The sequence below is a fragment of the Equus przewalskii genome, chromosome 15, assembly GCF_037783145.1.
Source record: "Equus przewalskii isolate Varuska chromosome 15, EquPr2, whole genome shotgun sequence".
Classification (NCBI taxonomy): domain Eukaryota; kingdom Metazoa; phylum Chordata; class Mammalia; order Perissodactyla; family Equidae; genus Equus; species Equus przewalskii.
Window position 1 is genome coordinate 67,743,699 of NC_091845.1, and position 112,732 is coordinate 67,856,430.

Below are 112,732 nucleotides of genomic sequence, written 5' to 3' on the forward strand. Positions count from 1 at the left end.
ACTATCGAGATTGAAACTATAGCTGGACAGGTTTCCTAAAAATGAGACAACAAAAATCTGAACTCATGTTCTAGAGCATTTCCGTGCATCCCATGGAAGCATTTTGAACCACTCTATTGCTCTCAGATCTAAGTTTAAATAGAAATGTATTTTGGAGTTTGTTAAGAATGATGAGGATGGGGTTCCACCAGCTCAGAAGCGTTTAGAGCCCGGGCTGACCTCACACTTCTGGTTTTTCACCTCAGTCTCTCAGTGTTTTCACAGCCAGGCTGAACCTGCTCAGTTATAGGCTCAATTCCCATTGAGAATTGAGAGAAACAATGGTGACTCTTGTGTCCCAAAGTGACCCCTAATAACCACCTTGTCCCTGCCTTCATCCATCACTGGAAAATCAAAAGCCACTGTCTTTAGCAAGGAGCTTCAGAACATCTCTTAAAGAATTGCTGACTCTCCCTTAATTTAAAGAACAATGAACAGGTGTGACCTTTCAGAAACAAACCTATGGTGTACACCTGTATCACATCCAGGAGACACGACAAATCTCTCTTTTTTTTTTTTTTTTTTTTTAAGATTTTATTTTTTCCTTTTTCTCCCCAAAGCCCCCCGGTACATAGTTGTGTATTCTTCGTTGTGGGTTCTTCTAGTTGTGGCATGTGGGACGCTGCCTCAGCGTGGTCTGACGAGCAGTGCCATGTCCGCGCCCAGGATTCGAACCAACGAAACACTGGGCCGCCTGCGGCGGAGCGCGTGAACTTAACCACTCGGCCACGGGGCCAGCCCACGACAAATCTCTTTTGACAGTGGACCACTGTGCCAGTGTGTGAAGGGAACCTTGGCCAAGGAGTAACCCGCCAAGTTAGCATCTGATAAAACCATCAGCAGCAGGTTTTCAAGGTGGCTTTAACCACAGGCTCTCAGAAGGAAGCTCCTTTCTCAAGCAAGCTTGTGCTCCAAACTCACAGAGCCAGGGGCCACAAGCCTCTGTGTAGCAGTGTACGCTTTCTGCATTTTTGTACTGAAGGAGACATTAGCAGTGGCCAGTGGCAATGTCCTTGCCTGCTTTGCTAAGGTCATCTGACCTTGCCCTCTCCTGACATCACAGTGGTCCTGACACAGACATGCCCCTTCGTTCCTTGCCCTGTAGTGATGTTGAGTTTGCCAGGCAAGCTCTGTCTTTCTACTTGCTCAACGTGGGCAGGAAATCTCACCAGTTCATAAACCCTTGGACATGGTGTGCCCATTAACAAGGGTAACACTTAGTGCCTCCTTGAAAGGGCTGTACCCACCCATCCACATCACTGATCCATGATTTTTCATGCTCCCTGGCTGTTCAGGTAGGACCATCCCACAACAATGAAAGCACAGCTGTTTGGGGAGGGAGCTTTGCCCAGCGCGGGCCACGGGCCACGGCCTTCGGACAAAGAATGCCTGCCTGGAGCTGCCGCTGGCTCCTCTTTTTGCTCTTTGTCTCAACGTGATGAGCATGTTACAGTTCCCTTTTCTGGGGAAATCTTCAAGTACATACACACAATTGCCAAGATTCAACCAAAGGGAGAAACGTGCACACAGAGGTTTGGGTGAGTCTGGAAACTGGTCCAGGGTCACTGAGTACAGGCTTCTAGAGGTGACTTCAGAGAGTGGAAATACCCCAAACTTTCCTTCCATACAGTCAACTTGCCTTGATTGAGAAGGGAAGGAGAAAGCTGCCCAGAGGGCTGGTGGCCAGTGTTGGGTAGTTTGTGATATATTCGGGCTGCTAAGTTAACAAGCGGTGAGGGCTCTCCTGTTTCACCCCCTAGAGGATTTCGGAGAGCTGGGGTTTTCTTGACGGAGACCTGGGTAACCGGACCGGCCGGGGAACAGTCAGAGGCGCGCGGAGGGCGGCCCCGCGGGACGAGGGCGGAGCGGGCGCCGTTGCGCTGACAGCCGCTGCAGAAAGGGGGCGGCCGCGCCCATTTCCTCCGCTCCGCCTGGGCCGGAGGGATCCGCAGCGGCGAGCGGCGCCTCCCGGGTGTCGGCCCCGGCGCCCCCGACCGCGTCCGGCGGTGGCGAGACGGTTCCGGGCGAGCCTGCGGCGGTCGCCACCCCTCCGGACGCTCCGAAGTCCCCGGCGCGGTGCGCATTCCGGCTGCCCGCATGGACGCGGCGCTGAAGCGGGGCCGCTCGGAGGAGCCGGCTGAGCTTGTGCCGTCTACCCGGGACTTGGAGGAGGAGGAGGAAGAGGGGATGGAGCAGGGGCTGGAGGAGGAAGAAGAAGTGGACCCCCGGATCCAGGTAGAGCGCGCGGGGGCGCCCGGAGCCCGGCATCTACTCTTAACCTGCCTTGCAGCCCCCCAGTGCCTGCGGTCCAGGGGACAGGGTGGCCACGTAGATCTGGGGGCGAGAAGAGAGGGTTAATACTCGGTTTCACCTGGTTCCTGGGGACGCTGCAGTGCCCGCGTGGACGCTGCCTGACTCTGTTGCGGGAATCCCACTCGCAGATCCTTGGCAGGATCCGAGGGTCGTCGCAGCGTGCCCAGCGGTTCGGGCGGATGTGCAACAAAGGGAAAAAGGGGGCGGGGGCGCCATGCGGGTATCGGGGTACCCCCGGCCAGGCTCGCGGCGCCGCAGGCATTGCACGGCCTCCTGGCCCCGGGAGGTGGGGTCGGCCGGCCCGCGTGGGCGCCGGACCCGGTGGGCGGGTCGGCGAGCCCGGGGGGTGGGCGTTGTCCGCCCTTGCAGCGTGGGCTGGCACTGGTGTCCTGGGTTTGAAGTCCTCACCTGGCGGAGGTGCCCGGCCTGAACCATCTTCCTCCTCCTCTGATTCATTGTTAGCAAACTGAAGGGTTTATTGTCACCACTGGCTCAAACCTCCGCTTGGCCCCAAATGGTTTAAAACATAGCTTTTCCTTGTTACGTGGTCGGCTGTGAACAGAAATCGAGGACAACTGATGGGCAGAGCTGACGTGGGGAGAAGGCGAGGTGATTGGCCTGGCTTTCTGTGCCTCCATTTCTAAGGGAGATGATTAAAAAACAATTTCCAAGCCGAGATCTGGAAGTGACAGTTTAACCTCTTCACCCTCGAAGCGAAAAGCAAAGCAAATCCATTTTCCAAGACTCATTTTTCTACCTTTTCCATAAATCATTAAAAAGAAAGATTATATATATATATTGCTTTTCAGCATGCTCTGCAATTTCTGGAGCCCTAATTGGTTTTTCAGATCAATTAAAAGCTCATTTAACTCAGCTGTTGCTGTTTAAATGCATTGTTTTGGCAGATTAGCAAGATAAAGATCAGATGGAAAAATCTTTGCATTAGGAATTCTATTTAAAATCATCAATTTGGACTACTAAATCTTGTTGGTACAGGAATTCTGTTAACAAGACCCTTTGTTTTGTAGAGTAAAATGAGTTAACTTCATGCTGGGTACTTTTTACAAAATGTCAGTTTGTAAATGTTTATTTAAAAGATCAGGATTAAAGCTAGTTTGTTTTTTTTTAAATTAAAAAAAACCAGCTAGGTAGGTTGAATAATAGGCAGTTTGAAACGACTGTCATCTCTATAGAAAAATACTCAACCGCTGATCAGTCAATGCCAGAATTCTGCCCTTGACTGAAATAATTTCCCTAGGTTTATACTTTTGGCTTGGCCTTGTTTATTTGCTTTCATTGTCTTTTTCTGCAAAGTCCTTGCTCTATGGCGGAAGGCGCTGTTTTGATTTGCCCGCTAAACCATTTGTAACAGATGGGTTTACCTGAAGGCATGTACCTGGAATAAATAGTTGACATTCTAAGGAAAGACAAGTTCCTAGGACCTTAAGACATTTTCAGAAGGGACACCATCAAGAAAAAGGCTTCAGAGATGCTGGCATTCATTTGCTCTTCTAGCCAAGGCTTAACTGTCTTCCTTGGGAATCATCTGACTCGTCCCTCTTCCTACAAATTGTGCTGGAGTCATTTTGCAGGTAATGGACTGACTCATAGGGAAACAAAAGATGAATCCCTTAAATCATTTTTTCTCCCTCTTTTCTTCATTAGGGAGAACTGGAGAAGTTAAATCAGTCCACGGATGACATCAACAGACGGGAGACTGAACTTGAGGTACAGAAAGCCGAGGCCCTGTTCTTGGTGAGGTGGTGCCGTCCCGCCGACACCAAGCTGGTTACTTTTGTTTTAATAGCTGGCGTCCCCTCCTCAAAGTTGAGCATCAGCCTGCTGTCTGACAGAATAAAATACACCACGGGGCCTGGCTTGTGGGTGGAGCACATGTGGATCCAATTTCACATGTTTTTCATCATGGAAGCTCCATCAGGCCGAAAAGCAAGAGCTTTACACACGCATAAGACCTCCAGTTAATGTGTCTGTGGAAAAGCTGGAAGGACGGAGGGGAAAATGAGCTGAACTCGTTAGTGGAGAAGAATGAATGAGCTCATAAAAATCTAAGTCTTTTAGGGCGGTTCCTTGCATTGGGGCTTGGAAGCATTGTGTGTTTCCTCAGCCTTACTCCTTTTTTGCCTTTCCTGCCCTAATAATTTTCCCCTTCCCACCTCCCTGCTCATTTCTTTATTGTCTGCTTGTGTGTAGAATATAATTATCTTAATGGTAACGAAAAGCTGTTTAGACTGAGAAGGGCTTTCCTGCTGGGCAAAATCTTGGGAGACTAGACGTTGATTTGAGTTTCCTGAGCATCTTTCAACCTGAGGGTAAACAGATTAGCCTTCTTCACAGCTACCAATTAGTCCCCATCCCTTTTCAGTAGTGGTTGGTTTTACCCCATCAGCAAATTTGAACAACCCCGGCGTCTGTCTGAGAGCCTGGGAATGACTCTGTCAGAGAGCTGAAGGAATGCAGGAGCTGTTGGCAGGACCTGTTTCTGTAGCAGAAGAAATAGCAGGGAAGGTCAGCAGGAAGGGCAGGAAACATCTGGTCCCTGGAGTGAGGGCATGGTGATAGGAGAATACCATCAGCACTCTGGCATCCTTGATTTGTGGCTGTTTGACCAGGCCCTGGAGGTACCAAATGTAGATATGGCAGTGGGGATTGAAAGCTTCTTGTGCTGGGCTGTGTGTGAAGGGTTATGCCAACCCCTCTCTTTTGGTTGTAGGTATCCATGAACACTGGCTGCCCTTCTCCCCCAACTGAAGTATAATCTGTGTGTTGATAACACAGATGAATCGAGTCTCTCTGTTGGGCAATTGAAATCTCTCAGAATCTCAGATTTCTAATACACTAAAGAACAATGACAAAAACTCTACCATTTCTATAGGGATTAGAGTTTACAAAGTGTTTTTATAGGCTTTATCTCCTTCCATTTTGTCACACCAGCCTAGAGCTGGGCTGTCCAATATGGCAGCCTCTAGCCCCATGTGGCTATTTGAATTTAAATTAATTAAATTTAAATAAGATTAAAAATTCAGTTCTAGTAGCCACATTTCAAGAGCTCAGTAGTTGGGGCTGGCCCCATGGCCCAGTGGTTAAGTTCTTATGCTGCACTTTGGCGGCCTAGGGTTTCGCCAGTTCGGATCCTGGGCACAGACATGGCACTGCTCATCAAGCCATGCTGAGATGGCATCCTACATAGCACCACCAGAGGGACCTACAGCTAGAATATACAACTGTGTACTGGGGGGCTTTGGGGAGAAGAAAAAAAAAGATTGGCAACAGTTGTTAGCTCAGGTGCCAATCTTTAAAACAAAAAAGCTCAATAGCCACCATATTGGACAGAGCGGGGAATTCTTCCATCACTGTAGAAAGTTCTGCTGGACAGCGTGGGCCTGGAAGGTAGGGAAGGCAGGGACCACCTCTTCTCCGGGTGAGGGCGAGGAGGCGCAGTGTCTCACGTTCGATGGTGTGGCAGAGCCCCATCCTTTTTCATGTCCCCTCCGGCTCTCGTATTCTACCATCCCAAATATGAATAGACAAGTTGGAAATAGTCTTTTGTGGGTTGTTGCTTTTTTTTTGCAAAGGATTGGTTTATTCATTCAACAAATATTTGTATGCCTACCGTATGCTGGTCACTGTTCTGGTAGTGCTTACCTTCTGAGGGTAAAATTGGTTCATCTGGTAAACTCTTTTTTGCCCCAATTTCTGAATACACTTAGGTATTTGTGTGTTGCAGGAAGCCACGGGACAGGTGTTTCCTGCCTTGCTCTGGAGAGCACTTGGTGGCAGCAAAGAGAGGTGGTCAGGGCTGGCTTGTGTTGGGTGGCTGACCCTTACATGGTATTATTATAACCAAGATGGAGTCATAGAAATATAGTGCAGGCTACGTAAGTCACTAAAACTCTTCCCTCGTAGCCACGTTGAAAAGTAAAACGATATAGCTGACGTTAATTTTAACCTATTTTCTTTAACCCAGAATGTCCAAGATAGTAAAATTTCAGCATGGAATCGATATAAAAAAATCACTAATGAGATATTTTACACGTATTTTTGTACTAAGTCTTCAGAATCTCATGCATATTTTACACCTGAAGAGCATCTCAATTTGGACTGGTCACATTTCCAGTGCTCAGTAGCCGCACATTGGCAGCGGGCAGCCCAGGTCTAATAGGTGTTTCCGGTCAAACTCACAAAGGAGCGGTGGGATTTGACCCTCTGTGCAGGCTGTCTGGACGCTTGTCATGCTGCTGGAGCCTGGAGGTGAGGATGGTGTCTGTGCCTACGGTGGGCTGTGTTCCTTCAGCCAGGCACTGGGTACCACCCTTGTGTCAGGCATTCTGGGCCACTGCAGATATGTGGGTGAGCAACACAGACAAAGGCCTTGTCCTCAGGAAGTTTTCGTTTTAGTCGGGGGTGAGGGGTGGAGGGGCACTGATTACTAATTGTAATAACTACAATAAAAGAGCGATGTGATGGGGCTCTGGGAGAGGAGTCCCCAGAAGACACCTGAGCAGAAGCCTGCAGAGTAAGAGTGGCCTTGTGCAGAGAGTAGCAGATGGAGAGAGCCGTGGGGGTGGATGAGGAGAGCGTGCCAGAGGATGTGGGACAGGAAACAGCCATTATAATATACAGTCAATTCTCATTGTTCGTGGTAGTTGTTTTCTATAAAGTCACCGTGAACATTGAATTAGTGAATACTGAACCATTGCTCCCAGGGGGAAATGTAGAAACCTTAGGTTCCTGTGAGCCTCTGGTTACAACATTTTCACCAACCAATCAACACATAGCCTTGTTTTATGTGTGTTTCTGTTTAAAGACACCTTATTTACTATATATTCTTGATTCATGAACGTTGAACTCACGGGCAGCAGCACTGTGATTCCTGCCTGAACGGAGCCCACCTAGCACACATTTTCTCCACAAGGCACATCACAGCCTTTTTGGGCTTGGGGACACTGGGCAGCACTTCAGCACTGGGCTTGGAGGCCATTTTAAACAGCAGAACCACCACCAACAGGTGCAGAAATGCAAAAACCGTGGCAGTAAGTGGACCGTGTAAGGACCTTGTTTACAGGATGAGCGCTGAAACAAGAGGCAGAGCGTTGCGTCCTTCACCCTCAGCTGGGAATGTGCACGTTGGGTGACTCACATTTTTTTGCCACGTTGTGCATATCCACGAATGGCTGTAGAAGCGCCACGAGTATTGATTTTGGAGTTAGAGATAAACGTTAGTGAGTAGGCAAATTCACAAATATGGAGGATCCACACATAATGAGAATCGACCGTGTGTGATTTCGGAGCCTCTAGGGAGGGTCTTTTGCGGCTGGCGTTTCCTTTCCCTTTTGATCATGATCCGGAGTGCCCAGTGGCCCCCTGACGTTGTCTGAGTCCGACTAAAGAAATTGGTGACCAGGTCTGTGGCGGCTGCTGCTTGGCTTGTAGACCGTGGTGCGGTTGTCTCTGGGGAGCTGTGGCCCGAGGTGCATGCCTGGGAGTCACCTTTAGGATCCCATTCCATGTCTCGGCCGTGTAAATAGGAGATTACCAAAGGGCCAATGGATGCCAGCCGCCTGCCGTGTCGTCACTTGGATGTCTGCCTCTTCCTGCAGCCTCGGTTCGCCTCTGACCTTGTTTGAATAGCGTTATGTCTGCTTTGCCCTCTGATTTATGTCAAGAGAGCCAGGCTTTACAAGCTGTGCAAGCAGTAACCTTTCTACCAGAGAGACCCTTGGATATAAGCCTGAGGTTTAAAATTAAGAAAGTGGGTGTGTTTTCCCACAGACACATTGATTAGTCAGCTTCAATTATTAATTCCGGAGTATTTTTTGAGCACCAGCTATGTGCTAAGGGCAGTGTTAGGTGACGGGGAGAGGGCAGTGAAGAGGGGACAGAGCTCACTGTTCTCCTGACCCTTACCTCATGGAGCGGGAGGAAATTCAATAAACAACTAAAATATGCAGTAGGTTGCTGGCGATGTGTGCTGGGGAGAAAAGCAAGGCAAGAGGGAGCTGGGCAATGTGGGTATTTGGGGCCGAGGCGAGGGAGGGGGTTGCAGTGTTATGTACAGTGGGCAGGAAAGGCTCTCTGAAAGCCTGTCTGGAGACAGTGAGCCTCGGGGCCGTGTGGGGGAAGAGCATTTCAGCCAGAGAGAACAGCCAGTGCTAAGCTGGGAGTGGGGCTTGGCCTGGCTGAGGAGCAGCCAGAGGGGACCGATGTGCTGGGGGTGGGGTGAGCGATGGAGAGAGGAGAAGGAGCGAGTCAGAGAAATGGGTCATTCACTGTGTGACAGCCCTCGCAGGTGAGGCAATGCAAGCAACTGTGCTGATGTAATTTTACAATGCACATTATATAGAACTATCTTTTTTCAAATGTTTGTTAAAAAAAGATGCAACATGGGATTTCTAAATCTCATTGTGATCAAGAGTTGCAATATCCCATGCCAATTACTTATTTGTAACCCTGATGTGTAGTGTTTTTGTGATTTCCCGTGCTTGCCCTGAAGGCGCGCTGTCCCAGGGCTGTGCAATGGTCAGAGAGGGGGAAGGACATGGCCAGGCCGAGCCACCCACACACAGCTTTTCCGAGTAATCAAAAGCTGGCTTCTTCAGACCGCCCTTCCCCAGGGAGGCAGGAGCAGTTAATTGTAAATGTTCATGCTCTTTCCCTCACTGCTTGGGTGGGGATGGTTTCTGGGCAGACTTGTTTAGAAAAGTATTAGATTCTGGACATCTGTGTTCCCCAAACTTGCGTAAGGCCTGTACCCAGAATCTGCCTTGTACTCCCTCCAGAAACCAGCAAACATTTTCTCTCTCTTTTTTTTTTTAAAAAAAAAATACTGTTTTGAGCTTGGAAACTGGGGGGACAGGGGTTGGGTAGGAGAGGGAAGGTGGGGGTGAATTTGGAGGCAGCCAGGCCTCCCTCTCATGAATTATTAACACAAGTCAGGAGAAGAAAGAAATTCATTTCTGAAAGGATAGTGTCACATCTTAGACTTTGTCCTTCAAGATCTGTGTGTGTGTGTGTATGTGTGTGTGTATATATGTGTGTATGTGGTATGAATGGATGCGCACTAGGGGAAGGCCGTGTAAGACATCCGCTGTGTTTTGGAGACAGCGCTAGGGAACGTGTGAAGTGATAAATGGACGAGGGGAAGTGAGGAGTAACTGTTCCTTGAAGCTGGCACCAAATTCCAGGCCTGGTGGCAGGCTGCCCCGTCTGGGCTGGGAGGGCCCTGACCTCTTTGTACCCAGGTGAGATGTGGTTTAAGTAAACATCGACATAATAAACGCTGAGCCCCTCCTGTGGGCTGACTCCTGTGCGGGGCCCTCAGCCACCCTCAGCCACAGTCCTCGCCCTCGCAGAGCTTGGCGTCTCCTGGCTTCAGGCGTGCAGTTATGCAGTGACAAGGACATGCAGGTCCTTTGGGAGCCAGGGGAAGCTTTGTGGAATAGGAGGCCTCGGAGTTGAGGCCTGGAGACCCCAAGTCACGTGGGAGGGTCGGTTAATATCCGGAGCAGCCTAGAAGTGGAGGAGGAAGAGAGCTGACGGTACAGACATCACCTGCAGCTTGAGCAGTGATGGGCCGCCTCGGCCATTGGCTGGTTGTAAAGATAAACACACTTGAGGTCTTTTCTGGGTGCTTCTGAGTGACCTGAGCTGGGGCTGCTGCTGTCCCCACAGCTGTGACCTGAGGTTTGGCCGTCAGAATGGTGGGACTTCGGGCTTCCTGCTTCAGTGATGGTCCCCCTGCCTGGCTGTTGGGATGTCAAGGGACAGTAACTTTTAACCCAGCAATTGTAAGAACTTATCCTAAGGGAATAACTGGACAAGGACATAGGTCCAGTAATGTTCATTGCAGCATTGTTTAAAAATGTTGGGAAGTTATAAATCTAAATAACTGTCAATAGGGGATTGGTTAAATAAATGAATGCTATGCACAGGCGATGGCTGATAGAGTCTAGGCCTTAGAATGACAGCACAGCTTGTTATTAACATGAAAAGACATCTGAATGGAAAAAAGCAGCTTCCAAAAGAGCGTGTAGTATGGTGCTATTCTAAAAAATATGTTTATATGCATAAGAATGCCTGGAATAGGTTACACACCACTTGTTATATCTGGTGAGAGATAAATGATATTTATTGTCTTTATACTTTTCTGTATTTTCTGAGTTATTTGCACTGAATTTGTATTACTTTATAGTCAGAGAAGACAAAAACCTAAAACTCAAAGCTTGGGGAAGCGGAGGGTGGAGGGCAGACTGACCTTGGCATCAGGTGGTGAGTTAGAATCTGAGGTCTGCTGACTTCTAGGGGCGCTTGGCCCCTTGGAGCCTGAGTCACGTCGTTGGTGAATTGGGGTTGTGATTCTTGCCCATGTCACTGGGTGGCCTGGAGGACAAGAGGAGATACTGTGTGAGGGGTGCTTTGATAACTGCACAGCCTGCGTGAGGGAGAGCCGCCTGCGCATGGGGCTGGCAGGGAGCACTGAGGACCCCCAGGAGCCCCATGCAGAGAAGGCTCCTGTGAGATGTGTGTTGGAGCCAGGTTCGCCACAGGGTCTGGCTGTGGTTCTGCTTTCCTCTCTCGGGACCCGCATGACATTTCTTTGTCAGAGACTGGCTCTGGGCAAAGGGCCGGAGAGAGGACTTTGTCAGGCCGGGATTACAGCCGGATAGACTTTGCAGTCACTGGAGTCTTTGCTCTGTGGCTGGTCTGCTGGGATGTAGAAATCAATTTGTTTCTCCAAGAGCCTGGCTTTGTTAGGGTGTGTCTGCTCCTGGGATTTGTTTGGCATATAACAGGTGCTCAATAGATATTTGAGTGAATGAATAATAGCAGATTACCCCTTCATGGCTGTGTGACCTTGGGCCAATTACTTAATGTCTCTGGGCCTCATCCCAATGATGGTGCATAGTGAGCCATCAATAAATGTCATTGGTGCTGTTACTGGAGCAGGGCAGGTGAGGGCCATGCTGGAATGCCTTGTGTCCATTCTGGACTAGTTTTCCTGCCTGTTTTGGCTCCTAACTGCCCTTCAACAGTAATGACTGCTAATGATGATAATGAGTGCCTACTGTGTGCCAGGCTATTCCAAGCACTTTGTGGATATAAACTCACTGAATCCTCAGAACACCTCTATGAGATAGATAATATCGTCCCTATTTTGCTGATAACAAAGCTGAGGCACAGAGAGTTCCAGAGTCTTGCTCTAGAGCAGTTGCTCAACTTTCACTCTGTTGACATAGTGGGCCGGTAATTCTTTACTGTGGGGTGCTGTGCTCTGCATCATAGGAGGTTTAGCAGCATCTACTCACTAGATGCCAATGACAGCACCCCCACACCACTTGTGAGAACCAAACATATCTCCAGACTTGTAAGTGTCCCCTGGGGTGCAAAATTGCCCCTGGCTGTGAACCACCGCTCTAGAGCAGTGCCATCAACGTCCAGCGAAGTGTGCACCCACAGCCTGGCAAGACTAGGAATTTGTTAGAATTGCAGAGTCCTGGGCCCCACCCAGACCTAGTGTATGAGAATCTCTGGGGGCAGGGCCCGGGAGGCTGTCTTAACCAGCACCACCTGTCTCATGCATATTCATCAGTCTATATTCCCGTCATTCGTTTATTTGTCTGGCTCCCCTACTAGACGCGGCCCCAGGAGGGAGGGGCCGAGGTTCCCCTCTCTGTGCCGCCGCATCTGACACAGTGCCTGCACACGGGTACCATGAATGTTGGAAAGAGTGGATGTTAGTTTGTGGTTAGACTCAAACACCCTTGTGGACTCCTGGCTCTTGTCATTGTCACACACAGTGTCCTGCAAAATAGGCAGGTCCCCTTACTGTAGCGTCTGCTCTGGGATTGCATTTGTCCCCAAGCTGTTCTTCGACAGGGCTGACCCTGGACACAGTTGTGACACAGGTAAAGCATGGCCTGTGTTCTCCGTCCCCTCCCTGAAGTCCCTCACGTACAGAGGTCGTAGCTCATGAAGGTGAAAGATTCTGCCTTGTTTGGAGATGCTAGGGTTTTGGGAGTGGCCTTTCACATTAAAAAAGGATGGCGTTTGTGGATATGGACAAATGGCTATAATCTGTTTGGTGGAAAAAGAATTAGGTAATAAAACTGTAAGATATGGGGCCTGGCCCAGTGGCCTGTGGTTAAAGTTCCCAGCGCTCCACTTTGGCGGCCTGAGTTTGTGTGTATGGATCCTGAGGGTGTGGCCCAATCCACTCACTAGATGTGCTGTGGTAGTGTCCCACATAGAAAATGGAGGAAGATTGGCAAAGAGGTTAGCTCAGGGCGAATCTTCCTCAGCAAAAAAATGAACAAAAAAACTATAAAGTATGTATAAAACGACTATGCATGTAGAGTAATGTAAAATCATATATACATGCAGTAAAGAATATGTGCATATGAGAGAAAAAAGGTCTAGAACAGAGTGATTCATAGTGTGGTGCACAGACTATGAACTGCTTGTAATGAATTGAAGTAAAGTAAATACGTAAATTGAGACTCTTTAGAAACCTTTTTCAGCAATTTGACATTGCTGTGACATCCAAATGGCATTTCACAGCGTATTTTTATTGTATTCTACGGAAGTGTTGATTTGTAGTGGGTTGGGGGAGAAAAGATCCATTACCACATAGTTTGAGCAGCATGGATCTGGAAAAATGTACCCTCAGATGTTACTAGTGGTTATTGGTAGTGGCTAAGAATGCTGGTGATTGGGGGCTGGGCCGGCCCGGTGGCGCAGCGGTTAAATTAGCACATTCTGCTTCTTGGCAGCCTGGGGTTCGCCGGTTCAGATCCCAGGTGTGAACATGGCACTACTGCTTGGCAATCCATGCTGTGGTAGGCACCTCACGTATGAAGCAGAGGAAGATGGGCATGGATGTTAGCTCAGGACCAGTCGTCCTCAGCAAAAAAGAGGATTGGCAGTAGTTAGCTCAGTGCTAATCTTCCTCAAAAAAAAGAATGCTGGTGATTTTTATTTTTCATTTCTTGGTGTTTTCTGAGTTATTTACAATGGCCATATTTTATCATTTTCATAAGCCGGGGATGGGGGTGGAGAAAGAAACATTATTTATAAAAAGACGCCTTTATGAGTCAAAGAAATAAATTTCTGTGGAAGGAATTTTAGGAACTATGAAGGCTGGTGGGAAAAAATGTTCAGATTGGTAGTCCCTGCCGTAATTGTAGTAAACCGTGATGTTGGTGGGTTTGCTTGGTGAATTACTGTATTGTTAAGCTCTCATTGTGGTAATTCGTGGAGGGCTGAAAGGCACTTTCAAGGCATTTTAGGATTGTCTACCAAGAAACCCTCATTTATACACTTATTTATAAAGGACAAAAAAAATCACGCAGATATAGTAGTGGAAAATATTCCAAATATTAAGACTATTTAGAGGGGCCGGCCCCGTGGCTGAGAGGTTAAGTTCGCATGCTCTGCTTTGGCAGCCCAGGGTTTCGCCGGTTCGGATCCTGGGCCCAGACATGGCATCGCTCATCGGGCCATGCTGAGGCAACGTCCCACATAGCACAATCAGAGCCTACAACTAGAATATACAACTATGTACTGGGGGACTTTGGGGAGAAGGAAAAAAAAAAAATGAAGATTCGCAACAGTTGTTAGCTCAGGTGCCTATCTTTAAAAATAAAAAAAAAAGACTATTTAGATATTCAATTCAAACTTAGTTGCTGTATGTATTTGAGTATTAGTATCATTTCTAAATGTATAAAGACTAGTGGGCCCATATAGGCTCTCTTGCAACGTCGTTCACTGTAGCCACGTCAGCTGAAGGATACTAGTATGGACTGTTGGCTAGAACATAGAAGTAGCTATCTAATATTGAAATGGACTCTATTGCCTTAAAAAAATTGACTCTCTTCCTCCTAAGCTCTAAAGACTAGTGAGATAATACATAAACTTTCCCGGCCCCTCAGCTGGAACCCATCAGAGGCATGTTGGTGCTTGCTAGTGTAGGGCAAGCAAACATTTGTACAATGACATGTTTGAAATCCCAAGTTTATCCAAGATGCCTTTCGTCTGACTCTGAGGGGTCTACGGGTGTCCCCACCTCGAAAGAAGACGGGCCATGGGGGTTGATGGATTCATTGCTGCCCCAGTGGTTGTTAGACTTGTCAAACCCACAAGTTGGCAGAGCACTGTGTCTCTGTGGACTGTGGCCTTTTAATATGAAGCTGTTACTTTTCCTTCTGAGCATTTATTGTAAGGACTTTTAATGGAGTCAGGGGTGTGGATGTGTGTTTTGGCTGGACGAATTAAACATCTATTGAACCTCATCCTTTGGCAGGCATCCCGGTTGTCTTTGCCCAGCCCTCTCCTTTGAGAGTTACTTAATCTGCCTACGGCCACATAGATGTTTCCAGCAGTAAAGACTGCATCACTTTTATGCAATGCATTTTAACCAAGGGTCTCATGATAATTTGCAAAGCAGCTCTTAGAGAGCTCAGAATCAGCTTCTTTCATTTCCGTAAAGGAAGATGGAAAAAAATTTTGTTCTATTCTTGCCTGATTTTTCCTTTGCTGTGTTGTGCTGGATTATCTAAGAGATATTAATGTTTGCTCTGACAGAAAGAAATTGCTGGTGGGGAGACAATGAGAGGAGCATCCGCTGTTTATGATAACCGCAGCCGAGCCCGCTTAATGTAAACTCTTTTATTGTTTGCCATCAAACGCAGCCGCAGCGTGATGTATGGGGTTTGGTTGTCTTCGTCCACCCTACCCTTTTGTTGCCAGCATGCAAAAGGATTCAGCTTCATTCTGATAGATTTGAAGCCTACAGCTTTAATGCTCTATTCCTGGGTTTTTGGCTTTATTGAAAGAAGGGATGAAATGGGGGTGTTGTCCTTCCTCATTGTTCTAGTTACTATTTCTACCTAACAAATTACCCCAAAACGTAGTAGCTTAAAACGACTGCTTTATTTTGCCCATGATTTGTGGGTCAGAATCTGGAGCGGGCTCAGCTGGGTGGTTCTTGCTTGAGGAGTCTCATGTGGTTGGAATCGAATGTCAGCTGGGGCTGTGGTCATCTGAAGGCTCAGCTGGACTGGACGCCCAAGGAGGCGCGCTCCCATGTGTGGCAGTAGACACTGGCTCCTGGCTGGGAGGTCAGTTGGGGTTGTCCACCAGAGTGCTGACATCTGACCTTTCCAGCATGGGGGTCTCAGGTACTCTGACCTCCTTATGGTGTCTGGCTTCCCCCACAGAGAGTGTCCCAAGTTGGCCGGGTGGAAGCATCGCAGCCTTTACTACTCGAGCCTTGCAAGTTCCATAGCAGCACTTCTCTCGTATTCTATTGGTCCAACAGTCACAGGTTCAAGAGGAGGGGACACAGACTCCCTCTCTTGGTGGGAGTAGGATGGGTGGGTGCTGAAGAATGTTGAGCCAAATTTTAAAAGTGCCACTCTCATGGTGGTGATGTAGAGACAGTGACTTGTTTTGAGACCTGCAGGGCATCCGTTTTTCCTTCACTTCACAAACAGCCACATGTCACAGTGCCTTCTTGAGTTGCTCTAATGGTTAACCAGCCAGCAAAAAAAGGACTTTGGTTTGCACTCCCGGTGACCCTTATACTTTGCCCGTTTCTTAAAAATTTTGTCTGAGAGCAAATGATGTCATGGCTTCAATTTGAAAAACATTAGTGGAGGCTGGACGCAAAAGTGCAATAGCTGGGTGGACACTTTATAAATTCAGGGGGAATGTTCTAAAGCTTCTTGGGCAGCTCTTGACATCCTCCTTTCTTTCCACTGGTTTTGCTAGCATCTCCACTGGGGAAAGAGCATCTTGGTATTGCATGCGTGTGCTAGAAATTGGATCTACTCCCCAAGTTGGAGCTTCTTGATGCAGGCCTTAATGTTGTAAAACATGGGCTCAAAAAAGCATAGGAAAACTTAAACTACAAAGCATGTGATGGAGGAAGAGCGTGGGCTTGGGAGTTCAGGACAACTGGATTTGAATTCTCTCTCTGCCTTAATAGGCTGTGTAGCCTTGGCAAGGTTTTTAGCTTTTCTGGGTTTTAATTTTCCTTCTCTCTAAAATGGGAAGGGCAATATGTCTCTTGCAGGGCTGTTAAGGATTAAATAAGGTGATATTCATAAAATGGCTAGCACGGTACCTAGCATACAATGTTCAGCAAATGGTGGTCCTTTCCTTTCAACCCTTTGCCGTTTATTGAATAATGGCACCTGTGTAAAAATTGCTACTATTTATTGAAAGCTTATTATATGCTAAGTATTGTGCTAGATGCTTTATGTGGTTTATCTTGTTAATTCTCACAACAGCTCTTGAGGACATTGATGAGAAACAGAGGCACTGAATGATGGAATCAGTTCCCCCAGGTCATGTGGCCAGTGAGTGGGGAGCCAAGATTGGAAGCCAGGAGTCTGGGGCTGGAGCCCATGCCCTTAAATAGTTTTGGGATGCGTGTTTGTGGGTGTGGAGGATACATGTTCTGAGGTCCCCACTGAGGCTGGTGGGATGAAAGAACTCTGGTCTAGGACTTAAGGGACGGGGTTTTCAGTCTTTGCCCTGACACTCACCAGGTATACTTCCTTGAGAGGGGAACTTTACCTCCTGAGGCTTCAGTTGCCTCATCTGTGAAACGGGAGCATCAGAGCTAAGTGATGGGCAAAGTCTTTTCCAGCCTTCTTGTTGTATGACTGAGATTTTGGTTTTGATCTAGCCATGTGCTGAAGGAATTATGAATCACCTTCAGTCCTGATGACAGGGAAATGCAAAAGCTCTTTGGTCAATCTATGCTGCAGTAGACTTAAAATTTTATTTTTATTGAAGCAATAGTTGCACATAAGGAAAAACCCGTGAAAAGTTTTAATGAAAAGTTCTCTGCCTCAGTCCTTCCCACCCCCAGTTCTATTCCTGGAAGCAATTACTTAAAATGTTTTTAGCTGTTTGTTCTGGTGGGTTCTTCTGTGTCTCTAAAGTTATAGCAGTGGGTCTTGACTTTGGTTCTTTTGCATCTTATGCTCTCCTTTCTTTGCATTCTGATGCGGTGCAGTCATGAGGAAGGTTATCCAAAAGAAGGGAGACAGCCCGCTGCCTGGAAGACTGTGGTGGGTGGATGCAGCTTCCAACAGAGGCTGCACTACATGGTCTCTAGAGCTTTCCGAGGCTGGGCCGTGAACTCACCATATTGCCCTGATTTTAAACTCATGTTACTTATAAAATGGACCTTGTCTTGCATAACAACTTGAGTGGTGGTTGAAACACTACCTCTGATAAATGTGCATATCAATTGTTTAATTTATCTAAAAAGTAATATTTGCAAATTTTTGGAAAAAGTGGTCTTGAGGTTGAGGAAATATGTTATGTTAAAATAAGCCTCTTGGCATAAACATAGAAATGGTTCACTTGTGGTTGAACTCAGTAAAATGCTGTGGTTTCAGCAATTCTCTCTCCTCTGACACAAAGATTCCTCTGGATTTAAAAACATATGTTTGGCCGTGAATGAAAAAGCACTGGGTCCTGTCAGTCTTTCTCGCTTGTGTGTGTGTGTGTGTGTGTGTGTGTGTGTGTGTGTATGATTGTTATGTAACTTCAGTCCCTCCTCCAGGGCCTTGTAGGGTTAAAGGACTATTGGGTTTTTTTCCTTAGTGGTCCCTGTGACCGTGGGCTATTTAAATGTATTTTTTATAATTGGTTAAATTCCATTCCGGTGATACGTGCCTATGTAACATCAACAAAAAAGATGAATTGAAATTGAGTCTTTTCCAAATTGACATTCTACAAAATAACTGGCTCATGTTATTCAAAAATATCGAGGCTGTGAAAGACAAAGAAAGGCTGAAGAACTGTTCCAGATTGAAGGAGACTAGAGAGAGATGACACCTAAATGGAAACATGAATCCTGGTTTGGATCCTGGACCAGGAAAAAGATTTTTTTTCCTTTACTATAAAGGACATTAGGGGGACAGTTGATGCAATTTGAATAAAGTCATAGACCAGGTTAATAGCATTGTATCAATGTTAATTTTCTGATTTTGGTCGTTATGCTCTGGTTATGGAAGAGAATGTCCTCATCTTTAGGAAAAATGTGCTGAAGGATTTCAGGGTAAAGGGGCATCATGTCTGCATCTTACCCTCATTTTTTCCCAAGTCTACAATTATTTTAAATTAAAAAAAGTTAAAAAAAAAAAAAAAAAAAAGCTTTTCCTCATTCCTAGACATGCCAGCTGCCTTGACTCAGTCTCCAAATGGCAGTGCCTCCCTTGGCTGTGGAATCTTGACGTTGGCCAGAGCTTCAAAGGAGGCTGTGTGGTCGAATCCAGCCGGACAGCTGTGGCGGCTGCGATGTTCTGGGAGATGGGACTGGGTGCTCGCCTGCTTGTCTGGGAACATTCTGGAGTCAAACAAGAACTCTAAACCAGAGCCCTTCTGCCTAGGAGGAACTTGGTTCCACTTAGGCCTAAAAAAAGCTCCCAGAGCTTTGTTAACCTCAGAAGAGGAAACCTTGCAGCAGGAAACCATATTGACCACCATCTTTTCTTACTTTCCTTTTTTTCCTTCTTGGTGGTTCAGAACCAGGACAGATGGTGTGCTGCTGTGGAAAGAGAAAACAGGGTCTGGCCTTGTCACCAAGGCTGTCGAGCTGCATAGGGCCTGGAGCTGGGGCAGTGCCCAAGCTGGGATTAGAATTCCCTACACTCTGTCCCACAGCCACTCAAACAGCTTCAGCAAAAGGGAGGATTTTCTGAAAGGTTGAAGCAGCCTTTCAGGGAAGCCGAGAGAGGGAAGCATCATACGGCGTTAAGCCTAGGGAGAGCAGACATCCCAGTTTGCTCCGACAGTCTTGGTTCACACCTGTTGTCTCAGCAGAATTATTAGTAGTGCCCCCGCTCTCTCTCAAAGTGCCTTGGTTTGATTGATAAGTTATCTGGCCATGTAGCTGCAGGGTTAGATCAGGAGCACAGACCATCTCCCCCAGCCCCTCCTGGTGTTCTGTTATTTGCTTTCTTCTCCCTCTGTCCTCTCTGTCGTTGTCTGTCTCTCCCTCCTCCGGCCTCCTCTGTTCTGTTCTCTGAGAGAAGATCTTGTATATGTCAGAGACATGGCAGCGAGGTTATGCCTGGTGTGTGGGGGACGCTCCCCATAAAAGGAGGTGGTGGGTTTGCCAGACACCCCAGGAGGCCTCTGCTACAGAAGTCGGGCCTCAGGTGGAAAAGAGAAGGAGTCAGAAGGGAGGGGAGTTGGGTGCCTGGTCTCCAACAGTGATTCTGACTTCTTCCATCTTGAAGGTCCTGTTATTTTCTTCTCCTTTCTTTCTTTTCCATACATGCTTCCATCCCTTTGGAGCTGTTTTCACCAGGTTCTTCTGGTTGGATGCACCTTGCTGGTGTGCAGTTGGGCCTGTGCAGTGGTGGGGCTGGCTCCAGCTCCCTGATGGTCTTCTGCCCTCTCCCACCCCCTTCTCTGCCTCAGCGTCCTCCCGGCTCCTGTGTCCTTGGACGTCCATCTTTCTGGTTTGGCTCCCTGGGCCCCAGCTCCATCCTGGGGCACAGTCTTTCCAGTTTTGCCTCTGCTGCAAAATTCCTGAAGGTGACATCAGCTGTCCTGGCTCTCCTCACGGGGCTATGAGAGCTCTCCCTGGGGAAGGTGGAGCTGAGGGAAGAAAAACCCCACAGAGGCAGGGAGAGAAGGCAGCTGTGGGGGTCCAGGGAGTGTGGCGTGGTCTCTCAAAGTGGCGTGCGATCCAGGGTCTGGGAGCCAGATCTGTGCTGTCCAATATGGCAGCCACTAGCCACATGTGGCTGTTTAAATTAATTTAAAAACTTTAATAAAAAATCCAGTTAGTTGCACTGGCCACATTTCAAGTTTTCATTTAGCCACATGTGGCCAGTGGCCTCTGTATTAGACAGCACAGATGTATGTAGAGCATCTCCATTATTGCAGAAAGTTCTCTCAGATGGCACTGGAGAGCACATACTCCTTTTCACCCAAGCACCGTTTAAAGTGGTTTCTTTGTGTGTTTTAGTAGCTGCCACAAGTGCTCTTAAAGAATAGAATGGATGGGTGAAAAGGAAACATGATTTGTAGTAAGCCTGAAAACATTTCACGGACTTATAACTGTTCAGTAAGTCAGAATGTTTCCAGTGGTGCTTCTCATCTTGTGATTCTAGAATGTTTCTGCTAACAGAGATTTTACGATCGTTCTAGGGCAGTGCTTCCTTAACTCTAGTTGTTCTGCTGCTGTTGTAGTTTTTGCCTTATCCTAGTTGTGTATGTGGTATTTATTCCATATTCTCCTTTAAATTGATTCACGTTTTTACCTCAGTTTGTTTGAAAAGGAGACTTCATGACTATAAGTGGAAAAACATCAAAGGGAAATACATGTTTTTAAAGCAAGCCTTTTATCAGAGAGTAATATATATAGGAAAGTGCCCTGCTCATAAGAGCACAGCTTTGTGACTTTCAAAGCAATGTTATTTTGTTTCCAGTGGATTTGTTGTTTGCTTATCAAATTCTAGCAGATTTCCCTCTCTGTGGAAGGCCCTGAGTCTGGCCTAGCTCCCATTTCTTGAGGAGGTGCTGAAGGTGCTATGAAGTCATAGCACCAGATGGAGGCTTTCTCCTGGACAGAATCAGAGGATTAAAGAAAGATCTGAGAAGGAATAACTGCTTTACTGTTATGGAAAATACACGAGTGTTTCTTGCTTGAGAGGGGTCTTTGCGGGCCAGGCCCGAGGGGCGGGGTGTGGCTTGGTGCCAGCAGCAGACCCGATGCTCTTTGACCTCAGGTTCCCTCTACACTACGATCACTGAGTACCTCAGAGGGCTTTTCTTTTTGTGGGTAGTATCATTATTTGCCATGTTAGAAATTAAAACTAGGAAGTTTTAAAAACTTGCATTAATTCATTAAAAATGACAATAATAGGGGCTGGCCCCGTGGCCGAGTGGTTAAGTTCCCGCGCTCCACTGCAGGCGGCCCAGTGTTTCGTTGGTTCGGATCCTGGGCGCGGACATGGCGCTGCTCATCAAACCACGCTGAGGCAGCGTCCCACATGCCACAACTAGAAGGACCCACAGTGAAGAATATACAACTATGTACTGGGGGGCTTTGGGGAGAAAAAGGAAAAAAAAATAAAATCTTTAAAAAAAAAATGACAATAATAAACCGATTACATGTCAACATAAATAATACATTTTAAGAAAAATAACCGTCTTCCCAAACAAAGAAAATTCATGAAAAGAAAGAATCATTTTATGTGTTTTTGCAAGTCTCTTTTATGTCTGGCTCAGTAGAAGAGCTGGATTCTCATATGTGCTCCCGCACTTCATCTCTTACAATATCTCATAGCAAATAGTCTCCGGAAAACTCCACTGAACGCTTAGGAGACAATGACAGTGAAAAAGCAGATAAGTCAAACTTGATTACAAAAATGGTTTTGACCTTGCAGGCTCCCAGGAAAAGTCACAGGCGCCCCTCCCCCTCCCTCCCCCCATGGTCCCTGGGACCACACTTTGAGAACCTGTGGTAAAGCGAAACGCACATTGGACTAAAGGTCTGTGCTTTTGTCTGAAGTCTGACACTCGCTTCCTCTCCTCAGGCCAAGCAGCCCTTCAGCCCTGGGCCGAGTTCTCTTATGTGTAGCCAGAGGACGGTGATTCTTGCTGAACCCGCCTCGCAGGGTCATTGTGAAGCTCAGATAACGCCTGTGAAATCTTTTTACAAACAGACAGCGGGTGTTTATAAATGGCATTACTAAGGATCTTTTGAAATATGGTATCTTCTTTAATTTGTAGGGCAGTGATTTTTAAAAACTGATGTCCCATCTTAATCTCCCTCGGTTCTGGGGACACCTCTGTGGAGGGGGAAGGCCACCATTCTCAGCCTACAAGCTGTTTCCCAGGCTCGCCGGTGCTGGCTGGTTTGGTTTAGCTGGAGTTCTTACTTGATACAGGGCTGTATTTTTGACACACTGACATTCAAACAGGGAGACTCTGCCACCCTCAGCAATTCTTTGCTTGAATAAATTGCCAGCAGTCTGAGTCACCTAATGGATGTGACACAGTTTTCAGATTTGAAGATCTGAGGCCCCATCCAAGGAGAGAGAGCCCTTTTTAGAACTCCTTCAAATGCTGATCTAGAAAGTTACGTGGTAAACAGCCCTGGCTGGGAAATGGCTTGTTTTTCTTGACTGGTGACAGACAGGTCTGCTCATTCCCCTGAGAGGAGTTTGTACTTCTGACTGCGTCCCTCCAAGGGTCGTTGACCGCGGGGAGAACAGTCAGCTCTCTCTCCTCTCTGGACATTCTGGAAGCAACGCCCACTCTGATCTTGGGAGACACATTTGCCTGTAGTTGTAGGAGATGAAGAACCACGGTGGGATCTCTCCTCGAACTAGGAAATAAGGCAGAAGCACAAGTTCAGTGAGACAAGCTGGCTTTAGGATGTGGCAAACTGGCATTAAGATAGATTTAAAGAAATGCTTTATAAAGGTTAGGTTGAATTAGGTTCCACGGACTCTGTTCTTTATAAACATGGCTTCCTTGTCAAGGATAGAAGCCCTTCGACAGTTGACCATATTTAATTCCAGTGCTTTGCCATGATATGGAATGTTTGGAATTAATATGACTGCCATAAGGCACTTTTTTCTTAAGGCTTAATTCAATTGCAAGTGACAGAAATTCAGTTCCAACTAACATAACACAAAAAGCAATGGTGACTGTTTGGGGGAGGGTGGGTATGCTATTGTGGCTCCAAGGAGGTGGAATATAGGGTTAGACTGTGAAGCATCGGTAGGCCCAGAAGCTCAAAGTGTCGCTTGGCCTTCCTCCCCCCTCCCTCTCTCTTCTCTCCCTTTCTTCCTCCTTCCCTCCCTCCCTCTCTGTCAGGTCCTCCCCTCTTTGTGCCAAGATGGCTGCTATCTGCTCCAGGCTTTCATTTCATCCTCTCGGCCATCTCAGTGGAAAAAAGTCCTCTTTCTAAGAGTTTCAGAAAAGTCCTAGAATGAGGTCTGATGAGTCACATGCCCTTCCTCAACAGTCACCAAGGCTAGGTGTATCCACATCTGATTGCCAGGCTTGGGTCACATGACCACTTCTGGGACCAGGGTGAGACCCATGACAATCAGGGCTGTTACACTGGGCGGGCAGGAAAGATTTTGGCTTGTGGGCTCCCACACCCCAATGTTTGTGGAGATTGTTGCTCAAGTAGCTCTGATTTTGTGGAATGGTAGAAGAACTGGGTCTGCTTTATCTTATCTGGGAGAAGGCCGGCTTTGTGTTTAGCTTTTAACACATCTTGGATGAATAGGCTTGTTGGTGGTTGGATGTCGGCCAGTTGTGCATCATCATCCCAGGCAACATAGCCTCATTTGTAGAGGGAAACACAAATCGAGTCTCTTGGGTTCAGTACCCTTTGATGGTCGCACACTTAACCAGGCTAGTGGGCCCTGAATCTATCCGCCAGAATCTCCTGCAGGGCCCAGCCCACTCTGGGAAAACCCAGATCTGATCAGGTCATGTCTCTGCTTAAAAATCCACCATAGTATTTTACTACCATTAAAAAAGGAAAAAGAAAAAAGAAAACAAAACCCCTATAGCATCTCATCCTCCCCCACCCCCATTTTTTCTCCCTTAGGGGCCGTTTAATCAGTTTAACATATCTTAGCTGACTATTTAGGTATTTACTTTTATGACTTTAAATAGTAGGCTTTGTGTGTTTACTTGATTTTTCGATTTTAGTTATCTGCCACATTCCACTAGATAAGATGAAATTTTAGTCTCTTTCCTCCCTCTGTCCCCACCACACACCCACTTTTCCCAACCCTTCCTCCGGACAGAATTATATTGGAGTCAGTATTTGCTATTTACGCTATTAGAGCTGTGTAAGTGCTGTTCACGGTGGAGCTATCTAGCAAACTATGATTACTTTTCCTTTTTGTGGTAGAATGCGTTCTTCAGTTATTTCTGACAAAGGGTGCGTGGGAAGTAAATTGAAACTTATATATGAGGAAAAAAAAAATCCATCATGTCTCCCGATTGTGCATGGGATAAAGTTGAAATGCCCTAATATGGCGCACATGCCCTTCCTTGCTCCAGCCCCCACCAGCCCTTCCACCTGCCACTCTTTGCTCATGCTAGTTTTTCAGTGTCGAATGCCCCCTTCTCTGTCTGGTGCAGACCCCCTTTCTTCAAGGCCTGGATGACACTTGCTTTGGGTGGCCTGCCCAGGTGTGTGTCTGTTGCACAGTGTGTATACTGAGGTCTTTGTACGTATCACACTGTGTTGTACTTATTTAGCACTTGAGTTTAAATCTTGGCTCTGCCATTTCCCAGGTCAGTGACCTTGGGTGAGTTACCTGCACTCTCTGTGCCTCATTCTCTCTATATTCTCTTTGTAAAATGTGAACAACAACAATGGCACCTACCTGATCAGGTTGTTAGCAATTGCAAGATTGATGGAATGAAAGCATTTGTGATAGTGTCTGCCACTTAGTAAGTTGCCCCTCTGTGCTCTGCATCCTTCTTTCTCACAAAGGCAGAGGGGGTGGGTTGTATTCTCCAGTGCCTGGAAGAGCTCTTGGCAAATCGAATGTCTTCAGGGGCTGGGCAGGGAACCTACTGAGTGAAGCCGTCGGGGGGCCAGGTGGGGAGTCAGGCGCAGGGGCAGTGAGGACTGGAAAGGGTCATCTGTGTCTAGGGGGGCATCTTCTACTCCACTTCTAGCCAATGGTTGCCAGGTAGGGACGGGGGCTCAGTGTTGCCAGATCATCTGATGTTTTTTTAATGAGAAATTTGAGAATCCCCACATTTAAAAAAAAAATCTGGATTTTTCTGACATTTAGTACGCAGCATGCAGGCAAAGGGACTCAGCCAAATGGCCCATAGGCCACTGGTTTGGGACCCAGTTCTCGTTGTCCAGAGGAGGCCCAAGGTGCTGATGTGACCTGCCCTGGGTCACCCACTGACTGATTTGGCCCTGTTTTCCCATGTGTGGTCTGGACATGGGGCCCTGGTGCTGCCTCCACCAGGGTGGTGGCTGTAAGGATTCGGTCATGCGTGCGAGTACATTTGCAAAGCAGCCACCCACACAGTGTAACAGGTTATTATGTCCATCACCTCAGCTACTCCTGCCTCAGAGAGACCCCTTTGGTGTTTCTGAATAGGATCATTCATGGATCTTTTTCTCCGGAGGGGGAACATTGTGTGCATTTATTGAGCATCTACTGTATGCCCAGGAACTATCAGCTGTTTTACATTTGCATTCTCCTTGATTCTTCCAACAGCCCTCCCTGTGAGATGGAAAGTAACTATTTTATAGATAATAACAATGATTCTTAAAGAAGTTCTCTGATTAGAGTCTCACAGAGGTTAACAGGACTGGATCCATCTCTCTGATAAAAATCCCAGGCTTTAGGCAACATGCTGCCTCCCATGTATTGGACGTCAAGTCCAACAGCAGCTCAGTGGGGCTTTGCTAGTCCCTGGGCTGCCCTCTTGCATCTGCGGCATTTCCTGTGGAGAAAAAGCCTAGTCTTGTTCTCTGTCTTTAGAAGCTGTAGCAGGTTGCTGCAGGCCTGGCCAGATAGGAGAGGAGGAGAGAAAATTAAGAAGATGATGATGGTGTTGGTGATGATGGTGATGGTGATGCAGGGCTGGGGGGAGGGACCAAGGCTGTGTCAGAAGTAGGCTGGGGCTCAGGAGCTGAGAAACTCTCATACAAGGCAAAGGCTGTCTCCTCGTATGCTGCAGTGCTGGCGTCATTTCAAACCCATCTAGCAAGCCCATGGCACAGTATGACAGGGGAATGAAATTAGAAGTGATCAGAGCCTCCTTCATCCCCATGAGCCATTCCGTTGGCCCAAGAGGCCCCTACAATTTGATGTTTAGAAATAGTTTTCAGATAGTTACTGGTGAGGCAGGCCGTTTACAGCCAATGGAACCCACGTGTTTTACCAGCAGGTGGGCTGTTGGGTTTTGGGGCAGCCCCCGCAGCTGGTGATCATGTGTTGTTCCGTCTCTGAATGTCCATTTCCCCTCTCTCAAATGCACCCACACACCCCCTGAGGTGTGGTGGCCTCAGGCAAATGCCAAAGGGAAAAGGAGTTGAGGGGATGTGAGGTCTGTGAAGTCCTGATCCCACCCTCCACTATGTCCTCCTACACCTAGGAGTGAATTTCTTCTTTTAATTTTTTTTTCCTCTTTGTGACATCCATGGGTCTGGTTTCTTGATTTTCACCCTGTGGTTAAGTCTGGCGTGGCCCACCTGTCAGCTCCATTCTTCCAAATTCTTATGGAGGCCCAAGTTGCTAGTGGCTATGTCGAGGATGGGCGGCCACCCTTAGATCTCTTGCCATTCTCCACATTCCAGACTTCCAGCTTCCTTTGAATCCTTGCCACTCCCTCTCCCTTCTGGCTGAGCGTGCCTCTGCTGCCTGCTTGGGACCTCAGCGTTTCCTCTCCCTCCCTCAAGTGCCTTCGTGCTTCAGGCTTCTGTGTAGCTGTTCTCTATCTGGAAGTTTTCCATGAGTCTCCCAGTAAACTCCTGTCTTAGCTGGCCTGGTGAGTTTCTCTGCCGCTGGGTTCCGTGGCACCTGGACCATTGCCATCCTGGCACTGACTTTTCCGGAATGGGCTGTAAATGCCTGCTTTACCCATCAGACTTAGAAGTACCCTGAAGGCAGGGATAAAGCCCGAGGCCCAGCACAGGGTCTGGCACGTGGGAAATTTGCACTCTGTTTAATAGTGACCGCATCACATGTTTGAGGCCTTCATGGGAGTGTAGGAAATGATGCCATCATTATGGACTGAAGCTGCCCGGGCTGGCTAGACTGGACATCTTCCCTTTAGGACCTGGACAGAGCTTTTCAATCTAACCCGCACTGTCCAATATAGTAGCTGTTAGCCACATTTACTTTTTAATTTATATTTAATTAAAATAAATTAAAACTCATTTCCTCAGTCTCACAAGCCAGTTTCAAGTGCTCAGTAGCCGTGTGTGGCTCCTGGCTACCGTACTGACAGAGCAGATAAAGGAACACTGCCAGCATCACAGAAGGTTCTTTTCGACGGTGCTGCTGTGGACACTGTCTTGTGAAGGTCAGAAATTAGGGGCTTGTAGGTTGTGTGGAGGCCCTGCTTGGTGTTTGTCATTGGGTACGGCAGAGCCTCGCAGATGCCTTCTTAAGCCTGAACTCTGTTTCCTTGATTTCCCCTGGCTGCAGGACGCTCGTCAGAAGTTCCGCTCTGTTCTGGTTGAAGCAACAGTGAAACTGGACGAACTGGTGAAGAAAATTGGCAAAGCCGTGGAAGACTCGAAGCCCTACTGGGAGGCGCGGAAGGTGGCGAGGCAGGTAAGAGAGCCCCGCAGACCTCCTCCCCTGTCTCTGCCCGCCACCCCATCACCCCGCCGGAGTTTTGGGTGCACTCCTGACTTCCGTGTCTCCCCTGAAGGGTAGAAGTGTGAGTCCTATGTGATGTGCACTAGCCGTGACTTTGTAAAGAGCTGCATTTGAAGTTGGCCTCTTATCTTCCTTCCCCCAACAATCGGCCTTCATTCCAGCTCTTGATACCGTTAGTAGAGTGTGGGTGCTCGCATTTGGGTGACCCTGCGAGTGGGTGCCGCCTTGCCCTGGAGTTGGCAGCGGGGCCAGCTTGCGAGGATGGGAGGATGCGTCCAGAATGTCAGGCTTGTTCCTCTGCCCTCCGAATGTGACTGGCTGTCGGGCAGCAGGGGGCTTACTCCCTTGCGTTCTCCTCGCTGGTTTGGGAGTAATTAGCTATTTGCTTCTCCTGAAACGTTGGTTCTTTGTCCTGAGAGCCCAGATAAGCAAGTGAGGAAGGAAGACCAGCAAAGGGGTGGCAGAGAGGGGGCTGTGGTCATGCAGTTGCTGGGGCTGCGTGGAAGTTGGTTCTGGATTCAGCATTTGTCTTCCTTTGACCACCACCGATGTGATGCAGTGTGTGGCTTGGGTCACATCCCCGCCTCTGATAGCCGGGTCCTGTGAATGGGGAAGGAAAGGAGCCCCAGCACTTACCAGTGCCAGCTATGTGCCAGGCCCAGGCCCGGGAGTTCCCGCTCAGTGTCTCTTCAGTGTGAATTGCCCCCCAAAGCAGGCTTCAGCAGCTGGTCCAGATTGTCCTTCCTGTCCCTGTTGTACGTGATGAAAGATGCCGCCTCCAGGAGTCTCCACTTGTAAGAAGCTGTTTAGTGAGTGACAGGTGTTTGAGCACCTGCTGTGTGTGCGCAGCGTGAGGTTGGGCACTGTAAGGGAGGTGATGGGAGGCGAAACCCTTGGAAATTAAGCCCCAGAAATCCAGGAACATGTTAAGATCAGGCCCTTCGAGGGCTGGGGGCTGGGACTTGAGCGTTCCTGCTGGTGGCCCTGCCTCCACGCACCTCTCCGGTTTCTCATCAGGGAGCCCCTGGATGCTTGGCGGTCCTGCTGAGGTTCCGGCTGTGTATTTGGGTTTTGCATGCTGAACTCCGAGCTGCCCTTTCTGGTTGGAACCTGCCAGATAGATTGCCTTTATTCCTGGACAGAATGGCTGCCTGGACCCCCCTCCTTCCTTGACCTGGGGAACTGGGCTGTACAACATAAAAGTCCCGATTACTCGTTGGTCTGCAACAAGCCCTGAGCAGCTCCCTCCCGTTCCACCTCCCTCTGGGCCCCACCCAGGCCTCTAGCTTTCCAGGAAGATGAAACCCTTCTCTAAAAGGTCCTCACCAGTTCCCAGAAGCTCCAGAACCCCGAGGCATCCTCCCTTCAAAGTGCCTGTGTGCCACCATCCTTTAAGGTGCCACCCAAGTTGGGGATGTGTCCTACCCACTGTAGCCCAGGGTAGTAGTATTCTTGACCTAAAATTGCAGTGTGAAGGGTTTGGGTTAGGTTGGAGGAGAAATTTGTTAATTTAATGTAAACATTGGATCAATACCGAGGAGGTCGTGAAATCTTTTCAACACTTCAGTTTATCGTCCTCTAATTCTTTTGAGCCCATGAACATCTATTAACAGACGTCCATGTGCCCGTGCCTCTGGATGATGTAAGAGTGGTCTGTTAAAGCACCCCTGGAGTTGCGGCCGTGGCCTGCCTACCCCGTTCCCTGAGCTCAGGTTCAGGGCAGAGCTGCCTCAGGGGGCCTTTGTGTTCAGGGGCCTCTGGAGGCTGGTCCATCAGCTGATGGTCCTTTGGTTGTGCTGATGTCAGAGTGCTTCCACCTCGAGTCTCTGAACTCATTCTGTTTGTCGTTGTCTTAACCCTGGAATTTGCATGGTCTACGCCGTCATCTCCTTCAGGTGTCTACTCGATTGTCACTTGATCAACATGTAAATATAACTCCCAGCCTGCCGTCTCCACCACCCCCAGCCCTCGTTCCTTGATTTGCTTTTTTTCCCTAGCACCCCTCACTGTCTGACTTCTCATTGTTTACTTATTTACAGTCATGAAGCTCCACAGGACAGGGAACTTTGTCTGTTGGTTCATTGCCATGTCTGCAAGGCCAGCATACAGAAGGTGTTCAAACACTGAGCAAACAAATAAATGAAAAAATGAGAGAATGATGAAGTTGACAGGCCACCTGTGGACGAGGTGTTCTTCCTGGCCCCTTTTCCTCTCTATCACCCCTTTACTCACAACTGCTCTCCTTCCTGGTGGCTAGGTCAGCAGAGGGACAGGAACACGACTGGCAAATCCAGCTTTGTCTGGGTTGGGTTGATTCAAATCTAATTTGGTGGGTGGGTCCCCAGTTGGCGGTGACACATCTAAGTAGATTTCACATCTCTTCCTTCTTTTCCGTACCCCAATCCTCTGTGATGGGAGAAGAGGAGAGAGCTGGGGTGGGAGGGTCCCACTGCTGGGCAGCAGTGGATAGTGGCGTCACTCTTTCCTCTCATCCCTTCTCTTAGCCAGCAAGGACAATGGTCGGGGCAATTACTGAGTCCTGTGGGCAAGCCGCTGAGTCACCAGTTCTAATCAGATAGTACCTAGACCCTGGGGGTGACTGACTCACTCTCAGCTGGCAGAGCCCAAGATGAATGTTGAGGGAATCCTGCCCGCTTTATTCCTGCAAACCCTCCCCTTCCACTCTTGCCTTCCTGCAGGTGGGGCGGGAAGAAGGAGGGTGGAGAAGGTTCCGAGTGACCCTTCAACCCCAAGGGGCCTTGTTGGTCTATGGCCGAGGAACTGGAAGGATGCTCAAAGGCTGAGGCTGGGCCCGGATGTCACATTTCGTCTCCGTGGATGGTGGGTCCACTGGGCTTGGGCCAGGTGGCTGAGTCTGTCCGCCGGCGTCCTCTGACCTTCCTGTGGGTGAAGGGGGTGGGGCCCACCCCAGCCGCTGCCAAGTGGGGCTTCCTGTTTTCTTGCTCTGGTCTTGTCCCCCCGCCCCCTTCCTTTTTATATTTGCAAACCTCTCTGACTGTGTATAGCGGGGGTGGTCTCTGAGAGATGCTGCGATCGCAGAGCCTTAGCCTCTCTCGTCCGTGAAACACTGATGTATTAAACTGCAGTGCCTTAAAAGCCATAATTTTCTCACAAATGACTGTATTTTATCACCAAATTATGGTCCCATTACTCTTTGGTGATCGAGTAATAGGGACAAATAAATCCCGTAAAAACTTTCCTCATCTCCTTCAGCGACTGTTTTTTTTTTCACATTGTGAGTTGTTATATAATCCAGTCACCAAAACCAGATCATATAATGTTAAGGTTATGACAGAAATTAGCAAAAGTGAGCAATCTCAATCCAGACGGATAGATGAAAAAATATACATGCTTTTCCCCATTTATGAGGAAGAAGCTGAATCACGAAAACTCTTTTAAAGATTTTATTTTTATTTTTTTCCTTTTTCTCCCCAAAGCCCCCCCGGTACATAGTTGTGTATTCTTCGTTGTGGGTTCTTCTAGTTGTGGGATGTGGGACGCTGCCTCAGCGTGGTCTGACGAGCAGTGCCATGTCCGCGCCCAGGATTCGAACCAACGAAACACTGGGCCGCCTGCAGCGGAGCGCGCGAACCTAACCACTCGGCCATGGGACCAGCCCCACGAAAACTCTTTTAAATTATCTTTGCTTATAAGGCGACTTGTTTTGGGTAACTCATTTTTATACGATGAAGAACAGACGAAAAATCTGTCATGGTTCCAGCTGTGGCTCTCTCGTGAGGTCGTCCTTAGGGTGAAATGAGATAATGTGTTCTACAATCGAATCCTTGCATAAGCTTACGTTTTGGCTTCATTAAATTTTTTTGTTGTAGAAAATAAAAAGAAGAAAATAAGTCCCTGTACCTTCCGTAAATATTTGATATATGTCTCCTATTTTTTTTTTAAGTAAGAGATGATACTTCAGTGTTGGTTTTATAATGAACATCTGGAATACCCATGCCCATGCATCCAGGCTCAGTGGAACACCCTCTCCTACAGCTTAGTTTTCCGTAAAGCATTTACAAAGGTTTGTAATTGTCGAGCCAGTAGAAATTGCGTCTGCCCATCGAAAATTTGCATTAGCTTTATTATTCCTGATGTCAACTCATTTTGCCACCCATGAGTCAGACCCAGTTCTGTGATCTTGAAAACCCAGTGCAAGCCCTGCCAGGAGGAGGTGGAGCATGGCAGGTTTCCTAGGCTGGGACTGGGGCAGGCAACTAGCTTTGGTTTATTTCAGGGTTCTTGTCCTTGAGCCAGAGCTTGTTTTTAAGGCGGCTTTGACATCTCTGCCCACCCATCTGGCCTCCAGTGTGTGGTGGGGATGCTCTGCTGAGGGGTGGAGCCATGTGACTCAGTGAACGTGAATGGCAGAGTGTTTCTTGCTTACTCTGCTCCCTGGGTTCTGACCGGTCCAGCAGTAGCCCTGTGCCTGTCATTTTATCACGGCCAGTCCCAGTCCTTGTTATTTTTTTCCTTTTTAAAAAATTGTGGTAAACTACATATAACATAAGACTTACCCCTTTAACCATTTACAAAAAAATTTTTTTGGTGAGGAAGAGTGGCCCTGAGCTAACATCCATTGCCAATCTTCCTCTTTTTTTTGCTTGAGGAAGATTCTCACTGAGCTAACACCTGTGCCAATCTTCTTCTACTTTGTATGTGGGACGCTACCACAGCATGAATTGATAAATGGTGTGTAGGTCTGTGCCTGGGATCAGAACCCATAAACCCTGGGCCCCCAAGGTGGAGCGTGTGAACCTAACCACTATGCCACTGGGCTGGCCTCATTTTAATGTGTACAATTCAGTAGCATTACACACATTCGTATTGTTGTGCAACCCCCACCACCGTCCACCTTCAGAACGTCTTCATTTTCCCAAACTGAAGCTCTGTCCTTATGAAATAGTAACTCCCCTTCCTTACTTCCCCCAGCCCTTGGCCACCACCATTCTACAATAGTTTCCCCTTATCTGTAGTTTTGCTTTCTGAGGTTTCAGTTACCCATGATCAACCCTGGTCCAAAAAAATTAAATGGAAAACTCCAGAAATAAACAATTCATAAGTTTTAAATTCTGCCCCGGTTTGAGTAGTGTGATGAAATCCTACGCCATCTTTCCTGGGTAGTGATTCATCTCTTTGTCCAGCGTATCCACACTGTATACGCTGCCCGCCCGTTAGTCACTTCATAGCCGTCTTGGTTATCAGATTGACTGTCGAGGGATCGCGGTGCTTGTGTCCAAGTCACCCTTATTATACTTAATAATGGCTCCACATAGGCATTGGATCATCTCATAGCCTCACAAGAAGAAGAGTGAGTGTGGTACAATAAGATATTTCGAGAGCGAGACCACATTCACATAACTTTCCTTATGGTATATCGTCATAATTGTTCTATTTTATTATTAGTTATTATTGTTAATCTCTTACTCTGCCTAATGTATAAATTAAACTTTATCATAGGTGAGTACGTGTCGGAAAAAACAGTATATCTGAGGTTCTGTACTATCCTCAGTTTCAGGCATCCTCTGGGGGTCTTGGAACGTGTCCTCCATGGATCATGGGCGACTCCTGTCCTTTCTGCCTCTCTGAATTTGACTACTCTAAGTACCCCATATAAGTGGAATCGTGCAGTGTTTGTCCTTTGTGACTGGCTTATGTTAATGTAATGTCTTCAAGGTTCATCCATGTTGTTGTGTGTGATAGAATTTCAGTCCTTTTTAAGGCTGAATAATATTCCATTGTGTGTGTAGACCACATTTTGTTTATTCATTCATCCATCGATGGACATTTGGGCAACTCTTGTTATTTTTAAATGGTTAGAAAATCTGAAAGGCAGCATAAATGCACAATAATGAAGGTTTTTCAGTGCTGAAAGTTGCCTGTTGTGTCTCTGGGGCCATAAGTTCACATCCTACACTTAATCCCCTTTGGGGAGGCAGGTGAGTGGGGAAACACTTGAAATTTGTAGAGTGAGTTAGCTTTTGGATAACTGGCAAAGCTTGACCTCTGAGCCAGATTGCCTGGATTTGAATCTCAGCTCACCACTTAGCAGCTGTGGGACCTTTCCAGCTTACTTAATCTCGGTGCCTCAATTTCTTTATCTGTGAAATGGAGTTGTGTGTCAGTTAGCTTTTGCTGCGAAACAAACCATTCCAAACTTAGTGGCTTAAAGCACTTCTTTAGCTGATGATTTTACTGGGCCGTTTTTCTGATCTCAGTCTTGGCTGAGCTTAACGTATACAGTCAGTTGGTGAGTCTCCTGGGGGCTGGCAGATGAGGATGGCTTCACCTGTCGAGCAGTCAGCTGGTTGTCAGCTGAGGCGTCAGAGGTGACTGGACCACATGTTGTCAGGCTAGTGTGGGCTTCTTCACGTGGTGTTGGGATTCCAGGAACAAAAAGGGCAAGCCCTTTTCAAGCCTCTGCTTGTGTCACATTTGTTAATGTCCTGTTGGGTACAGCAAGTCACACGGCCAGTCCAAATTCAAGAGGTGGGAAAAAATAAACCCCACCTGCAAAGCATTACAGCCATTTTTGCAACTTACCATAGTATTAAATTAGTGCATGTAAAACATTTGGATCAAAGAAAAAGACTGTGGTTTGTTATTATTCCAGATGTATTTTCTATCAAACATTGTGTCTCCATGGTGAATCTGCTCCCCTTAAAAAAAAACACAACACCACTACACCGAAAACCTATGGGTTGAAGAAACAGACCTCTGCTGGTTGGGAGGAAGTGGGGAAGATGCAGAGATGGTGAAGACAGAAGGGTGACCCCAGGCAGGTTGAGTGTGTACTGATTTGCTTCTTGAGGATAAAATGTGCCAGCAGATCAAAATGATGAGGAGGGAGTGGCTGACTCACCTTTTGACTGATCAAAAGCACTCTAAGTCCGAACGGGTCATGTGGTGAGGGCTTGAATGGATGGGGAATCATGTTTCCAGTGAAATGAAACAGGTCAGGTGCGTCCAATAATCTTCTGGATTTTTAATCATTGAAGAACAGAATGTTGTAGTCGTCCTTTGTTGGGAAATTCTAGGCATTGATTTTGTCTGCAGAGGACCCTCTGTAAGTGGAGAAGGAGAGGCCCAGGTTCTGCAAAGATGGGGCACAAACTCAAGGATATGTCAAGAATGGGTTATTATTCTCTTTATTTGATCAGGGATTTTTTTTCTTCTAATTTATTATTTTCTTTCATTCAACAAGTATTTACTGACTTTCTACCAATTGCCAAGCGTTGTTTTAGCCACTTGTCAAGGACAGAACAAAGACCCTGACTCTAGAGCTGGCATCCCCTCTTAGCAGTCTTATAGAAGTCTGTGGGGTGGAGCATTTGAGGCAAAAGTAGAATCTTTGTTCCTGATCTGGATTAAAGTGTGTGTTTTTTCCCCTCTGAGAAATGGAGTGAGGCTCTGGGGGATTACAATGGGCTGGTGGATTGGCAAGTAAGTGTCTCTCAGAGCATTCCTCGGCATCTCCCCTTTGTCTGCGCTGGCCATTGTGGAGCACTAGCTGTGGTCTGTGTCCCCCAGGAGCCCCACAACACACACAGCAAGGTGGTTTTAAGGCCTAGATAATTACAGTCCATTGTCCTTATTCGCGATAGCTCCATTCTCTGAACTCACTGCCGACCCTGAATTAGCGAGGTGTTCTCCCCAGGCACCGCTCCCCGGGGAGCAGAAGGTCTGCTTCATGAGCGTCTCGGCTCGCGTCTTCACCAACCAATCCAGATGTTACCTTGTTTTACGTAGTTCACCAACCAATCCAGATGTTACCTTGTTTTACGTAGTTCACCAACCAATCCAGATGTTACCTTGTTTTACGTAGTTCACCAACCAATCCAGATGTTACCTTGTTTTACGTAGTTCACCAACCAATCCAGATGTTACCTTGTTTTACGTAGTTCACCAACCAATCCAGATGTTACCTTGTTTTACGTAGTTCACCAACCAATCCAGATGTTACCTTGTTTTACGTAGTTCACCAACCAATCCAGATGTTACCTTGTTTTACGTAGTTCACCAACCAATCCAGATGTTACCTTGTTTTATGTAGTTCACCAACCAATCCAGATGTTACCTTGTTTTACGTAGTCACCAATCTCCTTATTTTTAAGACGCCTTATTTCATAGATGTTTCTTACAAATAACTATATACAGTGTTTCTTTATAATAAAACAGTAGCCAAGAAGAGTTGAGCGTTTTCCTGACCCTGGGTGATGTGACTGTACATTTCTTTGGCTTTCAGCCTCACACTATGTTGCCCACTGTGCTTCCTTCACTGGCCATGACCTCACAGCATCACCATAGACGACATTTCACTTACTGGGGTGGCTTCTTGTCAGAATCTGCAAGTTTCTTCTTCCTTTTTCTGGATGTACCATCTTGTTGATTCATTAACGTAGAACTCATGGGCAACAGCACCCTGATTCATGCCTGGACGAAGCTTATCAAAAACACGTGTTTTCTCCGTAAGGCACATCGCAGCCTTCTCGGGATTAGGAACACTACACAGCACTTCAGCACTAGGCTTGGGGGCCAATTTAAACAGCTGACTCACCAACAAAAAGCCCAAAACTGTGAAAAACGTGACACTAAATAGACTGCGAGATGGACAGTTGTTTACAATGTAAGAGCTGAAACAAGAAGGCAGAGTGTTGCTTTGTTAGACCTCAGCTGGGAACACACACGTTGAGTAACTCAGATTTTTTGCTGCTCTTTGTGGGTCCATGAATGACCCTGAAAACGCTGTAAATATTAATTTCGGGGTTACAAATAAATTTTAGCGAGTAGGCAAATTCGTGAATGTGGAATCGGTAAATAATGAAGATCAACTGTACTCACCAGATAGAGAGCCCAAAGGGGAGGCTCATTGCTAGAGAGCTGAACCACATGGCAGAGGTGTAGACTGTGTGTGGAAGAAGCCAGTGGAGTGAGGTCACTGTGTGTGTGTGTATGTGTGTGTAAAGCTCGGTGGGGGAAAAGCACACCTGAGCCCCAAAGCACAAGAGAGAGTCTAGGTGAAAAGGACAGAAGAATCGAGATCTGAGGGAGAAGTCAGCATGGACATAAGCTGGGATAGGTACAACGGCTCAAGGCTGTGGAAAGGGAACCTTAGGGGAACTGAAGGGCCAGATAGGGAAGGAAATGGTGGGCCCAGTCGGGGGAGTTCCTGATGGCCTCAGCCTGGCCTGCAGACTGGGTTGAGAAGCTGCAAAGCAGCCATGGTGGGCTCTTGTGTTTGAGGCTCATGTTGTTTGAGAAGTTGATGAGGAATTGATGCCAAATGTTGTGTCCTTACATTAATAGCACCATCTTTTGAGATCTATGTGTCAGGCACCGTGTGTACTGCCCTGCGTGGGGGATGTCATTTATCTTTCCCTGTTGTCCGCATGTTACAGATGAGGAAACTAGTCTTGGAATCCAAAGACCATTACTTAAGCCTTTACATAAACCTCTCTGGTGTTGTGGCCTCATCTGAGAGAATTGGAGGGAAACTGTAACAGACTTAGTGCTTAACCAGCTGTCAAGAATGATCCATAGGGAACGCCAAGGTTTGACCTGAAAAACCTGAACAGCCAATAGAAGTTGGAAGAGAGTGGGGATCTAGCTTTGGGAGAAGATTGGGGAGTTCACACTTCTGAATGTCAAAGTTGTGACCAGGTGCCTGGGTGGGAATGCCACGGGTGGGGAGGCAGGGCAAGTTGGAGGAGGGGAGTTGGGAGTCAAGGACACGGAGGTGACAGTTGATTGGAAGAGAGTGTGTGGGGAGAGAACTGAGTCACATTAAGGATGGAGAGGAGCAGGAAGAGAAGAGTAACGTTAACACACTTTGTACACCAGGCACTTTTCTGAGTGCTGCACATGCAGGAGGCAGGTAGTTTTGTTTTTTTGTTTTTTTGTTTTTTTTAAAGATTGGCACCTGGGCTAACAACTGTTGCCAATCCTTCTTTTTTTTTTTCTCTGCTTTATTTCCCAACCACCCCCCCCGCCCACCCCTGTCCCTGGTACATAGCTGTATATCTTAGTTGCTGGTCCTTCTAGTTGTGGGATGTGGGACGCCACCTCAACATGGCCTGACGAGCGGTGCCATGTCCGCGCCCAGGATCTGAACCCTGGGCTGCCGCAGCAGAGCGCGCGAACTTAACCACTTGGCCACGGAGCCGGCCCCTAGTTTTGTTTTTTTTTTTTCAGATTTTGCAGAGGAAGAAACTAAGGCTTAGAGAAGTTGAGGTATACAGGGGGCTCCACACAGTCCTCGTTTATCGAGGATCTCCTAGGCACCCAGGCCTGTAGTATAGGTCCCTTATGTGCATTTTCTTGTCTGGTCCTCACAGCAAGGTTGCAAGGGGGTGGTGTTATTGTCCTCATACGGAGGGCTGATAACTGAGGCTCAGGGAGGTAAGGTATCATGCCCGGATCACAGACCTGGGGAGAGAGGAGCGAAGATTTGAACCTACGCCTGCCTGGCTGCTGCCTGGTGCTTGGCACTTCGGGAGCATTTCGTGACTGTTGGAAAGCCTGGGCTACATGCTGGCACATCTTAGGGGAACAGGTGAGAGAAATAATTGCCTTGTAGGGCTGAGGAGGATTTTGAGCTCATCTGCAGAGTTGTCTCCCAGCACTTTCTGCCCTGGGGTGACTGTGAGACTCTTGTTCCAAGTAATTTGGGGCCCTTTGAAACTTCCTCCCCTCATGGCGCTCTGTCCTTGTCTTCCTGGGACTTCAGTGCAACTTCGTCATGCCTCCCTCCTTCCCCGTCACATTCGTTTCCGCTGAGCCACTTGCCTCTCTCGGTGGCAGCTGTCACCGTGGGCCTTGGGTGAGGAGGTCTGGGTCAGTGACGTCCATCCCTGTGGCCCTGATCGTATTCCCACTGGGTGGTCACAGGCTGGTCCCTGGGAACTGCGTCATCCCTGCAGCCCATGGTAAGGGCAAGCAGCTGAGTGACGGGGCACCTGTCCCAAAGCAGGGTTCCTGGTGATTTACAGCAAGAAAGGAGGATGGACTGTTAACTCTCCGTCGCCTGCAAGCCCGCTTCCTGCCTTGCAGTCTTGCTTGGAGATTCTGGGGGAGAAGCAGCTGCATTTTGGAAGCCTAGAGTCTTGAGTCAAGATGGGGTCAATGGGGAGGATGAGTGGCAGCTTCTGACCCAGGTTGAAGGCTCCCGACATAGAGTCGGTCTCGAGGTTTTCATCAGAGGGGCCCACCCTGCTCTGGGAGCTGCCTCTGCTTGGCTGGCTCTGCTGCAGGCATGCTCTGCTGGGGCTGGAGCAGGGAGCGTGGCTGAGCTTGAGGTTTTCCTCCAGTGATGCAATGGGCCACTTGCAGCTGACCCTTTCCTGCCTGGCAGGTGTCAGGAAGCCAGGGGTGGGGGACTGGTTGCCAGCAGGGTCTCAGCTAGGCAGTAGGAAGCTGGAGGGCCCACCCACCGTTACCCTGTCAGTTGGGAGCCTTGTCAGGGACAGTTCCCTCTTTCTCGTCCCTTTGCCTTTCTCTGAGGCATGGCCGATTCCCGGTAAGTGCTGCTTGGTGGGCAATGTGCTGCCTGAAGCTAACAGATGTGGTTTGTCACCACAGTCTAGCAGTTAGAGGGGAAGCAGGATGTGGAGTTCTGTCTCTGAAACCATGAGGCTCCTTGGATGTTTATTTTTTTCCCCCTTCCTTCCGTTTTCAATAAAGTTGTTGCGTTGGCATGGATCGCCCCCTCCTTCCCACTCTGTGAACCACCAGCGTTCCCTGGAAGGAGTGCCACCCTGACTGACTTCTCAGTTGAAGAAAATCAGAGTAGAGGATGTATTTTTGCTACCGGGTGGGCCTTTTTATGTTGCCAGGCAACAAGGCTTGGTCCCCCGCCAGATGGTGATGTTTCTCTTGAACACCTTTGGCTTACCTTTCTGTTCCCTTTCCTCGCCTTGGAGATACCCCCTGCCCAGCCTGCTTTCCTTCTTTTCTCTTCTACTCCGTGTTCCCTGCTCCTCCCAGTGTGACTTGATATTTTCCCTTTTCCCTTCTCTCACAATCTGCCCCTAAGAATCTGATGGCCTTATTCACACTGAGAAGTAGATGACTGATACGCCTCAGAGATTTACGGTTAGTAGTTCTGCTTTAAAAACGTTCCCTAGCTTGGGAGACTCTGCTGCTGGCCCGATGGGGCTGCTGATTCCACTCAACGATAGGAGCTTCTTGACGTGTGTGGAGGAACCACACCCCTTACACCAAGAGGGAAATGCTTAGAAGTCCAGGCCATAGATTGTTTCATTTCTGCGTGGGAGAACGTCCTCGTGGGCTTTAAGCCGAAGTAGGGTTGGCAGATAGAATATAGGACACCTAGTTAAATCTAAATTTCACATAATTTTTTTTTCATAGTATAATTCTGTCCCATGCAATATTTAGGACATACTTAACTAAAATTATTTTTTGTTTCCCTGAAATTCAAATTTAACCGGGAGTCCTATATTTTTATTTGCTAAATCTGGCAGCCCTTCAAAGGAGGGAAGCTGTGGAGTTGAGTCAACCAGGTGCAGAGAGTAGTTTTGGAGTCAGCTGCCCCTTGTCTGGGTGCCTGAATTCACAGCATGTGGAGCAGTGGAGGGATTCTGGTCCCCGCTTGGCCGTTCCTCAACCTGTATCCGTGGGCAGGTACAAGTGAATGCATATGTGGGAGTGCTCAGTACAACTGAAAAGTACTCAACGTGCTCACACTCCTGTTCTCGCAACTCCTAAGCCTGGTGTTTCTAGGAAGAAGCGGGGTTTCTAAGGTAAGTGGCTGAGTCTAGGATTTTTTTCTGTTCCCTTCTAACTGTTATTAACTTGAATGCTGAGGGCCAGTCAGCTGCAGACAGAGTTCTGAAGGGCACCATGGGAGGCCACATCAACTGGGTCTCTTCTGAAGAATCTTCCAGAATGTGGGTTTCTCAGCCATCCTTTCCCCCGACTTTTCTAGCCCACTGCCTGGCGTCTGCCTCCTTCTAGCCTTCTCCCCTTCCCCATTCTTGAGTGCCTTGATCAGTTTGACCATTTGTTCATTTGCTTGTTTATTCATTTTTCTATTGAAAACTTTCCTAGCACAAGAGAGCTCACGTTCTCTTACAGGCCAGAGTACCTCAGTGACAGCAGCTGTGTGGAGGAAGCCTCGCTGTGTGTGTTTCACCTTGAAGAAGAGGCATAAATAGATGTAAAAAAAGATGCCATTTGTTCATCCATCCAGTACCAGCCTCGGGTGCATCCCCCAGCCCTTGGGCAGAGCACTGTGATGCAGAGAAGGTGTTGGACCTTGTTTATTTCTGGAAATCATGGTCTATCAATCTTCTAAGGGTCTCTTGTTCTTTGAATTTAAGTCTCTTGATCTCAGGCTCAGGCCAACTGAGCAGAGCTTCTCTTCATACCAAGAAGACAGAGAGGGCTGTTTTTGCACTGACCTGGGCTCTCAGCCACCGTGGTTGAGGCGTCTGTGGTGGGCTCGTTCAAGAGCACTTGCTGGCAGGAAGTCAGGAGGTGTAAGGCACTGTATTAATTTATGTCAGTTCCTTTTCTGTCTGGCCCCATTCCAACACCCAAGACCGTAAGAAAATATACAGCTGAAGTTTTACAGCCTGAAATTCTGGCATTCACATTGCCTTGTTCACAGAATAATGGCGTCATCTCGTATCAGCTGGGAATTGCATTTGGTTGCAAGTAACAGAGGACTCAAAAATAGTGGCTCAAAGGGATACCTTCTCTCACCTAAAAGAAGAGCTGAATTAGGCAGTCTAGGATGGGTGCCATGACACTATGGCCACCTGAGACCCAGTGTCTTATCACTGCACCATCCTGGTGTGTGAGTCCCATCCTCCAAGTCACCTCATGGTCCAAGGTGACTCTGGCAGCTCCAGCCATCACATCTGATTTCAGGACAGAAGGAGGAACAGCAGAAGGGTAAGAGACCTATGCACCTTCTGTTTTAAAGAGTCTGCTTGGCAGTTCCAGACAATGCTCTGCTTCTGTTTCATTCCCAGAATCTAGTCACATAGTCATGGTAGCTGCAAAGGAGGCTTGGCTTGGGGTTTCTTAGCCAGCAGGGTTGTTTCTAAGGATGAAGGGGAGAAGGGATATAGGGAGGCAGCTAACTGACTCGGCCATGTCTGTATGTGGTTTCTCTGTCCTTTAGAAAGTCTCTGGGTTGGAAAGAGCTAGAGGTGGGCGCATAGGACCCACAGAGCAGCCAGAGGACCCCTTTGAGTAGGGAAACAAGTAAACCCCGGATCTCTCTGCCTCATCGCTTCCCTCCCTCCATGGTGTGTGGGAAACTTCCTTTCCCTTCCATTGTCTTGGAGCCCTGTGAGGAAATGCTAGCTTCTCATAAAGGTGTAAGTGTGTGTGTGTGTTTGTCAAGTCACAGAGTCCATTCATACTTGCTTTTAACAAATACTAATTAAACAACGCATTTCCCATTGCCGCTTCTTTGGTGCAAGCCCACCTGTCTTTCCTGCACTACTGAAATAGCTTTTCAATTGGTATTCCTGCCTCCTGGCTCCCCTTCTCCATCTGTCTCTGCTGCCTCCTGACAGAATCTTGCCAAAGTCCATTCTGCTCAGAAACTTTAGTGCATGTGATGGTTAATTTTATATGTCGGCTTGGCTGGGCCAGGTGCCCCAGGTATGTGGTCAAACATTATTTTGAATATTTCTGTGAGAGTGTTTATTGGATGAGATTAACATTTAAATTGCAGTCTTTGACTAAAGCCAATTGCCCTCCATAATATGGGTGGGCCTCATCCAGTCAGTTGAAGGCCTGAATAGAACGAAAGACTGACCTCTCCCGAGCAAGAGGGAATTCTGTAGCAAGAGGGCCTTTGGACTGGAACGGCAGCATGAGCTCTTCTCTGGGTCTCCACCCTCCTGGCCCACCCTGCAGATTTTGGACTTGCCAACCTTGATGATTATTTGAGCTGGTGCCTTAAAATAAATCTTGCTGTATCTATACACGTCCTGTTGGTTCTGTTTCTCTGGAGGACCCTGGCTAAGACAGCACTTCTTCTGTCTCTAGTGTCAAGCCCAAATCTGGGCACAGCACACAAGGCTTCGCACAGCCTGGCGCAGCCCCTCTCTTCCTTGGGCATCTGCCGTTCTCTGTGCTGTGTCCCAGTGCGCACCCTCCCTCCGCCCCCGCCACTGCTCACAATTGCCGGGTACATCGTGCCGTTTCCCTCCCAGCTTCTGAGTACATTGTGGAATGTTTTCCATTGTCATATATTCTGTTCTCTTTGCCTGTGATGTTTTCAGACTGACTAGCTCTCTGATGTTCAAAACTGGAGCCATTAGCCACATGTGGCTACTTAAACATAAATTAATAAAATTGAATAAAACTATAAGTTCAATCTCACTAGCCACATTTCAAATGCTCAACAGCCCCCTGTGGCTAATGGCTACTATTTTGGGACAGGGCAGACAGAAAACATTTTCATCACTGCAGAAAGTTCTCTTGGGTAGGCCTGCTTAGCTGCTACCCTTGGCCGGATTAAAATGAAGGCACAGGTCAGTGTAACTTCGACAGACTCCTCTGCAGCCCCCTCCCTCGCGAAGCTGTCGTTCAGCTTTGCTTCTCTGAGAATTTGAAAGTTATGGATGTCATCCTCTGAAAACACTCATATACGCACGTGGGAGCAGAAATTGTAAACACAATTTCAAGGTATTCATTAGCTCCCCTTAAAGGTCATCCGTGTCCTGTGGGTTAATAGCCACAAGCTAATGCCACATAAGTTTGCTTGTGTAACAGCTGACACTCTATACTGTGTAGCAATTCTAAGTACTTTGTGTATGTCAACTCACTTGTTCCTCAAAGCAACCCCACGAGGTAGCTTCTGTTATCTGCATTTTGCAGACGATGAAACTGAGGCACAGAGCAGTAAAATAAAGTGCCCGGGGTCACACAGCTAATGAGAGGCCTGGCTAGGATTTGATCCAGGCAGCCCAAGTCTGAAGTCTGTGTTCCTAACCTCTACACCAAGGGCTGAGAACCCCACCCTGGCAGCTGAGCTCATTGAGGACAGAGATTGCACCTGACCCTTTGCACGTCTTCACGATGCATGGTGCATAGTGAGGGTGGAATGAACGCGTGGTGAGAGAGCAATGCTTGGAACTGAGTGTTATGCAGAAGCCTAAGGCCTAATCGTCTCAGCCCTGGGATGTTTGGATATTACACGTGGGTATCTTATCCTTTGTTTTTCTTAGTTCCATGGTCTGCAATTTGTTCCTGACCCCTTAGAGCTGGGAGAGGCCCCCGAGTCCCTCAGACCTGCTTTGCTTGGCTATCTCAGGTGGGAAGGAGGGGGTCTCCCAGGAGCCCTGGCTCACATGGAAAGCCCCCACCTCTCCAGCTGCTGCTAACCTTGCCTTCCCCTCCCCTGGGCGGGGCGCCCAGCTGCTGCCCTGGCCCAGTCTCCAGGCTATCCTGTCTATTTCACAGATCATAGGGGGCTGGAAGCGGCACCACCCCAGTGGGCAGAAGGGCCCCTGGATGTGTGTGCTCTCGTGCCCCGTTGCTCTCCCTGACTGCCTGCTCTGGCCAGGGTCTGCTGGCCACAGCCCTGTTGACATCTTGGCACTTGCATTGCAACACATCCCTCAGCCTTTTCACCTCCTGAGCTCAGCAGGGAGGTATGCTGCGATAACTCTGGTTTATATTAAGCCCTTATTTTCTTCCGCGTCCCCCTGACCTTGAATTCTTTTGGAGTTGATCTTGCAGGAGGTAGTTAAAATTAAGCCAAGTCATGCTGACCCAGAGGCACAGGATGGGTTGGAGAGGGTTTGGCATTTCAGTGTCTGATTTCTTGCTCCTTTGGCTGTGCTTAAGTGTCCCAGGCAACAAATAGTGCCGATGACCCAGGGAAGTCTGAAACCTGGAGGGGGGGGGGGGGGGGGGCGGGGCAGCCAAGGTCCCTGGCTCATCGAGGGCTTGGACCAGCACCTGTTTCCAAGTGCAGATTCTTCACCCTCCTGGTGTTGGGGATTCACAGATGTGCAAGATGGCCCTGCATTCAAGGAGCTTGCAGTCTTGTCAAGAAGACCGAGTGAAGAGGAAAATAATTCAACCGCCGTGTCGTCAGTATGTACATATGTTAGGCAGTTTTCAAAGTGTTTTCCACGTACACTGTTGTATCACATGGCAAACTGCTGAAACAAGTGGAGAATCTTGGTCCTATGAATCCAGAGAGGGTAAAATTTTGCCCAGGATGAACTTCCTGTAGACTCACTGGGACCCGGGTTAGATATCATTCAGCTCGGAGCAGGTGAGGTAGAGTGGAAGGGGCAATTATTTAGATCTTGCGAGAGTGGCACTCGCACCACAAGGTTTAGTCATTATTACAGTTAGGTCATCATTCAGGTGAGTTTTCACATCACGTAAATGGGCATTTCCGAAGATAAACTCGCCCAGAGAGACGGTAATCTGATTGTGTGAGTCCCGCAAGAAAAAAATCAGAAGGTGCATTGAAATGATTGACCATCAGGGGGTTGCTTCTGGCTCGTCCTTCGTCCCCTAGCCTGGTACCTTAATTAAACAGATCTTTCTTAAACATCTGCAGTGTACTGGCCGCTAGGCTGGTTTAGGGTAAGAATCAGTAAGACAGTCCCCGCTCTTAGGAGGCTCCGTGGGTCACCGGGTGATGCTACTGTAAAGGGCCCTTCGAACTCCCTGCTCTGTGCAGGAAGGACAGCCTGGGGGTACTGGCCCTCTTTTGCTGTAGCACTGTCTCCGAGGGTCCTGGGACTGGGGGACTGACCAGTGTCTCTCGTCATCTAACATGTGTTGGTTGGCCCTGGGGTGAGATGTCCTATGGTTCCCTCTCCCTGCTGGTCTCCCTTCACACCCCTTTGTGGGTCTCTCGCAGGCTCACAGGCCAAGCAGACAAAGCTTTTAGAACCCTCTTCCCAACCATTCACTCCAAGTTGCCAAGTGAGTTGGTGTTAATGGGCGTCACTTGGTCTAGAATGGGTGTGTCCTCTGCCTCTGCTAATGGCGGCCTCTTGGGAGTGAAGCCCAGCAGTTGTGCGAGGCGCTGGCTACTGGGAGACCAGTCCTGACCGACGTAAGGAAGCTCTCCGATGGAGAAGCTTGTTTTGTGGATCCCAGCCTGGCAGGGAAGGGGCCATCAACAGAGACTCCCTTCTATCATTTCTTCTGAGTATTTCTTGTCTCAGAGGCATGAGGAATGTTAATGACTTTGAGCCCATTTATTTTAATCATGTTAGAAAGCAGTCTCCAGATTAGCTCATGGAAGTTTGGCATGTGGCACATCCAGCCGAGCGGGCAGGTGGTGAGCACAGGTGGATACTCTGGTCTGCTCCGGCTGCCCCTTTTCTCTGAGCTTGGAGAATGAGCCTCCCTATGATGTGCTTATGGATGTCTCTCTGATATTGGTTGTCCTCATAACCTTAGATTAGTTTCCTAATGGTCTGAATGTGATTTGAAGAAGTTGAGGATTATTGTTTTGGGAGTGGTGGGTGGCTCCTGAACTACAGACTGTTAGTCTTCCTATGTTAGCATAGCATGTTCATGACCTTCCTGAGCAAAATGGTATGTGGGAGCCAGGGATGGAGAATGTAACGACTGTGCCTAGGAGAGTGGCTTTGGATGGCCCATGTGTCCATCTCTGTGCTGGGCATTTTGTTCTGTAAACTCTCATGTGCTCAACTGCTGTTGGGCAGTGCAGAACGATCTTTGAATGAGTTCTCTATCAGGTGTTGAGAAATTTATCAATGGGCATTCAGAAGGCGGGGAACCTGTAAGTCCTAGAAGAATAGGACTGTTCATTCCAAAGAAGAGGTTGTGGGATGACAAGAACTCTTTTTTTTTGGCTTATGAGGTGTCATAAGAAAGAAGATATGGTTATTCAACAAATGAGTCCAACATGCTGTAGTGGAAAAAGAATTCACAGAAGATGGGGTATTTGAGATGAGTTTTGAAGGATGAGTAGGAGTTCCCTAGGTGGAGAGGAGGGAGAAGGGTATGTGTTGCTGGCAGAGGGAATGGCACATACAAGAGTGAGGAGTGCTGAAGGAATGGTGAGTGGTTGGGCCTCAATGGGTGGATGGGAAGTGTGAACCTGGCTGTGGCCCAATTTTGTTGGGGGGTAGAAGGAGTGTTAGGGGAGTGACAGACCTCAGAGATGTGCTTCAGAAAGATTATGAGGTATCTTAAATGCCATTGTGTGAGACTAAATTTATGCCATATGGAGTTTTTTTTAAATTAAAAATTTTTTTTTTTTTGCTGAGGAAGATTTGCCCTGAGCTAACATCCTTGGCCAATCTTCCTCTTTTTGTATGTGAGCCACCACCACAGCATGACTGCTGACAGACGAGTGGTGTAGATCTGTGCCTGGGCACTGAAGCCAGGCTGCTGAAGCAGAGCACACCGAACTTAACTGCTCGGCTGCTGGGGCTGGCCCCATATGGACTTTAAATTGGCCATGTGAGATTGGAAGCTGGGAGAGCAGTTAGAAAGCTTTTAAAATAGTCCAGATCAGAACCAATGCTGGAAAAATCTGCGGTTTCCTTAGAGCCCATTGGTTCCTGGGCTCAGAGCTGGGGGTGGGAGAGGTTGGGCAGGGCTCATCAAGCCTTAGGGTTCTCTACAGAGAGAGTGTGGCGGCCAGAGGGCTCGGCAGAGTGGGTGCGCAGATGGGGCGTGGAGAGAGCTTATCCACTGAGGGCCGCCCAGTGGGTTCTGTGGTTTCTCCTCAGCATCTAGAGAGTCAGTCTTGTAAGCTTCACCATCGGAGAAGTGGAAATAATAAAGGGCCCCGTGTTTGTGCTTTTCCTCTCCAGCTCACTGGAGTCAGGGGGCCTGGGTTTGCGTCTCGGTCTCCTTTCTTTCTAGCCTGGTGAAACTAGTTGGACTAGTTCCTTAACATCAGTTTCTTTGGGTGTAAAATGGGTGCAGCAGGGCTGTAGGCTGGATTCCATAGGCGGATACCTGGGATGCCGTAGCGGTTTAATAAACACCCCCACCCCGCTTCCCCGTAGCCTCCCTCCCTCAGGGCAGCAGAAGTCGGGTGCAGGGAGGGGCCTGCAGTTCTGTTTGGCCCTCCTTGGAAGTGCTTTCTGCTGATAATGTGCTTTGTCATTGTAAGTGGGTGTATTTTTTTTTCCTTATCTGTCTCTGCCAAGGCCAGAGAAAGAGCCAAGGGCTTTAAATCACCGCAGAAGCGACCAAGGTTAGAGATGAGAAACTTCTGGACAGCTGAGTGGTTTGGCCACTAACAGGCTGTTGGGGCCAGTGTTGAACCCTCATATTTTCGGTGCGTCTTATCTAAAGACTGCAGCGTGGACTGTGAGGGACCCGGAGGCCTTCCGGTCTTGTAAACCTGTCTCTTGCTTGCCTGACATTTTGACTCTTTACTTCCCCTCATTGGCAATCCTACGAGTATTTTTGGGGTTTTGTTTCATTTATTTATTTATTGAGTTTAAATTTTGTCTTTAGTGAGGAGACTTTTGGCAGATATCTTTGGGTTTTCTGTTCTAGTGAGTAGCATTTTCTTGAGTTTTGTGATTCTGTGGCAGGTAAATAGCAGAAGTGATAACTGAAGGACCAAAGCCTTCAAAAAATGGGTTTTTTTTTTTCACCACTTTTTATTATGAAATGTTTCAAGTATACACAAAAGTAGGGAGAATTATCAATGAACCCCCACATACCCATCGCCAGCGTCAGCGATTGTTAGCATCCTGCCAATCCTGTTCCATCTGCCCTCCCCTGTGTTTTCTCATTTTAAAGCTGTTCACAGGTATCATTTCACCCCACCCATAAATATTTAAGTATTTATCTCTAACGGTAAGAATCTTTAAAGGATCACATTTTCACACCTAATAAAATTAATAATCGTTCTGTTAATATCATCTAGTGCCCAGTTCTTTTTCAGATGTCCATAGCTGTTTTAAAAATGTGTTTTTATGATGGTTTAAAGCACTTGACTGGCAACGGTATTATATTTTGAATTGATAAATAGTGTGGACCTCCCTATACAACAATAGAGGTGAGAGCAAAAGCAAAGTAACTCAGTGGTTAACTCCCCTGCCGGTTGACTATTTGCCCATGTTTGAGCCAGACACTGTTCTAGAACCTGGTGTTGTAGTCTGCTGCAATTATGTATCTTCAGTCCTGGAACTGAGGCTCCCTGGGAGTTAACAGAGGCCTTGGCATTCCAATCTGAGAAGTCTAGTGACTTGTTCAAGGTTTGTAGACCCAAGACAATGGTCGTTGTTGGTGCCAGGAATATACCCTGTGGCTCTTAGTTCTCTGGACGCAGTGCCCTGCCTCACAGTAGCCCGATTGTTGTGGTCAGTCAATGCCAGTTCAGTGCAGGGCACTGGAATATTTTTTTTGTTGGCATTATGGTGTGTTAAGAGCTGGAGTTGGAGAGCTACAAGGGGGCCCGTCTGTCTACATGCTGCTGGTGGGAGCATCCCTCTGGAGAGAGTCCCTGGAGGTATTGGCAGCTCCACTTACAGTCCCCAGGTAAAGAGGGCTATGTCTGCAGAGGCAGAACCAGGGGTGAGGGCCAACTGGGCCTCTGGCTCCTGCATGGAGAGGAAGGAGAGAAGTCGAGGATGAGGGAAGGGGATCAGAGCTTTGCCAAGGGTGTTTGATGCCATCACGTCCTTCACTTCCTGGCTATGGCTACGGCTACAGGGAGGGAGATGCTATTCCCAGTTCTGGCATCCCGTTTCTTTATACACCACCTCTTCGTTGCTATGTTCCATCCTTCTCATGGGAAACCAGCAGCTACTCATTAGCTGCAAGGGACCATCATGAGGCGTAATTGCAGAGCACGTGGATTCTCCCCGTGTGCAGTAGTCCAGTTCTCCCGTGCCCTGTGGCGTAAAGCAGTGCTCTCCACTCCTTCCAGATGTCGGGCAGTCCTGCTGTGGCCTGGGTCTGCACTGTATATCTCACGGAAGGAGGAAGTGGCTTCCCTGATGGGCATGTGTGTCTTTCTGACCTTGAGACTGAGACACTGATGCTTCATGTGTCCTGGGAATGACGGTGTGGGACCAAGGCAGAGACAGAAGATGGATGTGAGTGGACTTGCAGAGAGAAAGGTACAGCCCTGCTGGGTTTGGGGAGCCCTTCACAGCAGAGGAACTCTCCAAGTGAGCACACATTTGAAGAATTTAGAGATGGGGTATGTGGTGTGTATGTTGTAGGGCAGAGAGAGTGAGAGTCTGATGTTGGGGGAGGATGTGCGGCTAGTGGGGTGTAAGGGAAAGTGACCTGGATTGGGGTTGGTGGATACCCAGACTTGTCCCTTTGAGCGGACCATCTTACTTATTAGGCTCTTGAATTTTCATGTATAAAATAAAATGGTTGTTCTACATTATTTCCATCTCGTTGAGCTCAAAGACTCTGATTTGATTCTGTGGGCCAGGGGTCTAGGGTTGTGGTGGCTCCCGGGGTGCTGTCTTGTGGGTCTTGACCTTGGGCATGCTGCTGTCCTCAGCCTCAGGCCTCTGCCTCAAGCCTGGCCCTGGCCTCTTGCCAGTTTGCCATCCTGTAAGCTGGTGGAATGCTGCTCCGGGCCCAATCAGCACGAGGGTGTGAGAGCCAGAAGCCCAAGGAGGAATGTGGGTGTTGCCCTTCTGACTGGGGTCGGTGGGGAAAGGCTTGACATCTGTTGTGACCCTGCAGCAACAGGCGGGATTGGGGGCCTTGGGGCCTGCAAGGGATGTGCTGCTGCTCCCTGAGACCCTGCTGTGCTTGGCTGGCAGGCCATGTAAGCCACCAGTAATTGTGAAGGGGTAGGCGTGTGTAAGGGGGCCAGAGACATCAGCTGGCTGACCAACTTGACATGCTGATTTGGGCTAAGTAGTGCCCTGTGCCCTGGGCAAGTACGAGGCTGGGACCTTCTCCTGCCAGCAGCTTTTAGCTGAATTGGGGAGATTCTGTAGGGTGACATATGGTGCCAACCCAAGGCAGAGGGACAAGTGCCACATGAGTGGAATGGAAGCCCTTCGGTGTGGTTTGGATGTGTGTGCCTGTGTCCAGAGAGGAGAGGAAGATGAGCAGAGGTGGACTCGATCCTGGAGGAGGCCCCTGGAAGCCCCGGGGGTCAGATCCACCCTGGCAGTCGGAGGTCCTGGATGACCAGGGTGAGTAAGGATCGTCTTGCCAGAAACCAGAGCACAGCATCCTACTGGGTACCAGGTACCCTCAAGGTTCCTTTATTACGAATTTTTCAATATATGATTATTTATGACAGAGCAGGAAATGATGTTGTTTCGATGAGCACAAATCAGAGATTATGGACAATAGCCGAGACCTTTCACCAGCCTTCCTTTCAGCGTTTGCACAGTATCTAGGTGAGCCCGTCCAACAGAACTTTCCGTGGTATGGGAAATGTTCTATAGCTGCACTGGCCAATATGGGAGCCACTAGTGTGGCTAGTGCAACTGAGAAACTGAAATTTTAATTTACTTAATTGTAATTAATTTAAATGTAAATAGCCGCATGTGCTAGTGGCTCGTTGTTAGGCAATGCAGTTCTAGAAAATCATAAGTAGGGAATTGCAAATGATAATAGTTTTTTCTATTTAAATTTTTATTATAGAAAATTTCAAATATTTATAAAGTAGAGAGAATAGTATGGTGGAGCCCCATATATTTTTCACCCAGCTTCTACAGTCATGAGCCCATGGCCAATCTTATTTCATTTTTACCCTCCCTCCCTCCCACCCTCCCTCCCAGAGCTCCCTTCTCACTTCCAGCTGTATTATTTTGAAGCAGATAATAGCTTTGTAATTTTTATTTTAAAATGGCTCATTTTTAACCTCAGGACAGAGCAAAACTATTTGACCTTGATTTTCTAATCCTTTGAGGCTCTTTTGACACTGTAATATATTAAAGAGCTTTGTGGCCTGTCCCCTGAGACAGCTGCAGGGCCTGTCTTATATCTCTTAAGACCGTTTGTGGTTTTCTCATGTTTCTTGTAAGTACACAACAGGGATCTTTTGTTTAATTTGTAATATATATCGTTTAATATATTATACAATTTAATATTAACTGATAATGGCTTAAACTGTACATGGTAACATTTGGGACTGAGTAAAAGTTGATGTCCCACGTGTTCAACAAATTTTTGGATCTGAAAAAAATTGATCCAGGAAAATTGAGTTTGAAAGAAATAATGAAAAGCTCCATGTCACAAGCTATACTTAGTAAAGTTTGATATGGATGAAACTGCTCAATGGATCCAATCTATTGATTTGAAATAAAAAAGAACTGATCCCAGTGAAAATAATTTTGACTAAATAAAAATGAAAAAAATTAGAAACATTGAATATGAAAAATGATCAAGGAACTAAGTGGGCTTAATGGAATTTTTTCTAGAAAATCCTTTTAAATGAAAATATATCGATTCTGGGATAATTTGGACTGAAATGTTTGTATCCAGGGGCGGGCCCTGTGGCTGAGTGGTTAAGTTCACGTGCACCACTTCAATGGCCTGGGGTTCGCTGGTTTGGATCCCGGATGCGGACCTACACAACGCTCATCAAGCCATGCTGTCGTGGCATCCCACATGGAAGATCTAGAAGGACTTACAACTAGGATATACAACTATGGGCTGAGGCTTTGGGGAGAAAAACAAACAAAAAGAGGAAGATTGGCAACAGATGGTAGCTCAGGGCCAATCATCCTCACCAAAGCAAAACAAAAATATTTGTATCCAAAACATCCTTAAGGGCAAAATGGCATCATCCCATTTCTGGACACTCTTCAGTTAACCTCAGAGAAAAGTTTGAAAGGGGCGTGGAGGGGCAGGAAGTTTTCGGAATTGAAAGGCTCAGACTATCTGGCCACTGCCCATCTTGGGATTGCTCAGAATATAGGCAGAAAACTTGAGCTTGAAGAAAACTGAGAACAGATGCCTTTTCTACTGTCCACTTTGATGTTCCTCCTGGACGTCCCTCCCTCGTCGAGGCCAGCAGAGATTTTTGGTCACGCTTCCAAAAGTTTTTGATCTTCCTCAGATGGCTTGGAAAGGAATCTGGGACTTTTCTTCATGAGTTATAAAGAGGCAAGGACAAAGTTGTATCAAGTTTGGGGTAAAAACCCCAAAAAATGCAAGGACAGTGGCCTTCCTGCCAATGGTTGCCCAGTGCAGCAGGGACCTTGCCCTGAGCCCCGCCGATGGGGACCATCCTGGCCAGGCCTCTCTGTGGTTTCAGTGGGCACATCCCTCTCCTCAGTGCTCGGCTGCCCCACATGGCCTGAAGGGCCATTGCTGACCTCACACTCGGCAGCCTCTGCTTCACCCCAGGCTGATGACTCCCTGTTCTCTTTGGAAGGCAGTGGGGCACTCCCATCTTCCCTTTCATGACCAGGTGTCCAGGGGTATCCCAAAACCTCTCGATGCTCCATAACTGCTCAATCAAGGGCTGGGAGGTGCCTGCACATTGAGCCTACGCGTTCCTAAGTAAACCCCAGAGAATCCCTTTGGGTTTGAATTGCTGACGGCCCGTAGAAGGGAGTGGGGAAAGCAATCACGAGGGCCGGTGCCCTGAATGGGTGTGTGGTCTTGATAGATGGAGAAATCTTGGCTTCCCCACGCATCTCTGTGTCTCATTCAACCTCCTCGCTCCCCTGTGGGTGGGATCCAAGTTGTTCCCAGGAGCACGTGAGGTGGGGTGTAGGAGAGGGTAAGCTCAGAGAGCTTTTAGGGTCGATTTCTAGACCCCACTGCCCGCACCCTGGCTGCTGACTGCGTGAGCTCAGCTCTTCCAGCAGCGGGCTGTCCTCCCCATTCCTCGCTCGCACTCTGCAGAACGAATACCACAACCTCCTTGGCGGCCGACATCTTTCTCCCCTGCGCCCCCGCCCCGCCCCCCATCTGTTTAGCCGTGGCCAGTGTGGCCTTGATTAGGGTGGAGTGAGGCTCTTTGTCCAGAGTTGGTAGCCCCAGCAGGTGATATTTAATAGAAGTTTAGAACGAAGGCTCTGGGTCAGGGTTTGACTCTTGACCCCACCCTTGGTAGCTGTGTGATCTTGGGCAATTTATTTAACCTTTCTGAGCATTGATCTCCTTTATAAAGTAGGGATGCTAATTGGACTGACCTTGTAGGGTAATTTTGAGATTTAAGTGAGGCACTGTTCTCAGAACACACATTATCTGATGCAGGAAAAATGCTCACCGAGTAGCTTCTATGATGATTGTCTTCATTGTCATCTGTATCCACACTCATGGGTTTATTAGTGGCCGCGTACTGGATGAGTCTTGTCTTGCAAGCTCTCTCTGGAGGCTGGGGTCTTGGAGCTAGCCCCAGCCGGAGCACGACTTTGGGCAGCCAAGTGACAAGACCCCTTTCCTTTTCTGTTTTGGTACCTAACTGGCTGGCATATGAGCAACACCTTCATGAGTCACAGGTCGGGGCGGCAATCCTGCAGACAGATTGAGTTCCCATCTCATCTTTGGCCCCTTCACAGCTCTTGCCGGGTATTAGTTATGGTCATACTGTCCATTTGTCCAGTGATTGTGTCACTGCCAAAGTTACCCAGGTGGGCAGACGCTGCTGGTAGAGCAGAACTAGTCCCAATAGGGTTCACAGGCTCTGCTTCCCTGGCTCTGGCGGGCCACTAAATGGCTGTGTTACATTCAGCAAGTTGACTCTCTTCTCTGAGCCCTCCTTTGAAAAATGAAGGGCTTGAACTGGATGGCCTGTAAACTTCCTTGAAGCTTTGCTGCATCCAACGCACATGTCCGGATGCTCTTGTTCCTTCCTGAGAGGGATTATGGGCTGGAGTGGAAGTTGAGTCAGACCGCCGTGACTGTAGCCTCTCCTTTTTCCTGGCAGCCTCGACAATGGCGGACCTCTCTACGCCCCACTCCTTTGTTGAAGACATCGGAACACCCCCGCATTTCTGAGGGCTTCACAGTCACAGCCGGCTGGCCAGGCTTTAATGAAGGTCACTTGTCAAATTCATTCATGAGCAGCCTTTGAAAATGCTCTCCGTAGAGCCGTTTCCATGAAAGCCGTTAGTATCCATGAGTCATGAAGATAGTTAACATTTTTCCTGTGTTGCATCTCACAGCTCAAACCTGGCTCCACGAACATTTTCCTCTTTGGTACTGTTACAACCAGAGCCTCAACTCTCTCGTTTGCTCACTGGTTTTCTCTGTTAGGAGAAAACTGCCTTGTGACTTGTGCACACCAGGGCCCTGTGAATGTAGGGCCCTTGTTCAAATAATGTATTATTACCAGGTCCTGGGTCCTCTGTGAGAGTTTGAAGGTAAAACTTTGTTGGTTGTGCCAAGGATTTCTAGGTATCGTCTTTTAGACCATGGTGAGAACCAGGTGGCCACCTCTCTTTGGGGCTGCTCCATTGGCCTCTGATTTTGGAGGGCATGTGTCCTGTTGTGACACTGGGGAGCGCTCTCGGAGTTAAGCCCTCCTCAGTTAGAGATGTGGGTAAACTCTTTGATGCCTCCTTTATGTCTGTGGCCAGTCTGGTGCCTGGCACCCTCTCCTTGGAGGAATCTTCCCCAGCAAACCTGGGACAGATCACTGTCTCTCTTCCCTACATTCCCATAGCACGTGTTATACCTCTGTCACTGTCACAACCTGTCTTGTACTGGAGTCTTAATGAACATCTCCGTTTTCTAGACTGAGTTGGAACCCTGATTTTGGTGTGGGCCCCCTCCTCTCCGGAACAGCCTCCAGGAGGTACTCCATCAACGGCGAATGGACTACATCCCACTAGTGCGGGTGTGGTGGGATGCTCCCTCGCCTTGTGTGTGCGCCTGCCTGGTTCTTCCTCGTGTATGTCATTCTAGAAAATGTTTTATGAAATGTCTTGGAGGAGGCCATGAGCTTTAGGGTTCTTTAGGAAGCCCCCAAAGTTCGGTTCCTTGGGCTTAGTAGTAGTGAAATGGGCTACGACTGGCTGGAAGGAATCTGAGGGAGGTTTGACCCGTCTACACTGGCCTGTGATAGTCATTTCTAGCAGGTTTGCAGAATAGCCCAGCTGTGTAGAGGGGAAGATGTGGTATCATTTATGTTCAGATTTGGCTGAGTTTAACAGCAAACCCTCCAAATAACACTGGCTTTACTTTTTCTGTCCTGTAAAAAGTGACGGGGTCCAGGACAGGCACCTAACTTACTGTTCTGTTCCTCCATCTTTAGCGAGTTGCCTGATGATCCAAAATGGCTGTTGAAGCACCAGCCATTGTATTAATATCACAGATGCAAAGACAAAGGAGTCCTGGAGGTCTCACTCCACGTGCATTTACATCTCACTAGCTGGAAGTTACTAACAGGGGCATTAGCTGTAGTGTCGGCTGGGAAGTAGGGCCTTCAGCTGGCACGTTCCCTCGCCCTGAGATGTAAAGGCTCTTTTACCAAGAAAGATGGAGAGAATAGACCGAGGGGGTGCAGGACAGATGCCCAACACTTACTTGAATGAATGAGTAAGTGGGTAATTGATGGAGAGATGCCCCCTTGTTGCTGTGGGTTAAGTGTGGAGCCAACCGTTAATTTAGTAGGAGCCGTGATATGACAGGGCAGGCATGGTTTCTGATCCTGCCCCACAGGAGGGACGGAACCTCACGGAAACTTCAGGAACTCACCAGGATCTTGGGAGAGAGCAGGTTCTTCTGCAAGTCCTCTTCAGATGGCTTCCTGTCTTCCATCTCTGTAGAGATCAGGCTCCCTTATTTGGAACTCATGAGAGCCGGTGAGGAGTCCTGGGCCCGGGGTGCAGCTGCCACGGTTTAGAAGGTCCCCACGAGAGCTGCTTCTTTGGTTTGAAGAAAAGCTTCCTTCAAGCAGGGAAACCTGGGGGAAGAGAGTTGGCTCTTAAATGGTGCTGAATTGAAACATTAAAGTTTCCTAAAAACCAAAACCAAATACAAATCCCATTTTAGGAAATATTCGAATCCTGGGGGATTAATTGTCTGCTGGTGTTGGTTGGAAACCTGTAGGTAGTGGTCTGTGGTGCAGGGTGGGGACAGCTGTGAAGTGACAGGCCCTGTGCTGCTGCCCTTTCCCTGCAGCAAGTCTGGGCAGCTGGAGGCCCCCACAAGGCTGTCCCCACCAGGGGGAACTGTGGGTGGTCCGGGGTAGGGGGAGGGCGCGAGGTCTGGAATGGTGAGTTATGTTGCCCAGAGCATGTTGCGCTGTGGCGTTTCTTCCCAGTGGGTGGCTCGGTTCTCTAGAGGGTGGGCCCCTTGTCCCTATTGTGTGGCTGAGGCCCCTGAGTGGCTGCGTGGTCTGGGGCACTTAGAGAGCAGACGGGTCCCTGGGCCACTTAGGCTGAAGCCTTCATTCAAGGCCTCCACGCTCGATTCCTTTTGAAAACTTCCATGGGAGACTTGGTCAGGTCTCCTACACATCCTGTGAGTCTCATAACGCTGCTTCCTCCTGGCCCCCATCAAGCCTTCGTTTCCAAATCGTCCCCATCCTTTATCCTCACTTCGGGATCATCCTCCTTTACGAAGCCATCCTCGATTCCCTCTGCTGGAAGGAATGTCTCCCCCACATCCCCTTACGATACAGAGTTCCCTCCCTCCCGTGGCACTCTCTTGCATGGCATCGTATGACAGACTTCTGAACATCTGCTCTGTGCCCACTTCAGCATCCTGACCAGATTGTCCTCGCCTGGAGGGTCGGTCTGCGGTGCAGTACTCCTTCACCGATCCCTGAATGATGGAGGGTGGCAACCATGGGGTCACAGAGCTGTTCCTTGTCCTGGGGGCTGCTGTGCTCCAAGTCTCATTTTGTTCCCCTAACCGTCTTCGAAAAGTGTCCTCATCCTGTGGTTTCTGAAGACTTCCTCTCAGTCATGTGAGACTCCCTCTGGAGATGGGTGGGGGCCCTGTTGTTCCCCTCCCCTCCCCCCGAGTCCCAGGGGCTGCCCCGTGGGTGTCCCCAGGCTTATGTAACTGACGTGGGGACTGGTTAACCGAGGTGGGTGGGTAGCATGCGGCTCGGGCCAGCGTTTGGCAATGGCTCGCTCGTGCTCTGGTGGGGAATTCAAGAAGGGAGTTCAGAGTGGTGACCGAGGGTTGTGTTGTTGATTTCTGATGCCATCACATGGCCCATTCTTGGGGGAGGTGTGTTTACTGTCCAAAAGAGGGAGAATGTGAATCAACTATGTAATGTAAAATTTTCTAGTAGTCACTGTAAAAAAGTAAAAAGAAACAGGTGAAATTAATTTTAATAAGATATCTTGTTTAACTCAGTGTATCAAAGATATTATCATTTCATCATCAATATAAAAATGAATGAGATAGTTCACATTCTTTTTTTGTAGTAAGTCTTTGAACTTTGGGGTGTTTTACACTAAATTTGGATTAATGACATTTCAAGTGTTCAGTAGCCACACGTGGCTGGTGGTTGTCTGTGGCTGGTGGTTGTTCAGCTACAGTTTGTGTTGATTCTCCCACTTGATGTTCCTTCAAAGCAGGGACTATGTTGTGAAAGTTCTGTCCTTCTGTCGCTGGTGTGGCAAGTGTGAATTGAGTGGGGGCCTGACTGGCAGAGTGACAGCCCTGGGGTGGGACTCTGGAGTCCGGTCACAGCTTTGCTTCTGACCAGCTGTCTGAGTTTAAGGAAGACTCGGTGCTCTCGGAGCCACAGTTCCCACCTAGTCAATGAAGCTGTTGGACTGTGATCTCTGGGGCCTTTCTGGTCTGACATGTCATGAATCGAGCCATGGATCTGGGCAGGGATGGTGCTGGGGATCCCTGTCCACCTTGGCATCATTAGTGAAGGCCACGGTTGGCCATACCTGTCACACAAGGGGCTGGTTTGCCGTCTCTGACTCTGACTGAGAGCTGGCGTGTTTATCTGGCCCGCTGGGTTCCAGACTATGAAGATCGTCCATTCATCCATCTGGTGCCCTTCACCCATCCAGCATTTTCAAGGGCCTGCAGGTGCCAGGCCTGTTCCCGGGGTGGAAAGGTAGTGATGGACAGGGCATGTCTCGGCCCTCCGGTTGGTCATCTTTTGGAGGGTGTGATGGGCCAGCAGGAGCTCCTGCCATTTCCTGAGGCCTCATGAGGGTTCTTTCTCACACAGGCTCAGCTGGAAGCTCAGAAAGCCACGCAGGACTTCCAGAGGGCCACAGAGGTGCTACGCGCCGCCAAGGAAACCATCTCCCTGGCTGAGCAGCGGCTGCTGGAGGATGACAAGCGGCAGTTCGACTCGGCCTGGCAGGAGATGCTGAATCACGCCACTCAGAGGGTATGAGTCATGGCTGTGTGTGCCTGTGAGGGGTGTGCCTGCACTTGCGCGCGTGTCTGTGTGCGTGTGGGCGTCTGCATCAGGGCAGGCTGTGTACCTGTGGGTGGGGTGTGGGAGCGTTCTGCACCTCCCCGTTGTCCGTCTGATCCAGACTCCCTGCTGATTCTGGTGAGCTCTGTGTGTGCTGGTTTCCCCAAGCAGAGGAAACAGACTCTCAGGCACGTTACCTAAAAACGCTCTCTGAAAGTCACAGGTTGTCCTCTCCGTGGGGCACATCAGCGAGGCCTGGGACTAAGCCATCCTCAGGGATGACAGTTGCCCAGGGCCGGGTATAGCTGCTCCTTCCCTGTGCTCCTTGGTGCTTGTCTGGTTCAGACCATCCCTGAAGGTCTTGCCTGTGGACTGGGCTTCTCAGAGGACCGGGTGGTGCTGGGGGCTTGGCCCGGGTTACAGTCCCAGGCAGAAGGCCTTGATTAACAGCCTCCAACCGTGCTGGGCCTGGACTTAGGTTGTGTGTGCTGGCGGCGGGAAGACGGGGGCCAAGGTGGGGGAGACCAGAATCCAGTGGGCACGCAGGCCTGGCCTGCAGGCTGGGCGGGGATTTGGGGAGCCAGCATGAAGACAGGAAGTGAGCTGTGTATGACCTCTACCCAGCTTTGACTCCTGGGTTTTAAGCCATTATGGTTTGGCTCTTTGCCAGCTCCCACGACCTCCTCTCTGCCCACAATGCTCAGAATCAGAAGTGGTGGGACAGCTTCTTGGCTCAGTTGGAATTGTCACCTCCACCTAACACCTAACTCTACTGGGTTTCCTGGGAGTCATGCAGAATGTTCTGGACCCCTCCCTCCTTCTCCAGGCTGATTCGCTGCAGGGTGGTGGGTGAGCTGACATGTGGCTTCAACAGCTCCAACTGAGGTCTTGGATGGGGGAGTGACATAGAAGGGTTGGGGGCTGCAACCCTGGCCTTGACTCCTTGAGAGGCTGCCTGTGGGGCTGGAAGAGAAAGTCAGGATTAATGTCTACAGCCTGTCCCTTTTCAATGTCACCTGCCACCGTGGCTCAAGTCCTGGGGGACCTGATAATTAAAGATGGCCTTGTGCTTCCTTAAATAGAAAGTCTGACACACAAATGACTTCGAGAGTCAAATCCGCATTGGCTTTACACCTGCTCCCCATGAAGCCTGAGGCGCCCTGCTGGTCTGTGTGTGGCCTTGGGCCTCCTGCCCCCTAGTGGACACGATGCTTGGAGAGCCGAACATGGGCCGCTTTCCTGGGTCAGCTGGTGAAACACCAAGCAGAGGTTGGAAATCTTGGAAATTTATAAGCCACAGCCTGACAGACGTGAAAAGGACCAAAAAAAAAAAGAGTAGCTCCTTCTAAGAAGTTAGCTGAAGGTGGCCTTCCTTTTTTGCCCTCCTTCCACCCCGACTGGAGATCTAAATTAGCCTGTAAGAATCATTTCAGAAATATTTAATCTGTTCTTTAAAAAACAAAACAAAACATGTTTCTTCTTCTTCTTTTTAATCTGTTTTTTAAACCCTGGGGCTCTCGTGGATGATGAGTGGCCGGTCAAGGGGAGATGTCCCCAGATGACCCCACATTGCACAACTCCCAGGAGCACCATTCACACTGTCGTCTTTGGGAATGGCGCTGCCTGGAGTTGTGCAGTGCACAACTTGTGTGGCCGTACAAGATAGCCTTGGGCCTCCTGAGAGCACACGGGGCTTCTTAGGGGCCTGGAGAAGGTTGTCTGATGTGTGGCCTCACTAGGGAAGGGCCTAGACATTTAGGTTTTTGGTCGTGGGAGTCACCACTGCAGATTGGCAGGTGTTCTGGGTCACAGGGCAGGATTTCCACCCTGGGGCTGCTGTTCCTCTTTCCCAGATTCCTTCACAGTTGCATAGGCCTGAAGGGCTGCTCCTTGACCTGCTGAGGGAGGAGGAGACAGAGCTGGTTGGTGGCACAGCTTTCCCCAACCACATCTTTGCGTCACTAGGAAACTCAGCCTGTGGGGACAGGTGCTCTGAATCTGATGGATGGTGCAGACGCATGTGCGGCTTCGCTGTGAGCCTCCCTGTGGATTCAGTGTTTCCCTGAATGGGGCTCGTGTTGCCTGCTCCTGGAGCCTTGTGGGCCTGGCACGCTCGGCTTGCTGAATGCTAGTCAATGAAGACAGTGAAGGGTCTAGAATACGTCCGCTGCCTTGTCTGACTTCTGGGTATTCCAGGAAGCCTGCTTCTTCAGGAGAAGGGAACATTGTCTCACCCTCTTCTTCCAAAGACAGTACTACTATGGGTCTAGAGAAAGATCTGGGGCTATCTTAAGGAAGTACAGGGGTTTGGGCTGTATGATCCCCCACCCCAGGCCCAGTGGAAGAAGGGGTCCCCATGTTCCTTGCCCGAGGCCATCAGTGTGTCCCCTTCGTTCCTTTGAGACTTTTGGTGACATTGGGCAGCCATGCTTGGAGCCACGGCTGAAGCCACTGCACTAGGGAACATAAGCGGTGCCAGGAGCCCCGGTATTCTCTGTTCGGCCACATGCAGTGCCACAGACAGGGACAAAGGAACAGTCCTCCACTCAGTGCTGGGGTGAGGGAGGGCTTTGGAAGCCACAGGTAGCATGAGGCAGAGCTGCTGAGCCTGCACGTGAGTGGCCTCCCTGGGGAGCGGGGCCCCGAGTCCCTGCTGCTTGTTGCTTAGGGCTTTGGGCAGCAGAGGCCCCTGCAGCCTCGGCCGGTTTATCCTTGAAGCAGCCTTTCTGGGAAGGTGATAGTGGTTCATCCTCTGGGAGGGGAGGCCTGGCGTCTGGGAGGAGGGGCCGACTTTTCTGAAGTCTGCCAAAAGAGACCCACAGAGGAGGAAGAGAATGTGACTCGGAAATGGGGCGGCATCAGCTGCTCATGAACTGGAGCAGGCAGCTGCAGGAGAGGAAAGGACGCAGAGGCGGCCTCCCCTCCCAGGGCCTGGCATGGAGACTGGCCGGGTGCCTGGGTGTCTGAGGCCTGGGATGGCGCGTGAGGGGCTGTCCAGGCCAGCTTTCCCGACGCTGGTGGGTATGTACCACCCCTCTCCCACGTGGCGGTGAGAAGCCATCGTCTCGGGCTCCCCTAGCCCAGGGGGGCAATAAAAATCAGAAAACAGCCTGAATGAGCTGAGGTTCTGCGGAGACAGTGAAACTGCCTTCCCCGGGGAGAGGGAGGACCCTGATCTTAGCTCCAGGATGTTGGGGATGTCAGCGAGGGTAGAAGGGCCCAAGGAGTGGGGAGGAGTTGAGAAAGCTGGAACAGGACATGGGGGAGCCATCTGGGTGGATGTCGGCAGGTGAATTCAGGTCATTCTGCTGGCACGGGACCCAGTGAGTAGGCTGCACCCAGCCCACTGGCACACCTGTTCAGTGCCTGTCAGTGTCGAGGCGGAAAGTATCTGAGTATCCTCCGGGTGCTGCTGTGAGCAGAGGGCCTGTGTCTGAGCAGTGGCCCCAGCTGCCTGCCACCCTGGGCTCCCAGGAGGGGCCAGTTGGGCACTCCTGGACCCACACCTCTGTCTGTCCTGCTGACCTAGGAGGAGGGGCAGAGGCCTGTGGCTTCTGTAGAATCCTGAGCACAGGCAGCTGCCACCTGCATGCTTTCTCCAGGGCCCACTGCCCACTTACCTGCCCAGGGCTTGGTGCCGCGGCTGTCCTGGAGCAGACTCATCCAGCACCGGTTCTGGCTGCTCAGGTTGACTGGGCCTCAAACCCTGGAATGACACTGGGAGGTGGCCAGTCTTGGGACAGGTCTGAGGGGCAGGATTTCGAGAATCCCAGAAGTGCCCGATTTCTTAGTCCTGTAGGCTGAGGTGGATGCACCCAGAAATTAACAGAGAGCCTGTGGGTCTTCCCCAGGACAGGGTCCCCTCTGGGGAGGAAGTTCTAAACCATCACGAGGGAAGCCAAGACTCTGTTCATGGTGCACAATTATTTTCTTCTGGAGCCTTCCAGCTCTGCGAAATGAGGTGGGATGCTGAGCACTGCTCCCTTTGTTGTCTGTGTGAGTCCTGCATGCTCATCCTGTGGAGATGACAAACGGGGCAGTGGACATGTGGCTAGACCCAAGGAAGAACTGCAGCCTGGGCAAACCCTCTTCAGCCCCTTCAGAAGTGCTTCCTCCCTTCATATCCGTTATCCCAAATGCCACATGCTGAAGACCCCTCTCCAGCGCCGCCTCTGCTGTCAAGCCCCCCTGAGCTGCCATGGCCGTCCTGACAGCCTGGATCCCACACCAGCTTGAGTGATGGTCACAGCTGCTGGCCGTGTCTATACGCTGTGAGGCTGTCAGCCCAGGGTATGGTCTCCTGTATGCTTTGCGCTCACAGTAGGTGCTTAATCAGTGTATGTGGCTCTAAATTGAATGTGATGGTGGTAAGACTGAAGAGCACAGTGCAGAGATGGAGTCCAGATGAAATTGCTGTCAACCCGGGCTTCGAGGAGGGCACGGCTGGCCCCGGGAGGCCTGGGGCGATGGCCGTGGGCGTCTTGCCCAGGTCTGAATTACACGTGCCTGGTTGGTTGCTCAGTCAAGCCTGCAGCTGCCTTGAGGCCTGTGGGATTTCTTCATTATCACTTCCCTGTGGCTTCAACCTTCCCGGCAGAGCCACCTGCGCCACCATCCTCCCTATCCTCTTTCTTTCTCCCCCTGCACAGCAGCACGCAGCCCATCCTGATTCCAGGCTTCTGATGGAGGGGCTCCTTGGTTGCCTAGGAGATGCAACCAAGGTGACGTGCTTGGTGACTTTCCCCAGGAGGCTGACTTGGGAGTTGGAGCCTGTCTCTCAAGAGCGAGAGACTGCATGTGTGGGGGGCGGGGAAGATTGGGACAGGACATGGTGGACGTGGCCTGATGGGGGTGAGGCAGGGGACGGCGACATGCCTGCCGCCTCGTCAGTCTTCACTGGCAATATCGCCAAGTGCTTGGAGCTTTCTAAGTGCTTAATTTTGGAAAACCTGTGCTGCTTTTTGCAGACTAGGGGCCGAGATAGAACGAGGGCCTCGGTGCGGCTGGCTAGAACCCCACTTCTTGCAGGGGACTCTTTCTGCAGTAGCCTCAAATCACAGCTTTCATCCTGCATCAGTCAGCCTGTTTCAAATGCTTTCGGACAGCTCCTTAAAGGTGAACGCTGCCTTGAATTCTTTTGTATTGGAACAGGTCACACCCAAGAGGTTGTCTTTGTCTGATAAGCTTGGGGCTTTGAGTTTTTATAAAGGTTACCCCAGGAAATCCTTAAAGCCTAAGATTTAAGACAAGACAGCATCCAAGCATGGGGTGTTTTTCGTGCATTTTGTTTCACTGTGACATCTTTGGTGTTAGAAGTAAAGCAAGAGGATTCTCCCAGCCCTTTGGTCTTGGTCGAGAAGTCGTTCAGTGAGCCTGTCACCTCCTGCCAGCTCGGTGCAGGTCCCTCTTCTTTCCCTTCTCTGGCTTTGTTTTCATTCTGTTGTTTTTAAAAGTTATCTCAAACATTGAAACCATTGTTAAAAGATATATATTTTAAAGAAGGTAAAAGCATAATCCTGATAAATATAAAATGTACTCATATCAAAGATTTTATTTCATTAATTAAGGAGGGAACTAATAAGATGTTACAGCTATTTCAAAGGAGGATTCAAAAAACACTCTCATCTGTGGAAAACCAGGGATGCCGAGATGAATTTACAAACATGCAAAATGGGTCAATATTTCCAGGCCAGTCGATAGTCAGATGCGCCTCCACTGGGACACAATCCATCTTCATTTCTAGGGATAAGAATCGTTTGTATTGCTCTCCATTTTCTACAGCTTACGGGGTGGTAAAACAGCTCCAAGACAATGAAAGCCAGAGACAACCTGGAAGGGTCCGCTCGACAAGACACCTGGTAGTTTTTTATGCGCATTTCAAAGTCTTTTATGATTTTTCCCGACACTTTTAAAAATCCTTATTATAAGTCAGTGCAAACTGGAGTGATTCCAGGGCTGGCTGGCTGCTACTGGGGCGGATGGTGGGACCTTGGCAGCCTCGGGCCGTGGCTGCTCCTTCAACCTCGCGTTACAGGCACGGTGCCTCCCTAAAACGGTCCTGCTGGGTCTGAGAGGAGGGCCCCCTGGGCTCCTCTCTGATGCTCTTCACGTAAAACAAAGTACGGCTCTCTAGCCTACCCTTGCTTCTGCCTCTCCAGTTCATTTTATAACGCTTACGTGAGTTGTAAGTGGAAGAGGGGAAAGAAATTGTGAGCGGCTTATATGGCCTAAACTGCTGTTTATTTCCTTCGTCATCTCTCCTCAAGGCAGGCCTCGTTCTGAGGCTTTTCTTTAGGTAAAGAGGGAGAGAACCAACATTGTCCATGAGTCAGGGAATGCCCGTGAGCTGCTGTGTTTTGGGCCCTTGAGCGCCCTTGGTTGTTGGGATTTTTTTTTTTTTTTTTAATTTTTCCTTCTCCCCAAAGCCCCCCAGTAGATAGTTATGTATTTTAGTTATGGGTCCCTCTAGTTGTGGCATGTGGCACGCCGCCTCAGCATGGCTTGATGAGTGGTGCCATGTCTGCACCCAGGATCCGAACCAGTGAAACCCTGGGCCTCCCAAGTGGAGTGTGTGAACGTAACCACTCGGCCACGGGGCTGGCCCCATGGCTGTTGGGTTTTTAACTTGTTTTTATCAATAGGCTGAACAAAATGTTCCCACCAGAACTCTGACTGGTCTCCTGATCATGAATTTTTGTGAACCTCAAAATCTGATGTTAATGATTTGATATTTATTTAATTGTTTAAATGTGAAGTTTGAGCCTCTGGATCCTGGATTCTTCTATGTCTACCAGCTCATTCAGGACATTTGGAAAGGGCCAAACAGCTGGACTCATGCCTGCCTTGTTGTCCTGACGCTGGCACGCTGGTTTTGCGAGGTCTCCCAGTTCCTCGCTGTCTGTTCAGTTCCTGCTGGCACTGTTTGCCTCTGAGCCTTCCCCAGGCTGGGAGCAGGAGGAGGCCATGGCGGCTGCTTAGAGCCAGGAGGCCTGAGCACAAGGAAGAGTCAGTGATTGAATCAGAGAATGTTTCCTATTTTTCTCTGATTTTTGTTTTTCCATGTTTTCTTTCCACAGTCATTGCCTCAGACAATTTGGCTGTTTAATCTTACCTGACAAGATTTTTCCAAAGTAGCTTAATAGGGAAAAGTAATCCTCCTCTATTTGGAAGTGAGTTCAATCTTAGTCTGCCCATTAATTTCCTCAAAAAATATATATAGAGATTTTTTTTTTTTCCACTGAGGAAGATTAGCCCTGTGTTAACATCTGTTGCCAATCTTCCTCCTTTTTTGCTTGAGGAAGATTAGCCCTGAGCTAACATATGTGTTAGCTCACCACATGTGGGTTGCCACCACAGCATAGCTGATGAGTGGTGTAGGTTCACACCTGGGATCCGAACCCGTGAACCTGGGCCACTGAACTTAACCACTATGCTATGGGCCGGCCCCTCAAAGAATATATTTTTTAAATGATATAAGTAATACCCCAATAAGGGACTGTTCTGGGCTTGGCCAGCTGACCTCTGCTGTCATTTGAAGGTCATGGAGGCAGAACAGACCAAGACGAGGAGTGAGCTGGTGCACAAGGAGACGGCGGCCAGGTACAACGCGGCTATGGGCCGCATGCGGCAGCTGGAGAAGAAACTCAAGAGAGCCATCAACAAGTCCAAGTGAGTCTGGGCGTGAGGGCCCCTGGGGCCATGTGGATGTCCTCTTACGCATCTTCTCAACCTTGTATGTGCCATGCATTCCGGGACCCGCCTCCCCAGGGGCCCCTGCCCGGGCTCCCTCTGCCCCACCACTGTTCTACATAACCCCCAGGGGCAGCAGGTGCTGAACGGTCTTCCTGGGAGACTTGGAAAAAGGAATTTCAAAAGCAAACCATTACACAGCCTGCTGGCTGGGGCCTGGGGCTGCGCCTTGGGAAACTCAGCTTGTACCCTTGGCTCTGTGGCTGACAGCGTGGATGAGCCTTGCCCCTCAGTTTACCTATCAGCATAATGGAGGTGAGCTGTGTACACAATACACATTCTGTGTGGATCAAGAGTTGATGAAATGTGCAAGACTGGTTGTAATGGAGGTTTTTCCCAAGCTCTTCTCACTACTGCTCATATATTTTTATACAGTAATGATCGTGGGGACAAGTCCCCTGCTTCACTCACAATTGCTGGGCCTCCAAGCAAGAGACAGGACTTGGGATGGCCTAGACCCAACAGCCAGACAGACCGAGAGTTTCATGGAGGGTGAACAGCTCAAGAATAAAGCATCGGTCTGCTCTTATGCTCAGACACCAAAGTTCCTAAAAAGAGCCAGTGTCCTCTGGCTGCCCCAGAACCTAGGCGACTAGTAGGATGTTGGCCTTTCTTGTCCTCTCTCTTGCCCATGACCTGTCTGGGTCTGCAGACCATCTGATACCTCTATTCCTGGACAAAGTCCAAGAGGCCCAGCATGAGCCCCTGTCCTTTTGGTGGCCCCACTGTGCTCAGGGCGGGAGGAGTGATGCTTCGACCTCAGCAGAGGAAGATGTGTGTTGAGGCAGCGCCTTCTCAGCCCTTATGTGCTATTCATCCTTGGGGAGCCAGTCTCCTTAGGAGAGGAGATCTGGGCCACCGTAGCTGCTGGGCACACTGTGTGGACTTGAACAGCCTCCCCAGAGAGGAAAGTGACCCAGGGTTTTGGGGCTCCAGGATATGTGTACATGTGTGTGGGTTCCCCATATCCTGAGATGGGCCTTCTGCAAGCACGGCCCTGGGTGAGCCAGTGGCTCTGACGGGCGTCTGTGTCCATCAGGCCCTGGAGCTGGGAGCAACCCTTCATCTCACAGCCTCATCAGAGTCTAAATCCCTCCAGGCCAAGGATGGCCTGGCCAGCTGTGGCGAATGCTGCTTCCTGTACCCCCTGTGGGGTTTACAGTGGTCACTGTGTTATATCACTCTTAGGGTTTTTCTTCCTGTCTTCCACAGGCCTTATTTTGAACTCAAAGCGAAGTACTACGTGCAGCTTGAGGTACGTGTGGCCTTTGGCTTTGTAGCTGATGGGATTTTCCTGCATTCAAAGCCCCAGTTCTTGTGGCAGCAGGCTTTCAAATGAGGCATTTGCTACAAGAGGAGAGTGGAGAGAGAGACATCCTTGACGGTGTTTTCTGGCCTTGGTTGGGTCCTCGGTGGTCTCTGAATCTGCCCTCGAGTCCCTTTCTGTCTTGTACTGGGGCAGTGGTTCTTAGGGTGCTACCAAGGACCGGCAGCATCCCGCGGGGCGTGCTGATGCAAGCCCAAGTGTGAGTACCACGGTACAGGGGACCAGATGGTAGACTTGGGGCTCCTGTGTGAGTTTGACACCCACTGCTGCTTCCCTGATGGGATTTATTCTGCTGTGATAGTTTCTGGGTACTGGAGTTTGAGTTTGTCACCTGGACGGGAGCTGGGGGGTGGTGGCTGCTTTTATCTGGTGCAGGGATAGCTGTGATAAGAGGAATCAGGTCCTCGGTCATGTCTTGGGAAGGTCTTTGGAGTGGAGTGATGGGTAGAAAATGTACTTGAACCTGTCTTTCAAAAGCATCGCAAGGCCGGTAGGCGGCCTTTGTTTACCGGGCCTCTCGTTCTCCTGACCAGCAACTGAAGAAGACCGTGGACGACCTGCAGGCCAAACTGGCCCTGGCGAAAGGCGAGTATAAGACAGCCCTGAAGAACCTGGAGATGATCTCAGACGAGATCCACGAGCGGCGGCGTTCCAGCGCCATGGGGCCCCGCGGCTGCGGCGTCGGGGCCGAGGGCAGCAGCACGTCCGTGGAGGACCTGGCGGGGGGCAAGCCTGAGCCGGACGCCGTTTCTGGTGAGTTGGGGGCTCGTGCACAAGCAGGAGATGACGCGGCTTGTGTCATCTGCTTCCAGGGCTGTCTCGCCATCGTGGAGGAGCCTCAGAGAGTCAGGCAGGCCTGAGGGCTATTTCTGGTGGCTTCCCAGGTTTTGTGGAACACTGTGATCTTCAGAGTCAGGATTCCGTGGTCAAATGAGTCGGGAAAATGTTACACTTTCACTCCTGAGATTGAGTACATCATTCAAGGCTCATAGTTGCTTCTATCTACTGTGTCAAGTGGTGGTTAGGATTACATGAAACAATGCTGGCACCCAGTAAGCACTCTGCAAACGGTGGCCCTCACTGGTGTCTGACTATGGAGAGCTTCCGGGGCCACCTGGAAACGTCGAGGTTTGACGTGATTCCATCTATGTTACAACCTTTCTGGCACTGTTTTTGCACACTTCCCTTCTTCTTCTTTTCTGTGGAATAATCCCTGTTGGCTCTTTCCCAAGCTCCTTTCTCAGGTGTTCTTTAATTCAGTCAACAAACATTTAAGTGCCAGGCCCAAGGTAAAGGAAAAGGAAACTATAATTTGAGCATTGATGATGTGTGAGGTACTTTAATATACTTCGTCTCATCACCTGTGTATGGAAAGGAACATGAAGTTCAGAGAGGTTAAGTAACTGGACCAAGGCTACAAGTAGTAGAGCTAGGATCTGAGTTCAGATCTGAGTCCATTTTCTGTCCCCAGCATTACAGTACTCCTCACTTATGGTGTCCTCTCGTTTATGGTAGGGGATGCCACAAGGCTGTGTTCAAAATGAGGGAGGAGAAAAGAGGAGTAGAAGATAAAAGATCTAATAAGAAGCAGGATTACCTGCAGGCTGAGGGGAAACAGTTAAAGGCTGAAGTGGCTTTCAAACCACAAGAACGACAGGTCTCTGGGCCTCGGCTATGCTGGTCCACAAGATAAGTGAGGCACAAGCTACGGAGCACTGTAAAGGAATGTTGTTCTTTCCCAGCAAATAGTGATCTAGGTGGGCCTGAGTGTGTCCTTTATGAGATCAGAAGTCACCTGGAAGATAAAGGTCCCAACAGATACTCCCCGCAGGGCTGTTTCTTCCAGCAGCTCCTGTTCTACTGCGGAAGAAGACAGCCCTTGAGTCTGACAGGCTTTGTTCAGGATGCGTTACAAGGGGCCGGCCCTCTTGCTGCGAACGTGTGGTTCTGTTTGGGGACTGGAGCGGAGAAAGCCCCTGATCTGAGGCTGCGTTCATCTTCCGCCGTTACACAGTGTCTGGTGACACTGACTTCTAGGGCAGGGACTAGAACCTTGTTGTAAAGACACTGGATATCCATGGATGCAACTGCTTCCCTTCCAGCTGCCTTACTGTCTGGTCAAGCAGGCTTGGGGGGTCATTTTCCTTTTATTAGGGGCCCACGGTGGCAGGGATTCTGCCGTCCCCATGCCGTGTCCCACTGCCTGCCAGCAGCAAACACTTCTGGAGGTGTTTAAGGAACTAGGTTCCTTTGTGTCCAACCCTGTGTGACTGGTGTTCTCTCTCATCCTAGTGGCCTCTGAGGCCTTTGAAGATGACAACTGCAGCAACTTTGTGTCTGAAGATGACTCAGAAACCCAGTCTGTGTCCAGCTTTAGTTCAGGACCAACGAGCCCATCCGAGATGCCCGACCGATTCCCTGCAGTCGCGAGGCCTGGGAGCCTGGATCTGCCAAGCCCCGTGTCCCTGTCAGAGTTTGGGCTGATGTTCCCGGTGTTGGGCCCTCGAAGCGAATGCAGTGGGGCCTCCTCCCCTGAGTGTGAGGTAGAACGAGGTGAGTCGCAGCCCTCTCACCAGTAGTGCCTGTCCCGGATAACTCGCTGCCTTTGCAGCCAGATCTCTGCACTGTTCTAGACCTTGGCTGGGTCTCGGAGCCCCCAGCGCTGCGTTACTGGGTCTCTGTGAATGTGCTGTCGGGGTTGATCACGGAGATGGTTTCCAAGTGCTGTTCTGGGGGGTCCTGGCTCCGCTCCTGACCAGCCTCTTTAAAGTACAGCTTGGGTTCTGTGTCTCTCATCACAACAGTCTTCTTGACAAGCACATGCTGGAGAGTTTCTGTTTCCCAGCTGTTGGATGAGTATGACAAAGTTCCTCTACAAATGAGGAATACGTGCAGCTCCTTGAGGACTAAGAGCAGTAAGCACCTCCATGATGGAGGACCCTCTGCGGTGCGCGTGGTGGGGCAACACTGGCAGATTCTGGAGGGCTGAGCTGGCTGATTGGCTGGGCTCAAGGGACTGTTGGAATTGTCAATACTCACTTAATAATCTTTACGTTTCTGTAGGAGACAGGGCAGAAGGGGCAGAGAATAAAACGAGTGACAAAGCCAACAACAATCGGGGTCTCAGCAACAGCAGTGGTGGTGGCAAGAGCCAAAGCAGCAGCTCCCCTGAGGGCCAGGCCTTGGAGAGCAGGATGAAGCGGCTCTCCCTCCAGTGCGCAAAGGGAAGAGACGGCATTCTTGCTGACCTAAAAGTCGTGCAGATCGGCTGATCCATCCAAGGCCCGGGCCCAAGTGCACATCGAAATTTATACCTGAAACTGTACGGAGAACATTGTGCCAATAATCATTTAATATATGCCAAATCTTAAGCGTTTACTCTAAACTGCACTAACGAAGTTTCAGTGACCTTGAGGGCTGACGGTCTTTCTTCTGGGAGCGCTCTTGGGCTGGCTGGTTCTTTCAGAGCAGAGGTGGTGTTGCAGGTGCACTGTGCCCAGGTCACAGCCTTGTGGAGTGTTACCGGAAACAGTGTTATGGAAGCAATAACTAGTTCCCAGGAAAGCACCTGAGCCAGAAGAGGGGCTGGGAAGCTGAGCCAAATGGGGGTCAACAGCTCGCTTCTCTTTCCCTTCTCTCACCCTGTTTGTTTGGGAAAATGGAGATGTTCTCTCCTCTATATCCCAGGGGATCTAAATGAAAAGACAAAAACAAAGAACACAAGGACAAAACTCAAATCTTAAGAACACACCTTTTTGACCCTGTGAAGGCTTAAAAAAATCCAAGAACACTATTCCTTTTCATCCTCTCTGGTGTTCAGAAGGGGCTTTTTAAAAAGTGTGTATGCTGGGACACCCAAGAAAACCATTTTCTCCGGAGGTTACCATGAACAGCACTTTCTGGGGTGGGAAAGGTGAATGCCAGTGTGGGGATGGGGGGAAGAGGGTAGCAGGGATATTTCTTAGAAGGGGATTCGTGGCTGAGAGAGAAGGTTCCATCGCATAAACCGCATCCTACCAGCCAAGGGGACTTATTCTGAGAAGTGCATGTGAAGAATGGTTGCCACTGTTATATCTAGACTGACAAGGTGTTAATTTCTCTGTAGGTTGTAACTTTAAAAATAAACAATTCTTTAAGGGTTATGCTGCACTAGTATTTCTTAGAGGAAACTGTTCCCTAAAGCTAGGAAGGGGAGTAGGCATGTGCTGGCAAAGGCTGTTGAATAGAAGCAATGGAGTGTTATGCTAATAGTGTTAAGACTGCTTATCCTTAATGTTTTCATGGTTACACACATTTAAAACACTGTATTTTACTTGTCCTTTTTTGTTAAAAAAAGTTAGCATTTCTCAAAGAAAAGCAATCCCATTTCAAGTTGTCTGTTAATTTTGACGCAGCTTGTATATTTTAGTCATTTGTAAATCTCTTCATACTGTAGTGTTTTCTCCTTTTTTAATGACTGATACAGTATCCTAATTATAAGGTTATTTTGTACCTGTCTTAATACCTTGAGTGTAATAAAAAATGGCTTAAGAAAATGTCTTTCTGTTGACTTCAAATAAGAAATCCTGGTGTTGCAGAAATCTTCTCTTCTAGGTAACCTTCTTGCTATAAGGAAGAGCATGGAATGCAGTCGTCATTTGTTCTTATTTTCAATTAAGGTCCTGGATCCTATTAATTTAAGCCCCGATGACTAAGGTTTGAATTAGAATTCCACTTTCGCTCTACTAAAGCCGAGCAACAAGGGGAGACAGTGTCGGGAAAATAAGGAGAAGATGGTTATGTTGGAGGAGTGGTTCTCAGCCTCTATGTTGGAATCTCCTAGGAGACTCAAAAATACTGCTCTCTGGTCTTAGCCCCAGAGATTGATTTGATTTGGGGTACATAGGCCTTGGACTTGTATAAGTTCTGCAGGTGATTCTCATGTGTACTCAGTTGAGAATCAGACTTTCTTCTATATTGGTTCAGCCAAAATGAATCTTTCCCTTATGTATACCTCTGCACTGCTGTGTTTGGAGCTCCAGTGTAGAATTCAACACGCTGTCTGAAATTGTGCCTATCCAGGTCTCCTCCGTTAGAGTTTCAAGGGCAGTGATTAGGTCTTATTTCAGTTTTCATCCTGTACAAGATCTTTAACACAGAGGTTCAAATCATGTATTTATAATAAATATACCTCGTATGCTTTAGATTTTTGGGTAAAGGGCCACAGAAAAATTAACCCACGTGAAATTAATATACTAAAAAGAAAGCACTAAATATCTACAAAAGTGAAATCTCCTTAGTATAACAATCTACCACTATTCGGAATGTAAAAGAACAGATTTTTGTTGCTGAAGCTTGAATTTTCATGTAAATAACGAGTTCTCGTTTCTCTTTTAGGTGGAACATACTAGATGAAGACCTTTAATAATCAATTTCTCTACATTAAAGTATGCAGTTTCCATAAGTATAAACATTTTATTTTAATTAAAGGTAGTAGAAATACAAAATAAGTTTTGATAATTATAAAGTAGAGACAAGGAAAAAAATTCCATCTTATTTTCAGATCTTTAAAATGTTGAGCATCATTCTGCTGATGGATTTTTATGTAAACTGGGAATTTACATATGACAGTAGTATCCTGGCAGTTTTTCTGAACGCAACCTTAACTGCCATATATTAAATTCTCAATTGTATTTTCTTCAGTGTTGCTACTATAAGAGCACTGAACTACAGAGCAATTTAAAAAAAGACTATACACACTGAGTTGTAATGTCATCAATGTCTCAGATTACTACTTCATGAACGCGATAAAAAATAAGAATAGTGAATATACCTCAGTTCTCTTTACATGAGTCAATGGGAGTCAGGTATCTAACTTCAACAACCTTCATTCTTAAGCATGAGTAGCTTCATGCTAAGTTAATTAGTATTTCTTAAAGCTTTATTTTTTTGTAACATCTGGGCAATAAACATTTAAGTCATAATGCAAAATTAAAATCTGTTATGATGACATGGTTCATTTGGTAATTAGTTGCCCAAGACGTAGAATCACAACACAAGCAGGTTTAACTTACAACATGCTCTGCCAACGAGACAAACACAATGGAAGTGTCTCAGAGGATCACACCAGCTGACCCTTCCACTCCATGAGTCACGTCCCTCAGCCGGTCTCTGTTCCCTCTTAGCAAAGGCAACTCACAGTGCCGAGTCTAATCTTTAATATACAGTATGGCCCCTAAATGCAAGCCAACTCCATATATACACAAAACCATGTAAATGGTACTTCTAAAAGATTTAGGGGAATTCTGACTATATACAGTTCTCACTAAACACCATGACTTGAGCACCAGATGCCACTGTAATGTTTTTAGAGATCTGATTGTATTCTGATTATTGTGTGTAGTGTCCTGGAGCTTGGTGTCTTCATTTGAAGAGTTGATATTTGGTAAGCATAAAATCCAGTCATTGTTGAGATTTCTCCATCACTGAAGCTGTGTTGTCTTGATGGGGATAATACTATTAAAGTCCAAGAAAAAAGGTCCTTCTTGTTTAGGCAAAAAAGTACTGGGAATGATATTGTAGATCCCAGCAGGTATATTTTCTAATTCCAGGTAGCAAAACCCACACCTATATTCAGAGAAAATGAGAACAATATTTAATGATGATGCCACAGAAAGTCAAGTATAAATCAGATACAATCAAATGCCGACATTACCTATAATCACCACTCGATTTCCTCTGAAAGCCATGGGGCCCAGGATCTCCCACCACAGAAACGGTTACAACCTCAAATCCAACACTATATTGCCTAGTAATAAAAAGGAACAGAAGTAGTGCTGTTATTAAGTAGCCTCAAATACATACAGACCTAAAAAATAACTACACCTAAAGTGCAGATGTACCATTAAATCAAGCATCTGCTTTCTAAAGCTTTAGCAGGAGGAAAGAGCACTCTGAAACAAATGCATACTAGTTTTAATTAGACAAAACACCGTTTATATTTTTAAACTGAGGCCATAAAAAGATTAATATTTTATTAAACTTACCGTAGAAGAAACTGTATTTTTACCACAGGCTCCTGGGGAATAATGTTTTTAAATGATAAAATATTGTCATTGTATTAAGCAAAAAAAGTGGAAGAGGAGAGAGAGCCCTGAAATAAAATCTAAATTTATGGAAGTAATTAGCATATAGTAGATATGGTATTCCAAATCAGTATGGAAAGGATTATTTATTTAGATGATGAGGTGACAAATTTAGAACTCTGTTCAAATTGTCTTTCAGGCTAAATATGAAAATATATTCTATATGGATTAAAAAACAATGTAAAAAATAAAACCATAAAAGAATTTGAAGAAAATACGGTGAAAATTTGATATTGGGGTGAGATTTCCTGCCCACAGCAAAATAAACCAGAAAAGACAGATTTGATTACTTTAAAATGAAAATTTTTTTCTACATGAAAAAAAATTTAATGACAATCTGGGAAAAATTCTTGCAAATAGGTGAATGAGTTAATATCCTTACATACATACCCTTATTCAATATGCTTACAATTAAGAAAAATATGACAATTCCAACATAAAAATGTGCAGAAGACATGAATAGGCAATAAAGGGAAAAAAATACACACTGTCAAACATTTTTACATGTTCAATCTAGAAATTAAATATAAAAGAGCAATTAGATACCTTATTTTACCCATCAAACTGGTAAAGGTTTTAAAAATGATTTTGTGGGAAAATAGCCTAAGCATATCTAAAGGACTGTTAGTGTTTTTTGAATTACTTTGTAAGGGAGACAAAATTAAGCCTAGTTTTATTTAAAAGTTAGTACTATTTTTGTATTCTCTGTATTTTTTAAACCTTTTTAAATTGTGAAATAAAACAAACAATGTACACAAAACAAATATATAGGAGCTGGCCCTGTGGCTGAGTGGTTAAGTTCTCGTACTCCGCTTGGGCGGCCCAGGGTTTTGCTGGTTCGGATCCTGGGGGCGGACATGGCACCGCTCATCAGGCCACATTGAGGCGGTGTCCCACATGCCACAACTAGAAGGACCCACAAATAAAATACACAACTATGTACTGGGGGGATTTGGGGAGAAAAAGCAAAAAAAAACAAAGATTGGCAACAGTTGTTAGCTCAGATGCCAATCTTTAAGAACAAACAAGCAAACAAAAAAACATATAGGGCATCAAATTATTTGTAAAGCAAACACACACCTGGGTTATCCCACTGAGACCAACAAAACCCTCTCAGCACCAGAGAAGTCCCTTGGAGACTCCCTTCTCCTACCCCACTGAGTTAACTTACGGTCATCACTTTCTTGCTTTGTGTCTAGTCTGACTACCTAAGACAGTTTCATTTTGCCTCTTCTTGACTTCGTATACATGGAACGAAACAGTATATATTCTGTTGTGTGTGGCTTCTGTTGCTCTGCGTTGTTTTTAAGACTTATTTGTGGGTAGCTGTCACTTTTATTGTTACGTAGAACTCTTTCATATGACTATGTTATAATCTTAAATGCCACTGGTGAACTTGTGGGTTGCTTCAAATTTCTGGCTTAGTTTATTGGCCACTTGGATTGTCTCGTACAAGTCTGTTCAAGTTTTTACTTTTCAAAAACTGCAGTCTTTGTTCTTTTTATGTGCTCTTTGTGAAATCTTTCCTTTTCCTGAGGTTATTAAGATATCTCCTGTATTAGTAATCCAACTGGAATTGATTTTTTTAGATGTGATTTGAGAGGGGTCTAATTACCTTTTTGGTACCTGGATACTCAATTATTCCAGCCCCATTTAGTGAACAGGATATCTTCTCCCCCCTCTTCTGCAATGCCATCTTTATCATAAATCAAGTGTGTATATATGCATAGGTCTGTTTCAAAACCCTATTCTGTTCCACTAAGCTTATTTTTAATATAACATTATTAATTTAAGAAAGTTATCACAAACCTTGGTCCTCGTAGCTCAATCAATAATGGCCCAGTCTTTTCTATATGAAACTGGTAGATGGGGTTATTTTTGTGAGTCTCTTGGAAATTTCCACATCCTCCAGCACTCTGACCACTCCATTTTCCATTAATCTAATAAAACAAAGTTTTTGTATTAACAAAACTTCACAATTTCCAATTCTACTTTAAAGACAAAACTCCTTTGCATCTTTCAAAGGCATCTCTCCACTCTGGTTCCACCCCCTCTCCAGTCTTTAATGGCCACCGAGTGAACTCTCCATTTCAGTCATGCTACTTTGCTGCACACTAACTTCCCATCTCCAGCTCTCAGTCCTCAAGTGTGTTGTTCTCCCTGCCAAGAATCTCCCCCAAATCTTCCTCTACACATTGAGCCTACCCTGCAAAGCCAATCTCAAATTCTACTTTAAAGGTTCATTCACATGGCCTTCCCTAATGACGAGAGTTTGCATTAATCTTCTCTCTCTGAATCTATTTCCTCCCCCAGAACCACTTACTGTTAATCCCTGAAGATCTTGTATTCCAACCCAGACTGGAGGCTCCTTACATTCCCCTTATATTCCTGTCAAGTCCCAGAAGGTTTTTACTTGGTAAGAAATGTAAAGAAGAAAAGGCAAAAAGGAGAAAAAGCAAGAGAATTCTAAGATTTCTCTAAGATTATGACCCAAAGAATTCTCTTACCTGTTTTGATAAGGTGTACGGTGAAGGAATCTTTGAAAAAGTAAAGCTGCATGCTGAATATACCTAGATTCCAAAAAAATTCATTGTACAGATAAAGTTTATACTCATGAAAACACCAAGGTGATAAAAAAAATTCATTGTACAGATAAAGTTTATACTCATGAAAACACCAAGGTGATAAAAAAATATATTGGAAGACTAAAAAATGAGTTGGCATATATAAAAGTCATTATTTTTGATACCACTAGGCAACCGGGTATCGAGTCAGGTCTAATGCACAGGGAACTGGGAAGCTAGGGATCTGGTCGTGGTTTCTCTGCTATTAACTGTGTGTGACCAGGACAAGTCACAATCCCTCTAGGCCTCAGCTTCTGCATCTGAAGAAGGAAGGGGTGGAAACAGCTCCCAATGGCCCTTTCATCACTAAAAATCTATTCAAATTGAGCTTCTTTACTGATCTATGGCAAACAAATCTATGCAGAACTAAATTACAATGACCTTCCCAGCTACATAAGAGCAATGTGTTTAGAGGTGATTGATTCCCTTTCACTAAGTTCAAAGTCATCTTTCTTAAGTCAATAAAAGTATTATGTAGGCTAAAGGAGCTTTTATTGCTTGCTCTGAAATTGAATTTTTTAGTCCAACATACCATGTTACCTCAGGACTAAACTATTACTCTGAAAACTAAAATGTTCATTCAAAATAAAATATTACTTTTCAAAAGCATTATTTTCTGCAGGAAGCATCATAATTTAATGCTGAATTCATATACAGATACACACAAAAATACATAGAGAACTAATTTTCAGAAATAAACTTTTTCTATAGATAATCCCACTTACAAAGCAGAGCACATGATGTTTATGTTACGGTGTTCTGTTATTGTATGTTGATTTACTTACCCGGACTGTGTAATGGATTGTGTTCTGTTTTTCATACTGAGAAACCACTAAGGTAAAGGTATGGGTTCCAGGTGTGGTCAGCTTTATCTTGGTCAAATAATGAGGGCTGTTAATTCGAATCCCATCAATGTATGGAGGTGGGTCAGCTGCAAATAAGCAGGTTTACAGAAAAGGAGACTTTAGTTTTTAAATTTAAGTTTTATAACTAAATGGATGGATATCCTCTTAATTAATTCTATAAAATATAATGGTACTAAAGAAGTAGTACCATTTCTAATTAGTACCATGAAATTTCAATTTAAAACTTTAACATGGAATAGTTTCTAATAAGCAAAAGCAATCTTTGGAATACAGTCAGTGAGGCAGAAGATAACCCCTACGAGCTGCCCTCTGCTGCATTTTTTCCCAGTAGAGGATTTTAAAGTCAGGATTAGCTTCTTTTTTATCTTTTAAAAGATACAAAGTAGTATACGAAAATGTATCTATGGTCCCCACCATTCAGAATTAACATTTTTTTTGGTCCTACTAGCTTCTCTATAAAATTGAGTCCCTTTAGACCACCACCCTTAGTCTTATTCCGTTCCACTCTGACGGATGTGATGGACATCTTTTCAGACTTTAACACACACATCCATAAAAATGCACGCATAAATGATATTTCTGTGAGCATATATCTAAAAAATATAGCACATGTCTTTCATATCTTTCATTTTTCACTCAACATGTTTTTAAGATGCATGTTGTTCTAAATAGATACGGTTTTTTCCTTTTAAAACTGCTGGTATAATATTCCATTGTATGAATATGACCCATTTTATCTATACTCCCATCTAGTTATTCAGACATTCTGTATATTCAGATTATTTCCAATATTTTGCTATTATGAACAATGCTGCCTGATATATTCTTTGACAGTCTCATCAATCAAAGCTGATACAATAAAACCATTTCATGCAGGTCACTACTAAGATTTGGTATTTAAGATCAATGCTGTATCACTTAGCTTATTTAGCTTGTAATCTATTAGAAAAACTAAACCTTTTAGTCTCTCAAACAGGTAATACGTCTCTAATGCCTAGAGGTGGTGAGATCTAGTGTGAAGAGAAAAAGAATGGGCATGTCTGTGACGCTAGACAGGGTTTTAACGTTTCTGTGTCTCAGTTTACTCTTCTGTCAGATGGGGAACAATAAGGCCTGTGTTATTTACCTCAGAGTGTTGCGACAAAAATGAATCTATAAACCAGAGAGTACTCTGAAAAGCTGAAAATCACTATGTGTAACAGAGGGATCACTATTAAAAAAATCCAAGTAAAAAGAGTAACAAATATATTTGAAATTCAAAAGCCATATAACATCTTAACGCTAGGAATATACTCACAACATTTGTGCTCTTTCAGTTACATAATGACCAACATGTGGAAAATGGAAGATCTAGCCAGTTTAACTTGACATTAACCTTGGACCTACTATGTGCCATGTCTATGCAGAATATCTAGGGATATCGACTGAAAAGAATCAGTGCCTGCCCTCAACACAAGTGTAATGGGGAAGAATGCCATGTTTTCCTCTAATTAAACAAAACAAGACTTAACAAAACCACCTTTGATCCCATCTCCCCCATCACTGCCCATTTCTCTGCACAGCCTTCTTGAAAGAACTCTCAGTAATTGCTTCCCTACCTCACAGTCTCTTCTCAAACACTCCAACTGGTCTTCTAGCCCACCTCTCCACCAACTCTTTTCTTGTTGAGGTCAACAATGACTGCGAGGATGCTAAGTCCAATTGTCTCTTCTCTATCTTACTGACCTCTAAAATAGCAATAGATGCAGTTGTCCACTCTTTCCCTCATGAAACATTTTCTTGCCTTGGGTCATGTGAAACCTTACTCTATTTCATCAGGTACTCTGTTCAAATTCTTTTGTGATAACTTTCCCTTTGCTCAACCTTAAGATGTCAGAGTCCAGGGGGGAAGGTCCTGAGTGTTCATCTCTGTACCTACAACTCTCTCCACATATATATGCTATATATAGTGACATATCCAGCCCTATCTTCAAATGCCATCTACATGTCCCTGACACCTCAATCTGTACCTAAAGTCCTAACCTTATCCCAGAAGTCGACTCAAAAATTCAACTGCCTACTCAGCATCTTCACTTGGATATCTAATAGGCATCTCAAATTTAATAAAACCAAAAATGAACTTCTGATTTTACTCCACAACAAATCTGCTGCCCCTACCAACTCTTACCCATCTGAGTAAACGTTACAGCTTCCTACTGCTTAAGCCAAAGAATTAGGAATCATTCTTTGCTCTCTAGATCAACTCAACAAGTCCTGACAATCATACTGAAACCCAAATCTGTCCACTCTTCCTTATCTCCACTCCTACCCTCTTAAGTTCAAACCACCACCATTTATCACATAAATCAAAATCACCTAACTCGTTTCTTTGCTTCCATTTTTTGCCCCCTCCAATATGTTCTACAAAAAATGTTCTCAAAAAAAAATCAGATCATGTCATTTTCCTGATTAAGACCCTCCAGAGATTTCTTATCACATGTAGAACAAAATCCAAACCCTTTCCTGCGGCTTACAGAACCTCATGTGATCTGACCCTGCATACCTTTCCAACCTCTTCTGATACAAACTTCCCCAGGCCTACTGGCCTTTTTCTGTTCCTAGAAAACACCAATCTTCTCATTTTAGAGTCTTTGTACTTGCTGTTCCCTCTGCCTGTAATGGTTTTCCCTTTATTTCTTTGCATGACTGATTCCTGTTTGTCATTCAGAGTCCCTCTTATCGCTTCTCAAAGAGGCCTTCCATGGCCACCCAACCAAAGCAACCAACCAGTCACTAACATGTGACCCTGTTTATTTCTTTACACATGTATCATTACCTGATTTTTTTTTTTTTGCTTACTATCTGTCTCCCCAACTAAGTGATACAAATTTTGAATTTGAATGCAAAGTGGTTTCAATATAATATGTTAAATGCCTCAGGAGCCCTGCAGAGGGAAAGATTCACTTTGCCTGGCAGAAAGGTTTTCACGGATGAAATAACATATAAGCTGGATCTGCACCATGTCCATGACGCAGAATAGGGTGAAAAGAATTAACTGAGTAGAGAGCAGGGAGGAGAAAGATTCTTGGCAGAAGAAACTGTGTGAAAAGAGAAGCAACAGGGGCGTGGTGTGTTTAGGAGTAGCCAATACCTCACTGAGGGACTGTGAAAAGCTGGGACATGGAATAAAGGGGGACAGGATGGTTAAGGCCAGAATTTAAAAAGCCTATACATCATGCCGAAGAGCTTGGATTTTATCCAAGAGTTCATGGAAAACCAGAGAATTTTTAAAATCTTTTATTTATTTATTTATTTTTGCTGGGAAAGATTCTCCCTGAGCTAATATCTGTTGCCAATCTTCCTCATTTTTTTTTTTTCCCTCCCCAAAGCCCCAGTACATAGTTGTATATTCTAGTCGTAAGTCCTTCTGGTTCTTCTATGTGAGCCGCTGCCACAGCATGGCTACTGACAAGTGAGTGGTGTGGTTCTGTGCCCAGGAACTGAGAGTGAGAGTGCTGAACTTTAACTACTAGGCCATCAGGGCTGGCTCGAGAATTTTTGATCACCACTGCTCATCAGGCCATTGCTGAGATGGCATCCCACATCGCAGAGCCAGACAGACCTACAACTAGAATAGCATACAACTACGTACTGGAGGGCTTTGGGGAGAAGAAGAGGAAAAAAAAAGAAGATTGGCGACAGATGTCAGGTCAGGTGCCAATCTTGGGGGAAAAAAAAAGATATGGCTTAAGTTTTAAAAATAAAACTCTGACAGCAATGTGCAAGAATACAGAAATCCCAACTTCCTGAGGTCTCTAAATTAAAAACAAATCAAAATAAAATACACAAATAGCATAAATACCAACCCATCTGTTTGAGTGGTTTCTATTAGTCTACTAGCATAATTATTTTTGCATATTACCTACATAAAATGTCAGTTTTCAACTTAGTCATGTAAATAAAATTTTGATGTTTGTTTAAATGTTTGTCTACTAAACATACCTGGGTAATAAACTTTTTTTCCATCAGTCTTGTATACAACCATTGTGATAAATTCTCGATTATTTGCAAAATCATCCTAAAAGCACAAAGAATCCAAAGTAGTTATTAGGAAAATGGGTTCAGTGCTCTTAAGTGGAAAAAAAAAAAAACCCTACTTTTAAGAGCATTTATTTCAGCTTTGTGCTATAAAAAACTTTTCTGTGAATTAAACTATTTCAATAGATGACCACATTGTATGAAGTAATATATTAAATAAGACTCTGAGGCTATTAAGATTACGGTTACCCTTTATAGAAACAGACCTAATGACTCAACATTTCCAAACCCCCGTCAGCATATTTTAATGTTAAATAGTCTTAAGATCTAAAGCATATATAATAAACCCCAAAACCCTTACTAAAAAACACAAACTCCCTCATGTTTTTCTTCATAGATGATTTCTGAACGAGATTTTAAGTGTCTGATTACAAATTATAAATTTCCTTAGAGGAAAATATTTATCTAAGAAAACACTATTTTCAAACCACCTATACAAATGAAACAGGCTTGTGATCAAATTACATATTTTGTCACAAGGTCTAATTAGATTTAAAACATTTCTGTACGGGATATCATAAGAAGGGATCAGTACCTTGTCTGTTATGTGTCTACTAAGCAAAACCCAAACTGCAGCGCCTCCTTGTGGACACTGCACCTCCAATTTGTACTGAGGGTTGTTGGCCAGGCTATACACATCTTTCACAGGTCCATGCTTAGCATCCCAAGTACTAAAAGATAAAGTCAACAAAAACGGCAGTAATTAAATTTCTCAGAACTAAAATATAACATTACTTTTCAAAGTGTTGTATTTCAAATACATTTAAGTTATCAGGTTTTATGTTTTTAAAATTTTTGGCATAACCAAAGAAGAATATAAAGAAAATAACTATTACATGATAGTTATCATAGGCATGACACAAAGAGAGAATACTAGTTTTCCTAAACTAATCATTACATTTTAAATGAAAAAAGTGGAGACCTCTATAAAGCATATTCTGAAATGTGCAAAAGTTACCTGTGAATACATGTTGATTCTTTAAAAAGACTTGGATTCCAACTCAAATAAATCACATCATAATACTGGCAGAGATCATCCCATGAAATCCAAAATATTCCTGAAAATGAGATGTCTTTGTTAATCTAAAAAATATCTTAATGATAAACGACTTAAGTCATTTAAGTACATTTCATACTGTTAAAGCATGTTAATTAGAGATCAAATGGTATTAAAGTTAAAAAGATATGTTTACCATTATCTATTTTCTGAGCTGTTCGAGGATCAAAGTTTAAATATTTTTGCAACTCTGGGGTCCAGTTTTTTACATCATTTTCACTGTATCTTCCTTTCCAACGTAAATGACTCCAAGGATTTTTCAGTTGGATAAATCGCAGCCCCTATTAAAAAAAAACAGAAGATATAGTTGCAAAACAGTTTTATCACTCTTTTCTTTTGAGGAAGATTAGCCCTGAGCTAACATCTGCTGCCAATCCTCCTCTTTTTTGCTGAGGAAGGCTGGCCCTGAGCTAACATCTGTGCCCATCTTCCTCTACTTTATTTGTGGGACGCCTACCACCGCATGGCTTGACAAGCTGTGCGTAGGTCTGCACCCAGGATCCGAACTGGCAAACCCCAGGCCACTGAATTGGAACGCACGAACTTAACCACTGCACCACCAGCCAGCGCCTAGTGTTACCATATTTTTATTAGTTATATCATGCATTTTCTAAGAGAGGATGCATTCTGAATACTTATCAATACTTTTCCTTCCAAATCAACTTGAAATTAATATTCTTTAATCAATACTTTCACCAGGTCACATACCTGATCAAAAACTGTCAATGGCTACATATTCCCTAGAACTATACTGGTCCATATGGTAGGCACTAACCACATGTGATAATTCAAATTAAAAAACCTTAAAGTCAGTTCCTTAGACACACTTCAAGCATTCAAAGGACAACGTGTAAGTAGTAGCTAATACACTGCACAGCCCAGATAGAGAACATTTCCATCATCACCGGAAGTTCTAGGAAGAGGGCTGCCTTAGAGCATCAAGAATTTCCTGTCCTTTCAAAGCCTACTCTACTCTGGCCCACGTTATTTTCCAGTACTCGTACCCCATGTTATCTCTGGCTCTAATCTAGTCCTTCCTCTCACAATCCCCATAAATAATCTGTCTTCAATTTCACCTCTAAAGGCATTTGCTCAAGCTGTTTCCCTGTCCTGGAAGGCCCTCTCTGATCCCTTTTAATGACCCTTCCTTTCAGATTCCCTTTAGCTTCTTCCTTCACTGGACTGTCTCTGTGAAGATTGAAGCAGTGAAGAAAAGAGAAAAGAACATGGACTTGGAAGTCAGAATGAAGTGGGACCAAATTCTAGCTCTCCTATTAATCAGCCTTCTATCACCCAGCCAGGGGTGGGTCATGTACCTCTCTGAGCATTTGTTTACTCCTGTACAAAATGAGGATTATAATGTCTCCTTAGAAGACTGTTGGGAAGGTTAAGTGAAGTAACATATGCAAAGTATCTAGTACTCAGTAATCCCCTTCTCCTTTTAATGACTACCTCTCCTCTACACTTTATAGTGCTAACAATCTGTATTAAATTAGTTTAAAACAAATAATATCCTATCTTGTATTTTCCTACTTGTGCAAATGTAGGTAGGAGTCTTGTCTCCCCAATGAGACGGTAAACTCCTTGAAATGCTAACACTATTATCCTTTTCCGGAAGTCTCCACTGAGTTTATGGAAGAGGGTGTTAAGGTTCTGGCAAGTGCTCAATAAATATTGGGTGTGTCTATAGAATTGATTACACTGATTCAGAAAAACAAAAGAGTGTGTAAATCCAGAAGAGGATGTATCTCTTTTCCGAGTGGTCAACTTAGGAAATTGTATTCTTTTTCTAACGATGTCATAAATCAAACTGTCTGGGGGACATCTTTTAAAAAACATATTCCTTTGCTATTCTAAATGTGGCAAATCACGGCCTGGGGTAGATGTGACTTCTGGACGTAAGGCTCATTTCTCTGAGGCTTTATTCCCTAGAATCTTCAAATTTATTTTCTCAATTTCTTCTTACCACTTGTATCTCACCTCTGCCCCTGCCACACATCAGCAAACAGACACTTAACCCTAATTCCTTTCTTTTCATAAAATCTAGTTCTACATGAGCAGGAAATCTGCCTTATTTTAGGACTCTATCCCTTCTTGAAAAAGGAATATAAGGGAGAGAAAACTGCTGCTGAGCTTTTCAGAGGCAAGTCCCAGGCATCACTGACATTCAAGGACACTAAGACATGGCTGTAGATTTTGTTTAGAGAGAGAACCAGCAATTCAGAGGCCCTGAATAGGGGAAGAAATGCTGGAGAACTAAAAAAAGGAATCTGTTTTATGATGAAACATCCCATTTCCAAAGTCATTCCAACTAGCAGCAAAGGAAAAGCCTGGGATAGGTTCAGAAATCCCTTGGTAAGACGTGACTGGACTTAGAGGCAGCAGCTTGAACTGAGATGAGCCTTCACAGTGGACTATGCAAGATCGCCTCAAGGAGGAGACCAAAAAGTGATCCAAAGGGAGGATCGCTGAGACTGAAGTGAAGATCTTAGAAGGTGCAAGCAGGTTAGAGGGAGTCAAACAAAAAGGATAACACTTTCCTGAAAATATTAATAAGAAAATCTTATTAAGTGAAGAAAGTCACGAATGACATAAGATTGGGAATAGCTTTAGTCTAAGATTAGATCTATCTGCACAAATAAGGTTCTAGAGATAAATGCCTGAAGGAGACAAACATGGAAATATTGTTAAATAGAGAACTAAGGAAGTATCTCAAAATACAGACAACAAAAATAACATAAAAATGATGAACCCAGGAAATTCTTCAAATATATACCCAAAGATACTGGAGAAAACAAAATTTTAACACACATGAAGACTTTAGGTAAAGATCAACGCTGACTACAAAGACTTCATGTAAACAAAAGGAAACGGGTCAGCTTCACAGTGTGAGACGTCTGCTCAAGCTGGGTAATGTTGCTTTTGATGAGTAACTTTCAAAGAATTATGATGTGAACGTGAGCACTGTCACAGTGAGGAAACCTGTCACTGGGCCCCCATTTACTCCCTCCACATATGCTCTAAAATGCTTTAATCTTTACAAAATAACTGCCATGTGGAATTGATACTATGTGAATAATGCTACTGATTTTTAACTAAAAAGGCTGTTATTGGAAATTCTTATTTGACTGGCAATCAGTAATTTTTTAATGTTTTGTTTTCAGGTCAAACCACAGGTGCTTGTTTTCCTCATAAATATATTATTTGTCTAGTTTTCTTGAATAATCTAGTTTTCTTTGCATAATCAAAACAAATAGTTTTATATTCCAGGTAAACGATACAATTTTCACAGAAATTTTTCTCACATTCAAGCTTACTTTCATATTGACTGTTTCATTACCTAAATTTAAATCTCTTGCCATTACCTCTCTACTGGTCACCTATTGATTAATGCTTACATCAAGGATGTTTTAACAATAAAGTAATACATACACAGTGTTAAATATTCTCACAATTGAGAATAACAGTTGACAAGTGTTTGTGACAAATTACATTTCTAACACAAACACAAACGTCTCAGCTTATTCAGTTTCACGTAAAGTTTTACATTTTTTAAGTAGTCAAAGGAAGAGACAATGCTATACAGTATGCTTGGGAGTGCAAGAGTGCCCAGCAGATTTAGAAAGCACTGAGACTATACATTTTTAAATATTGCGGCAGGTCCCCACTGACTTCATAATTCATGTAATTCCACGTGTCACATAAGAAAATCAATCTAATTAATACATACTGGTCCCCTGTTATTGCTGATTGATCACTACTTTTGTCTATAGGTTTAAGCAGGAAACTGGCACGCACACCACTGGTTAAACTTTCCAGTGACAGACAGCTTAGGTATCATACCACCAGGGAAGAAGAATCCTCCTCAACAATCTTTGTATTACCTAATCCATACAACAGATCCATTTTTCAGTTGAAAATCACTAGTCAATAACCTGAGAAATAATGAAGTCAACCATTCCAATGATCTGTGCACAGAGACAGGGTCTGAAAGGCTTGACAGCATACAAGGGCTGCTAGCAAGAGAAATACCTGCAAACCCACTGGCATGTTCCTTATTCCCAGGTGTTCTCTTCTCTTCCGTCCCTGCACAAAGATTTCTGCAATGTCTACTATGCTCTAGAGCCTAATGCTGTGATTAGCTCCAACGGCAAGATACAGCCCAAAACCTTGAGGCTGTGTATTCATCCCAACCCTGCTACTTTTACGCAAAAAAAGGGGCATGTGGCATTTCTGTTCTGACACCAGTATCTGTGCTGTCACTGTCGTTATATTTCTCATCTTTTTATTTCATAATTTCCAAGGATAGAGGTCAAGTTGTTTAATAGGTGGAACAAGTTAAAAACTTCACCTACCCTTCATTTGTCAGTATTCAAAAGTCTAACATATCATTTGGGATCCTTACAATTTCTTATATCAAACTAGAAAAACAAGAGAAAAAAATTTAAGGCAAAACCTTGAACTCTCTAATATCCAAAACAGCGTATGCATGTGTGGGAACCAGACCCCACTTCTCTCCTTCAGCTTCAGTCATCATTCCAGTTGATGCAGTGATGAGGACATCCCCTTTGTGAAACCTGGAATGATCCCACAGACAAATAATGAAAGGAAAACACATTTGTAATCTCAGATCATATCATCTTTCCTAATTTAGTCTAGTGGTTTACATGAAAATTTCCACAAATTTGACACCTTTTCCAAAATGGGCTATTCTCAACATCCCCTGAAGAACTTTCAACAAGAAGTACATTTCTATTTCACAGCACAGCAGAGAAATTATCACCCCTCCTCCCTCTTTAGACTACTTAGTTCTCAGGTAGAAACCTATCAGTAAAGGAAAGCAAATGCTACATATGCACATGACTTACAAATAGAGACGAAGATGTGAAACAACAAACGCACGTCTCCCAAAGCACCATTTTATCCAATCATTAGGTTTTCTAGTGTCACTGCTGAATGTGTATTACTGTATAGACAATTTTCCAGTCCCTACATGTGGATTCTCCATTTAAGGCTTAAGCTACCTTCCTCTCTATGTTCTCAGACTTCTCTTTTCTCACTTTCCCTCAATTGGTAAGTACTTAGGAAATACAAAATAATTTTTCCATATTACAAATTCCAGATTCAAACGTTTGTGATTATCTACAATTTGGATTAACTGTAACCATCAGTGAGAATAAGGGCTGGCTGTAGCAACTGAATAAAGTGAAGTCTATTATAAAAACATGATTTCCCTAATAACTGAAAATGACAGCCTCTCCAGTATCTCGTCCAAATAAGGCATGAAGTTTTAAAATAGCCCCTTTTACTACCAAAAAAAAAGAAAGAGAAAAAAAATGTTTACCTTTGATACAGCATCCTGAAAGAATTATCCTTACTGAAAGTCTGGCTGTCTGAATGCATAGCAATCCTCTCCGGTATCCACCCAGTCAGTGCGTGAAGATCAATATTCTGCGACATAAACACATTTCAGCACTGTCAACGCTGTTTTCAAGCTCAAATAGATCCCCGGGGTAGCTATTAATCTCATTGATTTAATGTAATGATTCTGAGAGGAATAAATCAGAAGGTAGTAAGTTGTGTTCTACCAGTAATAAATTTCTTATTTTACTCAAATTCCTACCTGGATTTAAGCACATGCTTGCCTTTTCCTTACAATTTTCACTGCTTTTCTTGAATACAATAGAATTGTTTTACTGGTAAATATGATGAAAACTCAAAACATGTAACTGAAAAAACTGCTTTAATAATAATGACAGTCACTCACCATTTAGTGAGTTCTTATGATACTAGTCATTTTTCTAATGTTTTACATGTATTCTCATTCTTTCTCTAAGCTGCACTGGGTAAACAGGCACTGGATTAGAAAACTAAACTAAAAATATCTGAAATACAGAAGGGCCGGCTTGGTGGTGCAGCAGTTAAGTTCACACCTTCCGATTCTCGGCAGCCTGGGGTTCGCCGGTTTGGATCCCGGGTGTGGACATGGCACCACTTAGCAAAAGCCATACTACGGTATGCGTCCCATGTACAAAGTAGAGGAAGATGGGCATGGATGTTAGCTCAGGGCCAGTCTTCCTCAGCAAAAAAAAAAGGGGGGGGGATGGGCAATAGTTAGCTCAGGGATAATCTTCCTCAAAAAAAAAATTTGAAAGACAGAGCAATTGAGCACGTAGGCTAGGAAGAAATTTTAACATCCTATTGCATTTTTTACTATGACCTATACATTCTGTGCCTCGCATTATAAGAACCAGAAGAGTGAAGGAGGCCTGGCACTAGGGAGAGAAACCAACCAGGTATGAATGATGGGTGATTTGAATACCTTACTTGATTTAATCTTCATAATTCTAAGAGGTGTGTATTATCCTTATATTACAGACAAGCAAAGAGGCTAAGAACAGTTTAATACTTTTTCTAAGGCCATGGGCTGGTTAGTGTCATAATTCAAAGTCATGCTAATGTGACTAATTTCTGACGTTAAGTCCAGCAGTTTACCTCAAACAACTATGGGACATTAACACACACATTGATTTTACAGGTTTAAGTTGTGAAGGTTGGGCAAAACAAACAAAAAACGTCTTCAACTTGAATTTACAAATCAAAAAATATGTAAGGATGACAATATGGCACATCCCTTTGATCTGAAGAGACTTCTTTGGCAAGGTGCCACACTGTATTGAGTCGGCCTATATTCCAATAGAACAGCAGACACATACATTGTAGGCTTTTCAATCTATACAGTGCCCTATCCTTGGAAGAGAAAACATGTACCCCTATAATAAAGTGACTCATCAACGTTTTTCAGGGGTTGATAATTTATTTTCTTTTCCTTTAAACAAAAATATCATCTATAATCTTTCAAATTTAAAATAGTCATATTAGATAACATAAATTTGTGTCTAGATCATCCTTTCTGTTACTTACTGAATTGGATCCTGGGAAATCATATCCTCCCATGACTTTCATGTACGCTTTTTCTATGAGAGAAACCCATAATTCACTTTTGTTGTTAGAATAAGAACAGAGCAATTCTCCCTTATGATCAACAGGTAACTGGTCATCAATTATCACCTGGAGAAAGAGAACATTAATTTCCTTTCTATCAATTAAAAAAACACCTTTTATACTAATAAAATCAAAGAAATGATATGCCTATACTGTTTTCATATTTTCACATCATAGTTTTATATTTTTAGAATTGGATCAATTATAAAATGTTATAAGATGTCTTCATTCAATTTTACAAGCTAATCTCCCTGTCAGGTGATAAACCTTGAGCCAACTGGTTAAATGTTATGGATCTACCATCAAAATTATTAGATTCTAGAAATGTACATTATATCTAAAATAATTATAAAAGGGCCTCACTTTTAAGGTAAATTACAATGTTACTACCTGTCATTTTAACCTAAACCTGCAAAAAGACTCATGCTAAGTATAGTTGTAAAAGTAGAACATTATGGCTAAAAAAATACATTTAAATAACAGAGGAAGTAATCACCACAAAGATACAGTTTCTAATTCATATTATAAAGTGATCTGGGAAACAAGAGGATAAGACGAATTTTGATCCAACACTAACAGGAGAATTCTGCAACTGCACTTTGAAAGTTTCTTTAAACAAAGAGTTATTTAAAAATTATAGTTCAGAAAAACCATTCTCAATAACTTTGTTTAGTTTTTAAGTAATCAGCTAGAGCACTGGTTTTCAAAGGGTATTCTCAGACAACAGCATCACCATTACCTGGGAACTTGTTGGAAATGCAAATTATGGCCCCATGCCAGACCTACTGAATCAGAAACCCTGCTGGTGTCCAGCCCAGCAATCTGTGTTTTAACAAGCCCTCCAGGTGATTCTGTGCACACTAAAATTTGAGTATTACTGAGCTACAGAGCAATTTCTCAGCTTCTCAGATTAGAAGCACCAGGAGATCTTGTTTAAATGCAGATTCTGATTCAGCAGGTCCAGGGTGAGGCCTAAAACTGTGCAGTTCTAACAAGTTCTGGGGTGATGCTAATACTGATCCATGTACCTCTGTGAGTAGACAGGAACTAGAAAACCCCAACAATGCAAGACCCTCACAACATAGTTTGAAGTTCTTAAATAAATTAGTGTAATTTAAAACTATGCATATATTTCACAAAGGAAAACAGAATTTTAAAGGCTTCCTACATCTCAAGTTATGACTATACATATAAACGCTTCTGACCTGAGACACAGTCTGTCCAATTTCTTTTTAATCAAAAAAGTAATTAAGATCAGATTAAAATTTATTTTAAGCATTAGCAATCACTAGCTCAATGTTACCTTTTGGAACCTCCTATAAATTTTCCCAAAACATTTTTTAAAAGACTTTATACTTGTCATGATTTTTAATTACTAGCATATGATGTTAGTAGTAGTAATACGTATAATATCGCAGACTCAAAATCAACTAAACTGACTTTCTAAATGTTCACACAAATAACATTTCTTAATGATTCTACTCAAGATTCAAAGGTGGGGAAGGGAGAGAAAGGAGGAGTTGGGGTGGGGAGAGACATTATTCACCTTTCTTGGGACACCATTGAGGTGAAGTTTTACCATATACTTTCCACATGGATTGTACTCTGGCTCACCATCCTTATTCTGAGGGTAAATTATGCTTTTGTAAGGAAAATAAATATTGAAATACCAACATTAATATTCAATATAAACCACTATGCAGGATATTATATTTTATTTAGACACATGCTATTGTCTTGACTATTTTATAAAAATAAACATGAGAATTTTTTTCTATAATTGGCTTAGAAAAAGAATTTCACTTGAATCAAAGTGCTTATTTAATGTAAATAAATGAATGAAGTATTTTATGAGATTATACAGCAGGGCATAAATTTCACAATATTCTGAAAAGAGCTCAGTTTCTAATTATACACTCTAATAAATGTTCTATTAAGTGGATATATTTTAAACCAGTTAAAATAATCTACTATTGGCCCCAAGAAGAGAAGACCATTTCAGTTAACCACAACTAAGGTGACTACAACTCTGACAGTAATAAAGTTACTTAGCACAACTCTGATAAACTTTGGCAAAATTATCCAATAAGATACCTGTAATAACTATCACTATCAATTTTCTTTTACACGTTGCATATTATTTACTTATATGGTCTATTTATCCAAATGGCAAATAGCTTAAAACTATGGTCTGTGTCTAATTCATCTTTGTATTCTCCAGACTTAATACACAAAAACTACTCAGGAAAAGCTGTATGAAAAAATTATAATGCTTAATTTTTACAATGAATGATATTAAGCTAAAAAGCTTTTAAAAATTGAAAGAAAATATTTCAGTAACATTTCAGTACATTCAAAAGCAGTTCCAGTCAAAAGAAATATATTATTTTATATTTTCCAGTTGTCATTATTGAAAGTTAAAAAAAGGTGAGATTAATTTTAATATTTTACTTAACCCAACATTTCTAAAATATTATGATTTCAACATATAATCAATATGAAAATTTGAGATATTTTCCAATTTTATATTTTTTTGTGCTAAGTTTTCAAAATCTGATGCATTTTATACTTACAGCCCATTTCAATTCAGACTAGCCCATTTCATGTATTCAACAGACACACGTGTCTAGTGGCCGCCCTACAGTGCAGTATAATTATAAATATGACATGATTTTACTTTAACCCATTTATTTAAAAACATATTTATTCCACATACATTATTTTAGCCATATGAGCATACGTTCTTAGATTGTTTTAGCAAATCTTTCCACATTCACAAATCATCTGCTTAACACACAGGGGCCGTAATATTCTGAGTGATACACCCTCTTCATTTTCTATGCAGGTAAGTCCTAAGTTTCAAATTTCCAGTTGAGACAATTATATGAAAAAGACTAAAGGGACAAAAATAAAATTTTACCTGGTAATCAACTTCTTATTAAATCGTCTTTCATAAGCTGCACTGATAGCCAGTGATGCCACAAAGGAACAATCTGATACTATTGTCTGTTAATAAGAATTTATTAATATATTCACTCATTCATTCATGTAATTTCAACATTACCACAATATTTAAGCATTGCACCTAAGCACCTGACTTTTTATACTAAATATCTGAACTGTTGCTTGAATAGGAAAATAATAAATATAGAAATACCATACTGCCAATTTTCTTCAAACACCTATTTTGCTCAAACAAATCCTAGAAAAACCGAATAAAGTATTTCAATGAAGCTAATTTAGAATAATCAAATATAGATGATGTATTCTCTACATGGATGAAAGCATACTCACTGAATCACACTATTTTTAATCACAAAAATTAAAGGCATTTTTTAAGAAGCTGGTTTATAATATAACCAATTAAAATGAATATGCACATCAGAAGACTCTTCAATCACAGTATTTCAGGACTCTTATTTTTACACTAACATGGATGACACCTGTGACTTCAATGCAAACCTTAACTGAAGTTTGTACCAAACCCATATTGTTGTTCTACCACTGAAGTGTTTCAAATAAGTCCAATATCTTTCTGTCTTTTATATCTATTCAATTACCAAAGGTGAAGTTCAGATTCTCAACTTTCTCATTTGCAAGCACATATCGATAAATAGGGTCTATATAAAAATCTGTAATTGCTCAAAACAGTTATTCATACTTATTAACTCAGTATGACTAAGTCAAAGCGTGTAGAATGAATAATTTTTCCAACTATACTCATGCATCTGAACGTATAATAAAAATCTAAGGAAAAATTCAAACTATATTCAAATTACTTTAAAATGCTAGCTTTCGTATAAAATTATACAAAATGTTTACCTGCTTTATGCTAAAACTGGACACAGTATAAATCATTGTAGGATTGTTGGTGAGGTCTTCTGGTCGTACCCATTTGGAAAATGTAGCTTTTTGTTTAGGTGATAATGGTAGCTTGCCCCATCTATCACTGAGGTAATAATAAAAAATTTACTACTACTAGTAATAACATTAATCTTAAAAAATGACTCAAAACCACAATTAAATGTTTCCTAGAGTTTTCTTTTTCAGTATGGTGATCATAGCTATATTTATGCCATCCTAATATAACTCTCTAGTCAAATCTAGTTCTTTGCACTTAACCATGAATCCAGTCAATCTGATCCTCCTCCTCAATTGAAACTGAAAACTCATAACTAAAAACAGAAAAGCAACTTAAATTCATTTATATTTACTTTAAGAACATAATTAAAAAATTTAATTTAGTATGGCTATATTCAAGAAATTCAGTTTCAATAAAATGGAGCCATTAACAATACAAGCAGATTCATTCAAAAGGACCTAGGGAAGCAACAGATCCTTATGTTGGCTCTTGACAAACTTCTCTACAAGGCTAATAATGAAAGTAGCTAATTACTGAGTAACAACCATGTGACAGGCATCATGCTAAAGTACTTTACATACATTATTCATTTAATCCTCAAGACAATTCTATTAAAGCAAATATTTTTGGAAAAGGCTTAAAGTGATTAAATAACTTGCCAAGGTCACAGAGCTAAGAAGTAGCAGAACTGGCCCTTGAATCCAGGTCTCCGATGCCAAATTCACCATTCTTATCCACTACCCTCTATCCACAGTATGCTGGAAATACACCGTATAATATTTCTCTAAAATTGATGTATAGCACAAATAAAAAACATCTACCTTTCCTCAAACCTCTACTAGAGCAAGGGCAACAAATTTTGTGGTTTCAAAGATTTCTAGGATAATATGTTATATGGTATGCAAACTGAAGCAAATATAACATTCTTTTTTCAAAAAATATTGATAGATATTAGGAGAAAGAGGGTTTTGTGGTTAGGTGTGACCTGCAAACTCCTGGTTAAAGTCCTGGTTTTTCACTGGAGGATGGCTCTAAACCCTTCATAAGCCAAGGTTTCTGTAAATTTCTCAGAGTAGAATACAGTATGTAACACTTTTCACACTTTTCTGATAATCATCTCACAGAACCATTAGTGTTCTAGGTAACATTTTGGTACTTGCGTAGTATCAGTAGTTGATTGTAAACAGAAAGAGAACTGAGTGAATTCAGAATTTAAAGACAGCCATCACAAAATTCTAGGGGGAAAAAATAAGACATTCAAATCTATAACCTAATTACTTAGTATTATTAACCTGCCATATGAACCATAATCCAGAATAAATCCAAGATTCCTTCATAGCTGTTTTCTTAAGTCAACACTAAATTACCAAATTCAATGTTTTTTTCTTAGAACTTTAAAGATATTAAAAATATTTTATAAATATAATTTTTACTCAATAATGCTTATTTTATGGTTTTAAAAGTAATACAATTCCAAAACAGGAAAAAAATGTTTAAAAATCCATCTTTCTAACCAAAGATTCATAAATTGTGAAGCCTTTTCTTGTCATCTGTTATCCTTGAATTTAAAAATGTTTACTGTTACTTTTTCTTCCGATTATTCTCACCGTAAAATAATCTAGAAAACAAGAAAGAAAAAATCTTGCTAGCATAAGTTAATTTAGTATTCATTCTTGATTTTTCTCCAAATTTAATTAAGTATTTACTGAGTACCTACTATATGCTAAGCACTGGGGTACAAATTAATCAAAATAGACAGTATCCTTATGAAGCTTCTAATCCAGTGTGGAGGACAGACATTGGACAAGTAAATGTGATTTTGAGTAAGTAAAAGCAAAAAGTAAAATTCTAACTGTGACAAATGCTATGCTTAAATTAAGGGAGTTTGTATGGTATATTTTGCTGTTTCAATTATATTGTAAGCATTTTTCCACGTTATTTAATTTCTTGAAAACTTGATTGTAGCTGTATAATATTCTTCTTATGAACATTCTGTTGTATGGGCACTAAAAATATGATTTATCTTAATTTGTTACACAAAAATTGGAACTACAAGTTTACATCTCTACTTGAATATAACCATATAAGAACATATTAGAATAACTGATTTTCACAATTATAATAATATTGAGGATTATCTTTTATATAAATCACATCTATAAATACTTTTTAGAATTGGTTTCCTGAAGTGAAATTACTGGTTAAAGGGGTATAAACATTTTTAAAGTATCCGAAATGTACAGCCTAACTGTGTAATATAATTTAGTATTTAACACAAAGTTATTTTTCTAACAGTTAACCCTTATTATATAGTGCTTGCAACATAACAAGCACTACTGTAAGTGCTTTGTATTTTATTAACTCATTTACTCACCACATTAACACTATGAGGTAGATTCTATTATTATTTTAAAATCTGAGGCAGTTTTAAAAACTTGCCCAGGGTCACAAGGGATATGAAATTGGTCAGTTTGGCTCTAGAATCTGTGCCTTTAACATCAATGCTATGAAGCTTCTCAAATATAAAAATTTCTTAAATCCCAATCAATAACTAGCATCACACGGTTGCCCTAGTGAAAAAATTAGGTTGAGAACTTAGTGGCTTTGAGACATCTAACTTTCGCCCGTCCAAGAACAGCAAAACGCTTGAAAATGAGAAAGCAGTTCTTCTGTTGTTTGTAGAGCCTTTTATAAGTTCTGTATATAACAAGCATTCAACTGATTTTTCTTCTCATAATAAATATAACACACTCATTGCAGAAATTTTGAAAAATAAAAATATTTAAAAAAGTCAAATCACCCAATTTTGCTACCTAGAGACAACCACTGGAAACATTTTCATATGTATCGTTACATCACTCTTTCTACGTACCTATAAATATATGAAAGAAAAATAAAATTTGGGTTTATATATATAATTTTCTATCTTTTTTATTATATTGCAAGCATCTTCAAAGACATTTTTAATGGATAACATAATATTTAACATAATAATATGGATGTGCCATTATTTAATCATTCCCATATTGTTGGATATTTAGTTTAATAATTTTTTGCTGTAAAAAATGCTTCGATTAATGCTCTTATTATATTTATCTTTGACTGAATTTTTATTTCCTTAGGATGACTAGAAACTGGGAGTCCTGAACCAAACAATCATTTTAAGGCTTTTGACATATGCTGCCACTGTCTTGGAAGGCTATGTTAACTAACACCTTCATAATTAGCCCTTTCTTGAATTCTATCTTCTGAGTAAACCGTGGTATTGTTATTCTATTCTCTTTTTCCATTCAATTCCTTCACTGACTTGCATTTCTGTTGCAATCCAAACATCAATTTGACAAATATTTACTGAGTATAGCCATGTGCCATGTAACAACGTCTCAATTAACAACGAACTGCACATACAACAGTGGTCCCATAACATCAGTATCGTACAGCCTCAGTGCGTAGAAGGCTATGCCATCTAGGTTTGTGTAAGTACACTCTATGATGTTCTTTTACCGAAGAAATTGCCTAACGACACATTTCTCAGAACGTATCCCCATCGTTAGGCAACACGTAACTGTACTTAGCTTGTGCCAGGTAGTGTGCTAGGCACTATGAGTATAATATCAAGGAAAAGGACATCCATATGTGCTCATTACTAGGCAAATGATAACACAGGTACTCTTGCTATGTTGCCCCACCTCCTTCCCATAGCCGCACCTCTCCTCCAATCAAAATTTTTTAATACAAATTTGAATTTCAAGGCTATGAATTACACCAGACTTCAGAGTATGGAAAAAATGCTGGAAAATTAAAACAATCTTGGAAGTAAAAACTGCAACAGTGGTTACTTACCAGAAAGGCATCGGATAGGCAAAACGTTCTCTCAGATCGATACTCATGAAAGGAACATATTCTATACCATTTATTTTTGATGTTGTCCTATAAAACACAAGAAAAAAATCTAAAGTAAATGTTCAGGTCTACCTTAATTACCAATCTTATTTAAACTCTTTAAAATTTGAATGATAAGGTATGATACTATAATAAAGTTAAACTGACTGTCATGTTATATTTGGACAAAATTTTCATAAAATAGTTGAATACCAAAAAATAAAACAATTGCTTACTTTGGATTTTAAAAAACATGACATCTACAATTCTGGAAAGTATGTTCTTCATATTTTCTGGTTATGAGAATATGGAATGCATGGTAGAAGGAGGAAGTATCATAGATGTCAGCTATGGCCTCTTGACAAAGAAAGGTGGTTTGCAGTAGCTTTGCATGTTCTCTTTTTGTTTTGTGTATATGTTTATTTGTATTTATTAATTATTTCCTCCTTTTGTTTCTTTCCCTCATTTTACTTACAAGTAGTTGCAGGGTAACTTCACAATTTAGTTTCTAGGAAACAACATTCAGTGAGACTATCACTGAATTTGAGGACAATTCACAGTCAGCGATGGATACAATGACTGTGTGGATCCTCACCTACAGAGGATGACAACTTCTCACTCATATGAAGGACAGCTGGATTTTGTTAGGTAGAAATACAGAGCTGTTCTGTTGTGGTATGAAATTTCAAATGTGTATAGAAGGGAGCATATGGATGCTGAGTAGCCAAAGGGTTGGACTGTTATTAATTTATTGTCTCTAAGCTCCAAAACCACCTTTCTTTGTCCTGCTTTGTGTTGTGTTGGTTAATATCCAACTTTTCTAGGGAAAACGAGCAAGACTGGTGGGAGTAAAATCAAAATCTTCTGTAGGAAAAGAAAGAAAAATGCCTCAGGCTCAATTTTAGGAAATTAAAAATGAGCAACTACATGACTTGCACAACTCTAAGCAGGCTGGATCTCCTCCAGAGCCCAAGTGAAGAACAGCCACACTGCCTCAGAACACAATCACAAGAATTTCCACATCATTGTTCTTTTGAATTTTTAATTCGAAATCCCAAGGCTGCTTCCAGACACTGAGGCTGCCTTCCCAGACTAGGGGTTAGCAAACGTTTTCTGTAAAGGGCCAGAGAGTATACAGTTCTGGCTTTGCAATGAGGTCTCTGTGACACAGTCTTCCGGGTTGTTTTCTTCTTTACAACCCTTCAAAGAAATGTAAAAACCATTCATAGGTTAAGGCTTCCCTTTGCTGACCTCTGGCCTAGACTGCCGTTTCAAGGTAACTTTCTCTCCCATTAGGTTCCTGGTTACAAGTTGCATAGGTTATGAGTGGTCTGCCATAGCTCTATTTTGCCCCCTAATCTTCAGCGCTCAATTCTCAAGAATGTTATTAGGATTTCAGAAACACATATGTCTACTAGAAATGCTAACACTAAAATATATTAGAACAAATTTTAACTTTTTCAAAAGTTGTGACTTATAACAATTTAGAACTAAGTAACACCAGAACACACTATAACAAAGATGTGAATGAGACTCAGCAAACCTAATGAGAATACAATTACCTGCATTGATTATGTTAATAAAATTGTTACAATGACTCATAAACTGATTTACCTGAGAACTTCTATTTCTTCTGCTGTATATCTCTGTCCTTGTGCATCACATGACTGTGGACTTACAAATGGCTGAGGTCTTTCAAGGAAGGGATTAGTTCCTAGTGGAAAATGTGCCCTCACTGGAGGTGGCTTTGGTTTAATATTTGTTGACTTGATTTTGCATAATGGCTTTGTTAAAGGCTCACTCAATGCTTCAGCTCTATAACAGAGAGAGGTACAGAAAAAAAGGTTCTAGTTTTTCTTCTCACATTTATGCTTTCCAGAAAACACAATTTACTTCAAGAACCAGTCGAGCATTCCTAATGTAAAATTAGTATATAAAATTCTTACATCCTAGTCAATTACTTAAGCTACTCCTAAAGTATTTTTGCAGATATTCTATTGATAACAGTAAGTGAGCACTTACTGCATGTCAGATACTATGCAAGGTAAGGAGGATACAAGAATATATAAAACACAATCCCTACTGTTAAGGTGCTCATAGTTTTGTGGGGAAAGAAAGACAACTGCATCGAAAGTGACAGGTGCTAGGACGGGAGGATTACATGTGAGTGAACACAGAGAAGATGATATTAATTTAATGATTGGGAAAAGAGGGTGACTCAGGGAAGTGTTTTTGAATTGATGTTTGAGCTGCAGATAAGTCCACCTGGGGAGTGAGGAAACATTCTAAGTAGAGAGAAGAGCATATGCAAATGTGCAGAAGTATGAAACAGCATAGCTGAATTAAAATAATTTCCAAAGAATGGATGGAGCCCCTGTGAATAGTGTAAACGAGAGGCAGGAGGAGATGAGACCAGGGGCAGGGGGTGGACCACAGAAGGCCTCTCATGATATTCAAGGGAATTTTGACTTTGTTCCGTCAAAGGACTAAGAAGGTAAAAAATAGAACCTGAGGTCCATAGATGAGCTTTAGGAGTCTGGTGAACACTCTGAAATCATATGCAAAAAAATTTTATGTACATTTTTCCCAGAGAGTGGATTCTCAAAGAAGCTCATGATTAACCCATGTCCCTATGCTTAGGATGCTCTTAGAGAATACTGAATGGGTTATACACATAGGTAATAAACATCACCTATGATTTTGAATGGTGAAATAAGACAAAATGGAGATGATAACTATGTGTCAAGTGCCCACATGCTCATGCATTTGGACAAACAAACTAAAGGTTAGATGACGGTAATGAAAAGGAGAGATAGTCACACCGCAATAAAAAAAGAAGGGACTGGTGGTGGTACAACAACCAGTCGGACCTTCAAAAAGAGGTAATTTAATTAATTCATGCTATAACTATAAATGTAATTTCTACCCTTTTCCTTTGTCTCTAACACTCTTCAAGAGGTCCAATTCTCAAATCTATTCATTCTTTGAACAAATAGCTACTGAGCACATACTATATATATGTCTGGCACTCTGCTACGTGCTTGGTTACAGTATTGAACAAGACAGACAAAATTCTCTGCCCTCACAGACCTTACACTGGGGGTTGGGGGTTGGAAGAGACACAGATATTAATAACACGATAAACTGGTAAATTTCATATACCTTAGAAAGTGGTAGAAGTCATGGGAAAGAATATTAGAATACAGTAAGCAGGATAAAAGTACTGGAGGAGATTCCACTTGAAACAGAATGGTTAGGGCAGGCATTATTGAAAAGCTGACATTTGAACAAACAGTTGAAGGAGCTACACACATTGTATAATTTGGGCTATGTGTATGGCTATAAGCCTGCTCATTCGCAATTTCTCTAATTTTAGTTGTAGCTCTGGAAGGCTATGTGGAAGTTCTCTTTGGAAGTTTGATTTTACACAACAAAAGAAAGTCTTCCATTTCAAATATCATAGTCATTTTTGTTTTACATATAATAAAAACTAAATAAAACATTTCTTCACTGATTTGTTATTTCTTGAGTTTAAAGCAGAGAACTACAGAGGAGTAAATTCACTTAGAAGAAGGAGGTATTATCTGCTTTAGCTCTCAGTCAACCTGAGATGGTTTGTTACTACGAACTCTACCACACATTTAGATGAATCTGTCACATTTAAGTAACATAGTACACTGCCATCATGAATAACAACTTGGGTGACCAAAACTCACCTATCTAGTGCCTGTCGAGCCAACTGTTTCAGTTTATTTTGCAGAGTTTTATCAGCAGTTTCAGAAGACTTAAGAGAAAGAGAGAGAGATATTATGAAGCATAATTATTTTTTAATTTGCTTGATCCATAACATTTTAGAAATTTACAATGCACATTACATTTCTTGAAATGATGAGAGAATAAACAAAGAAGATAGTTTATTTTCATCCGTAAAGGTATCATTTAAAATAGTAGTGAAGGGGCCAGCCTGGTGGTGCAGCGGTTAAGGGCACACGTTCCGCTTCGGCAGCCCAGGGTTCACCAGTTCGGATCCCAGGCGTGGACATGGCACCACTTGGCAAGCCATGCTGTGGTAGGCGTCCCACATGTAAAGTAGAGGAAGATGGGCACAGATGTTAGCTCAGGGCCAGTCTTCCTCAGCAAAAAGAGGAGGATTGGCAGCAGATGTTAGCTCAGGGCTAATCTTCCTCAAAAAAAAATAATAATAATAATAGCACTGAAAATTCGTCACTGAGCTAAACTTTAAGACCACATCACGTGCTAACTGGACCACAACTATACGATCACGGTCCCATGGAAGGCTGAGCAGCAGGAACCTCAGAAGACCAGGACTTATCTCTAGTCTAGTACCCACAGACACCAGGCTCGATGGTTCCCCTGAACAAAAGACCCCTGGACAAAAAAGCCAGCCTGCTGAACAATACTGAGAACACTACTCACTACCACTTCACCATTTCCTCCTGTCAGATGCACTGCTCTAATGCAGTAGATGACCCTTAAATCTAGCAGTCCTAATGAGAACTTCTTAGGGAGCAGAAGCCACTCAGCATATAGATTTCACATTGCAAATTAGTAAAGCTCTCCCAAACCACCACCTTATTTTTCAGTGAATGAAACAAAGAAAGGGGAAGTTTATTCTAATTTCATAGATTTGTGATGGTGAATTCTTCCTGTAATAAGTTGATTTTAGTTACACAGGTATAAAAAGGTTAAAAAAATAGTACCTGTAATTAAAAAACAATCGCCTAATGATTCAATACCGTCAAATTTTTAACAAAGTCTTAAAATCTGTTATTAATTTTCTACTCTTCATCATCTTTTAATGAGGAGTAGCTTAATTACACTTATAATGATACAATAATTTTTTTCTTTAAGGAACCGTTAAGTAAAATTTGCTAGTAAGGGAAGAAATTTCTCAGCATAATCCCACTAAATTTAACTAGTAGCTATACATACGGTTTTCAGACAGAGATCTACAGCTTCTGTATACAATTCTATAGCATCTTCAACATTCCCTTTTTCATCTTCATCAAAAGCTTGTGTAACAAGGAAATGGGCACGTTCTAAATCCAACTGCTGTTTTGATTTCAAAGGATCGGCATTCTTTGACTGAACTAGATAGGAAAAAGCCACATAAAAGAAATATTACCAAAATATATCTATCTATCTATCTATCTATCTCTATCTCCATGGAGCAAAATACTATTTTAACACATTTAAGTCATTCTTTACCAAAATTCTATAATCCTTCATTTAAAAAGCTTAGCAAGGTCAAAAAATCCTTAAAAAAATGACTAAGTCTCCCCTTCTCTTTTCAATCTTAATTTTAAGGCCAAAAAAATATGTCCCTACTTGTTTAACTCATCACATGATAAACACCAGAGATGAGGAATATCAAAAATGTGTTATTTATTCAAAAAATGTTTTCCCTGAATTTCTTTCTCTCCATGCCAACACTTCCTTCGTTTAAAAAATAAAACACAGGTGGGGCTGGCCCCGTGGCCGAGTGGTTAAGTTCGCGCACTCCGCAGCAGGCAGCCCAGTGTTTCGTTGGTTCGAATCCTGGGCGCGGACATGGCACTGCTCATTGGACCACGCTGAGGCAGCGTCCCACATGCCACAACTAGAAGAACCCACAACGAAAAATACACAACTATGTACCGGGGGGCTTTGGGGAGAAAAAGGAAAAAATAAAAAAAAAAAAAAAATAAAACACAGGAGTTCTCCTCAAATACCACCTCCCTAAAACAAAACAAAAACTTGAAAAATGATAATAAACTCAATTATGTTTTAAGGTAATTAAAAAGAAATTTTTTCAGTACAGATAATAATTGTGTAATACACTAGGGCTTGATGATAAAATTCCTGCTGTTTCTTATTCATCTGGGTCCAGATTAAGGAATCAGATATTTTTACTGTTCCTTAAGTGTTTCTATTTGTTTTTAATATAAAGTATATACCTATAAGGGACTTGTATCAAGAATATACAAAGATTTCTTACAACTCAACAATAAAAAGACAACTCCAATTTAAAAAATGGGTGTAATGATTAATTACATCATCAATTTAACGTCAACTTGACTGGATCACAGGATGCCCAGATTATCTGGCCAAACATGAGTTCTGGGTCCTTCAAAATGGGCGTTTCTGAATGAAGTTAGCATTTCAATTGGCAGTAAAAGCAGACTGCCCTCCTGAACGTGGGTGTGCATCATCTAATCCATTGAGGGATGAACAGAACAAACAGGCAGAGGGAGGGAGAATTTGCCCTCTCTGCCTAGCTGCTTCAGCTGGGACACTGGTCTTTTCCTGCCCTCAGGACTGGGTCTTGCACCAGCTAGCCTGGTTCTCAGGCCTTTGGACTTGGACTGAACTACAATACTGGCTTTCCTGTGTCTCCAGCTTGCAGATGGCAGTTAATAAGATGTCTTAGCCCCTATAATCACATGAGCCAATTCCTCATAACAAATTTATTTACATACATCCTATTTGTTCTGTTTCTCTGGAGAACCCTGACTTATACAATGGACAAAGGATCTGTATAGCCACTCCTCCAAAGAAGATATTTAAATGGTCAACTGACACCTGAAAAGATGCTCAACAGCAGTAGCCAGCAGGGAAATGCATATCAAAACCACAAGATGCCACTTTACACCCACTAGAATGCCTAAAATCAAAAAGACAGAAAATAATAAGTGTTGATAAAGATATGAAGAAAATGGAAGCCTCACACATTGCTGGTGGAATTGTAAAATGGTGTAGCCACTTTGGAAAACAGTTTAGCAGGTCCTCAAGAAGTTAGACATGAAGCTACCATATGACTCAGCAACTCCACTCCTGGGTATATATGGAAAAGAACTAAGAAACGTATATCCACACAAAAATGTATACACAAATGTTCTTAGCATTATGTGTAATGTCCACATGTGAAAACAAGCCAATGTCCATCAACTGATGAACAGATAAACAAAATGTGGTATATTGATACAATAGTATATTATTTAGTCATAAAAAAGAATGAAGTACTGAGACATGCTCCAACACGGATAAATCTTGATAACATTATGCTAAATGAAAGAAGCCAGAAAAAAAAGGCCACATACTGGATTATTCCACTTGCACGAAACGCACAGAAAAGGCAAATTCATGGAGACAGAAAATAGATTAGTGGCAGCTAGAGGCTAGGAGAGGGGAGGAATGTGCAGTGACTGCTCTTTTGGGATGATAAAAATGTCCTAAAATTAGATAGTGGTGATGATTGCACAACTCCGGGAATATACTAAAAACCACTGAATTATATACCTTAAAAAGGTGAATTTTATGGTATGTGAATTATATCTCAATAAAGATATTATTTAAAAAAAACAAAGCTTTATATTTGTTTGTCTCTTAAAAGTATGTGGTGATCGGGCTGGCCCAGTGGCTCAGCGGTTAAGTTTACATGTTCTGCTTCGGCGGCCCGGGGTTCACTGGTTCGGATCTCGGGTGTGGACCTACGTACCGCTTGTCAAGCCATGCTGTGGTAGGAAGATGGGCACAGATGTTAGCTCAGGGCCAATGCTCCTCAGAAAAAAGAGGAGGATTGGCAGCAGATGTTAGCTCAGGGCTAATCTTCCTCAAAAAAAAAAAAGTATGTGGTTATCTTTTTAAAACTTTAACCCTCAGGACTATCTGTCTGAAGTATGTACTAATCCCATTTATAAAATGAAGATACCAAAGCTCAAAAACGTTAAAATATCTAGCCCAGGGTTTCACAGCCTTGGCACTAGTCATGCTTTGCATAACGATGTTTCAGTCAATGACGGACCACATATACAGCAGTGATCCCATAAGATTAGGATCATGTAGTCTTGGTGTTTAGTAGGTTATACCATCTAGGTTTGTGTAAGTACACTCTGTGATGGTCACACAATGACGAAATCACCTGATGATGCATTTCTCAGAATATATCCCTGTCATTAAGTGATGCCATGACTGTACTGACAATTTTGGCTAGATAATTCTTTGCTGTGGATTGTCCTATGCATTGTAGGGTTTTTAGCAATAGCCCTGACCTCTATGCAACTAGATGCCAGCAGAATACTCCTCCCCTCCCCCAAGGGTAAAAACCAAAAATCCCTCCAGACACTGCCAAACGCCTCCCTAGGTGCAAAATCGCTCCCAGTTGAGAATGACCAACCTAGCCTAAGGTTTAAAAGCTGTAAGCGAAGGGCAGGAACTCAGCCTAGATCCTCTGGTTCCAAGCCCTGGGCCCCTTGGACTAGACTGGTGAATTTCAACCTGCGGCACCTTCCCATCCAAAAGTCAACTCACCTCTCAAGTCTCTTGACTGTCAGCAGACTCTGTTTTAAACACTGGGGTTCTGAACAAGGTTTTTAATTGAAAAAATTCCTCTGCTTAAAACAATAATTATGGAAACTATTTAATTCTCTACAGATTACACTCCAGTTTTTGAACAAAATAGGTCAAAAAGCTGGCAAAATAAAGTATGCTATACTTTAAAAATCTTTTGAACTTTACTTCTGTTTCACTGGCAAGTCTTTATTCTTCAAGAGATTGGGGCTGTCTCATTCTGTGCCTGAATATCACATTTATAAATTTAAGAACTTCATTTACTTGGCTGGGAAAATGAAGCTCCTCTGAATTACACATATTTTGAATACATGGATTACTATAACTTTGTATCGAGTGAGATCCTGATACACAGGCAGTGCATTTTTCAATGCATGCAATACTTCTCCTACTTAAAAGATAACTTTATTTGAAAACACTATTTCTGAAACAAGCTTTCTCATTATCGGCAATTGAATTTAAGGACTTCATTTACTTAGCTGGGAAAATGAGGTTCCTGTGAATGACATGGTACTTTGAATATATGAATCAGTATAACTCTGGATTAAGCAAGGCCCTGATACACAGGCAGTCCCTTTTCAATACATGCAATTTCTGGGCACTGTCTTAAACCAAACTACCTTGTCTTTAAGAGGACTGTCATAATAAGAAATTCAATGATCAAATCTTTATCCTAAAGGTGCGCTTATGACTGCTCGTATCAATTTAGAATGAGTGTGGAAAGTAGCACAAAGTCCATTAGGCAATGCTGAACAAAGATTCCTCTAAGCTGCTTGTAAAAGAGCCCTTAGTGAGATTCCTCAAACAAAATGTCAATAGGTAACCATCTTCTTTTCTACACACCTGAACAGATTTTGACAGGAACCACTTACCTCTAACTAACAAAACTGTGATCATTAAGCCTGTGTGTACTTGTTTCATAGCATCTGCCATGCTGTTTACAAAAATAAATACAAGTTGTTCCAGGTCTCTGCTTACATGTTGCTTTTCCAAGATATGGTTTAAAAAAAGAGGTTAGCTAAAGTCTTGAGGCTGAGGGTACCGATATAGAAAAGACCACGGACCTACTGTCAAAGTCATTAAACACTGAAGAGGAGTAGAAATTTCACCTTAACATCAGGAGAGGGCATGTGACAGACATTTCAAAAGAAGACTTTAACAGGGTCTTAATCCTGACTTTGCCATGATACACTGTTTGAATGTAGATAATCCATGGTGTCTGGACCTCTGGGAAGTTAGCAGAGGGCACTATATTATCTCTAAGGTTCCTCTTCACAGATCTATCAGTTATTTCCACATTATGACTTTTAAAGACATGATTACCAAAGAGGCATGAGCAGCAAGAAAGTGAGGATTGAGATCCAAGATGAACACAAAAAGGAAAGGGAAACATAGGGGGAAAAGTAAGATGCGGAGAGAAGATAAAAAATGTGGTGACAAGTTCAGTAGTCCTTTACTAACCTGCTGAATGTAAAGCCTGGACTCTCTCCAGATACTCATTTATTTTTTCTTGGATATGTTCTAGGCTTGATCCAGCCATCTCAGCATAAATTAAAGCCTGTGCAGCTTCCTAGAAATAAAAAAGAATTCAAAGAAATCTAACAGGTGAATTACAATTTGAATTTTCTTGACCACTTTCTAACTCACTACTGGTTTCTACGAATGACAAAACAAGAATGTCTTTAAGATATCAGTAATTTTCTCACAAAAATGCATGAGTTATATAATCCTCCAATACCTTTTCTTCAGTTTTCAATGCTTTCAATTTTCTCATACTGTTGAAAATTTACAAACTCAAATAGGAGGGACCGATTATAAGTATTTTCTTAGAGTAGCTGTGGTTTATATGTTTTCTGTTTTCTTTATGCAATAGGTCAGATTTAAAATTATACACTTTAAAAAGGTGAATTGAACCTTAAAAGTATTAGAACAGATAATAATAACCAATAAAATTACATGTCGAGGACGGATTACAAGAAGTTATAATGGTTAAATGTCTCCCAGTGGGAAAAAAAAATCTTTTTCTCCACAGAAAATATTGTCACAAGGTGACACAGATTTCAGTCCTATGAAATCAACTTGTTTTAGTTAAGAAAACCTGGATTTATCTTCCAGTTATTCTCTAACTTCCACAGCCAGTTGTGCTGTGGCTGGTGAGGAAAGCTCCAATCTCATCACCATTCCAGGGAGGTACCAACGCTACCACCGAGAAGGACCACAGAGAGTTCTCCAAGTAACACCACCTTCTCTGTGGTAACCCAAGCATGTGCACTTCTTGGAGCCTCATGCCTAACTGTGTGGATCCAAAGATGCCCTCTTCTGAGCATTGCTTTTTGAATCCAGTTATTGGAGCAGCTGCTGTTTCACTAAACTTAAAATCAAATTCATTTGGGGGCCGGCCCGGCGGCACAGTGGTTAAGTTTACACGTTCAGCTTCGGCAACCCGGGGTTTGCCGGTTCGGATCCCAGGTTGGGACATGGCACCGCTTGGCAAGCCACACTGTGGTAGGCGTCCCACACAGAAAGTAAAGGAAGATGGGCACGGATGTTAGCTCAGGGCCAGTCTTCCTCCCCCCGCTCCAAAAAAAATCAAATCCATTTGATCCAAATGGAAATTCAGTCTAAAGGCTGTGGGGACAGAAAAGACAAGATTTCCTCACATTCTGTAACTCAGATATTGCAGGGGAGGAAAATATAACTTTACATGTAAACATTACATATTTTATCTTCCGTACCATCATTACCTAAATACATTAATAGCCACGTTTAACTTCAGTAAACTGATGTAACATACATGTGCATAAATACATATTTTACCCCTTCAGTTATCTTTTGTGTAAATATCGATTTTCAAATAATCATCTTGCTTAAAAGAAATAAAGCCAATTTTTAAAATTGCTGATATCAATTTTACTTTACACATTTCATTTATATTCGAAAGTGACTAACAATTAAGGAATCTCTTATAGAACAGTACCAAGACAGAAAACACTAAATATCTGATAAAGTTTATACAGATCTAAATAGTTCCTAGAAATAAATAAGTAAATAGTAAATAGAAAGTAATAAATAAAAATAGTAAATAGAAGCAGGACTTTTCTTTCTGAAGGATAAAAAAATTCTTCATAATGACATGCATGTAATCCTATAGCAAAACAAGAGGCACTGCCTAGCATTTTCTTTTGCTTTAGAAAAAGCTATTTTATACAGCACTACTTTAACCCATGAATATTTATCGGTTACTTCACAAAAGCAAAACACAGAATTTCTCTTTTAAAGAAAGACCACCTTCAGGAAATTGCCCCAAAAAAGTGCAAAATGAAAGATTCTGAAACACACCAAGTCTAAATATAGATTATAAAATGAAGGCAATAAAATATTAATTGGAGAAAAGCAAACCACATATACTAATAGCACATACGTTTATGGGAAAGAATAACTACTACTGTTATTATCAGTCTGACATTCTTTCTAAAAGAAAAGGTGACACTATCATGAGGATACAGCTACCTCCACAAGGAAGCAGAGGGCACGGCTGGAGCTCGAGGGGTGTGTTTGCAAGTCCTCGGGACTGGACAGCAGAGGGTGGACTGCGGAAGCTCAAACTCTTTAATAATTCTGCCCCCAGGAATTTATCCAAAAGAAATAGCAAAGAAATGTGTAAAGCATTAGTTATAAGGATACTAATCGTACCACGATTTATGATGCTGAAAGGCCAGAATAAACCTAAATAGCCAATAGAGTTTAAAAATAAGTCAAGGGACATCCACATAATGGAATACGATGCCTCTACTGTTAATAAGATACTACAGAAGTAGACAATGATTTCTTAAACGTTCAAATGAAAAGAACAGGTTAAAAATGGTGTAAATAGTACAATCCAAGTTGGTTTTTTAAAAAAAGGTGTGTACACACAAATGCGTAGAAAAACAAGTACAAAGATATACATCAGATATTAGGATAAGAGACGTTTCATTCTTTTTTAATCTACTTTCTAACTTATTTTCTTCAACGAACATGCCTTATTTTAATGTATATCAGAGACTACGTCCCAGGAGCCATAAATCAGAGCCAAGTGACAGAACTAGCTGGCTGTTCGGCGACCCCTACCTAACTAGCGCCGCCCGAGGCAGCTCAACGGCGGGCGTCCGCGGCCGAGACCCCAACCAGACGCTTGGAGCTCCCGAGCGCGGCAGGCGCCCGGGGCGTGCGACGGGCCTGGCCCCTGCGGCCGGGGTCTCTGACCCCTCGGCCGTGGTCTCCGCCCCCTGGAAAGGAGAGCAAGAGGAGGGAGAGCGAAGCCAAGCGGGCCCGGTCCCCTCGGCCCCTGACCCCCGCGCCTTGGCCTCTCGAGGCAGCCGCGGTCCCCGGCCCTACCTTGTAGTAAAACACCGCCTCGGAGTAGCGACCTTCGTGGTCGCGCTGCACCGCCAGCCGGGCGAACTGCACGGCGTCCCGCTCGAGCGCCGTCGCGTCCATGGCGCCGAGGCCCCGCGCCGGGGAAGGGAGCGAGGCCCTGACTCAGGAAGGCTCCTCGCCGACCGCGGTGCGCCTGGGGGTCCGGGACGAGGACTCGGGAGCGCCCCACGAGAGGAGCAGCCAAGTTTACTTTCGGCGGCTGAGCCAGGAACGCGGGCCTTCCCGGCTTGGGATCGCCGTGACGCCGCGCCCCCTCAGCACGGCTCTCGCTCCCAGCCAGCCGGCCGCCTCACTTCGCAGCCACCGCATCCCCAGCCCCGCCCACCGGCCGCACTGCGCAGGCGCAGCCTGGCCCTCAGGGGTGTCTGGATCTGGGGCGGCCAAGGCCAGGCTCGCGGGAGTACGCGGGTGGTGGGCGGGGCCCAGCCTGCTGCGTGCCGGCGCGCACGTGACCGCCACGGCGCCCGGGATTGGGCGGGCGAAAGCAGCGCCCCATCAGAGCAGCGGACGTCTCCGCCGTGGGCGCGGAGGTGACAAGGTGTTTGGAGGCTGTTGCTACAACACTTGGCAAGAGACGCGCATGCGCGTTACTGATCCTGCTCTTCGACAAAGTGTAAAGGGAGGACGTGAAGAGCGCTTTCCAGCATCGTCTTGACTGATTTTAAAACATAAAGGAAGAAAAATAGGCCATAGGATTCTTTGGAGATACTCTTTTATAACGTTTATTTTCCACAAACTCAACCGTTACCCTATATAGCTCCCCTAGTGTTTGGTATTGGTTGAATTGTCAACAAACAAGGTCATATATTTTCACTTGTACTTATGCTTAGGTTAACTTAATGCCATTGTAATTACTTAATAACATTATATGATTAATAATTAATCATGTTAACATATGATTAATGTCTTTCTCCCTTAAAAGTCTGAATTCAGCAATACTAAAAATGAACGAGATGCCGCAATATGGATGAAACTCAAAATTCAAGCTGAGTCAAAGAAACAGGACACAAAAGTACATACTGCCTGATTTCGTTTATAAGAAACACCAGGAAAGACAAATATAATAATTAATGTTAGAAATCATCAATGGTTGGGAAGGGATACAAGGGAACCCTTTGGGGTGACGGAAATGTTTTATATCTTGGTGGTGGTGGTGCCAAAATGTGTACGTTTGTCAAAACTCATCAAACTGTACCTTTTAAGTGTGTGCTTTTAACTTTTTCTTAATTGTATCTTCATAAAAAGATTTTTTTACTCAGTTGGCCTGCAGTTTAAATGACTCTCATTTCTTAATTTAACTGTTTCTTCACATTTAGTAAAGTTAATAATAATAACTATCTTGGTGGTCTGTGGTAAAGAATTTGACTCTGCCTGGTACAAAGGTGGTTCTCATGGT

The 112,732-nt window shown here is 44.6% G+C and overlaps 2 protein-coding genes across 7 annotated transcripts; one reads left to right on the forward strand and one right to left on the reverse strand.

Annotated features, from left to right (window-relative positions):
* The first annotated feature begins 1,122 nt into the window (after window positions 1-1,122).
* On the forward strand, window positions 1,123-72,606 carry SH3BP5 (SH3 domain binding protein 5). Of its 5 annotated transcripts, XM_070576012.1 has the most exons (10): window positions 1,123-1,334; window positions 1,800-2,274; window positions 4,018-4,080; window positions 27,561-27,689; window positions 58,801-58,965; window positions 66,533-66,663; window positions 67,957-67,999; window positions 68,605-68,824; window positions 70,364-70,624; window positions 71,135-72,606. In XM_070576012.1, the coding sequence occupies exons 2-10, from the start codon at window positions 2,137-2,139 to the stop codon at window positions 71,341-71,343; spliced, it is 1,359 nt and encodes a 452-aa protein (XP_070432113.1). In that variant the 5' UTR covers window positions 1,123-1,334; window positions 1,800-2,136; the 3' UTR covers window positions 71,344-72,606. The 5 variants fall into 5 exon arrangements, with proteins under 5 accessions (XP_070432113.1, XP_070432114.1, XP_008534586.2 ...); XM_070576013.1 differs by lacking the exons at window positions 1,123-1,334; window positions 1,800-2,274 and adding an exon at window positions 1,363-1,577; XM_008536364.2 differs by lacking the exon at window positions 1,123-1,334 and having other exon boundaries at window positions 1,668-2,274.
* Window positions 72,607-73,500: 894 nt separating this feature from the next.
* Window positions 73,501-111,871, reverse strand: CAPN7 (calpain 7). 2 transcript variants are annotated; one of them, XM_008536365.2, is made up of 21 exons: window positions 111,295-111,871; window positions 108,379-108,487; window positions 103,522-103,679; window positions 102,285-102,352; window positions 100,183-100,383; window positions 98,530-98,616; window positions 94,647-94,773; window positions 93,745-93,830; window positions 92,371-92,464; window positions 90,744-90,890; window positions 89,164-89,270; window positions 88,276-88,396; window positions 83,956-84,100; window positions 83,721-83,820; window positions 83,298-83,433; window positions 82,667-82,742; window positions 78,605-78,750; window positions 77,703-77,765; window positions 77,005-77,135; window positions 74,766-74,858; window positions 73,501-74,677 (listed from the first exon to the last, which is right to left on the reverse strand). In XM_008536365.2, the coding sequence occupies exons 1-21, from the start codon at window positions 111,394-111,396 to the stop codon at window positions 74,533-74,535; spliced, it is 2,442 nt and encodes an 813-aa protein (XP_008534587.1). In that variant the 5' UTR covers window positions 111,397-111,871; the 3' UTR covers window positions 73,501-74,532. The 2 variants fall into 2 exon arrangements, with proteins under 2 accessions (XP_008534587.1, XP_070432112.1); XM_070576011.1 differs by lacking the exons at window positions 78,605-78,750; window positions 83,298-83,433.
* Between the last annotated feature and the right edge of the window lie 861 nt (window positions 111,872-112,732).

Bases quoted from the DNA above. Each gene is read 5' to 3' on its own strand.
- SH3BP5 (XM_008536363.2), top strand. From the start codon at position 2,137: ATGGACGCGGCGCTGAAGCGGGGCCGCTCGGAGGAGCCGGCTGAGCTT. The intron at 2,275-4,017 runs GTAGAGCGCGCG...TTTCTTCATTAG, and splicing joins AAGTGGACCCCCGGATCCAG to GGAGAACTGGAGAAGTTAAA. The intron at 4,108-27,560 runs GTGAGGTGGTGC...CCCTGGCTGCAG, and splicing joins AAGCCGAGGCCCTGTTCTTG to GACGCTCGTCAGAAGTTCCG.
- CAPN7 (XM_008536365.2), bottom strand. From the start codon at position 111,396: ATGGACGCGACGGCGCTCGAGCGGGACGCCGTGCAGTTCGCCCGGCTG. The intron at 84,101-88,275 runs GTTTTGCCTTAA...TTTTTTTAATAG, and splicing joins TGGATATTAGAGAGTTCAAG to GGGCTGCGATTTATCCAACT. The intron at 83,434-83,720 runs GTAACTTTTGCA...TTTATCTTTTAG, and splicing joins GAATCAACATGTATTCACAG to TACTTGGGATGCTAAGCATG.